Below are 131,943 nucleotides of genomic sequence, written 5' to 3' on the forward strand. Positions count from 1 at the left end.
GAGTAGAGATGCAACTGACACAAGGTTTTTCCTTCCCTTTCAGCATGGAAACTTGCACTGGATGAATGTGGCTGTTCCCTTAGTTGCCTCACACGACATTTCATTGTGCTCTTTATGCAAGGATAAAACTAACAAAAAATATGATAATGACGCTATTTTCTCAATAAAAGGCTTTCATTCAACTGATTACAAAATGGCGTCGGCAACTGTGATTGTCACATCCAATTTATTTGCGGAAACTCAATACCTGCAGCCGGACCTGATGACATTATGAGGGTGGTCCATTTAATGACTTAAATTTAGAACAACAAATGGTATGTTCTCATACCTGAAAGCTAATTTTTGTATTTATTCTGATAGGTACAAAAAGGCGCCGTGTGGTTTTAGCGTAACAGTTCAATTGTAGATTATCTACTCTGGTACGTATTATGAATCTGTGGTAGGCACATAAATATAACACACAATAGTTTTATTCTGTATTAAATATTAAAAATAATACAAAAGAACATGTACAAAATTATAACTCGAGTGTGAGAATGACTTAAAATAAAATTATTTATCATCATTATTTAAAGAAGAAGGTGATGAGGATGTTGTATTTATTTGTGTTGTTGTCGTTAAACTAGGTGTAGTTGTTGTCACAGTTGTTGTTGTTGCTGCAGTTGTAGTAGTCGCGGCGGTCGTTGTTGTAGTTGGTGCAAAAGTAGTCGGCGCAGTTGGGCTAAAGCAAGATGGGTCGAATCCTTTGCAGATGATGCAAAATATCTGTGGATATGACGAAAAGAAACCAATATGAGTTTTGTATTTAAACACCATTAAATTTTACCAATGTAAAAAAATACGTTAGCAAAAAAAAAATACTTTTTTAACATTTTATAGTGAAAGAGAAAATGAGATCTACATGTAAATTAGAGAGAAAGTTTTTCATTATAATCATCTTAAATTTATATATTTCTATTACGCATTTACAAACTTAAATTTATTTTGTGTTTTGCAATGTCTCTTAATAAGTTTTATTAATTTCTTAAAATATTTACGGGATTTATTGTTCTTGATCCGATTGCTTCAAGTATGAATAAGGATAATCCTTGATTAACATAAGAAATATATATTGGTCGAAATAGATCCTCCAGCTGAATTGAGTTCAAATATATTTTTGGTCTTAAATCGTTAATTTGAGATAAGACGGCAAATATACTAAATTATAAGGTTTATTGATAATATTCCGCTTTCTAACTCTCTCTTTAATAACTGAGGTTTGCAAAGAAAACATGGCGTAAGAGAGACGAATACATTTTTAATGGACACAATACAAAGCCATCTTGGATAAAGGTTGTAATTTGTAGAGTTAAAAAATATTTGAATCTTTTAAAGCGTTTAATAAATGTATCTGCTTCTACGGTCTTTAACGCATTTAAATTGCATGTTGTGTAATTCTCTCCAATTATCCCTTTTTTGGCGGTAAAAATTCTACCGAACTGTTTTTTCTTAAAACCTGGTACTGCGGACTAATAAATGTCGATTGAAGGTTAAGCTGTTTCATCAAAAATCAGAATGATCTAGCGATCCATGTATTTTAGCATATTAAGCTCTTTTGACTGTAATTAGTCTATCATTTCGTTAATAAAGGTGTTAAATTGGATTGGTAACAGAATGATTACCTCTACATCAAATATCTGGGATTATTACAACTTGAAAGGTAAATAGTTCCAAGAACTGGGGATTTCCACGTGGGAAATCTTAGAATATTATTTGTCTCCACATTTCTCATATATATTAACAACCAGCATTTACCCGTGCCCGCGCGAATTTAGCGTCACCTACACAAGAATACATGTTTTTCGCAAATCCACCAAGTACGTAGGTAGTAAGTAAGTACGAAAGGTACCAAAAATCTTTCTCCAGCCTCTTAATAATATATACGCGAATTCCAAAAGATTGTTTCAGTAGTTAAAGCCTGAAGAGGTAACAAACAAACAAACTTACTTTAGCGTTTATATTACTTATAATATTAGGATATGGTAAAACTAGATAGAGTCAAAACAGCAAAGTTCATATTTTGTTGCATTTCAGTTTAACAAAACAGAATGCATGTAATTTGGAAATGGGCATAAAAAATTTAAAAGTTGAAGAAATATACTTGCTCGAATTATTTTAATAAATCGCTAGCTTTCACATCTAGCTTCGCGCCCACTCTAGCGAAACAGCGGGTAAAAGCTAGTATTTTCTTATAAGTTTTAATCATTTTTATTAAATGTATCGGGTTCTAGGCTGTGATAATCCAAATTTAAGTTCTATTATTACACAATTAGGCAGGTATGTGGAAATTGTTAACTCACCTTACCAATTTTAGCATATCCAAAGTTGTTGCAGAAGCCTAAGATTCCAATTCTCGGTTCTGAAGTTAAAAAATGTTATTTTATGAAGTAAATCATCCATATATATAGGTATTTTCATATAATTTCATAAAAAAGGCCTATTTTTTATTTTCAGAAAATAAATTACATAATAAATTATCCTTCTACCCTAAGGCTTCAGGATGGGAATTCGACAACATCGAGAAAACCCTCATACATCGAGAAAAAAAAACAAAAATAATATAAATAACTAAGAATTGCCCGCGGTCTCGTCTACGTTAACTTTCTATAAATTTAATTTGTTATGTTATTCCAATGAGTTAGCTTTATTAGGTACTCTAAAGTTTCGTGAAAATCATCGTTACAAACTTTCGCATTCATAATATTAGTGGGATAGTTATAATGAACGTGTATTGACTAAAACCTAGCTTTATCGTCACTCTTATCATTTCGGCCCTTGTCAGAATGGCAACCTAATGAATTGATATTTGATGAGATAAATCAGATTGGTATTGGTAAAAAGATTTACTTATTAAAATTGAATCACGAGCTCAGAGTTTTAGAAGATGAGGAAAAGATAAATTGTCTTTCGATTTACATAATCCTTTTCTGTTTTGATTACAAAGCCAAGTTTAAGTATCGCTTTTTCTTATTTTTCAATTAACTCTTTTAGAGGAGATACCTATAATATCAGTCTTTAAATTTTTTAGTAATTATTTTGTTGAGCATAGTTTTTTAATTAAAAACCATTATTCCTTTTTTACTTAACAAGGAATTTGCGCAAATGATTTTATATATATGGTATAAAATAAAGACGATATGCGTACCAACTGCAGTCGGATCCTGGGTTCAGAATGTAGTATATGTAATGTAGTTCAATATAGATAACTGGCTATTGAAATATCTTAACGTAAAATCGAATTTTCTGAACGAACTTGTCTGCAATTTGGTAACGAGCTTCGTAAAATAACGCAAGCATACTTTCGGGATGAATATTCAGAAATCCCAATGCCAGTAAAGCCTGGAGCTAAATCTAGTTTTATAAAAATAATTGTTAACATTGCAACCTTTACAACCGTCGATAAAGCAAAAATAAACGATTGCTTAGCGGACAATATTTTTTCTAATGTGAACAATCTACCAAAATGGGGCATAAAAAAACAAACCGATCATTTTAGACATAAAAAACAAACAATTGTTTTAAATCTAAAAAACAATCGATCATTACATTTATTTTTATATTATTTTTCAGTTTTTATATACTTCTTAATTTTTTTTGATAAAGTTTGAATTATAATTAGGTATCTACATAATTGTAATTTTTGTTTTATTTAGTTTTCAGTTTATATATTTTTTGTGAACCATATATCATAAATTTAAAAAAAGAACACTTGCCTGCTCCATTTTCCAAAGTGATACATTGAGTGTATAAACACAATGTTGTGACAATAAAAAGGGCAGGAGTAAAGGACGCCATGACAGCCGGAAAGCCGTACAACGATTGAAATAATGGATTTTTGTGAACAATACAACTTACAACCATAAATCGTCAAAATATTTTTGCTCGGTGGAATAAAATGGATGTGGCTTTTGTTTTAAAAATAACAGCGTACAAAATTTTCAGTAAAGCTACATTAGGTTCGTGAAAAAAGGTTCAATATGTTTGTTGTTAACTTTGTATAGAAAATTAAGCCCCAATGGTTTTATGTAATAATTATAACTTTAAGTCCTTTAAGTCAAGTAAAGTCGTTCATCTCGCACCAAATTTCATCACTCGTTCAGATATTAAGAGATGATTGAGAGATGATGAGAGATGTTTGATGAATATAAATTGTGACTAACACTTTATCTTCATATTTTGATATGGTATGGCGGTATAATGGTATTTATAATAAATGTATAGTTTATATATAGATTTAGGTATAAGGGTATAAGTATAGATTTTGAAATTTATCAATTTTGGCATAGTTAACAAAGTTGTATAAACTTTACAGTTGGCATAAACATTGAAGACAGTAAATTTATAAGATTTAGAAAATTCTTATATAAACCAACCTAGATAGGGCAAATACTTGTAAATAGAAGAAAACAAGCTGAAATTTGCAGCATTTTTCGGTTAGTAAACTTTAATGTTTTTCCTTCTTAGTCGTTGGTCAATTAATTTTTATTTTTCTATTATTATGTTTGAGTCTGGAGAGTGTTCTAGTGGCAAAAGATATAAAAGTACTTTTCCTCGAGTGGCAAATTTGTAATGGCGTTCTGTAAAAACATTATTTTTTAATTTCTTCACTAATGAAAATGCACTTAAAATTATCCTTCATTAAAAAGTTTACAAAAGAAATTATCTTTATTGTGATCATTACTTATCAAAAAGAATGGAAGATAATTAAGTGGAAAGTCTTCTATTTTCTTATTTAGATATACGATTTATTTTTTCTTGATGCATCTTGATGCGGAAAAAATTAAACAATAATAGCTTAATGTAATCAAAGAAGATTCCTTATGCTATATATATAAAAAAACAAAAGACATTAATAGTATCCATACTTTTATTTCACTGAGTAAGTTAAAGTAATGTCTTTGCTCTCATTCCTTTAATATAGACATGCTTGTTATCTACTCGAGTGAGCTTTTACGGTTAGCTGTAAATTTGATAGCTGATACCAGCGAGCCAATATAACTTGGACTCCTTACACAAAAAAGTATTTGGGTAAAAAATAAATAGAATAAGCACAGTATTTTTTCTGACGGAGGTCTAGGTAATTTGGTGGTATTTTGTCTTCAGTTAGTGCCGATTGCACAACAGGTTGTCACGCAACGTGACCATTAAATAATTTGAATTGAAGGACGATTGAGCAAGATCAAAAAAGAATATACTAGCTTTCCCAGAGACCTTTGTGCGCGTGAAAACTTTACTGTGAAAACAGTATTAAAATTTTGTTTTATAATTGTCGTATTTTATAATTGTGTTTTATTATAGTCGAATATTAAACTTATTAACTTATACAACGCCTACATACAAAATAAAACGAGTTACGCTAAAGTTATATGTATTCAATAGCAGTAGATTGAGTAGCATAGAAAGCATACCTTTTCTTTTTCCCGAAACACCCATGGGCCTATGGGATGCCAAAAGTGATGGATAACCTTGAAATCGAATTTGACGAGTTCGTAAATAGAGTTGATTAAGGAAGGTAAAAGTACATAATACACATATATATTACGTCTTTGCCCTTACGGGGTAGGCACACGAGAGACTCGAAGGTCACGTTCAGCTGGATGGCAGCTGAACGTGGCTGGAATGGTGTTGAAATTTAGAAATAGTGACAAATTACTAGCCCACCGCTTGATGCCTGTAAGGAGAATCTTTATTGTATAAACCTTCCTGACTCTTAAACTCTTTTCTTCACTGCCAGAGTAGCATGGGTAAATATAATATAAAGCCCACTCAATCCTGAATTCTCTTAAGTAGAAGCTCGTTTCTACAATAAAAAGTTTAACTAAAAAGCATTTTACATCTATTAGTAAACACGGGTTTCGTCAATATTTAAACGGTACTTTATGTTAACTGAGAGTTAGTGATTTCGGATATTTATTTACACACGAAAAGGTCCCTTTTCGACTTAGGTACTTAGACCCTCACAATTCATGCGAAGAACTTTTTTAGAGTTGTTCAAATTTAATCTCATCGAAGGCAAGCCTTGTAAGGGTCCTTTGCCAGATGCGTAGCAAACTGGTGAAAGGTTTCTATGAAGCAAATAATTTTGTTCATACATATATACATATAATCACGTCCATAACTCTTGTGGGGTGGACAGAGCTATTATTCCCGAAACGTGAACAAAGTTATTGCGAGACCAAATTTCTCGGGCCGAGTGGATTCTAAAGGAATCCCAAGTTTATTAGCCTTTTCCTTAGTCGCCTTTTACGACGTGTATTGGAAGATATGGAGTGGTTCTATTTTTAAAGTGCGGGAAAACATTCAGCGTAAAAATTGATTTAAGAGATTTTTTAAAATTCGATGATAAGTTCAATATAAATAAATACCTATTAAATGTTAAAAATATATAAGAATGGACATAAAATGTGCTTATTCTGGAGATTCAAGTTATTTTATAAGGGAAGCTGCAAGACGCACTATCAGTTAATCTATCCGCTTTTTTCTTATCTTTAACTATTCCCAACTGCGTCCTTAAAAGTTATGCTCCAGTCCCTGATTTCTGCTTCAATAGACTGCACATAATATTAGTTTATCGCAAATCACTTGGGTATAAGTATATTTTGCACTAGATTGCTAGTTACTTTATATCAGTTTTTCTTTATCCTTTTTATAATTGAGTATCTATGTTCTTTACTCCTATGTTTTTGCAAAATTCCCAAGATATTGGTAAAGAGGTAATAAATATAACAAAGTGAAGTTTTTAGTTTAAGTGCCGTGTGTTTCCCGGTACCAATAAAAAAAAGAATCTCCCCATCTCCACTGCATCTCGTTCCCATGGATGTTGTAAAAGGCGACTTTGGGATAGGCTTATAAACTTGAGACTCTTCTTTTAGGCGATGGGCTAGTAATCTGTCACTATGTTAATCTCAATTCTGTCAATAACCCAAACAGCTGAACGTGGCCTATCAATATTTTCAGACTGTTGGCTCTGTCTACACCGCAAGGGATTAAGATGTGATAATATGTATGTATGATTTTTTAAATTAGTTATAGTATTTCTTAGAAGGCGATAATATCTAGTCAAGCAGCTTGTCATACACTGGGGTTACAGCCCTAATGAGATAATTAATCATAATTATAATATATTTCTACCTAATAACCTTAAAAACTCTGTTTATTAGTTTTAGTTTGGCTGTTAGGTCATATACAGAAAATTTTCAGATAAACGTGCCAATCCACTTCAAATTATGGTCGGGGCCTAACATTATATGAAACCGCATGCACGATCATCCGACCCAACATTTTGTACATGCCTTTGTAACGTACTACATCAAGAGATAAACCACAATGATAAATCCCAGCAAAGTATAATAGTAAACAGCTGAAAATCCTATAATCTAGCTTCAAGGGTCGAGGGCTTATCTCATTAAATCATTAATCATGAAGTAAGCAACCGAGCGTGCCTTGCCACGAGTAAGTCGAGAATTTTTAATGTATTTTCATGGAATTTTCTTCTGAAATTTGTAAGGAATCAGGTTTAAAATTTCGTCTCTCTCTCTCAATTTGGTCCTAAATCTCTTTAAATGCTTAGCCTTTCTCCTTTGCCAAATAATAAAAATAGTAATACAATATTCGGATAGGATAAAAAAACACAGACTAAATAGTTCAGTTTGTGTGTTTTTTTAATTACCTGTATTGTAATTTAGTCTGTGTGATTTCCTTTTAATAAGTACCCAATATCAACGCAACATTTACGATACAGGTAAACATAAACGTTGCTGCGTTGAAAGATAATTAAAAAGATTGATTGTTCAATATAATTAAAACGATCATTTTTGTTTTTTAATTACATAATTTTGGAGTATGAAGGAAAACCAGATCAAATAAGTAAGTAAGTTATTAAATGCTTTATTGTTCACTTAAGGAGTACATTACAAATATAAAACAGTAGTACAGTACAAAAGTGAGTTTATCCCTAAGTGAGACGTCTTCCAGTTAACCTGATTAACATAAAACTTAAAAATTTATTCAGTGCTACAATAAGGACACATTTATAAGTTTACTTGGATTAACATTGAAAGTGAAAGTTAAGATTTAGTTTGTGTTGTAATTTCATTCTTAATGGCTGTAACTGTAATCACATAAATGCTTTATGTGAATTTGGCGTGACCCGCTAATGTTCTTGGTACTAGCAAGGATCACGCTAGATTGTAAATATAATAAAAGGCAATCGTGAGTCACTAAAAGCTGATTCAGCTAAACTTGGCTGAACGAAGCAAATGCCTGCAGTTCCATGTTAGGTATTTTAAAATTGCGATGCCCAACAGGGATCATATTGTACCTTCTAATAAACAGACTGTAATTCAAATGATGTATGATATAGTAAGACTTTGAATTGATTTGAAATATACCAAGTTTAAGGTCAAGGCCAAGGTCTGGTAGCGAAAAAAAAGTGTGTGCTAGCTGCTTCTCTTCACGTGCAGATTGTAAAAACGAATCAAGGGAAAGGTTTAGAAACTTGGGAATTTTCTTTAAGGCGATATACTTTTGCCATGTAAAACCCATTAATAGAAAAAAATAAACAAGAATTTTGGTAAAGTTTGTGTTTTCAACTCTAATTTACAACAAATTCGATATTCAAAAGTGATTACCTGTAATTGGAGTTTAGGTTGCAGAAAATTAACCAAGAAGGAAGTTGCTCCCCAGAATATCTATCAAGGAAGTTTAAATTTTGCGGATGATAAGATATTTTACAGCCCCAGTTTGTAGAGAAAACTTTTTCAATTCAGTCATACTTCTAAAACAAGAATTTTTGAAGTGGGCTGAAATTATTTAATTGTCGATGTAAGTAACTGGCAAATGTTAGGTAGTATTGGTGGTACACGACAAAAAATACATACTAGGTAAAATGTGAATTATTATAATTATATAAGAATATAGTATCCACATATACATATTATTGAAATGGGTCGCAATCATATAATTCTAAAATAGTATGTGTACAATTGAAATTTTCTTGTACTATGAAGACTAATAAAATGATATATTTTTGTCTGCGCGGGTAGATCGAATTTCTTCGATATTTATTCTAGCACAAAAAAAATGAAACACTTTACCAAACCGAAATTGTAAACACAATCAGTTTAACAACCATGTCTCAACTTCGTGATAAAAAAAGTTAGTCGAGATGTCTCAAATCAAAATTACAAGGTCCGGGAGTTGTAGATATGACTCTATAACAATTGTAATTTTAACTTCAGAATTTATTACAAAAATTGGGAGCGTTGGTAACAAAGTATTCAAGAACAAGGTGGAAATTGGAAAAAAAGGAGAAATGACTGATCAATTGGTTTGCTGTAATATAAAGTTATTCATATACAAAGGGATATTCTGTTTATTTGCATTATTGAGTCATACTTATAGCTGAAACGTGGCCACTCAGTCTTTAAAGACTATTGGCTTTGTCTACCCCACAAGGGATATAGACGTGATTATATGTATATTATCTTGCGGGGTACACAGAGCCAAAAGTCAGGGCAGAGCAGGGCAGAGTCAGCAGTCTTGAAAAGACTGATACGCCAGGTTCAGCTGTTTGGCTTAATGACAGAGTTATGATGATCCTAATAGTGACAGGTTGCTAGCCCATCGCCTAAAAGAAGAAGCTGTATTTTATAAGCTTATAGATATATGTTCACGTCTATATCCCTTGCGGGGTATACAGAGCCAACAGTCTTGAAAGGACTGAATGGCCACGTTCAGCTATTTGGCTTAATGATAGAATTGAGATTCAATTAGTGACAGGTTGCTAGCCTATCGCCTAAAAAAGAATCCCAAGTTTGTAAGCCTACTTACTAAACATACGTACTTAAAAATAAGAGTTTGGCAATAGTAGGTAAATAAACCATGCATGCGTGTGCTGCAGCAATGCAAAAAAGTTGCAACTCGCAGTGATAATATTGCTTGGTACGAGTATATAGAAGTTGGTATGCAAGCAATACACAATTTATCAGTTGTGACCTTAATGAAAGCAAAAAGTGCTGGTGCGACACGATTGATTAAGCACAGTACATACTTTTTCTAAAGAAAGAGAGGAAAGTAATTGATTGACTGACTGACATCAACGCATTAAAAGTACGGACAAAATGGTTGGTGATTGTTAAGTATAAAAAAGTTTTGACATAATAATTATTGCCCCATAATAAATAGGAATTCTTGTGATTGATTAGCTCACACAGAAGTATATTATGATACCCCTGTAAAAATTTGAGAGAGAATGTTGTTGAAAAATTCCTACCTTTGTAACCGACTTCAAAAAATTAGGAAGGTTCTTAATTCGGCCGTATTTTCTAATGTATGTTACGCCATATCTCAACTCACTTAGGGTTAGTTTAATCTGTGTAATTTGCGTATGTGTACCTTTAGCTTTATGACGTAGCGAAGTTCCGGCCAACTCTAGTCATTTAGGAATGACCAAAGCACACACTCAACTATTCATTAGCGACACAGGTTTAGTGACAGATAAGCGCATTAATTTGTCCGTTATAAACAGGATACTTTTTTTAAGTGAGTGGTGAGGAAACCTATACATTTAAGCAACTGGATGTGCAAGGCTGATTAGATACGGGTTAGGTTCACCTGAGAAGGAAGCCGGAAGTTGCTTTGTATAGACACTTGACTTTTCCACTCTGTTATAGTCAAAGGTGGACCCCGGAATCCACTTTAGATGAGGAGATGAATATATTTATTGTAGTACATATGTAGCTATTCACTTCAGATTCAACCTCTATGGCCAAAAAATAGTTTACCTTAGTAAGTAGCAATTTAAATTTTGTAAGTACGTTTTCTTATAAAAGAATCTGAGGTCAGGTATCGCACCATAATCCGGTAAGATTTGACTTAGTAATTATGACACCGTTTCCTAAGTTGGCTGGCCTAAGGCTGTAACCGGTAATGACTCGATTAAAAAACAATGTGGCCAGCATTTTTGGACTCATTTTTAGAACCTACATACGAGTATATCTTCTCGTAAATGACTTCCATGGTGGAGTGGGAGTAAAGAAAAAACATACCGGGTGTCAGTTCCTTCTCTTCCCGTGCAGATTGTAAAAGTCAATAAAGGAAAAAGCTCATAAACTTGTCAAAAATTCACATCTAATATGGCGTCCCTTTTTTTTCGCTAGCGTAAAGTATAAAATTATCGGCGAAGAAATCTAAACATTTAATAGAATCGCGAACATTAAGTAGAATAAACGGGTATCTCTTGGATAGGCATGCAATATCTTCGTCTTCATCGTCACTTACCATCAGGTGAGATGGAAGACAAATTCCTAATCCAATATTGAATAAAAATAAAAAAGTGGCAAGTCTGCTTGGGTCTAGGTATGATCGAATCAATAATCTCCATAGTCATTATCTCTGTTGAATATTTTGCAGATAACATTCATTAAAGATACCTTAGTTTCTAACCTGCTACAGCTACCTTAGCCCAAAATAATGCGGGTCCAAAGTATGAAACTCTATGTGTATGTAGTAAGGTCTGTAGTTAAACCATTTCTTGCGAGTTAGGTATTATGCACCTTAACTGTCCGTCAGAAATTCCCTATTAGGTCAAGGTACGTTCGTCTAGGTTGCTTATATAAATACCTGGTACGCGTAACAAACTAGTTTGCTATTTATAATTTTCCAGTACCAAGAAATAGTTGTGATTTGAAAAGTTAAATACGGAGTGGCACAACTTTGACACGCCGCTGTTTAAACCACAGTTTAAACTAACCAAAAGTTAAATGGAAGCGCGCACAGTGACCGAGGTGCATTACTTACATTTATTATGACATATTACAATACGAAGTCAGTCTTTTTGTCATTATTTCAATCCTTCGTTTAACATTTATTTTTACAAAAAGGTAGATAAGTACAAAAAGTATATTTGAAACTAAAAAAAATCGTACATACACAAATATAGACTATATGGTGTTTGCCTGATATATTTTTTTCTGTTTTTTATATGTGGTAACACTATTAAAAGAAAATACTTATCTATCATTTGTAATGTAGGAATTCAAAAAATTTCATTATGATTTTGAATTAATTTGCTGCGCATTAAACCTAGGCATTCATAACAATTAGGCAAACATGCAATTAGAGCATTGTTGGTTGGTTGAGCGGCTATATACCAATGACTATTTTCGGTTATTTACATTAGTGTGAATACTAACCTATGCTCTTACGATGAAGGAAAATATCGTGAGGAAACCTGCACATTGAAGCAACTGGATGTGTAACCATTATCAATCTAATACGAAATAGGTACCCCTGCAAAGGTTGCAGTGTTCAGATGGGAGTCACTTCTTGTAAAAACTCTCTTCTCCAGAGTGACCTGGATGCAACCCGGACTAAAGCAAAATGAAAGAAGAAGATGATTAATAAGAAACATGCATCAATTTTATTCCTGCAAATTCCCACGGGAGCGAAGGAGGTTAAAGTACATGTAGATCTATCTAGAGATAGATTAGATAGATCTATTATGTATTATAAAATGAAAATAGACCAGTCTCCGCTATGAAAATCAGTGACAATAATAACTATAATTTACTCTATCAAATGCCAAGAGTAGTAACGTTGAGCGTTATGAGGTGCGCAAAAATATATCGTTACGATAATAATGTGGTAGTAGTTTTATACGTCAGTACTGAAGCTATTTTAAACTAGAGAATGCCCGCGGCTCCGGTTGCATGTAACGAAAAATATCGGTAAATTATTTTCTAGTGGGAGTTTTTTTAAAAATTATTAATTTGGCAACCCTAAATTGGAACCATCATGATACATGTCATTTATCTAGACCCAGCAGTTTGGATTTGCATGGATGTCAGTCAGTCAGTGTCAGCTTGAACATTAATAGAGAGGGTTAACTCATGAAACTGTTTTGTGGTACCCAGCACTTTAGAAAAATAACACTTTATCTCTTCCTAACCAAAGTTGTAAAAAAGAATGATGGAATAAAAATGATCTAGTGTAAGCTTTCGTGCTGGTCTAAAACATACATACATAAAATCACGCCTCTTTCCCGGAGGGTTAGGCAGAGACTACCTCTTTCACGATGGTCTAATTGCGAAGGAAAATCGTAGGATTCTTCGTTTAGTAAATTTTAGTAGCAACTTAAATCAGAATTTGGAATAAAATCATCTGACCTTTCACATTTTCTCAGACTTTTGGCTCTGTCTACTCCGTAAGGAACAAAAACGTGATTTATGTTTAAGTGAATCAAACTATGTTTTTAATGGGTTGAGTAAAATTAAATAATTATGAACTAACCTTTAAAAATTCGAAATAACGTATAATGGAAAGTAATTATAGAGTAAATGCTTTGTTTACGCACGCACCGTATACCTGACGTCAACCCTCTTTGAGTAAGCTGTTGTTACCTAACAGTTGTCAAGGTTTTTATATCCTTTATTTACCTTAAACAAAAATCTCAGGACGACATATATTAGTTCTACATTCATTCATGTTTTTTAATGTTGACAATGTGCATTCGTCCACGATTTAGATTTAAGAGATCTATATTTGTAAATTGGCGTCCGATGAAAATGCTGCAGTGTAGTTTGTTCCGCCGCTTCTTCTACACGTGCGCTTTAGAAACGGTAGTAGTTATAATTAGATTTAAGTTATGTGACGTCAATAAGTGATACCTTGTCTCCAATTTTGAAAATAAATTATTCTATTCTGTTTATTTATTTGCTACATACATACATACATACATATGATCACGTCTATATCCCTTGCGGGGTAGACAGAGCCAACAGTCTTGAAAAGACTGAATGGCCACGTTCAGCTATTTGGCTTAATGATAGAACCGAGATTCAAATAGTGACAGGTTGCTAGCCCATCGCCTAAAAGAGGAATCCTAAGTTTATAAGCCTATCCCTTAGTCGCCTTTTACGACATCCATGGGAAAGAGATGGAGTGGTCCTATTCTTTTTTGTAATAGTGCCGGGAACCACACGGCACATTGCTCTTCTTTGCTCTTCGAAATAATTAACAAGCGTAATGCTATATGGACTTCTCTGCCAGTCAAACCATTGGAACAAAACATGAGATGCATGTACAGTTTACAGGTGGTGCGTTAAAAATAAATAAGTTATGCAACGGCTCCTCTTCAGAGAGGTGTGAATGCAACCTGTCTGCCATTTTTTTTATATCTTTATTGTTTACTGGCCCTAACGGAAGCAAGATAAGTCTTTAATAAACTATGCAAGATCTGACTATTGCATTGACGAGTAATAGTTCCATTGCAAAAAGTATGTAGATAGGTTGCGTCACCGTCTGTAACAGTAGACGCTGGAACCCAGCTAATCAGCCATTGCTTACATTTCGCCCGTACTTACAATAGAGAGAGGTGCATTCACGCTGAAAGCCTTTCCCAGTCCGACTATACTTTTCAACTGGGATTATCTTCGAACCATGCGCATTACTCCCATTTTGGTCCCGAGAAGCAACGCACGACTCCAGTACATTTCGTAGTCTCGCCCGCGTGGCCGCCTATTGGATGCGGTATGAACGCAACTTCGAACGCAGTTTCGCCGTTCGAAATTTAAACTTGGAATGTTTCTCAGAAAGATTATCTTAATTATAAAAAATATATGTTCGTAATTTAAATATGAAATGAGCTGTCTTTAGTGTTAGTGTTGTGTAAGTTTGAAAACTTTTATCGATAGTTTATTTAACAGTAATTAAGTTAATATTAATATGTAAGGATAATTATAGCTGAAGGTGTATTTATGATTTATGATGCAGACGCGTCGGCACGGAAAATTTTAATAGCCCATCGTTGACAGCGATCAGGGTGAGTAAACTAAACGTTAGAATTATTTGACAGGTTTTCAGATAAGCATGAATGTTTATTTATGTTTTTTATTGTCTGATCTTTGGAATATGTTTACAGAAAGTAAAAATATTTTTTGCTATATTACATTTAATGTGTACAGTTTCCGGTAGTTATAACGTCGTGGAAAAGTTTATAGCTAATACGAAAAACAAATTTCATAAACGCGAAATTTTTATCATGAAAATTCTATCTGGCAAAGATATATATATTTACTGTACATATATGTTGTATGGTTTCATTTTGATACGGCGATTTTGCAACTCACTAAATTTAACACGGCGAGATTTAGCTTGACATAAAATAGTTTAAAGAAAGGTAAAACAGGTGACATATCAGGATTTCACGGCGTTCACGTCGATAATTAATTTATTGTCTTATCGATATCAACATAGTTTAAAGCGACTTTCATCGAATAAGAAAAAAAAAACTGCTGGGACTGAGAGCAATAAAAACAGAAAACCAACTCACTATTTTTATGGAATAAAGCTTTCGTCCGCAGCTCCGTTCGTGTAAAAAGTATGTCCTTTTCTGTACTCCACTTTATATGTATGAAAAATTTCATGGAGATCAGTTCTGTGGTTTTGTCATGAAAAACGGACAAACATACTTTCACATTAAAATTTACAATAGGTAAGTAGTAGTAAAGATGAACTCTTCAAACGACTCACGTCTGATATTGACATTGCATCTCCGGATTTGCAATGTCCTAAAAACCGCTAATGTATAGAATTAATTTTTTTTAGCTCTGTCTACTCAGCAAGTTCTACTAGCGCTGATGAAAGGGCAGGAAAAAGATTTCAAAGAAACGTGGGAATTGGTATAGAAATATTTTTTTGTAATTACTTGGATATTTACTAGTTTAGTATTAGTTTGATCATTAAATAATACTCGTACCTTAGTCGGACTAAAGAATAAATTGTTTCTAATTGGACTAAAAAATAAAGGTTCAAATCTCAAAAGAAAACCTCGTAATCGCTTTGATGTCTTACGTACCTTTTTTATTGGAGTGAGATCATGGCCCATAAAATATTATACTCAAATGATTTTATAGTACTGTTGTACATAAAAAAGATGTAAGATATTTATGGCCACATTGAGATATTTGGATAAATTTGATTTTAGTTTTGTCATCCTTATATTAGAGGCTTACTAAAGAGCGCCCGCGTCTCTGCGTAAAACAAAAATCTCCCGTTCTCGCGGGCATTTCCAAAACTCCCTTCTTAGCGAACAGGTCTTAGTTACAATCCACTTTCCTGCCAATTTTCGTCTTTATTAACTCAGTAGTTTAGTTAGATTTCGTGATCAATGAGTGAGTGAATGTGTGCGTATTTTGTGCAGTTGTTATATTTAGATTAACAGCGGGCATTCGAATTTTGTGAATATTGACTCTGTCCCATACCGTAAGAAAATAGACGCAATTTGCGCATAGATATATGTATAGCATAATTAATGTTTAAATATACTTACAAAAACCGGCAAACTACTACTACTACTATTGATACGAGTAAGTTCTAGCGCTGGGTATTGAACTGATGATACATACATTCATACATAATATAATTAGGCTATATCCCTTGCGGGGTAGACAGAGCCAAAAGTCTTAAGACTGATAGGTCACGTTCAGGGGTTTGGCTTAATTATAGAATTGAGATTCATATAGTGACGGGTTGCTAGCCCCTCATCGAGAAGACTCTCTCTCTCTCTCTATGCCGATATCTCTTAGTAGCCTTTTTCGATATCCATGGGATTTTTTTTGTATAGAAAAAAGAACTATTTCTGGTTAGCCAGAGATAGTAAAACGCAAATTATACGGGCCTGTTATTTTAGTGTAACAAGAGTGCCATTTATCAGTTTGTGACTGAGTATTTTTTTTTACAAAATGTTTTTGCGCACGTGTTTTTGATAAATCTGCATTTGATATCGTTAAATTGAAACATGCAAATTCATTGTCATGTTCAAATTTATACGCCAATATTTATTTTTTAATTCATAGTTGTTATTTGTATAAAGGCAGAATAATATCTAACAATTTCGTTATTTTGAAAATTAAAATAAAAATATGAAAACCATTAATGAGAGTGTTACGTTATTACATTGTTAAAAAACGGAAAAGAACCATTTTAAACTTACAAAAATTTCCAGATATTTTTTCTCATATATACTTGATTTTATACTTTTTATATATGATTATATACTTGACTTTTGATTTTGATTAGGTAAAATTTTATGGAATAAATAATAAGACCAATTAAACAAAAACCAAATCTTATAAACACGTCATCCTAAAGAAATCTTGTAAATCAAGTTACAATAATCTGAAAATTCTGGGAATTGAATTATAGAAACCATACTCATTATTATTTAGAATTCTCAATTACGATTAAATCCTTACTTTCAAACAATAAATTATAAACGAAACTCTACTACATTACATTAACGACCAAATTGCTTTACTTTACTAAAGAATAGACGTAGTTTAAGGCCCGAGGCCAAAGAACTAGATTTTCACAGTTAAAATAAAGAGTAACAGCTTAAATTTGTTAACTATTTGTTTGTCCTTAACCCTTTTTTCCAGCAGGATTTTCCCGACAAACAAATCCTGGGAGAAGCATTTACACTCCAATTTATTTTAACTACTTCAAATATTTACTTGAGGGACTCCAACCGAATAGGCAGGCCCCATGGGTTAACTCTACATTTTTATAGTTACGTACATAAAAAGTAAAAATACTTATACTAAGCCTCCGCTATCTGTCTGTCCGTCTGTCTGTCACCTCGTAAACAGTAATAGCTTGAAAACTGTTTTTTTTTTGCAACAATGGTATATATTGACCGTGTTGTAGTTCTATCGTTTTGCGCTAGATGGAATAATTAATAAAATCCAAGAAATTGCATGGCATTTAGTATTTCTTCATATTTTTAAGCAATTTTTGGTCAATTCAATAAACACTTAAAAATGTGAATATAACAAATAAATATTTATGTACCAAACGTGATGATGGTACGGAACCCTTCGTGTGCGATTCTAACTTTCAGTTGCCCGGTTTTTTTTTTATTTTTGGTTTACAGATTGTACACTCTAGATAACACAATTCTAAAGTTACAATACTGAATTACATTGTGTAAGTCTACCATGCTGATCTGGTGGCCAAAAAAAAGATATAGTGTCTACCAGATGCTTCTCTTCTAAAGAAGATTGTGAAAGTCGATCAAAGGAAAGGCTAATAAACTTGGGATTTAACAATCTGTCATTATTGAGATTCAAATAATGACAGGTTGGTAGGTATGGAAAAAGAAGTTTCGAGTTTTGTGACAATCGATTCTGTCTAAAATATAGACCGTTATAAATGTTTATATGCTTTGCTTTATTCTCTGGTGAAATATAAATAGTAATAACGTCTGATTCATAAAACGAGGAATAACATAACTCTTGAACTAACGATTAAATTCGTTATATTAGAACACATTTCAGTTTTTGACTGTAAAAAAAATTAACAACCCAATTGAAAAAGACATATTCTTCTATTTTATCTAGAAATTCACAGAATTTAAACGAAATTCGTCCATCGTTAACGACTTTGCGCGTCAAATACCCCACATCGCGCAAGCAAAGTTTGTACGGATCGAAGCGTAAATACAACCACAGATTCAATAACGTTGGAGCCAGGTTTTTCCAAGTATAACACCTAGTCTGGTGACAGGTCGCCCTTTTCAGAAAATTAAGAAGATTGTTATCACACAGTTGATAGAGAATACCTTGAAGACATAAAAAGACATCCTTAACGAAGTAAACGGAGTTCACACTCTCGAAAAGACTGTAAGGCCACGGTCATGATATATGTATGGCTTAATGATAGAATTGAGATTCATATTGCGACAGGTTGTTAGCCCATCCCAAGATGAAACCCAAGTATATAAGCCTATCCCTTAAACGACTTTTACGAGATCCATGGGAATGAGATGGAGTGGTTCTATTATTTTTTTCTATTGGTGCCGGGAATCACACGACGCGCCAGGAGGCATTCTTTCTTTAGTCCACATAAAAGAGACGGAAAATTCCTTTTATTAACAGAATACATACATATGTGTACTATAAGTGCACGTGTAATTATGAATTTCATGATTCATTCCATCAAGAGCCTAAATTAGGAACGTAGGTGGGATTACACCGGCTTTTACAACATCATACGGAACACTGAGACTCGTAAATGCATCGTAAAATTGATTTAGAGCACTAATAACCGAGGGTGTAAACATAACGTGAAGAAATCAAAGGTCTGGTACAGTAATTGTTTTAGGTATTCATTATAAAATTTCATAATAGTGGAGAATAATTTAGTGGCAGGAGATTGTTTGTTGTGCCGACAAAGTTTGTGTTTGATACTTTGTTGAGTGTTACTCGGAAACTGTCTAGGAGACTGGGGACACTTGATCCCCATTTTAGTTTATTGCTCATATCTTAGTCTATAGTAATGGCTTTCAGAAAATTTTTGGTGACTACCTAGAAAAACTATTCATCTAACTTTGTACATTATCAGATTATGGGATTAATTAATAATTAGTACTTTTTTTAAAAATTTACTACGACATTACAAAAGGATCAAGTGTCCCCTATGCTGGGAGACTTGATCCCTGTGTAGGTTAGATTTGATTATAGGGGAACAAGTGTACCTACATCATTATAAAATAATAATAATGCATTTTACAATATAAAAATTGATTATTTAATCATATAAACATAACAAAAATCAACACTTACAGTGGTTATATTATTTTAGACCTCTATGTGGTTACTTAAAGATAATTTGAGTCTAAATAATCACAATGCTTACTAAATGCGTACCTACTAAAACTTTTTGTCTAATTTTTATTATCGCAATGATTTACATCATTATAGGGATATTTAACATCTGGCTGTCGTTGTTGTTTCCTGGCGCATCTTCTAAGTGTCATCAAAGGCACATCATAAAGTTTTGCAGTTCCTTTGATAGTATTTCCTTTCAAAATCTCTTTAGCCGCTAATTCAAGTTTTGTTTTGTCTATGGTTATGGTTTCTTAGCGCCCTCTTTATACGTAATATACGTAAATATTTTTCTTCCATCTAAAACAAGTAAAAATACTGAGCTATCTATACCTAACCAAATATAGGGGACACTTGATCCCGGGGTCAACTCTCCCCGCGCTCGTAGGGATCAAGTGTACCCAGAACTGATTTTTTTCAAAAACCAAATTTTTGTTAAAGAAATAAAGCGGTAATTAGATGAAAAACCCATCAATACAAACTTCAATTAACAACTTTTCTAGTCTTTAGAATGTTGTTACTAATTTATAATTAATAATAACTATAGATAATGATTTAAATACTCACAGAAAAATATTTTCATCTGGCGAAAACAAAATGGCACCACTGCTCTGAAGTTGTCAATTGTGAACCGTCAAATTTACGTTCAGCCATAGACAATGAGTGAAAGCAACAGTATTGCCAGTCTTTAAAATAAAAATACCGTGTGCTTATCAATTTATTGACAAGGGATCAAGTCTCCCTGGGGATCAAGTATCCCCAGTCTCCCTATACAGCTAAAGATACTGTAACTCGATGTACGTACGTATGGACTAGAAAGTGTAGCACGTACAGCCGAAACTCTTGCGGTCTTATTCTCAAAGGCGACTTACTTACTTTTTTTCGTTGGTGTTAACCGAAGTGACGAAAAGAGACCTTCTAGCGACAAAGAGAAGCTGAATTTACCATGCATGTCGCGTGTGTTACACGGTATTTTAAAACGGAACCACTCCATCTCTTTTCCAAGAATATTGTAAAAGACTACCAAGATATTATCTAGTGAAAGCTTCCAAGTGCAAGATTGTAAAAATCTATTAAAGTTATGGCTAATTGTGATATATTCTTTTAAGCGATTGGCTAGCAACCTGTTTGACTACTTATTTGAATCTAAATGCCATCATTTTGGCAGCTGAACTTGGCTTTGCAGTTGCTTTGGAACTGTTGACTCTGTCTACCCTGCAAGGGATAAAATCGTGACTATATGTATGTATGTATATATCTTCAAGGTATCCTGTATCAACTGTATGATAACAGTCTTCTGAATTCTCTGTGTTCGATCAATTAAGTAGCTTTCATTTGTAAATACCATTGCCTTGTGTCATAAGAAGAAAACATTAATAACAAATGTCAGATTGTGAACAAACTACAAAACCAAATATACATATTAGGTACATTAGTCTCAATAACATACAGTCCACAACACCAACACTTTGAAAAGGGCGACCTCTTACCAAACTAATGGTTAAGTAGTGGGTATCCCGAAATTTTCAAGAGAGGAACGAGATTTATAATTATTTGAGCGAGTTGCGGTTATAACCTAGTTATATAAAGTACAATAGACGGCCTTATCTTTAACAAATAGGATTCGTAACGTAAATGTGTTTCATTATACTCCGCTGCATCAATTTTAAGGCAGGAAATTATTTTCCCTTGTTCAATGACAAACAAGACTTGTCTATTGAGAAATTTCGATTATTTCGCCGTGTTTATCTGGGGCATAAAGGGCCTTGTATACATACACAATAGGGATTTTAAGGGCGTGTTTGATCACAACAGAAAAGGTTCAAAGTTCGTACTTTGAACGGTTGTGGTGAAAAAGGTAATTATATTATAGAAACTCTTTGTATGCACTGGTCTTCAAAAGGTTTTACCACCTGGATTTCAACTGATATTTACATACATACATATAATCATATCCAAGGGAAAGAAAAGAAGTGGTCCTATTCTTAAATGCTGGGAACCACACGGCACTGCTATTCCACATACAGAAGTAAATGTAGATGGTGAATCAAATCAAGTTAGATTGCTTATTTTGCTTATTTGTCTTAATTTGCTGCACCGACAAAAACAACCAATGAATATACAATACTTCGTTTATTCTTTGTGTTACGTTACGGGACGTTGATGGCATAATGATGACTTAATCATGCCTTTTCCATTTTTACGACCAGAATATTAATAGAGTATGCAATCAAGTAGATATTAGGCGTTTGATTTTATGCATGAGGGTGTGCAGATGGATTTTAACAGGGTTATGTTTTGAATAATGTCGTGTGGTTCTCCGCACCAATAGAAAAAGAATAGAATTACTCCATGTCTTTCCCATGGATGTCGTAAAGTCGTCGTGTCGGGTGACTAAGGGATAAGCTTATGAACTTGGGATTCTTCTTTTAGGTGATGGGCTTGTAAACTGTCACTATTTGAATCTCAATTCTGCCATTAAGCCAAACAGCTGAACGTGGCCAAAACTATTGGCTCTGTCTACCTCGCATGAGATATTGTCGTGAATATATGTATGTTTTGAATTTATTAAAAACTAACGGTCCGCCACGGTTTCGAGTGTGTCTCTTTTCGGAGAAACTGACCTCGTCTGAAGTCACCTTCAAGATATGAAAAATAGTTATACCTATTTATGGACGCGGGAACGATGTATTAATTAAATAACAAACTTTATAAGGAGCTTGGTTCCTTTGCGATTCGTAAAAATAGAAGAATGTGTTCTGCCAGTATTAATATAGCGGCAGTGTTTTCTCTTACCGAGAAAATATCTTAAAAGAGAGATATACTCTTAGGATTTCTTTTTTATGCAAAAGGCTGACCACTTGTAATTAAGTTTTATCTCAATTCTCCCATTCAAATAGCCATCCTTTAATATATAACAAGGTGTTCTAGTCTTAGTGACTAGCAATGTTTTATTTTTTTGAACATTTTGTTGATATTTTATTTACTTTTTAAATTGCCTAGATGCCTTATCATGGCGGTAATAAAAACACAATTGAAAATTAAAAGTGTTTAATCTTTGAAACTGAAATGCAAAATACTTACGGAATTCATATCTTTGTCCGTACTGAAAAGAATTTCTTTCGTTGTCAAGCTCTGAAAAACGAGCGCTTTAGAGCTTTGAGTCATAAATATGTCTTGTTAGGATTAGAGATGGCATTCCAATGTGAGAAATAATATATCATAGTCTTTATTTCATAATGTTACTAAATTATTACTTTAAATGTAAATAAATTGTATAAATTATTATTACAAGTATACAATTTTTTATACATCAATAGGTGCAATTTGGAATATAGGATATTAATGAAGTTCTGGTATAAAAATAAACATATAAAGCACACATAACTAATTTTAATAATTAGTTTTAATTATAAAATCGACAAATCACATTAAAAAAAGTAGTAACTTTCCTACTTTTCTGCCAATTGCATATGATCGCTGCAATGCTATTAACTTATGGTAAAAAAATGCAGTTTGGTAAATCGCCAGGAAACCTGCACATACAGGCAAGTGAATGTGTAACCATGATCGAAATATGGGTAAGGTTCCCCTGCAAAGGCTGCAGAAGTCAGATGGGAGCTTCGTGTAAAAAACTGTTAAAAACCTGACCCACCCAATCTAGGATAATGGTAAAAAAGGCGCACCTCAATCTCCTCTCTAGAGTGGTGAGGATGTAACCGGAACTAACGCCAGGAGAAAGAAGATCAAGTTAAGTTGCATACCCCTAAAAATCCAAACCAATTTTCAAACAAAGGCACCCAAACTATTTGTTTAATTAGTTCATAAGCTCCTGGACTAAATGTATATTGTTACACAAACCACCAGATGCTCTTATATTCCTATTAAATTCGAGTTTCCTCTATTCAAAACTTTCTGTTTGTACTGTTGTTACAAAGTTTGTGCCTATCACTGTTTTGATTAGAATAATACTAGTTTAACTGCAGAAGATATATCGCAATACAAGATTTTAATGAATTTTTTTTAATAGTATTTATTTAAAACGTAGAGTTAGTGGCTCTGCCCGCGTTCTTATTACAAAAAAAATCCCTATAAATTTTGTTCGCGCGGGATTTTCGGGAAATTCTCTCTTAGTACCATATAAGGAATCTATTACATAAGTGTCAAATTTCTAGTTTTTAGACTCAGTGGTTTGGGCTGTGCGTCTGTTTGTCATTCAGTTACTCAGTAACAGAACAAGTTTTATTTATGTAGATAAACTTCAGATTTTTCTTGCGAAAACTTTTAGAAGCTGTCACCATCTGAATCTCAATTCTATTAAACTAGCCAACTGAACGTAGCCTATGTTATATATAGTTATAGGCTCTATCTACCCCGGAAGGGTTAAAGGCTTAAATCATTATGTATGTTTACAAGAAATACCTTTCATGCATGAATCCTACTACTATTATAAAGGCGAAAGTTTGTATGGATGTATGGATGTTTGTTACTCTTTCACGCAAAAACTACTGAACCGATTACCATGAAATTTGGTATGTAGGTAGCTGAAGACCCAGAATAACACATAGGCTACTTTTTATCCCAGAGTTCCCGCGGGATTGATAGGGTTTCCATGCGGACGAAGTCGCGGGCGGCCTCTAGTATAATAATAAAAAAGAAGAAAATCCTCTTAAACTCAGTAAAGTTTTACATAAACAAGTCTTTTGGTAAAAAATTACACAGTCTTAACAGTGTACGGCTAATAAAATTTTAACTTCCATGCTGTTTTGGTAGCAAAAAAAACCAGTTAGTATATGTCAGCTGCTTCTCTTCCCGCGTTTATTGTAAAAGTCAATCAAAGAAAATCTTTTTAACTAGAGGTTCCCTTTTAGGCGATGGGCTAGCGACCTGTCACTATCTGAATAAGTATTTTCCGTGACGGATGAAGACGTGATTTGTATGCGTGTATGAATATCTTGCACACGAACTCGTAACTGCAGGTAATGTTATCAAATTTCATGGCATGCGGTGCCATTTTCATTTTAACTCCCCAACTTTTCCCATATGCCTTTAAAACTTTGAACTTATCCTGTTCTTAAGTACCTTCCTTATCTTTATATGTTTACTAGAGGCCGCCCGCGACTTCGTCCGCGTGGAATTAATCCCGCGGGAACTCCGGGATAAAAAGTAGTATGTTATTCTGGGTCTTCAGCTACCTACATACCAAATTTCATCGTAATCGGTTCAGTAGTTTTTGCGTGAAAGAGTAACAAACATCCATACTGACATCCTGACATACTCACAAACTTCCGCATTTATAATATTAGTAGGATACTCCCATACATACAATCACGTCTTTATCCTTTCAGGGGTATACAGAGCTAAGAGTCTCGCAAAAACTGAAAGGCTACGTTCAGCTGTATAGCTTAATAATATACGTAAACGTATAAGTAATCGTTTTTTTTTATTTCAGAAAATGGGAACCTCACTCCAAAAGGTGACTCCCAGAAGAGAAATACATATCACGTCTTTTCTCTTGCTTGGTAGACAGCGTCAACAGACTCAAAAATACTGAAAGGCCAGGTTCAGCCAAATAAAAAAACTTCATACCAAAAGTATATAAAAAAAAAACAGATTTTATGAAACCAATACACGCGTTATATTGGCTGCTGATATTTTTTGGCAAGCAATTAACGTGGTAATGGGAAAATGAACCGCATTAAGCCAAACCAGCGCGTTCATGTACGTATCAATAAATTACGCACCCAGCCGACATCTTGAGGCAATTTTATGCTGAAATGTTATAACTGAAATTTATGTTGTAATTTGTACTGCATACATATGTATACCTATATAAAATACAAGACTTTAACTCGGGGTTTCGCTCACGTAAACTTCTAAAAAGTAATATAGCGAATGTTGAATTAAAAGCACGACAGTCTTTTTTCGTGCAAAAAAAAAAAAACAAAATATGAAAAACGGTTCAGAAATCTGTGAGTTAAAATTGAAATTGATCAATAATTAAGTACAGTTAATGACATAGAAACATGATTCCCTTTTCATTTAAACCAAAAAAAGAGCGGTCGAGTTTCTCTGCTGTTGGCTGTACAGAAGTGTACCGAGAAACATAACCTCCAGTTTAATAAAATTAAATTGAAGTACTTAGAAGTTTTAAAAAAAATTAACAAATATATTTGGACAGTGTTTTTATAAAACAACTCTTAGGTCATATTACCTTTAATTTGTGCCCAAATCCTGGTTTATGCGATTTTATGAAATCAATGTAACAGCGAACAATTGTAGGCTTGAGGTTTTTATAAGCAGCTTCTTGCTACTTGAGATAAAACCAGAGGGCAGTCAACTTTCTCTGTCATTAAATAACATACATAATTCTCTGAAAACGAAACGCTCCGCTAACGACGCCAACCTAAAGAATACTCTCAGATAATGATGATAATTCCAATGGTTATTCTTTTCCTCATACATATAGATAGGTAACTGATTTATAAATGGAATGGGTAATACGTCAAACAGTGAAACATAAATAAATAGACGTGTAGCCCAATTACCGTGGTTATTTTTAGACCGGGAGATATATATGAAAGGTGAGAGAATATATTCGTAAATCTCTGGCTGTTGCGGTTTGATTTTAGTAGGTTTGTATTCCACGGGGAAAGATTTTTTGTTTGGCTATTCCTAATTTTTTTTGGGGTCAATTTTTTGGGGTCAATTTGATCCGAGAATGGTTTGAATGTTTTGCAAAGACCGGTGGGCGAACGGTTAAGTTACCCGAATAAAAAAGCGCGCACAGGGTCAAATTATACAATTGCTATGTACCAATGACTCTTCTCCGAGTTAAGTATGTCTATACTAACTGACTGACTGAGTTATGTGTTACTGTGTATGTTATTACTTCGATCGCTAAACGATTGCATTTGCTATACATCCTGAGAAAAACTGTGTAATTCAGGCAACCGGATGTGTAACCACGTAATCCATTCACTTCCGTCCCTGTGAAGGAGGACGCTACCGGAACTAATGCCAGGAAGATGACGATGATTTTGCGGTTGAATGACCTGAAACTGAATCATTGTTACAATACCTATATAGAATTAAAAAATTATATTTTCCTACTGATACAGGTGTATGTCACTTCATAGAAGGTCACAAACACTGGGTTATATTTTACCACGTTATCAATGAATTAAAAATATTAATATTTTTTACTGGGTGCGTTTGACCTCAATCTGCCAATATAAAGTCTAAGGTGGTGCACGCAAGCTTACATATTGCCTTCACATTTCCTTGAAAATTACCAAATTTTATATTATTGTATTTTTATTTTATTTTCTTATCGTTAAGCTAGACGAGGTAGTGCAGAAGTCAGCGGTTCCCTAATCCTGTGTTTTTCACGAGTAATCAATCCTTCCAAAGATGATTGATACATTATTATATTAAAGACCGTTATCACTTTATCTCCTTGCATTTAGTTTTAAGATTGATTAGCGTTTGATGAAATAGGAAATTGAGATAAATAATTTACTTTAACTTCTTAATTAATATTTGTTAACATACATACATACATACGATCACGTCTTTATCCCTTACGGGGTAGACAGAGCCAAAAGTCTTGAAAAGACTGATAGGCCACGTTCAGCTGTTTGGCTTAATGATAGAATTGAGATTCAAATAGTGACGGGTTGCTAGCCCATCGCCTAAAAGAAGAATCCCAAGTTTATAAGCCTATCTCTTAGTCGCCTTTTACGACATCCATGGGAACGGAATGGAGTGGTCCTATACTTTTTTTATTGGTGCCGGAAACCACACGGCACCATATTTGTTAAAGTTTCTTAATTCAGACTATTTCTCTAAATAAGACATAATTTACACATTATAACTAACAAGCGAACTTAAAACAATTAGTGAACTAAAGTGCCATGTGGTTACCAGTACTTTAGAATAGAACTAAGATACAATAACCAACATACCATTACCATTACTTTCTATTCCAACAACCTTATGAATATTAAGATATATTATCTTTTCATCTATAGAACGCTTTTAAGATAACTTTTTTTTTGCATCTAAATAATACCAGAATACAATTTGTTTTTAGAAAAATCAAGACGGTAAAATTGTTTGTTGTTTTAATAAGATGGAAAATAATGTATTCTATGTTCGAAAAAGTAACGGAAGTCCAAAAGAATACTTACTCTTGACAAGATAACACGTCAATAGGCGTATTGAATGAATACAAATGTCTAGAGTAGACAAGGCTGCCCGAAATAACTTTGGAGATCTTGTTATAAATGTGATAAAATTATTTATCTTACTTCATATATTTCTATTAATAACTTTCAGGAATTATTATAAACTTGTCTTAGACTTCTATAATTTTTTTTTCAAAGTATGTATAGTGATATATAAATAAAAATTGTTATTCATCAACGAAATATTTTAGAAATATTAATTCAACAATTTTTGTTCGTCTTTTGTCTTTTTTTTATTACTGACTAATGTAATTCACTCATTTTCAATTTAATGCTTACTAGATAATATACTTGCTTAATGAACAGATGTTCATAATACTTAAGCAAGTATATTATCTTCATCGAATTCCACTCATTGCTATGTAAAAAAAAAATATAAAACCAATGTCAGCTCCATGCCAGTCGTTCAGCGAGCGTGTTCGTGTTTTTATTGGCACTCGTCGATTTCAGATCTAAAAGCAAAAGACGCAATGTGCTTGTAGAAATTCCAGCAATGACGTAAACAAGAGGGAACCAATAAGGGGAAGGCAATTTTCTGAGGATTTAATCGAGGACAGATTTGCCAGATCATATCGGAAAAGGATAGGACTCGGTATAAATAGGTTCAGATCCGTTATAAATCCTTCTTGTAATTCTACTTAGATTTGTTATACAACTTACATTATGAGGATTTGTAAATAGAGTGCCAGTAAAATTGAACGTATTTAACTTGTGCCGTGTGGTTCCCGGCACCAATATAAAAAAAGAATAGGACCACTCCGTGACGTTCCTATGGAAGTCGATAAAGGCGACTAAGGGAATGGCTACTAAACTTGGGCTTCTTCTTGTAGGCGACGGGCTAGCAACTTGTCACTATTTGAATCTCAATTCCATCAGTAAGCCATACGGCTGATCAAAGCTTTTAGTCTTTTCCAGACTGTTGGCTGTATTTAGACGTAATTATATATATGTATGTATAAACTCCCATTTAGTCTTTAAAGAGATAAAGTAACTGCCTGCTAATCGAATACATTTCTGAGCCAGCAGACAGGAAAATGAAAATACCTCCATTAGCACAGTATCGGCTGGAAGCGGCACAAAAGCTATTAGTTCTCAATAAGCCGAGCGAACTCTAAGTTGCAAGATTGAATGAAACCCCTAAAGGGCTTTAAATTTTTATATTAAATTGCCAGTGACCTACCGGACTTCACGGCCGAGCTATTTTAAATGATTTTAGAAAATGTGTCGTGTGGTTCCCGACAATAATAGTAAAAAGAATAGGATCGCTCCCACTCTTTTTAATGGATGTCGTAAAATACAACTAAGGGATAGGCTATTTGAAGGCGATAGTCTAGCAACCTGTCACTATTTGAATCTCAATTTCATTTTTAAAGCATACAGCTAAACGTGGCCTTTAACTCTTTTCAAGACTGTAGGCTCTGTCTACTCCGCAAGGGATATGGGATAAGGGCCATGTCATCAGGCAGATTATTACTATGACATTTCTCCAATGGAGAGCCTATTGGAGATATGTCATAGTAATTTCTGGCAATGCTTTTGGGAAAAGAAAAAATGAAAATTTAGTTAACTTGGGCGGAAATGTGATCAAAACTATTCAAAAGGAAAATTGTAAAAAAAATCGTTCACTACCTAATTTTCGGGTAATTTTAATTGCATATTTCGCTACTCTTCAGGAAATTAGGTATCACGTAACGACTACATGACCCAAAATAATTTTAAAGATAGTGACTTTCTCAATGATCTTAAATAAACTCGCTGCTAAGAATTTTAGATCTACCCCCTCTCCTCCTGTAGATTACTATACTTACCTATTAGCATATAAATTATACGTATGTTCACAGGGTGTTTGACATTACCAAAGTGACACCTATCATCTACCCACGCCTTCACTAAACATCAATGTTTCTACGAATTCTATTAAAATTGACGGGTGAAGATGGATGGAATACATAATGATTGCTTTAAATTAAACTGTTTCTGCCTGAATAAAGTACTGTGATTGATCTAAAAAGTTTGTGTGTCTTGTTGGTAGATATGATTGAATTTGTTTATTTTCAATGCAATGTATCAATTAATGACGTCAAACGTTGCAAAAAGTTGATACCGCTAACGACGGAACAAGCGACATTGTGGCGTGTTATACCTATATATACATATACATCACGCGTCTTTTACGAAGGGGTGGACAAGAACTAAATCTTTTCGCTTGCTACGATACCTTAATACTTCTTTTGCTTCATTCACATTGACCATTGATTCATGCAAGCTCGCCAGGCGGTAAAAATAAAAAAGATATTTGATTCTATGACAAGATTCCCGAAATAACCGAATTTCATTCCGAAATTGTAAACTATACTTAGTCAAATAAACATAAGGACTACTTTTAATGTCGTGTGGTCCCCGGCACTTTAGAATAGGACCACTTCATCATTTCGCCAGGGATGTTTTATAAGGCAACCAAAAAATAGGCTAGCAATCAGTCATTATATTTGAATATCAATTCCATCATTTTTGCCATACAGCTGAACGTGTCATTCAGTCTTTTCAAGACAGTTGGCTCTGTCTACCTTACAAGGAATATAGATGTGATAATATGTATGTACATACATTAAAACCATAATAATAATGTCTGTTCAGAGATTATAATTAAGGAATACTTGATTAATCATCGTTCTCGCATTTGCCTGTCCCTAGGGAGTGCTTGAGTTTCGTTTATGATTACGGATTATTTCATGATCTAAATGGGGATAAGCAAATCCCATGGGACCTTCCGGAGGAACTCCACCTTGTAATATTACATTGTTATCCCCTACAAGTTAGACAGAGCCAATAGCCTGGCAAAAAAGTCACGCTTAGCTAGACAGCTTAATAAAGGAATTTAGATTCACAGATAGTGACATGTTGCTAGCCCATCAGAAGAAGAATCTTCTGTGTAGAGGAGATGGGGGTGTGCCTGTGAATAAAATTCTGAAGTGGGTAAGTTTTACACGCAATTGTTCAAGTCTTCTGCAACCATGAAGAGTAACCTAACCCATTCATACACACACATCTAGTTACCTGAATGTGCAGGTTCCCTTGCAATGTTTTCGCTAACCCTATGAGCATCCTTATCAATCAATTTACGTAATTGAGTTCAAACTCTTTGGTAGAGGTAGAATTAGAACTCATGAAAACGTATTTTTAATTCAGACATTTGAACCGATCAACACTTTACATATACATACATTACATCTTTATCCTTTACGGTGTAGACAAATCTGAAAATAAGAACCTCACAGACTATCGCTGTAATTCCCAGACGGAGATAGATGAATGACCCTTTAATGACTTAATGCTGTTTGGCATTCTCTACCAGTCAACCAGCTGACAAACAGAAAAACTTTAAGTCGGTGGTGCGACAAAGTGCACATGCATACTGCAAAATATTAACATTACAAAAAAATCATAAGATACATAAAATACATTATACATACATATATAAAATATCAAATTAGGATGACCCATTATTGATCTGCCCAAGTACGTAGATCTCTTCAAGCAAGCTCGTTGGTTTTAAGGTACATTATTACAGCCAGTATAATTGCAATATTCCGGGAACCTCATCAATACTTGGCCGGGACCTTCAGCTGTCGATGCAAGAATTTATGCATTGCACGCTATAAATCCACTGCAGTAACTGTCTGTAGTTCGGCCATCCATCTCCAACGATCCCTTTCAAGTCTCTCGTTGCAACTGCACAAGTTAATATATTGCTTGCATCTCGAGATTAAATAAACATGTTCTGCATTGAAACATTCAATGGGTATTTAGTTTTTAGCACTGGTTTTAGTAATAAGTTATTCTGAAGTTTGTTTCATACATACATAGGTACATATGGTCACGTCTATATCCCTTGCGGGGTAGACAGAGCCAATAGTCTTGAAAAGACTGAATGGCGTTCAGCTATTTGGCTTAATGATAGAATTGAGATTCAAATAGTGACAGGTTGCTAGGCCATCGCCTAAAAAAGAATCCCAAGTTGTAAGCTTATCCCTTAGTCGCCTTTTACGACATCCATGGGAAAGAGATGTAGTGGTTCATTATTTTTTCATTAGTGCCGAGAACCACACGGCTACACGGCAAGTTTGTTTCAAGACGAAGAAGATACTCGTATCACTTCTTTATCTCTTAAGGGGTAGACAGAGCTAATCCTTTCGAAAATACTCGAGGGCCATGTTCAGCTGGATTGCTCTATGATATGGATATTTTGATTTTAAAAATATATAATTATTAAGTTGTTTTGAAACTATTTGAGCACAGTGATGCAACATATGCACTGAACTGTGCAACTTCAAAGGTGCTTAAAAAGAATACAATATCAAAGCAACGAACTGTGTTTTTGGTACGTTTGTTAGAAAACATGCATTTTTGTCACAGTTCAATTTGAAATTGTGATCAAAACTGCCAAAGTTAGCTTTTGGCAGTGAAAAATATTGTCAGGAATTCCAATTTCTAGAAACATTAGCTTTTACCGGCAGTGTGTTCCGCGAGAATTTAACGCCATCTACAAAAGATTTGAGCTTAATGAAAAGTATCCTTTATCCTTCTCTCTTCTTAAGTTTGAGTATATGAAGTCATATAAGTATATATCCCGTATATATACTTACATGACGTCATATACTAAAACTCAATGTTTTACAAATAACTTTAAACTTTTGGAATCCCGTCCCGTTTAGCCTTTTTCTTTATTGTAGAAAATGCTGCAGTGCAGTTTGTTACCGCTTCTTCTACACTGACTCTTTGGAAGCGGCGGTAGACTTACTTTTAAGTAATTTAATTCGATGTCCTAACATCTGCCTTTTTCTATGTATTACATTAAAACCGAATTATCTAAGACATAACCACATAAAACATAATTTCTAAATCTCTTTTTGGCGATGATTTTGACAAATACACTTGCTTAGAAACCCTTATTAATAAAAAAAAGGGTTCAACCAACAACTAAACTAAACATCAACCAACAAACCTAAGCACTCGAAACCTAAATAATTACATAGTACATAATATATACATTTACAAAGGATTTTCAAATTTCCCAAAGGATCCAGCCTCTGAACTAGAGAGTATAATATACTCAGACAATTGAATAACAATTTAAGTGCCTTACTTAATGCTATTTTAGTGTAATAGTATTCCGAGTCTTCCCACAGGAGCTCTGGCGGCCACAGCGCACTTACCACCGATTTATTGCATAAGGCGGGTGCAAATTATATGCGACCGTAAGGCGTTTTAACTAAATTCTGATAGCACTTATATGCCGTCGAGTAAGCAAGCAAAAAATATCGGTTCTCGTCTTAATGACAGCAGAGTGAATTTTTGGGACGATGATGAACCTATTATATTATCTACTTAAATAAAAATTCAATAGAATTTGGATGAAAAAAGAAATTCACACAAATTAATATTGGGAGATTATGATAAGATCATAGAAAGAGGCGGTATTACGTAGAAAATTATATTTTCTGAATATAAATTTTTTCCGGAAGTTTTATATAAAGATGAAGATGATAAAAATACATATAACAAGTCAAGATTGTTATTTTTTTTGTGTGTCTGCACAGAAATCTAAATACAGTGTCTATGGTGTCTTCCACTACGCAAGTTACTAAATAGTGTATTCCAAACCAAAACTTTATAATCTCAATAAACACACACGTTTCGCTTTAGCTCACATCCTTACCTATATTATTAAATGTTAACATTCAATTTATATGTCACGCGGTCGTATGTAATTTGCAAGCGCCAACCGAGATAAATCTTGGTGGAATCTACATTGCATTCGACGCCCACATCCAGAGATTCTTCAAATTGCAGTATTTTCGATGATTTTCAATTTGCTAGGCGTTTGTTGCGGATTTAGACTGATGTTTTTCGCGTTTATATACATATGGTCACGTCTTTATCCGTTACGGAGTGGACTGAGCCAAAAGTCTTTAAAAGACTAAAAGGAAAGGAAAAAGAAAAATTCAAAGTTTATAAGTCTTGATTTATTTTAGAAACTGCACGAGAAGGGAGGCAGTTGGATATGTTTTATCTTTGCTACCAGACCAGCATGAAGTCTTTAATAAACTTTAAGTCCAAACAGTCAAGTAATTATAAATAGCATCAACGTTCTTGAACTTTAATGTATTCAGCCTCTACCTGAAAATGTCAAGATGTAGTAAAAATAAAAAATATTACAGAAAAGCCTTATACAAATAAATTTAAAAAATCTAGCAATTAATACCTATTAGGTTAGAATTGGCTGTTAGGTTGCATCGGATTTATGAATAAAATATGCATATAACGTATTGAAAGTAAACCAGGCATAATAGCCAATGTGTTACGTAAAAAAATGTCATACACCCAACTGCTCCAATATTCATATCTCTTCTTATGGGTCTACTGGAAGAGATTTCTATTGAAATAAGTAGCAACTTGTACTTCAATATTTGTGTTAAATGCTTCTGTATGTACTTTTCTGTACATAAATAAATAGACGATTCGAAATATATATATATATATTATTACCACACAAAATAAACCAAATCCCCACGAATGATTATACATTGATATACATAATGTATTTCTTTCTGTAAAATTTATATTTTACACTTAGTTAGTTAAGTTATAGTTCTAGGTACTAATAATAACTTTTACATAACAGTAATACTATGTTGGTGTATATGTTACCGACCAAATCAAATTTCAGGATTAACTTATGTTGCTTAGGCCAATTGATTTGTTCCTATATGCGATAGGATAAAACGGTTTATAAACCTAGGTTAAACTACTTTATCCTGATAGATATTCTCCTAAAAAGGCCGTACTTTTTTATCCTGAGAGTGTGAATTTCTAAAGAAGCTTTCTGAATTTCTAGCCTAAAAATAATAAAACTCAGGCTCTGTCTACCCCGCAAGTGATCTAGACGTGATTATATGAATGAACGAACGGACGGTAACAAATACGTTATTCCATACACTTTCTATATTTAGAGTTAAGTAATCTGTACGGGTTCTAGCAAACTTCATTTGTTTTCGGAGAAAATAAGGAAACTTTAGATTGGTTGTCGATGTACCTACATGTATGCTTTGTTTATATATACATCGAAAGTTCCTTACAATGTTATATTGTTGACAACTTTAAGTAAGGGTCTTTAGTAAAGAACAAAGGATTTTAGTTAATTCAACCGTTAACATAAGTATAGAATGAAAGGCCGCTGGCTATTAGAAAACTTAATCGATAATGTCATGTCCCAAACACAGAGCAAAGGAGAAGCCGTACTTATATACATACGTACACATCCCCTCAACAGTCACGTTTATTCCCCTTGCGGGGTAGACAGAGCAAACAGACTTTTGTGTTGCTACACGGTACCAATAAAAAAAATAAGAGTACCATTCCATCACTTTCCCGTGGATGTCGTAAAAGGCGACTAAGTCTCCCTTAGGCTTATAAACTTGGGATTCTTCTTTTAGGCAATGGGCTGGCAACCTGTCACTATTTGAATCTCAATTCTATCATTAAGCCAAACAGCTGAGTAGTTCGCAAGACCAAAGTTGGCGCTGTCTGTCTACTAATGCACCACTTCTGATATTGTGGTTCTTTTTGCTTTCATTAATAACTATTTAAAAAGGACTGTTAAGATTTATGTGCCATAGCATCTTGGTAAGTATTTGCTTCAAATGCTTTATTTATTCTAAAACATATCTCAATTAACATAAAAAGTGCGACTGCAAGTTTATTTGTTTGTTTGTTACCTATTAACTTTCTCCAAATATCACTTGTATATAAATGAGAGTCTGGAGCAGGACGTAGAGTACCTTTCATCCCGGTAAATACTAAAGTTCCCCTTTTTTCTTTTGTAGGCGGCGCTAAATTCCTCACTTTTTGTAGGTGGCGCTAAATTCCTCACTTTTTGTAGGTGGCGCTAATTTCGTCGTATTTTGATAGATGGTTTCCGCGATTCACGCGGACAAAGTGGGTAGCAAGTAACAATATATATACGTAACTTTCTAATGTAACAATATTAATGTATGACGAATTTCTTAAATTAAACGTTACTGCGTGGTTTAATGCGATTAAAAGTCTCATCGCATTGTCGCTAATGAACGCGATTCTACAAATTTTGAAACACGTGTGACACCGCATACAGCTGCCTCACTTCCCCCTTCTCATCTTTGTGTACTTACATTTCAAGGAATATGTTAAGCTATTTGACATATATGGCGTGAAACGATTATATAAGTTAAGATTTATAAAGGTTAAATGCCTTACACGGTTGTACTCGTGAAGTTTAGTCTTTAGTTACAATACAAATTAGTGAAAATTCTGCAATCAATTAACCCCCATATATATATTTACCTACACAATAAAAATGGTTACTAGTTATGGGTTAAAAATATTTCAAGATAATGGAGTCCATCTTGAAAATTAATAAATGCATATCGAGTGATTGAATTAGGCGATCTATCAGTTATAATTTTGTTGATGAATACAGAAGAAGTAAAATTTTATTTCTGTAAACGTGTCAACGTGCCAATAGTCAGCGGATTTTATTCCATAAGGTTTTGAGTTTGAGTGGAAAGAAGAATCGAAGCTTTTCCCTCGATAGTCTTTTACTAGATGTAAAAGAAGCAACTGGCCAGCACTATGTTTTATTAGTATGAGTAAGTAATGTAGAAAATTATTTCAAAATTGGAAATGATGTCAAATATCATACTGAATCCTTAGTAATTACGAGTAAGTGAAAGAAAAATAATTTAGTTATAAGTAGGTTATATTTCATCAAACACATTTATTTTCACCTATCATAGATTTAGCCAATGATCTAGATGGAATATTTTCCGCGTGAATATCACTAATATGTTATTATATTTCAAAGGAAAAAAATCGTACCTTGAGAGATTTGCCAAAAGAAAACATCAAATTAATTCCGTCTACAAACACTTTCTACTCAGAATAATTTACGTCATTCCTCGACATTTGTTTGAGCACCAAATACTAAGATTACAGAATTGCAACTCTGTTCTAAATCTTCTGAACATCTGATTTGTACTGAGTTCAAAAACGGAGGCCTCTGATAGATAATCTGAGGTATTTTTGTTTCGCGATAATTCAACCAAATTTAAAGCTCATTTCGGCTGCATGTTTTTTAAAGTTTGTTTCACCATAACTAGAAGTAATATTTTAACTTATTTTGATGATTCAATTTTCTTTGATAGCATATTTATGTTCATCAAGGTAAGATGATGAAACTTTGAAAAAAAAAAAAACAAACAGTTCAGTTTTCTGATATAACGGCACTATCAAAGTCTTACTGCAAAATTGCACTTATTTGCTATTACAACTTACTTAAAATCCCTTGATTCAATGAAGTAAATTGTAATAGCAATCGCTAAATTGTACAAATTTTGGTTTAAGTATTAAAAAAAATATATATTTAAATAAAAACTTTAAAACAGAATTCGTTTGCACAACTCGAAGTCATGTGATATATTATTATATCAGTTTTTAAAACAATTTATAATGATAAATTGTTTGAGAAACAATTTATGAATTGTCTTAAAAACTGAAAATTATTTGTTTTATTTTAATAGTAAGGAAAAATTGTGCGTAAGTTTGACTCACACTTGTGGTCTTAAATATTTATCCTACATTTATCCTATAGTTACTCCAACTTCATGGCAGCGGTGTTTCCTGTATCACATCTGTTAAAATAAGCCTCAAAAATGTGTACCCTGAGGTTCATGTCTTGTCAAAGATTGCCTTATTTGCCTTAATTCCAATCTTCATTTGAAGCAAGCGGCACAAAAACAGTACCTACTTATTAAAAAGCCCTTTGTACCAAAAACATTTCATTCGTATTTATGCTGTTTATTTATCGCTTAAATCCTAAACATTTTCAGGAAACACCGATATATTTTTTGGTATAAAAACAAAAACAAGTTAATGTGTGAATATGTGCTTCAGAATTTCAACAAACATTATTCATTATCTTACCTGGAAGGGTAGGTAGAGACCATTTTGCAACTTGAATCTTAGAAGTGTACTCTTACTTACACACTCGTGGCTTCGCTTGCGTAAACCAAAAATAGAAACCGATAATTTACTTCTCGTGGAATAACAGAAATTCTGGAAAATCCTCTTTAGCCATTATCACTACAAATGCTTTTGGCATATTTTATTGGTGATTCGTAGTTTAGTTAGTTCAAATTTTACATATACTTTTACATACATACCATGTTTAAATCTCTTACTGGGAAGTCAGAGCCAAGAGTCTCGAAAATACTGAAAAGCAACGCTCAGCTGCACGGCCTAATGATGGAACTGAGTTTTTAATCTTATCAGGTTGCTATTCCATCGCCTTCAAGTTCACAGTGACAAAATTTTTGAAGTATTCACAGAGACTTGACAATTGAATTTAAAAATAGGTAGATTACTTTTATATCTTTTTGAAAAGATAGAAACAAGTCGTGTAATGCTCAAAGAAATTACTGCATTTGTCCTCTAAATTGGGATGTAAAGAGAAATAAAGTGGCTCATCTTTTACCGCCATAAAGTCCGTAAAATGTCACTAAATTTGCGCACTAATAACGTGGATACGTCACGTCTGAGACGTACGATTTAGAGAAGGTGGGTTAATTTTAACCGAATATAAAAAGTATTTGAAAGGATGACTTTGTAACTTCGAGGGATTTTTTTTAATAATAAACATTTACGTCAAAGAAAATAAAAAATAACTATAAATTTAATACAATGTTAATGAACATGTATTTTATCAAATTAATTTATAATTTTGTTGTTTGGTTAGTAATCTGTCCTTGTGGTTTTCAATTCCATTTGGCAGATTCCATGTTATTATGTTTTATAAAAGAGCTAACTTAAATCAAAGTTGTAGGTTTTTCAGTTTTAATGAAAATTATTTGACTGGTTTAGACTGGTGGCAGCCAGAACAAAAATAGAAATAACTTATTTAAATTTATTTATTACGATTATGTTTGGTTAGCTAAGACAACACATTTTTATTACATTACCTATTTATAAAATTAATAACAAGGACATTAGTAGTTTATAAATACCAAAACAAATCTTTGTTATACAAAATGATGACGACGCCTACTAAAGCAAGCATACAAAAGAAAATCCATGTGAATTTAATTATAAAGAATTTGAATAAAAATGAAGTAACTTTCTGTTTGTCTGTCATCTGTTATTAGTTCATGCTTCTACTAACAGGTGTGCGCTGGACCTTATATTTTGCAACCAATTACCATGACATTGATTAAAAGTTCTAAAAGGGATCAAATATGACAGGTGTCAACTTTGGGCATTAGGAGGTAGGGTTTCACATCTAGTTTGTGTTGGTGTAAGTAATCTTATAATTAATTTAAACAAAGGCCAATTTAACCAGAAATGTGTACTTAAGATTTTGTAATGAAGCCATTTATATCTTCTTGGAACAGTAAGAATCTTAATAAAGGCTACTTGACAAATATATTTTTTTTACTTTTAAATAACTTAGTAGATGGTAATATGGTTTTACGCAAGTATCGCTTCCGTTGAAATTTCCATTTGTAAAAAGGAGATTGAGTTTTTCTTCAGATTTTGTCTGTCAGGATGCCAAGTATCATCCGAATCGGTTGGTTTTCGAATTTCAGTTTTACTGGGGTTAGGGGCTAGGGGTTACTGAAAATTATTTTCACTTATATTTTTTCTCTCTACAATATAAGTATGGAATTATAAATAAAATAAGAAAGAATATCCACATACTTTACACACACAGACTTTAAGTTATCCATCATTCAGTCAATCGTTTATGACCATCCCTTATAAATTCAAGTTTGCATTGATATAGCAAGGCTCAACCTCTCTTTGGTCAGTTATAAATGACAAATAATTCGTATCTTGGTCGTGTAAGATTATATGCTTTGGCATTGTTACTACATCATAGAACTCTTCAACTACAGGTCTTGAAATTGGAACTTCGTCGTATTCTTCATCCGTTTCTAAAAGTCCAGAGACAGATGCATGTTTTTCTTTTTCTGTGAATGAATTCTTTATATTTGATTCTTCATTTTGTACAGTTTTCAAATATTCGATATTTTTGAAAGCTATAGTATTACACATGCTTTTATCAAGTGGTCTCGCAGTAGGAAATTGATCTTTTTCTTCATCAACTTTTAATAACTGACGTGCAGATGAAGATTTAACTATTTCGGATACTGGTATCTTAAAACTTGGTCGTTCAAGTGTTGTAATTTTGTAATCCTGTATAGTACTGTTCATTTGATGTGTCTTACTTAATTCATTTTCACATATTTTATGTATTTCGTCTCGCTGTATGATAGCTTGTCGTGATTTAAGTAAATGTGATTTTAGTTCGTGAACATAATTTGCTCCATTAATTGGATTATGTTGTATAGTATTTTCCGATTCATCTACAATGAGAAATGTTTCAGTTTCCTTTGTTTTCTTTTTCAATGTATCAAAATTAATTTCAAACGGCATGTTTGCTTCATTAGAAACTTGTGGAGAATAATCTTTTCTTGTTGTTTGTTCAGTCGTCAAAACTGCAGTTTCTTCTAACATCACTTTGTAGTTTTGCGTTCTTATTTTGTACAGTAAAACAGCTATTATAAGGGAAAGTATAATGACCGTGCTTCCTAATACACATATTGCGATGGTTTCTGTAATGACAATAAAAACTAGGTATAAAAACTAGATAAATATAGGAATGAAATAAACCTATATTATTAAACATATACATTTCTTCTCAAAATTCAAGAGACACACACACACTAACAAAAAATGTATGAAAAAACGTACTTCCCAATTCGACACCACTGTTGCAATAACACATTTTGATGATACGCGTTATTCCCTCGACTACTCTTTAATAAAAGACCATTATGAGGATAAAGCAAATATTTCCTTTGTATTGTTTTTCCTTATAGATATTATTACAAATTACGCACATAATAAACCATTAGATAATAATGACATGATATTTAAATCGCATCAACATACATATATAAAGTCACGCCTTTATTCCGGAAGGGTAGGTAGAGTCTTATCTTTCCACTTATCACCATATTGTGACGGTTTAAGCTTTTTTTCCAATTATTCATAACTACCTTTTGCCCAATTTTTAAAACTATAGTAGTAGTAATAATTTATGGAATAAAAGGCAGAGGAAGACTTAGAATAAACTATTTTGATTAAATAAAGTAAAAAAGTAATCGTTACAACATATTAATAAATAAAAAATGACATGAATGTTAACGCTTAAATTTAAGATAAAGAAGCAGCTTTTGTCCACGGCTTTGCCGTAAATCCTACGGAAACAGTGCTTTTCCCTAAGATAAAAGTAAGGATGTAGGTATGTGTGGTATCCCTAGATAAGATCCCTAGATGATATAAACTAATTATACTTTAATATTAACGTTTAATTATCTAATTTACATTTTGACATTCATTGCATTTTCTTTTCTTTCTATATTTTCCTTTTTTCAAACAAAGTTAATGGGTTTACAGAACTAAAGACTGAAAATACTTTCAAAAGATACCCCAGACAAGAAATATAATTAGTAAAAATACGACTAATACAAGCATGTACAATTTTATCATTTATAAAACCCAACACATTTTCAGCAAACAAATGAATGACGTATTCAGACTAAATGCGCTCTATATTCGCAGCAATGCTTTTATTTCAAACCTTTTGTGAGTGTTGAAAGTTGACAGCAACACTTCCAAGCTGCATTCTCTAACGTAAATAACATTGGGAGAATGTTTCAATTTGAATATTTTTCTTCGTAGGGTAGACAACACTACCGGCTTTTCCTTTATTGTTCAAACTTTTTATTACGCATGTGCCGATAGACAGTCCGCCAGGGAGATTTATTGGAGGCTTAACAAAGTTGAGTGAGACTTTTCTCCGTTTGATACTACGAGAAAAATCTTTCATACATACATACCTACATAAAATCACGCCTTTTTCTCGGAGGGGTAGGCAGAGGGGTAGTAGAGAGTACTCTTTCCGCTTGCCACAATCTCTGCACACTTCCTTCGCTTCATCCACATTCATAACTCTCTTCATGCAAGCTCGGTGGTTTCGGCTACTCTTGACCTGACCCTTTAACAAAAAAAAATCTTCTGCCTCAAAAAGCAACAGTTTAATATTTTGAGATAATAATGTAGTTCATTTTAGTCTGGTAGCGAATAAAATGCACAGTGTGTGCTAACTGCTTTTCTTTCCGTAAAAATTCTAGTAAAAAATGGGAAAGGTTTGCTGCACTTGGGGTACTCCTTTTGGGCAATGCCTTTCTGAATCTCAATTCTGAGTTGCAAAAGATGTAAACTTATAAAGCTTTGTCTGCCGTAAGGAATCAAGAAGGGATAGTATGTGGTTGTTATTGAAGTAAATAATTTATAAATTTGTATTTTGTCTAACCCTATTATGATTGAAGCAAACAATTTTGAAACCGAATGCAGTTAGTTGAAATGCAAGCTGATGTGTTGCTTCATAAAATTAGTTATTCTCATAGAAATTCAATCCCTGGTTATTCCCAATGTACATATAATCTGGTTGGGAATTTCTGTTGATGAAAAAATTAAAAGTGATTTTTGAAGTCATTGAGTAATTTGACTCACTTGGTCCACCGTTTAGAAATATGCTTTGAATAAAGAAATATGCGAATTAAGTAATTTCTATAATTTACTTTAATTTTATTATCTATCTTTGCTTAGTTAGTTTCGTTTTGTTTAACCATATAGTTTCTATGCCGGAACTATTTTTACATTAGGATTTCACCTGAAATCTGCAAAATTAAATTGATTGTCATTCAAAATCAAGCTATTACCATTTGATATTAATCGCTTACTACGTTTTCTTACAGTTTAATCGATAATTTCCAGAGTGTTTCTAGATCCATCAACTTTAAGCTTTTTAAGGACGTTGTAAGTCCTTCAAATTATTAAGGCTTATTTATATTCATTGAACCGATGTAATTCATGGAAATTCTTTATTTGAGAAATTCATCCCAAAATTTCAAAGGGACCGGTCGGAGTCCGAGGCATTCTGGGACGGAATTCCAAACGACTGAAGAATGTTTGTGCTATTTTAATTCATCAATTACAAAAGGATATGTCACTGTGAAGGGTTAAATTAAAGATGTTTAAAAATTATTCAAGTTTTTTCATCAATTTGATAGTTTACCACATTTATGTAATGCGTTGCCATACTTTATAAATATACTTTACCATACTATATAGGTACTTTACAAATGTTTTCCCAGAATTACTTTTATACGGTAACATCAAATTCGATAAATATATAATCCACGAAGTACAGACGCAATAATATCAAATGACACGGACCAGGAGTTACATATCGCGATAATAGTTGTTACTCATACATTACTTAAATTACGACGATTTTTGAGAGTTGATAAGTTTACATACAGTTTTAACATGTGGTAATGCCAGAGTGTTTAAGTAGAAACAGATCCATTTCGAATTTTTAACTTTACTCTCCTTTGTTTGCCATAAAATATTGTTTTCCGATTTTGGGTCGTTAGGGACAAACGTAGCGTCACTGACGCGTGCGCCGCGCATACTTAATATAATAGCCGTGGAGATCGACCTATTTTTTTGCACTCTGAGTGAACACGTACCTATATCACTAACTTTAATCAGTAGTAAGTAATCCAGTAAGTAAAATCAAAGTATGTATATAAAGCTATACCAATGCATTGGGCTAGCCTTTAATGATAGTGTAAGAAAGATAAATAAATGAATACAATCAATTTTAAAGGCATGTCTGCAAATACTTAAGATGTCCCATATTGTAACGCTTAGAGGTTTAAGTTTGATTGCAGAAGGTGTACACTGCGGTATGACCACAGAACCTTTTGGTTATATGAGCCGAACCATGCGCTATTCTTGCGTTTGCTCTTAAACAGCGCACCCTTTCTTAACTCCTCCAAAATCTCTTTTGTGTCTCTTTAGTTCTGTATTTTACGGAGGCCGTCGATACACATTACGCCTCACGTAGCTATGCCAATGAGGTCCACAGTCGAGCTCTTCGCAGCTCTGAGAATCTTCGCTTAGCGACATCAGAATACTCCACAATTTTTACTCACATTAGTTTAGAGTAGTACAATCTGTGCGCCTATGAAACTCCCTGCCAAACTCTATACATCGTGCCCCGACCTTGGCCAGCTTTGATTCCTAAATTTATTCACACTACCTATGTACTTATCACTGTTATTCCTGCCTCTATTCCTTTTTGTTCTACTTTTAATTTCATCTTTATAATAAGTGTATAAAGTGTATGTTTAACTTGTCTCTGTACACACATTTTCACTTTATTGTTTTTATATATATGTAAGTTTATTTCAAGAATTATATCTATGTACGTCGAACAGACGATAGTAGGTAGGTAGGCTATTTCTCTAAATATTCTCTTGTAACTCCGCAACTAATTCTCACTCACGAAATTTTCTTGTGGTTGCCTGGAAGAGATTGCAAAATGTGATAAGGCCGCCTTCTGTAAATTACCTTAATATTAGCTTAGGACAAATTTATTGTTATAATTTCATATGCAATAAAGGGTGTTCTATCTATCTACGCCATCACCGAATAGAATACCAAACCCAACTATGACATTATAAATGCGAATTTACGCGTTATCCACTGAAGAATTCTTTTTGAAATTGCATATATACAATGAAGAGTCTAGAGAAGCATATAGGGAATTTCTCATGCTGGTAAAATCTATAGCTTCCGTGGGATTGGCAAAAAACCTGTATTTTTTTGTAGGTAGTAAATTCGCGCAGGCGAAGCTAAACATAAGGATGGATCGATAAAATTTTATCAGATTCGCGTTACTGAGCATTGCAACAGTCAGTTTCCTCTGTTATTGACAGCTTTACTCAGCTGGAAATGATGGCTGCTTTAATTCTATTCTGCGTTGAGTACATCTGCGTCTGACAGTCACGCTGCTCATTTTATTGCGAATAACTGACAGGAAAATAAGATTTATTTGACAGGTAATGCGGAAAATGCGAGTGATCGCAGACGAAATGGTCTCGGTATTATTTGCAACGAGCGAGCACTAGACATAAAATGGTTCGTCCAGTTCAATTCGAGTTTGGACGTTATTTGTCAATATTAAACGAAGTTTACACAGACACACACACTGGTCATGTACAAAATCCTAATTAATTATTTTTTTTCTATAACTGACTTTTGCAATCTGTGCGGGAAGAAAAATATCTGACACACATACACAGATTTTCATCGCTACCAGACCAGCACGAAAGTTTGCATTTGATAAATCTACTATTCCCTTAGTCGTCTTTATGATATGTACACGGGAATGAAAAAAAGTAATTTAACGTACTTAGCTTTGCATATCTTATACTTCAGTGAGTTTCCGACCTTTTTCAACCAGATCATTGTCGTTTTATCCAAATAAATCACCAGACATCCGTCAGGCTCATAGTAAGTGGAAATCCATAGTTTATTCTCGAGAAATAAGGGTATGATCAATGTGCGATTTAGACAAATGCCTTGCGAGTGACCTATTGCTTTGAACTTAGTAAGCGAAGCTAGTGGAGTCTCTAGTATTTTTGGGTTTGGTTCCAACTGCACCCATGTATTATTGAAACTTTCCATTCATCCTTATTACTAAAGCCTTAAATTCGAAAGTAAGTTTGTTTATTTCCATGTAATAAGTACATACATACATACATATGGTCACGTCTATATCCCTTGCGGGGTAGATAGAGCCAACAGTCTTGAAAAGACTGAATGGCCACTTCAGCTATTTGACTTAATGATAGAATTGAGATTCAAATAGTGAGAGGTTGCTAGCCCATCGCCTAAAAAAGAATCCCAAGTTTGTTAGCCTATCCCTTAGTCGCCTTTTACGACATCCATGAGAAAGAGATGAAATAAGTACTTATTTATAAGTATTAAGAGAAATACATTACTTTTCACGCGGGCAGAACTCCGGGCCAATGCTAGTTCACATATGGATATGACATAATTCACAACATGTGGCTTATGATCATGGTAATCGAAAGTGTATCAATTTTTTGCGCAATCTGTAATGACCTTAGCCGTGGTTACATTATATTTGGTGTTTGGGAAAATTATCATAATACAGGGTGTATCCAGTAACCGTCGTTATCGACAAATTGTCCGTGTGGAAATAGCATTCATTGTTTGTTTTACATCATTCGCGGGCAGACCAATGTAGGTATGTATTTATATATATTTGATTACTCTTAGGGGCAAAGAAAAGGGAAGTCGAGAAAAGTATTTTCTTTGTAGGCGTTGTGTTTTGTTTTTTTTACCATCTGTGCGAACCCAGTTTGTGCTCAGTAAGAGGTCTCAGAGCTCTTGTGGAATTTTAGTTTATTTAGGGGCAAATAATACTAGAGTTAGTTAACTAAAGAGGTTTCTTAACAATGTTGCCATTTGTGACATTTTTGTGAGCCGTGTGGTTCCCGGCGTCAATACAGAAAAGAATAAAACCACTCCATCTCTTTCCCATGAATGTCGTAAAAGGCGAGTAAGGGATAGGCTTACAAACTCGGAATTCTCTTTTAGGCGATGGGCTAGCAACCTGTCTCTATTTGAATGTCAATTCTATCACTAAGCCAAATAGCTGAACGTGGCCTATTTGTCTTTTCAAGACTGTTGGCTCTGTCTACCCCACAAGGAATATAGTCGTGACCGATGTATGTATGTATTTACGTATGTATGTGACATTTTTGTGAAACCACCGCAAAATATTTTATTTAATTCCTGATTTTGTCTACTCCACGCAACATTCTCTCTCTTCTTTTCTCTTTTGAATTTTCCTCGCAATAACTTATTTCTGAATCTTGTCATGAAAGATGAGTTTTCCATATACTTCAATAAGGCGTGATGAGGATGTTTCGGTTATAAATTAGTGCACATTTCCTATATGCGTACTTATATGAAAAAAACTGAAATGTTTTCCAACCTTTTTTTCCCAATTATTAGTTATAATAAACGGTTCCCTTTCTGTGTTCTTTCGCCTCTATCTTTGATTAGTAGTTACAATAATACTACTTAAATATTAACTGAGCCAAAATACCAAATATGCTTACAATTAGGCTCAAATTCAGAACAGCTCAGGAGACCTAATTCTACAGTATGTCTAAAGCCACCGGTAAATTCCCTGTCGTTTTAATAAGCAATTAAGGTGACAACTGACGAGTAGAACCCTGATAATCGGATGTCAGTAGGATAAACGTCTATGAATTCCAGTATTATAGCACGATTTAATTTGGGTTAGGTTCCCATTCCAAGGTTGTGGGGCTCAAAAACTAGTCGCTGCTTTAAAAATCTGACTTGCTCAGTCCAGTATCATGGTTATAACGCACACACTTGGCTTCTCTTCTGAGAGGTGAGGATGTTACCGTGATTAACAGAATATTGATTAAAAGCACGGGATTAAGTGTCGATAAGCTAGCAACCTGTCATTATTTCTCTGGATCTGGATCTATGAAGCGATCCATAATACAGGTCTTTTCAGTTATTTATCGTATCACTACAATAAAATGTTAACTACGCTAACTATATTGAATCCTTGAGATTTTTATTATTCATAGATACATTTTCCAAATGCCATCACAAAAATGTTTATATTGTTTTAACTTAAGTCATCATTATGATGAGATACATCACCATTTTAGCCATAGGACATGCACTGCTGAACAAAGGCCTCCCCAATGACTAATGACAATGACAGATTATATAATGCCAACCTGAACATTTTCCATAAATTCTCTACTACTTAATACAGATGAACCCGCGCGACAAAATAAGTCGTACCGACATAACAGAATGATGTTTACCGATCTTGCTTATAATTTTGCTAATTTGACAGCTCTTGTCTTAAAATTTCAAGTAATTTTCCTCTAAAAACCATTTATACACAGATTTACGTCAGCTTTGCTTCTATCAAAGAAGTCTCCAGGCTATTTATTTCAGTCGTTTATTTATAAGAGGCTTTTGAAACCCTTTGTATTGTTTAAGTGAGGCTGAAATGATTGGTTGAGTCTGTGGCCGGAATCTGTTTTGGATCTGGAGAATCATTAGTTATTTTGTACTTAAACTAATTAGCGTAATTATTTGACCTTTCAAATAAGATACAATTTTATTCTTCTTTTAAGTCTTTATAATCTTTACAGAGTGGTCCTGGTCTTACCAAGCACGAATAGTGATTAGGTAAGTTTGGTAATAAGGCGTCATTCTCATCGCAAGCCTTTTGGATGCACTCACGATCGAGTTAAGTTGTTCCGCCTAAATTTTGTCTGTTTCGCCTCATCGGTGATCTATCACATTCTGGTACTTCTGAGTTTTCTCTGCACTGCTTCTGATGGTCCATGGCGTCATTGTTGCACCGTGTCATGCAGATACTCCCTGTCTTCAGTAGTTATATATATATTACAGTTCAACTTAATAATAACCTAATAAATTTGAGATTTTTCATTTAGGTGATGGGCTGACAACCTGTCACTATTTCTCAATTCCATCTTTAAGCCATACAGCTTAATATAGCCTTTCAGTCTTTATGATACTGTTGGCTTTGCTTTCTCCGTAATGGATAAAGATGTGATTATGTATGTATGTTCAACATACGGCTGTTTGTCCCGGTTGCATCCTCTATAGGAAGAAACTCCAGTTTCACCATGAGAGAGTCAGAAGCAATCCCTGTTTGACTTCGGTGACCCTGAGCTAACCCAGGCTAAACACAATTGTAACACGAGGCTAAAATGCAAATTACCAGTCATCTTACAAAATCCACGGGAAATATATAAATTGGTTTAATTTTAAAGTAAAATTTGATATTGCAAAAAACAAAACAGAATGGAGTAGATTGAAGGAGGTTCACACTAAACTGGTCAACATGATGGTATTTATGCTAAATTACATCCTAGAACTTCATAGTACATTCTCATACCAATGTATCACGCACAAACTAAGCAACTTTCCGTTGTACGTCATAAAAATAAAACATGCATACAAATAGCTTCACCCTGGCACAGTACTCATAACCGCAGTTCACACGCGCCGTCCGTAAAGCTTTGCAATTAAAATATAATTGCTGGCATTTTCGCGGCTTGAAACGGTAAAGGTCCCACCGACCTGTTCAGCTCAATTACCACGCCTATCATATAACAACGATCTGTTTATCTTTAAATATAAAATTGTAGCGTATAATTATTTTGTAAATTGAAACTGTTGTTAAACTGACCAAGTGCGAGTGAGACTCGCGCACGAAGAATTCCGTACTATACATATTCGTGTTACAATATGTATGTATATATATATATGCCTTGCAAGGTAGATAGAGCCAACAGTTTCGCAAAAGACTGATAGGCCACGATCAGCTGTTTGACTTAATGATAGAATTTAGATTCAAATCGTAACAGCTTGCTAGCCCATCGCCTAAAAGAAGAATCTCAAGTTTTTAAGCCTATCCTTTAGTCGCCTTTTACGGCATCCATGGGATAGAGATGGAGTGGTCCTATTTTTTTTTCTATCGGTGCTGAGAACCACACGGCACTATTTCAATAGATGCTTGGTTTATTGCTAATATTATCGCTTAAATAAATTAAATACTTATTTTTAACTTTTAGATACCTACGGAACCCTAATAAAAATCACAGGACAGTATAAAAAAATTATGAAAAAAATAATGAAATAAAAAGAATTCGATTAAGTAACATTAGCCAAATCACAATTTTTTTTAAGAATAGTTTGAAAATGTCTTTCTTGTTCAAGCATCACACAAACACTAGAGGTTCAATAAAAACTAACCAACTTTTGCGGTCTGATACACGATACTGTACTTACCGCAAATAATAAGTTTGTCATACATAACGTTGCCCTCATTGGAGTTTAAAGTCACGCTGTAAATATAGGGCCTAAGCGTTAAATACTAAAATAACATAAACAAAATGGGAGCGAGGCTGCGGCTTAAATATATTACTTTAAATATTTCTTGTTCTCTTTACATTTAAACTGATTAATTTAATTCTTAGTGCTTTAGCCAAATGAGTTAATATTTTCGAACTTTCTAGCGTAGGTACTATGAAACCCAACTAAGATTAATTTTGAGGTTGAAGTTTTTACAAAGATTTCTAGATTAAAAAAGTCAATTTATTCATTGCTTTTCTCTGAGTCTCAAGGTGCCAAGTTCGATGCCTGATCAGGTTAAGATGGAAAATTATCTTTTCATATAAAGTTTATAATGCCTTTCTCAGAAGGGTAGGTAGGAATATTTATTTTTCCATTGACCAGCATCCCTGCATACTTAATATGTTCCACACTCAGTGTGCGTTCTATATCAATATTATCCATATAAGCTGTTCCATATAAGCTGTTCCATATAGGTGTTCTAGATTTTGTTACAGAATTATAGTATCGTTGTACCAGGATCTAATAACAAAAGTTTTGAACGTATCTCGGGGCTAGCTGAACCTAATTTGTCTGTGTGTATAGTGTCCCTGCAGTGCTGTATTTATTTAGATTTCCGTGACGAATATGAAAGCAGTTTTACAATATTTTAAGTTTAACAATCAGTATCAGGATATTTAATAGGTAGGTAGTATAGTTATGCGTTTTTCTACTTTCATTTGTATTAATAAATGTAAAATAAACTCAAAAGTACATAATAAACTCAAAAGTACATACATATAGTCACGTATATATTCCTTGGGGAATAAACAGAGCCAACGGTCTCACAAAGACTAAATGAAAGGCCACGTTCATCTGTAAAGGATAATAATGGAATTTAGATTTAAAAGAGACAGGTTGCTAGATCATCGCCTAAAAGTGGTATCCCAAGTTTAATAGCCTATCTCTCACTCTTCTTTTACGACATCCATGGGAAACCAAGCACTCAATAAAAAACACGGCATTAAAAAAAAAAACTGATCGAATTTTTATTAAATTAGACACAGATACCAAGAAGAAACATATGTAGAATGATTTTATTCCTGAAAAAGTCTAGTAAGTAATTAATACAAATAATAAATAATCCGTCTAACGGTTTTGAATAAACATATATGTATATTAACTACGAGTAACTCAGTAATCACGGAATAACTATTCAATTCACATCCTTACACAACCGCTACTGTAATCAGTCGTCAAATTCTAGCTCTAACCAATACAAGTTACAATCTACAAGTCGAGCTGTGGCCGAATGGTTTCATAGTATTGCTGCCCGCAATATTGAACTGCAAAAAAGCAATTTGTGCACACGAGAAATGACACGGCTTCTGTTGCAATTCTGAATTTGCATACGGATTTTCGATCTCGTTCATGTCTTTATATTTCATTTCTATATATACGTTTGATTCGGGACGCTGTTGGATCGTCATGTCTAATGATACAAACATACATATGTATGTAGTCACGTCTTTATTCCTTGCCGGTGTAGCTAGGTTAGTTCAGATTGATGATCTAAGTATATAATAATATATTAATTTTGTGCAATGATATTTAGGTAACCAATCAATTTGCAATTAACTTTACACGCAGCTATGAATTTAGTCAATTTTTTTTTCTTGAAAGATACTACCCTAGATGTTAAATGTTGCCAGGTGATAGAAACGTCAAAATTATTATAATTTCTCATTCGAATTGTTTACATCAATACATATAATAAAATAGTAAAAACGATTTGTCTGTACATTGAATATATTTAAAAGAAAGATTTATAACGATGAATACATAGTAAACTAGCCTGAATTTGAAAAAAGTCTGTTTGTATGTTTGTTTGTACACGCTAATCTCCGGAACTACTGAACAGATTTGATTGAAACTTTTTTTTGTTGTATAGTTCTTATACCTGGCCAACTTAAAGGGTAATAATTTATTTTGGAATCTGGAACAGCTGATTTGGAACTTTATATAAGATTTCTTTATATTTTGGTATTATATAAGATAATAATATCATAATAATACTATACTGATAATAAAACTACACATTTAAAATACCAGAACTACAAAGTAAAAAAAAAAATATTTATATTTGAACCTCTTGGTAAGGTTCCCAAAACGCAGGCAGCATTTTTTGATGTCTATTCGTGGTTAAAGGATAAGAAAATAAGGTGACAATAGTGACGTCGGGTGGCAGTGACCTTTTGATGACCTTAACAAACACTTTGAAATTATATGTAAATGCGATCCGCTGGTAAATCCCAGTGTTCCTACAATGTAAATAAATTTGCCTCCTCTAAATTCGAGTCTTACCCAAAAGAAAATTATTTATAGTCCTGAACACCTCTCCAGGGTCGAATCCATGATAATAGCTAGAACCTATTTTTTATAATAGACTTGCTGTGCCCGCGACCTCGTCCGCGTGGAATAGTTATTTTGGCCATCATTGAAGTCCTCAAGGATGAATAAATTTCCCCGTTTTTTTTTACGGCTATAGCCTAAAACCTTCCTCGATAAATGGTCTATTCAACACAAAAAGAATTTTTCAATTCGAACCATTAGTTCCTGAGATTACCGCGTTCAAACAAACAAACTCTTCAGCTTTGTAATATTAGTATAGATTTGAGTGCGCTTAAATCAATCTGCCTGGTGCTAAGCAAGATAAGGCCTAAGGTGGTGCAAGCAAGCTCAAACACTGCCTATTAATTTTAGAAATAAATTTTAACTTCTTGAACAAGATTACATAATTTGAACTTTACATCATTTTTATTTGAACCGTTACTCCTTTCGTCTAGGTAATCACACAATACGTCTTATGAAATATCGTTCAGCCATGAACGCAATTATTCAGTTCATTACTCCACCGAACATGTCAGACGCAGAGCAAATTGTTCTATTATGAACGACACTAAAATCCATCACGTGTAGGGCGTGACGTCAAGTCATACTTCACATAATTAACAAGGGACTTTAATTAATTTATCGAATACAAACTATTTGAAATAATATAAAAACAAATTGGAATTATCCAGATTTTTATGGTGACGAACACAGGATGAGCGCAATGTTACCATCAATTTATTATTTATTTTTCCAAGATCAAGGGGTTGCCTGGAAGAGATTGCATTTGCTTATAAAGCCGCCTTTTGTACTGGTTGTACTCTTCTTATTTCTGTTTTATTTTCGTTTTGTTGCAATAAAGTATTTTTACCTACTTTATTATTTTACTTACATATCTCATTTATCGTCATTGTCTTAATTTCTATCTTTATACAAATACACATTAATAACGGGTCTCTTAACTATTCCCGACAGAAATACTTTCAGCTGGATGGTTGAGATTTTAGATAGTGCGAGGCTGTCCTCTCATTTAATATAAGATTCCCAAATATAATAGCCTTTTCCTTCACTGACTTTTGCAATTAACGCATAAGAAGAAACGGGCACACACTTTATGTATAGGTAAGTATTGTGTTTAATCTTGCGCGATTTAGAATTTTAGCTATTGTGGTATAGAGAAGTAATGTCAATTCTTATAGTAAAGTCTATATCCCTTGCAAGGTAGACAAAGCCAACAGTATCAAAAATAAGTATCTAAATGGCCACGTTCAGCTGGAAGGCTTCATAATAGAATTGAGATTCAAATAGTGACAGGTCGCTAGCTCATCGCCTACAAGAGGAATCCCAAGTTTATAAGCCTATCTCTTAGTTGATTTTTACGACATCCATGAAGATACGGGGAGGTTCTATTCTAAAGTGCTGGAAACCACAAGGCATTTATATAATTTGATTTATTTTGTTCCAGATCACAGCCATGACAGTCAACGTTTCGGCTCTAGAGGAGAATTCCACTGACAGTGAATATACTCCATACGAAGACCGCTTGGAGACTTACCTGGTGCCAGTCCTGTTTGCCATCATCTTCATAGTGGGTGTGCTAGGAAACGGTACCTTAGTCATCGTGTACGTGAGACACAGGGGAATGAGAAATGCTCCTAACACGTAAGTAATTATGGCTTTTTCAGTTTTACTTGGGAGGTGTCTGTGGGTCGGTCATAATAAGTGAGTAATTATGTCAGGTAATAACACGAAATCAGTAACGTGTTTCGTTTTAAATCCTCCTAAAGCCCAACCTTTAATAAATCTTTATTGAACTACAGTTTAAATGTCGCGTGGGTTTAAATGGATGTCGTAAAAGGCCACTAAGGCATAGGCTTACAAACTTGGGATTCTTTTTTAAGCGATGGTCTAGCAACCTGTAACTATTTGAATCTCAATTCTATCATTAAGCCAAATAGCTGAACGTGGCCATTTGGTCTTTTCAAGAATGTTGGCTCTGTCTTCCCCGCAAGGGATATAGACTTGACCATATGTATGTATGTAGGTATCATTAAAACCTTTTAGGGTAACCGCTCACAGGCGTCTACTATAATGATAACATGTAATTCCATATAATAAACTACAAAACGTGGCCTTTCAGTCTTTTGAAGACTGTTGGCTCTGTCTACCACGCAAGGGATATAGACGTGACCATATGTATGTATGTGTGTAAATGCAGATTGATGCTCTTATGGCGAGGCAAAGCGTATTATCGAAACCTGCACGTTCAGGTAACTGGTCGTGTAAACATCTTCCAATATGAGTTACGTTTCCCTGACCTTTTTGTAGAAGTGAGGCGGGAGACGTTTCACGTAAGAATCTGACTCACACAAATCAGGATCCAGCCCCCGTATCGTGGCACGCAGAACGTTGTTTTCATCGCGTCAAAACTATCGCTGTCCTCTTTCACGTCGTAATAAAAAGTGGAACATATAGTTTTTCGCGCGATAAAAACGGCATCGCGCTGGCCATACTACGGAGCAGTTACAGATGTAAACAGTTATGACTAACTTCATAACATCCTCGTTTAAAGATATTAAAATCACACCTTTTTTTCGGATGGGTACGTAAAGACTACATCGTCTTCTTCTTCTTCGTCGTAACCTTTTCCCACTTTCTACGTGGGGTCGGCACAGTATGTTAGTTTTTTCCAATTACTTCTGTCAATTGCCATCTCACTGGTTACTCCCTTTCTCTTCGTAAATTTTATTGAATTTTATAGACTACATCGTCTTGATGGACCTTATTTAATAAACCTTTCCTAGAATGATTTCTTGTCTACACCTTGGGTTGCGGAGTCTTAAAATGTTGAACTTGAGGACTTCGTTTTTAAAATTAATTATATAATAGGATTTAAAATTAAACCAAGTATCTAACACAATAACTCATTGAATATTCTCGTACCTACACCACTTCGTTCCACCGTTCGTTCGTTATTACGTATCATGTTTATCAAATGGGTTATTTATTGAATTTGCATATTAAAGGTAAGGGTGACTGACATGTGCCAATATATTTTAGTGGTAAACGAATTATGCTGAAATTTTACATACATTAAGTAATATAGCAACAGAAATTACCTATTTACTATTCAGAGTTCTGTGCTAGAAACAATATGGTGAACTATCGCTAAGAAGTGGTTTTTTACATATTCCTGGACAGAAACTAATATTTCTTCTGGTTAAGAAAAAGATGACTGACATTAATTTAATCAACCGCCCGGCCATTTTTGCAAAAGAATTTTATTTATTTACTAGACGCCGCCCGCGACTTCGCCCGCATGGAAACCCTATCAATTCCGCGGGAACTCCGGGATAAAAAGAAGCCTATATGTTATTCTGGATCTTTACTTACGTACCAAATTTCATCGTAATTGGTTCAATAGTTTTGCATGAAAGGGTAACAAACATCTATACTGACATCCTGACATACCCACAAACTTTCGCATTTATAATATTAGTAGGATTTATACTTTATCATACAAAACAGGATACAATCTATATGGCATTATCTAACAGTCTATCATTGAGTTAAGAAGAAAACGTTTGTATTAATGTATATACATACATATAATCACGTCTATCCCTTGCGGGAATAGACAGAGCCAACATCGTCTTGAAAAAAGCGAAAGGCCACGTTTAGCTGTATTAATGTACAGTCGAAACTAAATGATCCTTCAGAGTAATCGATAACGAAATAAAATAATAAAAATAGCTTTGATTACGCCAAAACAATCACATTTTTATACCTTAAATTTAACATTTAATGTTGTGAAGATCTGGTGCCAATATTAGGTGACATTGACATCTGTCAGGTAGATCGCCGGTTGCTATGAAAGGTAAGGTAATTAGAATACACCGCGCCTAAATTATTTTTTACTTGCAGGTACATCTTCTCACTGGCATTGGCAGATCTTCTTGTCATCCTGATCTGTGTACCATTTGTATCCATAATCTACACCCTGGAATCCTGGCCCTGGGGGGAGCTCATCTGCAGGATATCAGAAGCCGCCAAAGACGTCAGCATCGGGGTATCAGTGTTCACTTTGACAGCTCTATCAGCTGAAAGATACTGCGCCATCGTGAATCCTTTTAGGAAATTGCAGGTTGGTATTTTGGAGACTTATATGCATTTATACATCCTTCTTTCTTCTAGCTTAGTTCCGGTTGCATCCTCACCTCTCTGGAGAGAAGACCGGGGTATGCCTTTGACCATGGATCCTGGATTGGGTGAGGCAGGTTTATACACAAAGCGACTCCCATCAGACTTCCGAAACCTTTGCACGTAAATGTAATCCTTATTGGATCATGGTTATACATCTAGTTGCCTGATGGTGCAGGTTTCCTCTCGATGTTTTCTCATTGGTACATTGTCGTCGGTCGGTGACTTTCTGCGCATCACGCATTTTAACCAATTTATAACATAACAATAACATAGAAATCGTTTTATTATTAGCTTATTGTTCCAAATTATATCAAATCAAAAAGAATAAAGATTTTTTTTTTGTTACGAATGAATTTTAGAACCAAGTGTGAAATACCAAGCCAGTGGAGTTACATAAACATCCGAAGTAGCAAAGATCCGGGCTAATATCTACTTATTTTTATCGACATTGTGGGAATTTTAAATAAAATGTACATTTGACCGCGGTTATTTCTACAAAACGTAATCAAATCATATTTATAACATAATGGTATTGAAGTAAGGCATTTTAAAGAATAATTCATTTGAATAAGTCACGGATTAAGTGCTTAAAGCAGTTATCTGAATTTAGTTCTCTCTAGGAATTATTAACTTCTATACTAAGCTTTGTCATTGAAAAGATAAAGTTCATACAGCCAGTTCAAATACATCTGTGTTTAAATTCTTACTTGGAAATAATAATGTCTTAATTTTTTTTGTGCACATGCGTCTTTACTATTGTGTCTATAACAAGCACTATAACAACCACTTATTAAAATAAAAGGTTTGCGTATTTTCGTAAACTCAGCACTTTTTATAACTTGTGCTTAAACAATAAAGTAAAAGTTCAACTTGAACATGCAAAATTTAAAAATACTGGCAGCTGAAAATATTGGCAGCAAACACGAAGAAAGTTTAAAAACTTTAAATAGTTTATCCGTAATAAATTTACTAGTGAAAATTCGCTGTTTTAAGGGTAATCGCTTGCTCGAAAACCGAGGCAGTGTGCCAAAAAGCTTAACTAAGTATAAGTTTACTCATAGATATTAAGCATAGTATAATATGAGAAAAACATCTTCTACGTACTTATTTTTTATAGGTATTAAAATCAAAAAACCTGCACATTCACATATCCTCCACCTATTTTATATTAAATCGAAATATAAACATGATTTAATGTAGGTAAATATTCTTTTAGTTAACTTTTACGAAATCCCCATAGGAAACGTATGAAATGGGATGAAATTAAAGTGCCGGTAACCACACGTTACTATGTGTATCACGTATTAATTGTAAAAAAAAAACAATTCGTCGCCTTCTAATTTATTTTTGACGACGGTGAGATCCTCTAATTATAACAAAAAGGCAACATCAAAAAGAATTTAATTGAACCTTTGTACTTTTTCGAGGATTTTAATTACAGTAGCGTCATTTTGAGTCATTAGTAATTCGAGCTGGCGTGTTACAAACTTTTTGATAAAAATTACTCAATAAAAGGAAGGATATACCGTAATAAAGTCATCATTTAGGGAAAAGATTGGCCTACTTTTGGCCGAGTAAGGAACTGGAAGGTTGTGATTTGTTCAGTAATCGTGTTTTGATATTTTGATATATATTTCATTCGACTGTGGCATTCCTTTTCCGACATTATATGGAGCCTTCAGCATATTTCGAATTTATAATCACAAAATTTTGGCCTATATTTTTACCAAGAAAACTTCATAATCTAACACTGTATGCATAAAGGTACATTGCATCTTGATGCCTTATGGGGGTGTCCCCCCTGTGTGTTAACTGTCTTGAACTCCATTATCACGTGCAGCTGATCCAAAAAATTTCTGTTCTTATTATATAATTGACATAATAAACTATTTTATTATGTGAGATACAACAAATAACAAAAAGATTCATTCTAACAAGCTAAAACAAACCTTATTACACGGAATTAACAATGATTTATCGTTTCAGCTCCGCAAACTGCCGCTCGTATGCGCCACGTTCATATGGGGCGCGGCTCTTATCTTCGCCACGCCGGCGGCTGTCTTCTCCAACACAGCCACGGCTCAGCTACAGGACAACATCACTATTGTTTACTGCACACCGTACCCGCCCGGCTGGGAGAATTATCCTAAGTATGATTTTTATAATTTTTAAGAAGGAATGACGAACAAGAAGTATAGGAGAGAGAAACTTAACTTATTAATAAATTCCTTTGAAACTCTTTGGCTATACTGAACGTATGACAGACAACATGCAGTCGCAACAACCTTAGCGGAAGAAGCTAAAATTTGCTAAGTTTGTTCCTTGGGAACCAAAGAGAGGATATTGTCAAAATGTCACATTCTGGGAGAATAAAGAAAACTTCAAATCAATCTAAGATCAATTATATAATGTAAAGTTTTTTTTTTAAATTTAACACACTAAACTTGCTTTGATAATGTTTCCTTTTACTCATCAATCAACGTATATGACACTCTTTCGTTACATTGAGTGACCGATAGAAAAACAACATAAAACTGAAACAACTGGGCAAAGCTGAACTTTGACAAATATTTTTTTGGGAAATAATAGGCTATAATGCACTGACAGATGATTTGTGTAAAATTTCTACTCTTATTTGACGTAGGCGGAAACGCGAGTATAATATAGTATTAAAATACAGTTAAGGTTTTCGTGACTAAACAATGTATGTAATTGAAAATAAAAAACTTAACTGAAAATAAATGTACCTACAACTCTATCAACCACAAAGATGCCTAAATAGAAAGTTGTTCTATATTTAAAAAAAAGAAAAACTTAATTAAAAAGCACTGATTAGTTTCTCCACTAATGCCGAGGCAAAAAGCGCAATTTCAGGGAATTTCCGACAGTGACCAGGTTGAATGAAGCGCCTGATGGAACTAGCGGGGTAATCATACGCAGCTGCGATTATTGGCTTAATGATGGTAGGCGCCAATTACGAGAGTTCCGATTTCAACCTAGATTGCTAGAATTTCAATGAAATTCTCCTTTGTAAATATGTAGTAGGTACTTTTTCTTAAAAATATTACTTTTCAAATGCTAATTGTAACAGATTATTCAAGACTATATATTGATATCTTTACATGGGAATTATACCTATAGATTTTTTGTAGTATTTCGGAATTCCTGAAATGCTGCGCTTATTGATTGATTTATTGTGTCTAAAAGCATCATTCATATAACGGAACCAACGGCTTGTTTGAGTGACCAATCTAACTCGATCTCGACTTTCAAAATTGGAAGGGAAACTTTATTACTTAAAATTTGTTATTTTATTGAAGATTCACATTGACAATAAAAACCCTGATTTTAGCACAGTTCGGCAGAAGAAAACTTATTGTCTCCACAATTATCCGCCATTTGCCCTCCTTCACTGCGATATAATTGCTGGCTTATAGGACTTTGTGCTACATAAAATTTATGTTATAACTTTTCCCTTCACAGTTTTAAGTCAGGCTTTTCTGCATCGTTTTTAAGCTACAAGTAAATATAAAATCTGCACCTTTGTTTTTCTGGATTTATAAGGAAAATATGAAAAAAGAGCAAAGGTAGACTTGTTTCGAAGCAAAGAACCTAAGTAAATGTATATATAGAATAGTATAAATAAAGTCATTATTTTTAATAGTTCCCCACGAACTAAATTTTCAAATACCTAGTTTTGTTTCATCAGCAGCTAAATCAGAGACTATAAAAGAATAAAAATTTCAACATTTAAGGAGTAATTCTCGAGATTTGGTAACGAGATATTTTATAGAAAAACTCGTGCATTTTTATTTATTTTAAACCGAAATAAGTAGCTAAAAATAAATTTCAACTTTAAAATTCCCTCTTCTTCTCGATAATATTGCTTGGAAGCTAATGCAGTGCGCGCAAGTCTCTCGAGACGCGTTTCAATCAAAGAGCAGAAGTAAAACATCCAGAAATAGTTTTCAATTCAAAGATGTCTTCCTATTTAAACAAGGGTTTGAAAATAAGTAATTAAAACTCATACGCGAGTGTGTTCATGAGATGAAAAATTTATTCTTGGGAAAAATCTTTTGAATGAAACAAGATGGAGCCACATTTATTTACAAAAAAAGCACAGATTCGAAACCTTACATGGCCGAGGTGGGAACTGTAATGGCTTAATGATGGAGTTGAGATTTACATAGATTTAGTTTCAGTTTTTTCAATGACTATTTTCGAAGTAACGTACATTAGTTTCAGTACTAACCGATGCTCTTACGATGAGGGAAAACTTTGTGAGAAAACCTGCACATTCATGCAACTGGATTTGTTACCATGATCGATCCAATACGTGTAAGGTTCCCACCTGCAATGGTCGCGGAGGTTTCGTGTAAAAACCTGACTCACCCAATCCAGAAAGTCTTTTCGAGACGGTCGGTTCTTTTATTCCGTATAGGATAAAGACTTGATAATGTACGTTTATAATATTTTTTTTAAATACATACATACTATAAATTATAGATGTTTGTATTTTAAAAAAACTGTTTTGTGGTAATCGAGTCCTATTATAAAAAAAATAAATTTTTTTTTCAAACACCCGTTTTGAAAAATTTTATTCGTCGTTAGTTATTGGGTTTACTTAATCTGCGTTTGAAAATTAATTGTTTTCATTTGTTTCAGGTGGATGGCCCTAGCAAAAGCTATTATATACTACGGTTTGCCGCTTCTAGTAATCGCATCGTTCTATACCCTGATGGCTCAGCGGTTATTGGCTAGCACCAAAGAGATGCCCGGTGCTTTCCATGGGGGTCAGGGCGAGGCGCAGGCCAAAGCCAGAAAATCTGTGGCCTGTATGGTACTTATATTTGTTATTGGTAAGTAATCCATTAGAAGTTGATCAAATCTTTTAAATAATATCCACAACGGATTAATATTAACACAATATAACATACTCAGTACTTAATACACCTTATTATAAAACTTGTTGTAAATTCTTTTAATCAGTTTTACTCTTGGAAATACTATCAAATAAGAGGAACAAATTATGCGATTTGCTTGAGTAAATCTCAAAATTAACATTGTACTCGTAATTAAGACGTGAAAGCGCTTCAAAGTTCCAGCGAATCACTAAACTGTTTATAGCTCAAGTTATTAACTGCTTTCAGTTAAAATAAGCATTTATTATTAGTTTGTTGTTGTCGAGTAGATCTTTTTTAATCTTCGCGAGATATAGAGGTTTTACTTAGAAGATTCAAAACTTCACAAATTTAATAATCCCGAGTTTGAAAGAAAAGTTTGTACAACTTTTGCTTTTCGGTAACTTTGTGACGTGTTTTATAAATAAATAAATAAGGTACCTCATTCAAAATTCAAAATTACTTTATGCGGGTCTTTTGAATAAGTTTAAGCTTCAATGTTTGAGGTGCACGGCCAAAAAGCGTAATGCACATGGAAAATCTTACAGCGGTCATATTGACAATTACAATTATCTTTGTAGATAACTTACATAATGTTTATTTGCCAAATAATGGTCTTACTATAAGAAACACATCCTGAGGATATTGATCAGGTAGATGTGTAACCTTGATCCAATATGGTCGAAAGGGAGTTGCATCATCTAAATGCCTGACTAACCCGGATACCACTCCAGGATTTTGGAAAAGTAAGACGGCGACTAACTTTTTTTATTTGGGTTAACTGATTACAATTTTGAAAAATTGTCTATCACTCACTACAAAAAAGAAGCAGTTTACTAACTATAGTACTATTTTCAGTGTTTTTCATTTGCTTCTTGCCGTACCACGTTTTTGAAATGTGGTACCATCTGTCACCCACTGCTCAAACTGACTACAACGACTGGACACATGCTTTGAGAATCATCGGTTTCTGCCTCAGGTAATCTTATTGTAATTATACTTACTACAGTTGAATATGCTGACTGCTGACAGCAATGTACTCTTGTTTATTTCCCGTGCCTGTGGGATTGTTCCTAGCAAGATTTATATGGATTCAGTGTAAAAACCTTTACAATTATAAGGTAATTTTCCAATAAAATTTACCATTTTGAAAAAAATTGCAAGCCACCATTTTATGACATATGTATAACTTCTTAAGTAATTTTTTTTAACCAAAATGATGGGTAATTTTGAGAAAAGGTTTGAATCTGCAAATATATCTAAGCGTAGGTGTACCATTTTTTTATAAACCGTAAAAACGTGTCAAACCGATTAAGTAAAATTTATCCTATTGACAACAACAATTGCTTCTATAACGAAACTATAACTATGCCTTTGTATGTTGCAATGCACACTAAGTTCTATAGAATTGGAAATTTCGAAATACCAAGAGGTTTAGAATTTTGAATATGTAATCTTCTATTAATTCTATCAACAGATCGGCAATTGAGAGTTGGATGGCTTTAAACAATATGTCAGACAGACTTGAAATCAAGTGGATACGAAATACTAGACCGGTCAATAGGACAATAGAGAGACAATAGGGAGCTCCGTCAAAAGAGGAGTCTTGACAATGGAAATTCCATTAGTGATATCCCTATCAATGTGACTTATAATTTACTAGCTTATGCCACCTGCGGCCACAAAAAATATATGATTTTTCCATTATACTACACCGTTTTATTTCACCTAAGACTCAGATGTATAGGTATTCAAGTTTGTAGAAAATCTTCGTTACCTATCAAAACATTCCACAGAATTCGGCAAAATCTCATCCCTCTTATTACAACAATGGAAAGTTAAATACCCATAATAATGAATGACTTTCTATCACACGATTTTTCAAATATTGGAAATTCGAACAAACGGGTCGGAATTTTTGGACGGTTCATTTATTTTCTGGTATTGTGAAAAATTATTTTCAAAAGGAAATGTGTTTTTGGAAAAGTTAAATGAGAGGCAAAAAGCTTAAAGAAATATCTTTGATTGATTTTACCTTAAATAACATATATGAATAAATCCTATTATTAGCCTAGTTTTAAATATAAAAGTTTGTAAGGATTTGTGGGTGTTTAGTATTATTTCACGCAAAAGCTTTGCGTCAGACATGGAAATAATATAGATTTAAGGCAGCTGATATAGCGGGCGACACCTAGTGAATTTAAATATTTAGCATTTATTTCAATTTACCTACTATACAGAAAACTATATACTTCAAAGTGACAAAGACTTACTTTTCAATATGTGATTAGCAGTAGAAAAAAATGTATTTAGGTAGTAAGGAATAACACAACCATACTGCATGCAAAGAGAATGAGTACGAGAATGCAGCGGTAATAGAAGAAGGTAATTTCAGAAGAGATATAAGATAGATTTGTGTAAAGTGAAGTCCGAGAGAAAATGAGTTAGATGATGATCATGAAGATAATTTTTATGGGTTATGTTCCTTATATATACTGCAGCTCCTCCCTCAAACTAAAATTTCCGTTGGCTAAAACAGTAGCTCATATCATTGTCCAAGGCGTTTACTAAACATTCAAACGTGTAATCACGACTATATGTCATGCGGGAAAGACAGAGTCAACAGTTTTGAAAGACTGATAGGCCACGTTCAGCCTCTAGCCCATAGCACCAAGTTACTATAAATGTATGTTGGTTGGTGCGATGTTATTGTGAATTAAAGAGGTAACAAGTAAATTTACTTTCTTATTTAAAATATTAGTTGGGACGGGATTGGGTTATTTATTTTATTTACTAATTTATGTACACAGAAAACATTGAGACTGATAAACACAAAAAACAAAATTACAAAGGTTCTGCTTATTTCAAAAGAAATCATTTCCAGCAGACCCGAGTTTGGAGACTTGTTTATTTGTTTATTGTATAATATTTCTTTTTATTCAAATGTAAACCAAATCTTACAGTTGACGGCAAAGAAATCTGACCCCATGATAGATTGCTTGTATCAAGCTCGCACGGCACCCAGTCGAGTTGTGTATCTGGTGGAATACTCGTATGTTAATAATGATAATTCTTTCTTGCCAGCAAAGATATAAACAAATGCTAACCGTGAGTGGACAGAGGAGGCACTTGTAGGCGGTAGTGGCTTTGCTGTAATTATTTCAGCTGCCAATTCTAAATCCTAGTCATAGTCTAACTCTAGTCTCTAAAACTTAGTGCCATTTCGGACTTATTTTCCAAGAAAATTTTTAATCACTAGAAACATATTTCAAGCAGACACTTCTATCAGAAAATAATTAGTTTGTAAAGTTTTAAGTTTATTGACTGTCTGTTGAGCAAAATACTTAAAGCTCCTCAGGTAGTAACTTTTAACGACTTTCCATAAGTAAATTTTCTCCGCTCTCATTTTTCCGAATCGCTTATACATACATAGTTTTTTTCTTTCACAAATAAGTAACAACTACTTATAAAAGTTTTTTTTTGTATTGATATGACAGCAATTTAATGATTCAATATGTGAATGTATTAAAGGTACATTATCCTATTTATTCTGAGGAATTTATTTTGGAAGCAAAATTACAAGACAATTTATTTTATTTAAAATTGGTCTATCAACCCCGCATGGGATAAAAATGTAATTATGTGTATGTATGTTATTTAGATCTGATATTTAGAAATATTTCATTCTTAGATTACCAGCAATTTAAGTAGCATTTAGGTGAATTTACAAATAATTGACTGAATGATTATTCTAAATACACAGCCAAAACCAGCTAGGTCAAGGAGTTTGTAAACTAATCACAAGAGGTGCAATAAGGGATGTTTTCTAAAACTCCCGCTGGAAGCGATATTAACGGCAGTTTTTGGTTTACGCGGATGAAAATACCCTTACGATTTCACTATCACAATTCAATAAAAATCAACTAAACAGCGTAATAAACATTGCTGACTTTATCACTCTCATGAATCATGAACTCCATTATGCTCTTACTCCAACAGTTTCCTAAATTCCTGCGTGAATCCTGTCGCCCTATACTGCGTCAGTGGGGTCTTCCGCCAGCACTTCAACAGGTACCTGTGCTGCAGACGAGGCACCCTCCATCCCACGTGCAGCTCTCGACTGTCCAGGACTGCCATCTGTGAGACTTCCTTCAGGAGCACTCATAGACACCGTTGCAACAGGTGATATACTTTTTATAAAGCTTTGTTCTCGATTGTTGACAAGCCATATGCTTTTTTCTTTCCTCTCTTTGTTCTTGTTCACCTTCGTAAAAAGCCCAATAAGTTTATTATTGGCTAAATTATTTTCCTCTTTCGGTATTTGTTTTATCGCCTTAGATAAATCTTAAGCCAAAGGTATTTCTGTTATTCTTCTACCAGTAGGTTGTTCTATTTTAATCTTTACAACGTTTATGTTACCTTAAAAGACCATATAATTCAATTATTTTTTGTCAAGCTTATTATCCATATTTTGGTAAAGTTCATGAATAAAACAATTACGTATTATGTGCGACGAACATAAGTGGGTATGTTTATAATATTTGACAGGCATAATGAATACGTTCCAGTTAATGTTATTCGCAATTGGTCAAATTTAACGTTTTTCTAGTTTGTCTGTTGTTATTACTTATTTATTTATTTTATTCGTTTCGGAATTTACTCATAGTTAATTGTATATAACTAAGTTTATCAAACAGAACATAATCATAACTTCACTTGCACCATTGCACCATAAATTTATTCCTTTATCAGCCAAGATACCTACAATGATAGTTCCCTCGTTCACAGGAACCCTACAGAAAGCGTAGTGATATCCAACTACGACTACGGAAGTACTAAGAAGAAGAGCAACCTTATCAACAGGAATAGTGTAGATGGAGTCACTATCATGACAATTAGGGACACTAACGATTTTCTCAACGACGTAGACGAGAAATGTATCAATAGATAGACATATGGGATTTGGAACGAGAAAAGACAATCCAATTTTTGCAATTGGAAGCTTTAATTGTTTTTCATTTATAATTGGATTAATTTGTGTAAACTTGATTGATGTTTAAATTTACAGACCGAATGTATGGAGGATATGTATAGCTTCGAAATGTTCTTAAGAAATTAGCGTTAGTTCTTTAATATCATTATAATCTACCGCCAATCAAAGCAAATTAAAATCATTTGGTTAAGCGTGTTGATGACATCTGATTGCTGAATTTATGTGAACAGAATATAAAAAATACCACTGAGCATCAATACACTGCGTATTGGCGCATGGCTATGTATGTAGGTATCTGTACAAAATTAAAAAAATAAATAAAGTCATATAAGTATTCCTAAATTATGATTGAATCGAAACACAGTTTTCTAACTTAAATGAAAGTCTTAATAAAAGCAACCGCTCTTCCACTTTGAGCCACCAGTAATATTCTGGATTTTAAGAAATGATTTTTAAATAATTTGAATTTTACAATGTAATTAGTATGTATCTATATTTTTTTATGCTAATAACACAAATAGCTCGACCAATATAAAAAAATATTTATTTATTTCTGATAACAATTTAAAGATTAAACGAAAAATATGACGGATTTTAATAACTTTAGTTCTAGTATCACGTAGTAAGTAAAAATTAAATTATAAGTTAGTTCATTTCCTCAACGATTGGAACAAAGTGGAATAATCCACTTTACTTTGAGTGAAGTTGAGAACTTGTACTTTATAATTCAAGTTATTCGGTGCAGTTTGCGCCTTCAATCTAAGTTTTATTACAGGGATCTCAGTAGAAATCTGAATGTATTTATTTTCATATTTAAGTCTAAGTGTAAATATAGGTTTGTCTTAATAAATTTATGTAAGGGTTATCCATATTATGGGCAAATAATAATATGGTTTTAAATGCACTTATTCGCGTTTGGCTGTTTTGGTCTAGTAGGTAATTCTTACCTACGCTCTACTGGCAACACCGAACTGGAGGAGAAGAGTAGGCTGGTTTTTACCGTTATTTGGGAAATAATTTGTCATATTTCCCTTCTCTCTCTATCTATTTCTTCTTTGATATTTTTATAGAGATACATATGTCGAACTTCGTAGATTGCTCCCTAAACCTGCAAAGCGACGACTATTTATAAACTTTTCTGTATGTAACACCAGTGCGAGTGTCTGTTCTATACCAGACCATTATTAATCTGTGGTGATTTTTAAAGGAAGAACTTGTTAAATTCAAACTCGATTACTGCCTATGACAGGGTTTGTTTAAACTACCACCAGATGGCGGGCGAGACGAACGGCGTTAGCGTGCCGTTTGAAGCATGAAATTGTCTTTCTTATCGAATAATCTAGAATTCACCCGGCAATATTTCATCGAAAATGGGATGTACTATATGTAGGATAGGATACTATGTATTTGAGCGTACTAATTCAATTATAGAATTATTTTTTAAGTTTTCTTTTAACGTTTGATAATTTAGTAAAATGGATCAAAATATAAAAATCTTCATCTTGTTGTTAATTATTGTTTTAAAATAAAAAAAAAAAACGTTATTTGCCTATAATTTGAGTTAATCGATACTGTGCGTAACGTAATATCAGTAAATTTAAGAATGAAAATAAATTTGTATAACTTCATGTTAGCCCCGAGGGTAATTGTAAATACTTACGAATTATAGATAAATCCTGTCGATTTATTACCTGAGACCAACCAAAGATTTATTAAATTTATAGAAGTAGTTACTCATGTAAACATTTTACGTCTAAATGGGGCACATATTTGTTAAAAATCACAAAGTATATACAGTAAACCAAGTAGTAAACCAAGGATGTAAACGATGTTTTTTCAGTCATTATGTCCCAAAGATTTATATCAGGCCTCATCGATGCCCAGGCCTATAAATTTGTCATCTGTTTATAAGTATTTGTTAATTATATGTATGTATAAATTTTACATACTTAATGTTGGTGCAGTATGAAAAATGTCACAAAATTCTGTTTATCCTGAAAATTCTCATATTAAATAGTTGTCAGCTAAAGTTGGTTTTATTTCTATACCATTTCTTATTAAGCTATGAAGCTGAATATAGTCTTCGATTACTAGGTATGTATACCCCGTAAAGAGTTAAATGTCATGCCTCTGCGGCCTCTAGCCCGGCAGCCCTATATAAGTGCGCGCGGGCGCCCCGGGCTTTCGCCTTTGGACTACTACAGCGCTCTCCAAGTTAATTATGTAGCTCACTATCCTCTGGCGGCTACTTGCTGGACCTTGTGTCTATAGCTAAGCCCACACCCTCTTTAATATTATACAACTAGTCCTAATAATGTTTGTGGTTATTCTATGGATCTTTAAATTATCTCACATCTCCCTTGCGACGTTTTTTCTTAACGTCACCCTTTGGAAATTTTAAAAGAAAGTTGTAATTTTATGTTAGGAAAAAGTAGGTCATCTTCTTAAACCCTTCTCAGGTAGTTTTGGAAGTAAAATATGGCTCTGCACCTGCCAGATACGGTAAAAATAAGAACTTGTAACAAGGTAACGTCAAAATTATTCAAATTGGTATAATACCCACAAGAAATACGATGTTCTTGCCGTGACATTTTATTAGTACCATAAATATTCTGCATGATGGCTGCAGAGTTTATTGAAGAACAGAAAATATCTGGAAATACGTCTATCTTGAGAACTTTAGGAATACAAATGTAAAGCACAGTGTCTCTCAAAGATTTCGAGGCAGAAATATATATTTTTCAGGCAGTGAATTGTTACGTGTCGTGACGAAGTTCGCACAAAATGTGTAAATAATTTTACTAGCCAGGTCAGGTCAGTAAGCAGATTTCTAGTCAAGGTCCATTATTAACTTACCGTATTAGTACCTAGTGAAGAAAAATAGTACCTAATACTCCGAAAATCACAGGTAAAGCCATAAATAAGTATTTGGGATTTTTCGTTTAAGCGATGGGCTATTAACCCATCAAGTGACTCTGAATATCATTTACATCACTCAGCCAGCTTAACGTAAACTAAGTTTTGTGACTAATATCTCTGTCTACCCCATAAAAAATAAAGAAGTGAATGTGTCACAAATATCAGATAGCTGACACCCAAGTTATTTGACTTTTCCATACGTGTATCATCTGGTACTCCTAGATCCGGATTCGACTGTGACCTTTCGTCGGTTAAGAAAAAATTGAAAATTCTAAACCTATTTGGATAGCCCGTGTAAATAGGGCCTATCCTGCGGGGAGCGTAACCGAAAAGAAAAGTATGAGAAAAAGGAAATGGAAAAATATGATATTATTCAAGGCTAGACGACCGTATAACTAGGCAGTTTAAAAGGTACTCACCAACATCCACCGTGCAGGAGAAATCCTCGCAGTGAGGCTGACCAGGGCTCTGGGAGGCTTCTAAGTTCTGCCGGCCGGCTATTGTAAAGTCCTTGAATAATACTGATTACACCAAATGTCTGTATGTTCACTTCACAAATCGAAGTAGTAAAATGACTAACGACTAAATAAAACTCATAAATTAACAGTTCCAGTCGAAGATCAATTAAAAGAACGGAGAAGAGAAAAATTCGGAAGATTCCGACATTAGAGATTTTGACATAATGTTTTTAAAAAGAAAAACAAAAACAGCACACTATCGCTCATGTGGCCAGTCAGTCGCTAACCAAAGAGGCCTTCCGCATTAGGTTTTAGAAGGAGGTACCTCGCCACTACCTAGATGGTGCTAGCCTTGAATGAAGAACCTAAAGATATGGGTAAATAGAAATAATAATGAAAAGAAGGGACATATCGGTCCAACCACTATTTGATTAGACAAAAGGGGTTATTTTCCACAAATTGCTTTCCTGCAAATGCATAACATGAAAATGTATACGACTTCTGTTCGTGCTTACATTTATTAGTACGCGACCTTGAAATTTCAGTCTACCTATTCAAATTCTCTGCAAAGTTAAAATCCAAGTGACATATGGTAAGCAAATCGATCCCCACTAAAGTATTGACGTACGCACACATTGAGGAAAACGGGCTTAGAAAAAGAGTAATAAAGCGAATGCATTGACAAGTTATGCGGCGTCGACGTGATGCCACTATCAATTGGAAAACGATCCATCTTCTGAATTTCATAAAACTCTCAGCCAATGCATGGACCTGTAATAAAATGTTAATTCGGTTTTGTTTAAGCGCAGATGGCGAGCGGTGGAATAATTTGTTTCCTCAAAATTAATTGTTTATTTTTAGGTAAATAAACTGGGATAGCCTTTTTTTATTAAAAATAAACTCCGCGCATTTATTAATTTTGTCACATCCAAACTACTCTAACTTATTTGAAGAATTTTATCTCTCATGAGGAAGATTCTTTTGATTCGGAAGTACAAGAATAAGTTACCTAGCATAGGAATAAATACTCAGTTTTGGTAGGGATTATTTCAATCGTCAAAATACTAATATTTTAACAGTACAATATTGGGTCGCCTATTCAGTTATTTAATCCTTATCTCTTAGGACCACATTGAACTGATTTATTATTCAGTTCTAATTAGAAATCAGATTCTATCAATTTACAGGTAAATTTGAGATTCAAAGTACCAAAGATAGCGAGGTATGAACATTAAAATTTATGAAAATCCTTCCGATCGTGACCCTTAACTGGAGCAAATTACATCGGACAACCGCAAGGATTAAAATCATTTATTATCGCATTTACTGAAACGTTGTACTTTTATAATTAATTTCAAACTCACTGAACACATTTTATAATTAATCTCATTCTTGGAAAATGTCAGTTACAGAATGTATGGCTTTGTTCCGGTCAAAATTATTGTCGTTGATAGAATTGCCGTTAGAATTGGTATGTTATGATTTAATAAAAGACATATTTTCTCAAGTTAAAAACGAGATTAAGTATTTACAAACAAACGAACAAAAATGATGACTGAGGACTTTTTGTAGTTCTCTTCTATTAGTCGTTATATATAAAGCAGCAAAATGTTATCGTAATTCAATAGAATTTGACAAAGATGTACAAGACACTTACAGGTATCTAATTTTACCATATCGTTATTTTAGTAAAATTTACGAGTACTCACATGGTGACATCTGCCAAATGGAATAATAAATTCAAAATTTTGATAAAATAATTTTTATGTTTCCCAATTTAGCTGAAATCCTCACTTATTCTTCAGTTTAACTGTAATATATTTTGGGTGATTCGGTAATTATCCAGTGATTTACCTGGATCGGCCTGACTCACGAATCTCAAGTGGGCTTACTCGGAATAAGATCTGAATAGCAGACACTCGGTAAGTGAGCATTAAGCACTAATTGTATAACTTTCAGAGTCTATTTCAGACATTCAATTAAGTTAGTAATCGTATTTTGAACCCATTCTTCTTCCTTCTGGGTTAGACATCTTCACCATTCTGGACAGCAGCCATGGTGCGCCTTTGACCATGGATTCTGAATTGGGTGAATCCATACAAATATTTCAAAGAGTGAAAGTTTGTAATTATGATTGTTTGTTTGTTATTGCTAAGTATCATTGGAAATTCTGAACCGATCAGGAAAATTCATTCATTAATTTATTAATATAATCACGTTTATATCGCTTGCGGAGTAGACATAGCCAGCAGACTTAAAAGACTGATACCTTCCTAGGCCAACTTCAGCTAGGCTAAATGATAGAAATGAGATTCAAATAGTGGCAGGTTGCTAGCCCATCGCTTTAAGAAGAATCCCAAGTTTATAAGCCTATGCCTTAGTCGCCTTTTACGACATCCATGGAAAAGAGATTTAGTGATCCTATTATTTTTTATATATTTCCTCACGGTACGGATTTTTATTTAATTAAGTTTAGTTTAAGACATACGTATGAAATCATCATAAAATGTATCTCTAACGATGATTCCAATTAACTCCAGATTTTTTAGAGAACGGTCTTTTTCTCAGGTCAAAAGTACCCGAAACCGCCGAGCTTGCATGAAGAGAGTTATGAACGTGGATGAAGCGAAGGAAGTATGCAGAGATCGTGGCAAGTGGAAAGAGGTAGTTTCTGCCTACCCCTTCGGGAAAGAGGCGTGATGTTATGTGTGTATGTACATATTTTTCTTCGTTCAAATATGTAACCTTAGCGAACGGCACTAGGTGTGGGCAATATCACCACATCTCCGGAAATTGCGCGTGCGCGGTCAATGCATTCCTGACCACAATGCCACGAGCCTCTTGTGTATCTAGTTTTCATTTATATCTCAAGAAAGGGTTTAGTTTTAAGATAATTATTTTTATTTTATAGCTTTACGTTTGCATTACATAAATTCATACATTAGCTACCTATAGTATTCATCTTTTGATTTGTATTTCTGTTTGTAACGAATAAACTCAAAAACTACTGCACTGATTTTCATAACATATCGCTCAGAAACAGACAACATTCCACCTTCAGGAGGAAAATGGAATACTGTATTCGGAAATTCTCACGGGAGTGAATTTCAATTGTAGAAAAGTGGTTCTCGGAAGAGAAAAAGAGGTGGAACCATTGGTTTTATTTAAGAGGACTCCTTATTTCATCATTTTGTACTCGTATATTATGTTTATGGAAGAAGATTTCAAACAAGCTGCGTCAAATTTTTCTCTCTTGATGAAGCAACAATTTGTCATATATGTTCCTTAGGAAATACGTATATGTTACGTAAAAAGTACATTCCAAAGATACCACATTAAGATATGTTGTGTGCATTGGACATAGAAATGAGTATAACAGCAATGAAAAGCCAGCATCATACAACTAACATTGAAAGGTTTATCTGTTCTCTAAGGGTACATTATGCAAATATCGGTTAGCCTTTTGTGGGGTTGTCAAGAAGTTTTCCTGAGAAGGGGTGACGTAAACACACCGAGACGTTATGAAGACACTATTTACTAGTGACATTTATTGTAACCATCACCTACATAGACAAAATCACGTCTTACGGGGTAGACAGAGCCAACAAACTCGAAGACTGGGAGGCCGAGTTATAAAGATTCAAATATTGAGGTTGCTAGCCTATCGCCAAAAAGTATTCAAAGTTTATTAATTTTAAATTATTGTTAAAAGTAAATACTTAGCTTATGCCCGTGGCTCCGCTCCGATAAGAATTTCCAGAAAAAAAGTTACTGTATCTGTGCCAAATATCATGAAAATAGATCCAGTAGTTTATGAGCTTATTCGTTAACAAATCCTTCCTCTTATTATTATTACAGTACGGATAAGGGACATTGAATCCTCTAAGGCTTTTGACCGGCTTCGCATGAGATTATGGAAATTATACAAATGAGTGAGTGAAGTGAATGAGGCGAATGTTCATGCTGTAAGACGCTAAGCTTATAAACTTAACCAAATTATTATCAGACTGCAAGGAAGGGTTATGTTTTTGCACATATCTCGTATTATAATAAAAATTCTATTTATAAGTAATACAGGTATTAAACGCGCACGCAACGTACCTTTATTTTATCGCGGACGTTGCAAATAATGATATAATGATCAGTGGTCATCGAGCGACTAAAAGCTGATTGTAACATGATTCGAAACATCAGAGATAAAATAAAGGTAAGTACTTTACGTGCGCGTTTATTATAAATAGTATAATGCAACGCCAAAGTTGAAAATCTGTTATGTAAAATTAGTTACAAGGTTCTTTTTAAATTTGAAAGTCCAAAGGACTTCTAAATAACAAATAACACAGATTGAGCTAGCCCCGAAGTAAAATTAAGACTTATGTATATCATAACATAAAATCACACTTTTTCCCCGGAGAGGTCTGCATCTCTGCATACTTCCTTCGTTCCTTCCTTTTCATGCAAGCTCGGTGGTTTCGGGTACTCTTGACCTGACTCATTGCCAGGACGTCCTTAATTTGATCAAGATACGTTTAATAAACATCCAAGTCAAGAAGAAGAACCTCGTTCCCGCAAAATCAACTATCCGAATCCGTTTAGCTATCCAGATCCGGATTTCATATCAGTGACAACCCTAGTGTGCATGACGTCAGGGACCTATTTACTTAGGATCGCTTCATCGTCGGGAGACAACAGTCGATGTCCCTAGGGATATTGGATTCTGTACCTCAATACAACTTAAAACTTATACAATAAAGCAAGATCTATTGATTTGACGTGATATTAATATGCATATTAGTCACTTTAGTTACATACAAAAGTTTTCCTCGTCATTTTACATATCTAGTCAACAAAGAATTACATAAGGTTTTCTTATCGAATAGCCAGTTATGGTGAAAGGTAAAAAAAAGAACTACATATTTGAATTTAAATCTATAAGAACATTTTTTTTGCGAAGGTTAATTACTTGTAATGGCCATGTTATTTCGGGAAAATAAAACAGCAAAAACAAATCTACCCCCGTATACAAAATAGGGTTTTTCAAAGTACGTATCAGAAATAGTGGGATTTATCGTCGGGGCTTCTTATCTTCATTATCTATGCCGAAGTCATGATAAGACACGCCTTCAAACGTCACTCACAAACTTTGAGTCCTAACTTACCCACTTGACGTCACATACTATGATGACGCATAGGTCATTGCAAGCAAATATACAAACAACCGCCATTAGAAAACCTGTTTCATTATGATATTATCATATTGAGTAAGGTCTTGTATGACTGGTCGGTTTTATCAGTTGCGAGTCGAGAAGAGTTGCGAGTAATCCCTTGTAACGAATCAATGGGTTTTTACGCAGACTTGATTATAATTAGAGGTAACTGATCAATTATTATTGAGTAAACTTTGACTTTTGGACTTCAGATTGTGTTTTGCTTTTATAGGGTTTAAGAGTAGTAAGAAAGGTTGGTTTTTATCTGAAGTTTCTTGTATTTTACACTATTTAGAGAGCTTTACAATGGAATACTTATGCGTTAGTTAAACAATACAGTAGGCCGTCGCCTATTTCATTACTAAGTATTATTATTTGCTCATTCAGCTTTCTAATGATGTTTAAGAGTTACAACAGCCTTCTGGGCACGTAATAAACTATTTAAATGGACTACACAATTTTTAAATTACAAAGATTTCGTTTTTCTCTTTCTTTTTCCTGATTAAATTTTCAACTATATTTACTATAATTACATTTCAAGAAAAATCCAAATTTAAGATTAGTGAAATAATTTACCCTATTATTTCAATTTTTTTATAAAGTAAGAAATAACGGAGACAATAATACATTAAAAAAAATACAAACAGACAAAGCAGTCCCGTAGACACTTATAGTTAAATGTCCCGTTCTACGTACTGTTAGCTCTACGTACGCCGTACCATCGAGCGGTTATTATTTATAGATGAGCCGTCTCGAACGAACCGCAGTCAAAGAATGTCCGCAGTCGAGAAGTGCAGTCTACAGAACAAACATAGGAGCCTTATCAACTGACTAACTAAAGGTATTTATTATTATTTGTACCTATTTAAAATTAGTTGGCGATTGGCTTCAATTGCATTGTTAATAATAATATTTTAACAATTGAATTATAAAATCTTACTTATCATTTGAGCGTACATTGAACAAATAAACAATGAATTGATGACAATGAAAAATTAAAATAGAATGGAAATAAATAATGTAAATACTAATATAAATAATTTTACATTTCCTTACATTTACTTGATATTTATGAAACTAAAATAAAAAACAACAAACAATGCAACATGCAGCCTTCTGGGCACGTTGCACGTTACAAACTATTTAAATGGACTACACAATTTATAAATTATAAAGTTTTCTTTTTTCCTTTTTTATTAAACCTAATTAATAATTTTTAACTGTATTTATACATATATATGTATATATATACTCGTCGTATTTACAGAGCATATAAAATAATAGTTAAACACTTTCCACTTTTACTGCGGTTTTAGAAGTTCTTAATATTTTTATTAACTTTTTGTCCAATTCTTTAATTTAAAAGTTTTTAATAACATGGCATGACCGATGAAGTTGCTTCAACCAAAACTAATTTCGTTGCCACACAGAGGAAAACATGAAACTTCTACTCCAACACGAAAGTGTGTTTTTTATTATCTCAGATTTTCTTAGAAATTTACTTAACAGAAACAGTTTTGTCATTCAAACAATACGTAATTTGAGTAATTATAGCGTTTAAACTTCACTTTGTATTGTTTCAGTTACAATGGCCGTGTACAAAATCGTCGTGGTCGTCTTAGTAATAGCCACTTTAGCCATAGCTCAGAGGCCTTTCTACGCTGGAACCGGCGCCATCGGATATCCACAACTTGATAATGATGCATTCCAAATATCAAACCGTTTCGGCGAGGACGAGCCCGTCCCTATTCAAGTCAAAAACGACAAGAAGTTTGTAAGCAACGTGGAGAAACTTCCTATTGACAACAGACCTTTTTGGTACATTAACTGGCAGCAGTATGACGCCTTCAGGAAACAGCCCCAAACGTGGCCGCAAAGACCAAATAATTTTATCGATAAATAAAAAATAAATATCACGGCTACAGCATGAAGCGTTCGAAATTTAAAATTTATGTTTTGCCGCGTCAAAGCAAGGAAATGTTTACATACGTTGTGTGATTTTAAATTAAACGCAATGTTTTGATCCGAATTAAGAACCAAGACTGGTTTTAAAAACAAAACATCAAATTTAAAAAGCAAAAAATAGCATAGGAAGCAGAGAAACGAGAAACAGTTTAAAAATGATGCAATATTAAAGCCTGTTCTGCGTACATTTACCTTAAGTGACAACTAGATATTTTTTCTTTTATTTGAAACCAGTTTGCAAATATAAAATAATCCAGTTCCTTTTATCAGTGTGCCATTAAAAAGTGTAGGTGTTTATTTTACGTACTTATTTGTTTCATTATAAAGGTTAAGTTGTATAATATATAATAAAGTTAATGATCTTTAATATGTTTATCATTTTGGGTCACTTACTTGAACTTTCTCGAGATACTGAATAATTTTACAAAGCTATGCATAATTGAATGTATATTCACAATAATTATAAAGTAAGAAGATTTGTTTTTTTGTAACGAATAAACCAAAAGCTACTGAACCAATTTTGATGAAGTTTGGTAGAAAGAAGAATAAACCTAAGTAGGCATACTGAAGCACGGAAAATGTGGACAGAGAAATTTGAGAAAGCGGGCCCCGGGTCCATATCCCCACGTAAGTATGGTTTTATGGTAGCTGATTTGAAAAACTTTAACTAATCATAAACAGATTAACAGATTTTTTTCTATATAAAAGGAGTTTCGCCTAGAGATGGTAAAGTCCCACAGACGTAACGTTAACCTACGTTACCTTAATGATAATGTTAAGTAATTGTTTAGTAACCAGCCGTTTAAAGACTGTTGGCTCTGTCTAACCCGCAAAGGATATAGACGTGATAAAATGTATGTATGTAAAGTTATAAAAGAACATAAAGCCAGAAGGCTTTACCATGACTACTCAGAAAGTAGTTTAATGTATTCAGGGTGTCAAGAATATATGGTAATTTCACCTTAACACCTGAAGTGAGGATATTCTTAGCATAATTTTACTGAACTAGCCTTCGTCCCGGGATTTACCTCTCGTGAGAATTTGCCACTACCGTAACTCAACATGCGTAGATAAACATTTCATTGGTGTTTCAAGATGAAAGCGACCTTTTTTGATCATACTAGATGTTGCAGGTATATTTTATTTAGATGTATTTATTATTTTGTGTGGTTCCCGTTACCAATAGAAAAAATTATAGGAACACTCTGGCTCTAAAAAGCAACTAAGGGATAAACTCTTAATTTGCGACTCTTTTTTTTATGCGATGGGCTAGCAACCTGTTACTATTTTGAATCGCAATTCTATTATGTATCCAAACAAACAGCTAAACGATGAACGATCTATCAGCCTTTTCAAGACAGACCCTGCAAGGGATATACACGTGATTATATGTATGTATTTATTTAAACATACAGATAGTTGACTTTGTAACCCGTTACATAAATCTTGAGCTTACTTTGAGGCTAGATCAATTCATAATCACTTCCCGTATAAATTTATTTTTTATTGCAGGTTGATTCTAATACTCGTACAATGCAGTCGATATGGTTTGAATTATATGATGTCTGTATCCAAATATACAATGATCTTTTCTTCTCTCTTTATACATGATCATCAATTAAAATTTACCTACCAATTTAAAGATAAAAAAATAAAACATGTGTCATCATAAAAATAATTTACTAATTAAGCAATATCAGCAAAACCTCTAGGTTTGAGCGGCCACGTTTGTTTCTTCATGTTCGCGTACCGAGACCAATTCACAAGCCATGCTGGTCCAGAATGTATTGGTACTTTGTTCAAATTCTCTATAAATTCCCTATCTTCATATTTAACAAGACGGACTATTGTTTTATTTACGTCATTGGTTGTTTCTGGTGCAGTAGCATTGTTTTCACCAAGCCTGTTGCTTATATCTTCTGTGGGTTCGTCTGGGTATCCTATTGAATGGGAACCAGCGTAAAATGATCTTTGAGCTTGTACAAGAGCAATAAAAAGCAGTGCTGTTGTGATTTGTAATGATGACATTGTATCTGGAACATATTGAATTTTTTTTATACACTTATGAAAGAATGAACATTTTGAAGGCAAGCAGATTGCTGTTTGTTTTCTTAGAATTTCACAATTATGATTTTTTCAGATTGAACTTTTTCCAATACGAAGACAAATAAAAAGTAGAAACATAATACTTTCTGTAGGATTAAAAGGATTCTAATAAAAGTAACATATATGTGGAGTTCACATACAAGTACCACAGAGATTACTACGCGTCGCGACGCCGCGCTCTGTGCTGCGTGCCCCCCACCACCGCGCGAGTTACACTGTGACGCGTATTAGGTGTGAAATTAATTAATATTGTATAAATTCATGTAAATTTTGTAAAATAAATCATTCTCATTACACATCTTTCTACTGGTATTTCATTTTGAGTAGTCCAAGCTCACAACAATTGGTGACCCCGATTCAAAAAAAAAGAAAAATATTCAAGAAAATGGAAAGAAAGGAAGAATATACTGACGCGTCCGCCTCTCCGGAAGCAGTTGCAAGGGAAGTCTCCACCATTTCTCTTCAGTCAAGAATACCATCATTTTGGCGAGCACAACCGAAACTGTGGTTTGCACAATTTGAGGCCGTGGTATCATCATACAAGACCAGTGAAGATCAGAAATATAATCTCGTTATCGCCGTATTAGAAAGAACAGACATCGAGCAAGTGAGCGATATCATCTGCAATCCCCCATCTGCTGGAAAATATCAGGCTCTGAAGAAGAGATTGTTGTCGGTGTACGAGGAATCAGAGTCCAAACAATTTCAAAAGCTGTTAGGAGGATTAGAACTGGGAGAACAGAAGCCTTCACAACTTCTTCGTGTTATGCGAGATTTATCCGGAACAAAAGTCGCTGATGATGCCCTGAAAGTTCTGTGGATGGGACATTTACCGTCACAAGTACGAGCCGTGCTGTCTGTCAGCACAGAATCCTCGCTCGACACCATGGCCACGATGGCAGACAAAATGATGGAGCACACAGAACAAACCGTAGCAGAAATTCGACAGGATGCAACCCCTGGAAGCAGCAGCGGAGCACAAAACAATTTGCAATTTCAAGTATTAAGCAAACAAATAGAAAAGCTTACACTCGAGATTGCCGCTCTCAAGGAAGATCGATCCAGATTTCGTGGTCGTCAGCCCTTTAGAAACCCCCGTCGAAACAAATCGTCAACAAGATCGAAGTCGAGAAATGGAAGAAAACCAGGTGACCCAGAATGGGAGTGCTCCTACCACTATCGTTTCGGTGATAGGGCCAGAAAATGCCAGTCACCCTGCGCTCGACGACGGTCGGAAAACTAGAAGCAACATCGACGGTGGCGGGCGTTGGTGTTATTAAAGGGAGTAACCGCCTCTGCATCAGGGAGCTGAACACAAAGGAGCGTTTTCTCGTTGACACCGGCGCAGACATATCTGTATTAGCAGCAAGAAACAGAAAACAAACTCCGAGCAACACCTACAAACTGTACGCAGCGAACAATACGCCGATACGAACCTACGGAGAGAAAACTATAGATCTCAACATAGGACTTCGTCGCACATACAGATGGACTTTCATCGTTGCCGACGTACAGACATCTATACTGGGGGCAGATTTTTTACGAAATCACAAGTTACTCGTCGATCTACATCAAAAGAAACTCATAGACAGCGTCACCGATTTGAAGATAGAAGTCATAGAAACAACAAGTGATCAGCCGTCAGTATACATCATAGACAAAAATCACATATATCAAGATATCTTAAAAAAATATCCCGATGTACTACGCCCGATGTCATTGAGAGAACCAACAAAACATAGCGTTACACATCACATCGAAACCACCGGCCCCCCACTCTTCGCCCGGCCTCGACCCCTACCACCCGACAAGTACAAAGCAGCCAAGATGGAGTTCGAGAAAATGATGGAGATGGGTATTTGCCAACCGTCCAAAAGTCCATGGGCAAGTCCATTGCACGTCGTCACTAAGAAAAATGGCTCACTTCGTGTTTGTGGAGACTACAGAAGACTTAACGCCGTGACTGTACCCGACCGTTATCCCATACCAAGAATTCAAGACTTCACATACAGATTGCACAATAAGAAAATATTTACGAAATTGGACTTGAAAATGGCATACTATTGGATCCCAATCAAAGATGAAGATAAAGCAAAGACAGCCATAATTACACCGTTTGGACTCTTCGAATTTAATTGCATGACGTTTGGTCTACGAAACTCAAGCCAAACATTCCAAAGATTCATGCACGAGGTACTGCGAGGCTTGGATGACATCGTATATTCATTCATCGACGATTTATTAATATTTTCAAATACTCCGGATGACCACAAAAAGCACATAGAACAAGTCCTGGAACGCCTAAGTAAATATGGAGTATCGTTAAATATCGAGAAATGTGAATTCGGAAGAAACAAAATTGAATTCCTCGGTTATCAAGTCTCAGTGGAGGGGATAACACCGACCGATGAACGCACGCGCGCCATCTCTAACTATCCGAAGCCAAACACTGTGCAAGATCTCAGAAGATTTCTCGGCATGGTCAACTTCTATCGTGACTGCCTACCTCATCAAGCTGAACATCAATATGAACTGAACAAGTACTTGCATAACGCCAAGAAAAACGATAAGACGCCGATAATATGGACAATTGAAGCAGAAACAGCTTTCGATACATGCCGACAAAGCATTCTCGAAGCCACCACATTATCGCATCCAATGCCCGCTGCACCGTTATCATTGATGACCGACGCATCTGACTGCAGTTTGGGCGCAGTGCTACAACAGAAAGAAAAAGATGCATGGAAACCACTCGCATTTTTCTCAAAGGCTATGAGCGAAACGCAACGGCGATACAGCGTGTACGATCGCGAATTACTAGCTATGTACACCGCTGTCAAACACCTACGTCGACTTATAGAGGGGAGTGAAATAACTATTTACACCGATCACAAGCCGCTAGTAAACGCCTTAACAAGACCGCCGAGCAGCAGTGACACACCGAGAAGAGAAAGACAACTCCATTATATTAGCCAGTTTTGTACAAAAATCAAATTCATACATGGAGAGAGAAACCAAGCTGCAGATGCCATGTCACGTATAGAAGAAATAGAATTGCTCACATGGATAGATTACGAAAAATTATCACAAGAACAGAGAAAAGATGTCACCCTGCAAGATTTGAGAAAACATCCAAAGTTAACCTTTGCCGACAAAATTTTTGCAGGCGTCACTCAACCTATCACATGCGAAACATCGACGGGAAAAAATCGACTTTATCTACCGAAAGCTTTTCGTTACGCTGCTTTCAAAGCGCAACACGAATTAAGCCATCCAGGAATACGCACATCGAGAAGAATAATGACTTCAAAATATTTTTGGCCGTCGATAAACAAGGACGTCGGAACATGGGCCAAATCCTGCATTGGGTGTCAGCGTGCGAAAATTCATAGACACGTAGTCAGTCCCTTGGGCGAGTTTTCACCGGCAAGAAGATTTGAACATATACATACAGACATCGTTGGACCTCTGCCGATCTCGCAAGGTTACCGCTATCTCGTGACGATAATCGATCGCAATACAAACTGGATGGAAGCTATACCGGTCAAAGAGATCACCGCCAATATTGTTGCTCAAGCTGTCTACGAAGGATGGATATCGAGATTTGGATGTCCCATAAGAATCACCACGGACCAAGGCCGACAGTTCGAGTCATCTTTATTCAATGCACTAATGAAGAAATGTGGTATAAGGCGCATAAGAACTACAGCTTATCATCCTCAAGCTAATGGAAAAGTGGAAAGATTCCATCGCACATTGAAGGCGGCATTGATGGCCAGAGACGCAATTTCAAAGTGGAAAGAAGATTTACCCACAGTTTTGCTTGGCTTACGCACTGCACTTCGTGATGACAACACTAGTCCTGCACTGATGACTTATGGTTCTACGCTACGAGTCCCGTTCGATTTCTTTGTACCTACGAAGTCAAAGAATGAAGACGCCGAATTCATCCGTCAGTTTACAGAGACAATGTCAACATTCACACCTGTACAGAGAAAAATCGCATCGAGCAAGAATCTCTTTGTATATAAGGAATTGTCAAATTGCAGTCATGTATTCGTTCGCAATGACACCGTAAGAAGCCCGTTAACAGCGCCATATGACGGCCCATACAAAGTGATTGAGCGACACAGCAAACATTTTAAGATTGAATTGCCTCTACGAGCATCCAACATATCCATAGATCGACTCAAACCGGCGCACATAATCAATCTAGACGACAACATAGCAGCGAACGCGCAACAGAGCCATCCCCACTCTTCGGAACCCGCACCCGCGGCAAACACAGGTCCGCGCGCGCCGTCGGTTCACACACCGAGTGCGCCAAAACCACGCATTGTCATGAACAAGCCAAGAACACAGGAGACATTAACTAATTCGAAGACATCAAGATATGGAAGAAAAATCAAACCTAGTGTACGCTTCGCTTGAAGGGGGATAATGTGGAGTTCACATACAAGTACCACAGAGATTACTACGCGTCGCGACGCCGCGCTCTGTGCTGCGTGCCCCCCACCACCGCGCGAGTTACACTGTGACGCGTATTAGGTGTGAAATTAATTAATATTGTATAAATTCATGTAAATTTTGTAAAATAAATCATTCTCATTACACATCTTTCTACTGGTATTTCATTTTGAGTAGTCCAAGACCACAACATATATTTTATCGTTGATAAAAAGATAAGAGAGAGAGTTTTGATAAGTTTTTAGAAAATAAACTTACCTAATTTTTAGAAAAGCCTTGATGTCAGAATTATGCACTCTCACTTAATCCAAGTATGATAAAATTAACTCACTAGATACACAATATTAAATTTTACGTGCAGGTTTAAAAAAATATAAATTGTGATTGATGAGCTACAATCTATCAGAACAACACTCTTAAGACTTTTATAAAGTCTATAAAATTCGTTCGACTCTACTGTATCTACTTCAATTTCAAACTAAATTGTATTAATGGTCAATTAAAACTGAATGATAACTTTGAAAACTTCATCTTTAAATATAACCTAATGTCGTATTTTTAAAGTCATAACAATTATGTGTTTTCCAATTTTATTATGACCAATTACAATTAATTTAAATGGTTTTACCTTTTCTTTTTTAATCATTAGTTAATTGCTTTTTACATTATAGTTACTTTCGACCAAGTTTAAGTGTTTTAATTTATACAAAAACGAAATTAGATTCAACGTTATTGTGCTTAGAAAGACTTGCGTCTCAGCATCGCTCGCGTAAACAAAAAGTGCGTGTTAAACGAAAATTCCACCATTTTTCCTGTTTTCGCGCGAATTTAAAAATAAATAGCCTATATTTATACTCGGTTAAAATTGTATTTATACAAAATTCATCTAAATTAGTACACCGGTTAGCCTTAAAAGCGTAACAGACAGACAGACACAAACAAGAACATTTTTTCCTTATAGTGATGCAATTTGGAGTCATAAAAATGTATCACTTCGCTTACCGTAAAATAATTAGCAAATGGTGTCACTCGACAATAAATCTACGGCACGTCTCAACTTTCCTCTCTAGATGGTAAGTACGTAAAAACGTAAAATCCATTAAGATCTCCCGGTTTCAAATCAGGTTAAGAGCATATCTTTAGGTGCTCATTTGCATGACACCTGCATCAGGGGAGTGAGCTAGGGTATTAAAATGATGACTTTTTAGGCGATTTGCTAAGCACATTGGATTTTTACTCTATTGTCAGTTGTATACTGGGAGCAGTTAATTTTTTAATTTTGAATTTTTGGTTTTACGTGTGGGGCAGTACATCCAGAAGAACCAGTACATTCAGGGTACCTGGATGAGTAACCATAATCCAATATGAATTAGGCACATCCCGTGCTCCTCTCTTGTTAGCTGAGGATGCAACCAGGACTACCACGGTCCACAGTCTCCACAGATAGTCTATACGACTATCGACAGGGGGATGATAATAGTTATAGGTCATACATACATACATACATATAATCACGTCTATATCCCTTGCGGGGTAGACAGAGCCAACAGTCCTGAGCGGACTGATAGGCCACGTTCAGCTATTTGGCTTTAAGATAGAATTGAGATTCGAATAGTGACAAGTTGCTAGCCTATCGCCTAAAAAAAGAATCTCAAGTTTGTAAGCCTATCCCTTAGTCGCCTTTTACGACATCCATGGGAAAGAGATGGAGTGGTCCTATTCTTTTTTGTATTGGTGCCGGGAACCACACGGCACGTTATAGGTCATAGTATGGTTTTTATAAAAACATCCAGTTATCATAATATTTTCGAAGGTAAATTTTGGTAAAACAAAAGAAAGCGCAAAAAAAGGAAAAAAAAAAAAACTACACTCTAATGCTTTCACAAGGAGGCGAAGTTTTTATTAATAGAAACTTTGTAATATGTAGTGAGAACTCTCCATATTTAATTCAATCTAGTCTTGTAGCTTTTTAGTGTTTCAAGTTTTTTAAAGTAAATCAACACAAGAGGCTTTTAGAAGTAATTAAATAATCTCAGTGTAAGTTGATTTTATTATATCCTTGTTAATAAAATATTTACCATTCATACATACCTAGTCTACGTCTTCATCACTTGCGGAGTAGACAGAGCCAACAGTCTTGATAAGACTGAAACACTGTATGGCTTAATGGAACTTAGATTCAAATAATGACGGAGATTTTCCTTTGTCACTTATAACTAGTTTCTTTTTTTGTAGGTATTCTTTTCTATCTTAAAAAATAAACACTGAATTATCCTCGCATTATTATATTAGTATTCATAGAACGTTTTTGATTTACCTGTCAGGGTTTATCACATTTTGTTATTGTCCTTAATATATTGAAATGTTGGGATTCCCGCTCACTGCTCCGATGAGTCACAGAATAAGTATTTTATGAGGTTAGCTTTAAACTCATGTAACAGATTTCTAGTTGATTATACGGGTAATTAGCGTCCATTATCTCATCTGTGACATTTCTTCACAGAGCAATGAGATATCACCGGGTCAGTCTTATTTTAAGTTAAAAGCTTGTAATAACCTTGCGATGGTATTTTTTTATTAGAGATCTCTTAAGGTGAGGGAAAATACAGTGATCAACCTGCACATTCATACAACTGAATGTGTAACCATGATCGATCCAATACTGGTTAGGTTCCCCTGCAAAGTTCGTGGAGGGCAGGCGGAAGTCGCTTCGTGTTAAAACCTGACTCACCTAATCCAGGATCATGACTGATAAGGCGCACCCTGGGCTCCTCTCCAAAAATACAATGGAGGATGTAACCGGGTCCAAAGCCAGGAGGAAGGAATAATTTATTTGACGTCAACCAATGTTGTGAAACCAAAAGATATGACAATTGTTAAGTGATATGAAGTGTCCCATAGTAATGAATAAAAATTTTCGAATTTTGTTGGATCTAGTAACCTGTCATAAACTCAAACAAATTTGTAGATGACGCTAAATTTGCGCGGGGAAGCTGCGGGCAAAATCTAGTTTTTTTTCTAAAGTGTCAATTATGTGTAACTATGCATAAAGTAATCACTTTTTTCTAAGAACGAAATGTATGTTAATCCATTCCATAAAAGCAATATTTAATTTATTCATTATGTAAACCAGATTAATTAAATCGGTTCAATAAAGTCTCAGTAATGGGTACAGCAATCAATTACGGTTTATTTTTAGAGTTGGGAAAACCCAGGACTGTCATTGGACGTCGATAAATAAAAGTAATTAATGTTATCAAGAAAAAAAAAAACTGATTTAGAAAATGCTGCAGTGAGAATTGTTGTACAAAGCGGACGATTTCAGAAATTATTCGCTTTAACCATTTAAAAAAGTCATAAAAAGCGTTTAAGGGAAAGGGTAATAAACTTAGGACTCTTCTTGAAGGCGATAGCCCCGTCTAGCCCTGTCACTATTTGAATCACAATTCCGTCGGTCTTTTAAAGACTGTAGGCTCTGTCTACTCCGCAATGGATACAGACGTCCGCAAGGGTGATTATATGTAACTACTTATATAAGTAGATAATGAAGTGTTAATTCTCCTAGTTACCTTTTGCGACATCAATATGGTAAAAATATGACCTGGCCTTTTTTAAAGTGCTGGAAACTGTTCTATTTAATTTTATTATTATAATACTTGAAAGTGAACTTATTTTGTCATCAGTCTATCAATATTGGAGTGACTGACTGACAGACAACATACATCCCAATAGTTTCGGGTGTCATGTCTGGATAGTGTAGGTGAGCACAAAGATAGGATTTCCCAAAATTCCCGCGGGAAAGGATGATTACGATTTACGCAGGCGGAGCCGCGGGCGCTCTCTAATTAATAATAAAATCCCTACTGCATTAAAGAACTCCTCCTTTACATAGTCGGTTACGAAAACAGTAAAAGCGGACACAGATAACACTAGCAAATAACAATTAGAAACTTTCTAAAACCCCAGATATCGAAGGATATTCCGAACAACTAGTTTGGAGCAGTTCTCTGGACCCCACCTCAAAAATTCATGTCATTTGTCCCCAAGGGTACCTACCCGCTGGCCATAGTAACAAGTTGACTGCCGACCTTGGTAACCTAACTTGAATTAATATAGACAGACTGAACTATATGGTACTTACATTTCTGTGTCCCCAACAGGAATTTAATATAACTAAACCAGCTAAAAACTTTGATTTCTTCTTTTAGGCTATAAGCTAGCAACGTGTTTATTTTAATCTCAATTCCATCATTAAGTCGTACTGTGAACGTGGCTTTTCAGTCTTTTGGGCTGTTGGCTGTCTACCCCGTAAGATATAAAGTCGTGATATACATATAGTATGTATGTAAACTGGTTTTTGGCCGAAGAACTTACTCGGGTATAAAGTATATTAGCACAAGTCTAACTTTAAGCCGTATGAGCATAAATTATAGATACCTAGTTTGGTATGCAAGAACAATAAATTTGAACGTATGTTTTGTTAGATATTGAAAAGAACATTACAGTATATTACAATCTTACCAGATTTTTAAGCTACAGGTGTAATAGATTACGTTTTCCAAATTAATGAATTAATAACACGCTTTTATATACTTTACTTTTATATAAGTTCTTAATTCTTTCCAAGCCGTGGTGAAGAACCCGTCCAAAGAACAACGAACGATTATCCAAAATGACATTACAAGCCCGATAAGTAAATGAAATTACGCTTCTTCAGCGAGATGTTTTAAGAAATAAAAAAGTTTCCAAGTGTTAACCCGCGTAATTGAGGTTGTTTCATCCGAGTTGGAGACATAAAAGGAATACTAATAATCCTCTTTTGCTGTTGCAAGTCGTAAAAGAAGGCGTTGCAAGAGACAGATAACGACCTAAGTTGGGAAAGTGAATTACACAAAAAAGTTGTTTCGGAGTCATTACTTAGATACAATAATAAGATTATTATACTACAACTAAATGTACTCACTCGTATATAACACACTGAGTGAATGACATATCAACGCATAGCCTTAACCGTTTGGTTCCAGAAATTTAAAATTTGGTATGTTGGTTCGTTTAATGGTCTAACCTAGGGTGAGGGAGAAGATTTTTCAAAATGCCCGCGGGAAGGAAAAATAACGAGATTCACACATAGGGTGGGCGTACATTAGTAGTCAACTTTCTCCTTCTTAAATTTAAGAGCAAACGTCCTCCAAAAATAGAAGAATGAAAAATTAATGAAAAGAGAGGAAGAAGATCAAGATTAAAATATTTTAATCAAATAACGGAAAAAGTAAACGCATAACATACCAATAAATAACAAAATTAAAATAGAAAAGAATATAAACCTTAGCTAACCTAAATAATGGATAGAATTGATATTCAGACGTAGTGACAAGTGACTGCTATCGCAATAACCTAATTGACCATAACAATCTGGAAATGCTGGAGAGGAAGGGTAGCCGACACATCAAATTTTTGCTCAATATATTTGGTTCAATATTAAAAGATATACATAAAATAAGGCAATAATTGCAACATTGTCGATATAACTCGATGTAGCTTGTCGAGTGAATTCACTAATGTACGTGCTTCAAAGTTACTAAGTCATTGTTATTGCTCGTGCCCTGAATTTATTGTCAGGCGCTGAAATAAAAGTGCAATAAGCTGAAGCTTTGCGTCTTGAATTTCTCTCGCGTATAGCTTTTTCCCGCAGCCTCCCCCCAGCCGACGCGAATTTAGCGCCACCTACAAAAAAATTACAGGTTTTTTGCAAACTCCAAGAGAACTATAGTTTTTTCCCTGCGAAGCTTACGGAGATCATACGTAGAAGTAGAAGGGACACACAAACTGACGAGATAAGTATGATAGATCTTACAAGATTGAACCATCCAATTTAGAAGCCCATGACTGAGTATGTAATCAGGAATGCTCTGTCAATAGGGTTCCAACTGGGTAGATGAGAAATCCGGAAGTGCCAATCCTATTCTTTTTTTCTAGGGATTCTTTGACGAATGACCCTTTTTGTTACGACGCCTTTGTCCCGCCTGTTTCGGCAGTAATTACTTTGATACACTGAAAACAAGTTGTATTATCGGATGGCAAGAGCCAATGAAGGAGTCCAGTAAATTTTACCCCCTTTCGGGAGCCGGAAGATTTGAATCTTGTCCGCTGTTCCGGGTGAAACCCTATCTCTGAAAATTACAATGAAAATCACTATAATAATTGCATTGTTATTTCATATACACATAATATAACCAACATTTTATTCATGTGGAGAGGATGAATGAAAACAACTACTAAGCAGATATACAAGGAGAGTGTGCAGGGAAAGGTCGGAGTGGGAAGAGCTAGACGAACGTATCTTGATCAAATTAAGGACGTCCTGGTAAAGGGTCAGGTCAAAAGTACCCGAAACTGCCGAGCTTGCATGAAGAGAGTTATGAATGTGGATGAAGCAAAGGAAGTATGCAGAGATCGTGGCAAGTGGAAAGAGGTAGTCTCTGCCTACTCCTCCGGGAAAGAGGCGTGATTTTATGTATGTATGTATAATAACACCTATATCCCTCGCAGGATGGGCAGAGCCAACCTTGTTAAGACTGAAAGGCCACGTTCAGCTTAATGATGTAGGTAATTGAGATTCAAATAGTGACAGGTTGATAGCCCATCGCCTAAAAGAAGAATCTCAAAATTTATGAGCCTTTCTTTCAGTAGCCTTTAACGACACCCGAATTTTTATTTAGAACACGAATTCGACCAGGAAAGATATGGAGTGGTCCTATTCTGAGGTGCCCGGAACATGAGGTGCCCGCCATCTTGGAATAGGATCACATTGTGTTTTTTGTTATCATAATTGTATTGAAATTCCTTATATTTTACGAACGAAATGCAAAGCGTTCTATATCAAATTAACCAAGCCCTTACTACTACAGTTCCTACAAGCAGGGTAATCAAACTTTGACGTCGAGACAAGACATGCATGCTAAGCGAATGAGAGGTTGTGATAAATTAGTTACAGATATTGACCGATTTCTGGTCCATTCAACATTTTCTCGATTTATTATAAAACAAAGTCGATATCTACTTTGAGTTGAAGATGTGTAAGTGGTGATTAAAAAAATTATAAATAATATTTTTATAACAATAAACATTTTTTCATTAATTAACTTAAATCTAAAACGAATGCTCCTCCATGTTTTCATGAATAAGTACCTTGAAAAAAAAACTAAAAGTAAAAAATTTGTTACTCGTTGTAAGTAAAAGCATTTTGGCAGAAAATGAGTAAATAAAATTAGAAGAATCTTAAATATTTCAATACAGCACTGATTACTAAGGTTGCTTGATCTAACTAAATGCAGTTGCCAACATAATATTTGCTATCAAGAAAAAATAAGAGAGAAATTTAAATTGAGTTCTGTCAAAAATTTTACCAAGTTAAAAAAATATGTATAAAAATTTCCCTTACCTTGTAAGCTTGAATAGACAAAATCACAAAACATTTGCATTTTCATTATAACCACATCTGTAAATAGAGAATTTCATGCAAACACCTGTTATCTTATTTCACTGAAAGGAAAAATAAATACAATCTATAGAAATATAGGGAAAGATACTGACAATTGTATGAATATTGTATGAGATTAGCTCCAGGTGACAACGTACTCTTATTTGTATTCTCTTTGGTGAACGGATCCATAAGTCAATGTGAAATTCTGACTTCGAAATATCGATACGATAGTCACGATCCGAGTATCGATAAATAATCTGAGAATTAACGGTATTCAAAATTCGTAAATGAAAAAATCATGAAAATTGGTTTAGTATTACTTTAACCTTAATCCAAAATTGTGGTTTTCAGTTAAGTAGAATAGAACCGCTTTATTTCTTTCTGTAGTAAAAATAGAAGGGTACTAAAAAAACGCAATTATTTCTAGTGAATTTTAAATAAGGCAGGTTAGGTGGCAACGCAGTCAGCTAGCTGTAATAGTTGCTCGAAACTACGAATACGAAGTTTGTACATATTTACATACCTATAGTCACGCTTACTACCTTGCGGGGTAGACAGGGCCAACAGTCTTGAAAAGACTGAAGGGGCACCTAAAAAAGAACAACGAAAAAAATGTAAAATAAGTATGTCGACGTACAACATCGATGTATTCAAACCGAATCAAGACATCACTATTTGGATATTTGCAAAGTTCCGAAATAGGCAAAGGTCGTGTGTATTGTTTGTTGAATAGCTTCCATAAAGGAGCCTTTACAGTGCAGAAGTATTAACTTTAACATCCCTTTCAGATCATCCCGCAAGTATATAATAAGAAAGTTTTTAATTACCCAGTTAGACTATATTATATAGTGTCAGCTTGTTTTGTCTACGTTTATTGTTTGTTTTTTTTGTTTGTAAATACTTTATTGTGCATAACAAATTTTTTGAAGTACAAAGAAAATAATGCACAACAGCGACTCCATGTTTATTTTTATTAACCTTACACATAAAAAAAATAACAGTAAAACATGTAGTAATTGAAATATATGCATGATTTTTCAAGAGAAATCCTTGTGACAGCTATTTTTTTTTGTGAAAAGTACTTAATGTATTGTTTTCGTTGGTTTACATCAACTCTCTTTCATTCTTCATTCTTTCTCATCAACTCAAAAACATTTCCTCATACTTAATGAGGGATACATAAGAATTCCTGGACTTCAGGAAACATCCACTTTGGAGTACCATCCTAATTGATTTTAAATAACCCCCGTTAGATTCAGCCGGGGCAGAATTCCTTTCATCCCCTTCAAGAGGGTAAGCAATCAATGTCCATAAAATTTGTAATATTTCTGTATTCGCTAGGTTAGGATTTTTTCAATCGATACTTGTAGTATGATGGAATATTTACATAACATTTTGTTTAGTTATTGCTTTTTTATATATTAAATACATATAATCACGTTTATATCCCTTGCGAGGTAGACGGAGCCTTGTAATGACTGATAGGCCGCGTTCTGCTGTTATTACAATTATTTTTTTTAATTGGTTTTCAATTTTTCTCTTTCCTCTTTCTCTCTCTTGTGTATATTATATTTTTTTATTGTTTTTTTTTTATTTTAACCGATTATACGTATCGTTGTCTAAAACTTTCCAGGTAGGAAAGGCACTTTCAAAAGAGCGATAAAATATATCCATTAAAGATATTTAAGTAAAACTATAAAGAAGGTATTAAAGATGAGTTCTAATGGATCTAAGAAATAGATTGTTATAACAATAACACGAAAAACTTTACCATCCATACTTAACATCGACATGCATAGATTTTATCAAATGTATTCAAAATTATGTATTTATTTCCAGAGTTTTTAAGATAAATATGATAACAGGCGGCTTGCCGCAGTGTATATATTTTTTGGGTACTATATTACTGTGATACCTTCTCGTGAAATGTCTTGAAAACCCCTATAATAAGTTGTACAAAGAGGTCAAATAAACTTTACCATGTAATTAAAAATTACCTTATTATACCTTATTATTACTTAGCATATCAGTGTTTACTATTAATCATATGGCTCTTTTATGCCTCTGCAATTACTTTCCACCTAGATTCTGCCTGTGGTTCTTTTAATAAGACAGTGTAAGCCCTAAAATATCGCCTCTGTGCTAGACTGACCAGTTAAAATGCCTGATTAATGCCCTAGTCTATGAAAATGTCCGCCAAGCATTACAAGCTGTACGAGATAAGTTATGAGAAATAGTGATGCGCGCCTCCAAACTGAGTGCCTAACTATGACTGCCCTGTGAATAGGTACAAAGAAAATGAAACCCTTTTATCAATCAGGCAACTAGAAATTTCCATTTTGCACTGTTACATATAAAAAATCTCTTATTTCATAAAATATTTAGAATGTGCACAGAATTTTATAAAATCGAGAATCTAAGCGCCTGGAAAAATCTAATGATGCCCGAATGTTGCGAAATAAACATTCTTCAGAGCTTGTATCGGTGTTAATAGCTTTTAAAATAGTCTATGATCTTTTAAAATTATCTGAATGAATTCCTAACATATTTTTCATACTTTTTACAAGACTTGTTAGAAAATTAAACAAGTGTTTAAAAACTCATTGGATTATTTTTAAAAGTTTGATTAATGGATTATTGTTAACAACAACTCAACAAAAAAAAACCTACTTATTAAGTATACAGTGTTCCCGAAATTGGAAAATTTTACTTCGAATTTGTGAAAGAGCAGCCGGTTTGAATGTCGGTTCTATACGACTACTATCATCAATTCTATGGTTTTCTGCCTGACGTAATATCTCAGTTAATTCTTCAATTTTTATCCTCGTTGCAAGATAACACAAACTCTGTAACACGGTCTTGTAAATTACTTTCTATGGTTAAATCCGTGTAGTATTGAAGTGAACATTTTGATTGGATTTGCACGTCAACCGTTTTATGAAGATGTATTTTTGTTTTACATTATTCACGGTATTATTTCATGGTAAGTTACGTATTGATTTAACACAAAACTTGCATGTTTCCATTTACACTCCTTCTATATGTAGAGTTAACCTTTAATAATCCTGTCTATATGACCGAACAATGTAAGCATTCTGGTGAAATGAAGTGTAGGTATATGACTGCTTTTAAATGATAGAAATTATTATCCATACAAATTGCATTGATAAGACTTAGATCATAATATACCTACGCGAAGGAAGTCTTTTGCTTGTTATGAAAGTGGTATCTAAACATTTACCGTAATTAGAAGGATACCTTAAAATGATAGGCCTGCATCAAAAGAGATACATATGAATGTGGATTAAGCGAAAGAAGTATGCAAAGATAGTGGCAAGTGGAAAGCTGTACCTATGTAGCCTTTGCCTGCCCGTTTGGGAAAGAGATGATATTTTATTTTATTTTATTTTATTTTATTTTATTTTATTTTATTTTATTTTATTTTATTTTATTTTATTTTATTTTATTTTATTTTATTTTATTTTATTTTATTTTATTTTATTTTATTTTATTTTATTTTATTTTATTTTATTTTATTTTATTTTATTTTATTTTATTTTATTTTATTTTATTTTATTTTATTTTATTTTATTTTATTTTATTTTATTTTATTTTATTTTATTTTATTTTATTTTATTTTATTTTATTTTATTTTATTTTATTTTATTTTATTTTATTTTATTTTATTTTATTTTATTTTATTTTATTTTATTTTATTTTATTTTATTTTATTTTATTTTATTTTATTTTATTTTATTTTATTTTATTTTATTTTATTTTATTTTATTTTATTTTATTTTATTTTATTTTATTTTATTTTATTTTATTTTATTTTATTTTATTTTATTTTATTTTATTTTATTTTATTTTATTTTATTTTATTTTATTTTATTTTATTTTATTTATATATTTTAAAACTTTTCCAGAGCTAATTATTACTCAAAGTAAACTAATCTGATCAAATTTAATTTGATAAGTACCACAAATTTTTGGATCAAATTAGTGATTTGATAATTTTGATTCTAAATTAGACTTTTTATTTTCAGTTGCACAATCATATAAAGAGAGTTGTAATGCAAAATGTGCAATAACAGCAAATGACGAGACGCGCTGCGGTTTCGAAGCGAAACTCAAAAAATACATAGTGTTCCCGAGCCAATGCGCACTTGTCGCTTACGCTGATTGTTATAACGCAGGTATGTTTTTATGACTAGACTTTATTCAAAATTCAAAAAATTAAAAATTTTTATTCATTATTATAGGATACTTCATATCGCTTAATAATTGTCAAAACGTATGGTTTAACAACATTGGTTTACGTCAAATAAATTACTTAAAACTAAGTTTGCTGCTGTTTCCAAGGCGCCAGTGCAGAAGAAGCGGTAACAAACTGCACTGCAGCATTTTCTTCATTTTATTCCTGTGTCTGCTATGTGTTATTATAGCCGTGTGGTTCCCGGCACCATAAAATAAAGAATAGGACCACTCCATTTCTTTCCCATGCATGTCGTAAAACGCGACTAAGAGATTGGTTTACAAACTTGGGATTCTTCTTTTAGGCGACGGGCTAGCAACCTGTCACTATCGAATCTCAATTCTATCTTAGAGCCAAATAGCTGAGCGTTGCCTGTCAGTCTTTTGAATACTGTTGGCTCTGTCTACCTCGCAAGGGATATAAATGTGATTAAATGTATGTATATGTACTTTATTCCTATTATCCTGCGTAGACAGAGCCTGAAGTGAAAAGATCGGGTATTGACAAGTTGCTAGCTCATTACTAACAAATTCATTCGTTCATTGTATCAAAGAGAGTCAGAGTTAATTATTTCCTGCTCCACATCTGCCGGCTTTCCAAAATGGAACAAAACCAATGTCAACTTTTACGGTATCGTAAAACAGAAATCAACGTTTCCAACGATACTCCTGATATCCCTGTAAAAGCCTTCTGATGTCCTCAGTGACTACATTATTCTGTTAGATCATACTCGCAAAAAGAAATATGACGTAGGTATAAAAATATTCTAATTCTAGTTTTTGCCCGCGGCTCCGCCCGCGTATATTTGTATTTTGCGTCGCATACTTTTCCTTAGCATACGTTCAATTCCAGCTTTTGGAGTTAATTGGTTATATAAAACCAATTTATTTGCCTATATCTGTTCTGTAACTCACACAGTTAGGTTTTTTTACTGCATTTAACAGTTGTTTAGTTCAGAAAAAGAATTCGCTCTTTTGTAGAAACTTATAGAGGTGCCAATAAGTACGGTGAGCTCGGAAGATAGCTATGCCACCTCACCTTAAGTGGTCTACGGCAGGTGGCCCAGGTATCTCCCGAGCCGCGTGTACCACTTGTACACAAAAATGTTATTACGGAATCTTTTTATCAAACCTTGAATCTAAATTTTTCATAGGCTTAGCAATGGTCTATTTTACTTGCATTAAAAAGTGATCCTAATTAACCTATGAAATCAGACAAATTTATTAAAACGTTGCGGCTTTCAAGTAAAATAACCCCTTTATCAAAAAATATGACATTTCAGAGCATGAAAGACCCCTCGAGACAGGTCTTCCATGCTCAGTGGTTGACATCATGAATAAATATGTGTCAAAATATGTAAGCCGTGTCTGAAATATGTAAAACAGGCTGCTATACGTCTGGTAAATAATCGCTGAAGCGTATTCTAAGGGTAAGGGCGACGATGCGAGTGACATGAGACGCTACATAGGGGAATTTTCTAAGAAACTGATCATACTTCTTACTAGATCACGTGAGAAGTGATATAGTTGAAACTAAACTATCCCATTTACCAACCATCTTATAAAGACAGTGAATGTGTACCTATATTTCTGTCCACTTTATGTATTTATTAATAACCAGTCTTCTGAAAATTTCGCACTCAAACTGTATTAATTAGAAGAACTATTAGCTTTTATATAGGGTTCCTTGAAAAAAGTTTAAATTCTTGAGTTGATTTACGCATGTATAACCGCGGCAAAGCGGATTATAATTACGTCTGTATCACTTGCGAGGTAGACAGAGCCAAGGCGCGAGACGGAAAGGCCACGTTTAGCTGTATGGTATTTAAGTACACAGATGACATAGAACTACGCCTCTTACCAGGAGGTGTAGTCAGACACTAGATCTTTCATCATTCTTTCATGCAAGCAAGCTCGCTGCATATAAAAGGCATTTAGACATTACATTGCACATATTATACATAACAATAATACATTTCCTTGACATTACTTTATTTCTTGTTAGATAATGCAATTAGCATTAAGTCCGCCTGTTGTATCAACATTGTTCGTACAATAAAGTTTTAAGTTTTAATTTAGTGTACCGTGTGGTTCCCGGCATCAATTTGAAAAAAGAATAGGATCACCCCATCTCTTTCCCATAGGTGTCGTAAAAGGCGACTAAGGGATAGGGATTAAAAGCTTGGGATTCTTCTTTTAGGCGATGGGCCGGTAACCTGTCACTATTTAAATCTCATTCTACCAATGAGCCAAACTGCTGAATGTGGCCTATCAGTCTTTTCAAGACTGTTGGTTCTGTCTACCACACAAGGGATTCAGACGTGATTATATGTATGTATGTACAAAGTTTTAAAATAAATAAATATAATTCTTAGTAAGTTATTTTTTCCAGAACTGATCGAAACTGATCTCGAATTCTGCCTGAAGGATACTATAAAGGCCAGTCGGCGGATGTACGGCGAATCCTGTCCAATGTTCTGCCCTAACCACTGGCGTCCCGTATGCGGTGCTTCTAAAATAAGGGACTATAAATACAGGACCTTTAACAATGCCTGTTATCTTGACATGCTTAATTGCAGGTCTGAGGAAGAATTGAACGGTGCGTAATACTCAAAGAGTTCGTCGAAGTCCTTGTATAAATTAGTAAGCAATAAGACAATATGGGGAAAAGTTAAGATAAAATGTCGTCATAGTACCTACATAACATAGCATATATACTTACCTTTTTAGGTGTAAGAGGTTTCATGATCGGTTTAGTCTTTCCGAACATGAGCCCTTATAAAGAAACAAACAAAGTTGCAAACTTAATTTCTTACAATATAATTAGTCATGACAAAATACGAGTATGTATGAGTAAAGTAATATGACATTTTGTGGCTGCAGCCATCTTGTATATATATATACCCATCAAAAATCGCTAAGATTACAGCCAGTTCCAGTTCCATTTGAGAGCTACAATGCCACAGACAGATACATCAAGCTTATAACACCGAAATCGTAACCCGACTGCTTTCTCGTCGGGGGTTAAACAATGACCTTGCAAATAATTATAATAAGTTGCCTTAAAATTTTACCTTTAAATTTAGACTTCTCCAACTCACACTCAACTTGTTTCAGGCTATGTGGAAGTCCCTCTAGAATTTTGTCCAAGGCATTCTATGAAGAATATGTTCAAAGAACAAATTGTTGTCACCAATCTACATGACTATCGCAATTATAATCTTAGAAAATAATTTAGAAAGTAACCAAAGATGTTGATTTTAGTACAAGATTAACAATTAAATTACCTACATATGTATGACAAAAAAATATATTAATGGTTTCATTGCAATTTATCTTTTCCCGAGTTCTGAGGTATGTTTAAATAATCTGATTTTCTAAAGCAGAGTGATAATTTTTTAAAAACATAATGCACGAATAGAGAATTAAAATAACCCACTTTGCTCCCCCATCGCATCGCCTATATTAAGAACCCCAAGTTAATAAATCTTTGCCTTGATGGACTTAGAAAATCTGTATGATTTTTTTTTCTTCGCCACCAGACCTCCATGGAAGCTATTCGAATTAATATATTTAAAACGTGTTAAAATGGCGCTTTTACATCACATTAGAAGGCTTCAAGATTAAAATAATTAATCAGCAATTCCCTTTGATAGAAGAAACATTGAAACAGAAAATCCTTTAGACACGTTGTAACTCTCATAAAACCAGTATAAAACAACCATTACTTTTCATTTATACTGAAAGCACGCAACAAACCTTTCCTAATGAAATTGTAAATCACTTTGTTGTAACTAATCCGTAGAAATGTATCCATACTTCGATATAAACGAATCATCATCTTCATTCGCCTGGCTATATTTAGTCCCAGTTCCATCCTCCAAACAAAAGAATGGGACCACTATATCTCTTTCCTATGGATGTCGTAAGAAGCGACAAAGGAAGTGACTAATAAACTTGGGTTTCTTCTTCATTTAGTGCCAGTAACCTGTCGCTATTTGAAAATCAGTATTTTCAAGACCGTCGGCTCTGTTTACCCCGCAAGGAATGTAGAGGTGATTATAAGTATGGGAAATTCCTTGCCTTGGGATATTCAAGAAAAAAAGTAGCCTAATGTATATTCCAAAGGCATATTCTATTTACATGTGTGCCAAATTTCGTGAAAATAACTCCAGTAAGTTTTGAGTTTTTTCGTTACAAACCTACAAATCTATTCTCTTTATTATTAGTGTGTGTGTGTGATTTCTTACCATGCGATAAAAGGGACCTTTTACAAATCCACAAAGAAAGAAGGAAATCCCTTTGGGTGGAAAAGCCTATAATACATCGTTTGCGTCAGAGCATCTTCCGGAAATTAAATATTTTGGCAATACGAGTAGCTCCGACGAGTATGGTTCTCAGATACAAACCGTCTTGCAAAAATGCACAGACATTAAGACACAACATTTGTAGAGAACATTTGAAGTGCAGTGACAAGGTATAGAGAATCATAGATGCACATCTAAATACCTACCTTAGAATGGATATCTTCCCTCACTGTAAAAGTTTCGGTTTAAAATCAAACAAGGAAAGAAGATGTAATTAATATCTCTCTCTCTCTCTCTCTTCGCTTTCTATATGGTTCCGATGGAAGTCAGGTTTATACAAAAGTAACCCTGTCTTTCCCTGAATAACGAGACCACCATATTAAGCTTTATTGCGAATACTTAAGGCTCATCCGAAATGATGCCGGTGGCCGCGATGGCACCTTGACATTTTGAACCTTATTGCCAGTACGCACGGTTCATTTTCGGCAAATACTTTGCAGGTAGACCTCGCTCCGTAGGGCTTGAGTGGTCCAGATCAGATCATGGTTACACATTCAGTAGCCTGAATTTATATGGTTACCTCACAACGTGTTTTCGCCTTAACAACATCATCGGTTTGTGTAAACATAGAAATAATTCATTGGTGGCTCTCGATACAGTACTGGGGTTGAAACATCGTACAAGTAATTTTGGTTGCAGTATAACGGCTTTCTGAATATTAAAATGATTTTGTTTTTAGAAACGTGAAATTTAATATTGACTAAATACCAATTACTCTATTGATACGAGTAGTAGTCATAATCAAATTTCATTTGGAATTGGACCATGTCCAAATCAATATCCTTTGTTTACGAAAACAAACGTTAAGTACATGAATGTATTCATAGATTCTTGTAAGTTTATGAGAAGTAGGTAATTTTTATTTTCTGTTTTTATATATAAAGTTGATTCCGTATATTGTCTTTGATATAACTGTTTGGAAAAATGTACAGACGTACATATAATCACGTCTTTATCCCTTCCGGGGTAGTCTAGACAAAGCCAACTCTCTTGAGAGGTGTTGTTCAGCTGTTTGGCTTATTGACGGAATTGAGATTCAAGTAGTGACACATTGCTAGCCTGTTGCTATTCAATAACGAAAATCGCATCAAAATCAAATCTGTAATTTAAAATGTAGGACCAAACCCAAAACATAAGGCCAGGTTTTCATTAAATGGATTCGACCACCCAATGAAAACCCAGTCAAAATCTTAACATTGTTTTTTGAGAAAAGACCCTGACATACAGAAGGGTTTAATTCAATACCTCCCTTTTTAAAATAACTGTAGAAAGTATCTCTATTTGTCACACGAATCAATCGAAAGCAATATATAGAAATGAGATCTGTTGGTATCATAGCTAGTGAAAATTCAGAGTGTGTTTTTCCCCAGGGTGAACAGGCATGATATCTTATACCTGTACCCAATATACCTTGAGGAAAGTAAGAATGACACTTGCACTGGGGAAATGTTTCAAAGGTATCAAATATATTGAATACATTATTTACATAACACGTCTTTCTATCAAATTTGAAATTTACATTAGTTTGAATTTTACGAAGTTATGTACATTAGTTTGAATATTAATTGATGCTCTTACGCTTCAGGGAACTGGATGTGTAACCATGATCAATCCAATACAGGCTAGGTTCTCATGCAAAGGTTGCGTAGGTCAGATGGGAGTCGCTCCGTGTAAAAATTTGACTCACCCAATCTAGGATCCATGGTCAAAGGCATACCCCCAGGTTCCTCTCCAGAGTGGTGAGGATGCAACTGGGACTAAAGCCAGGAGGAAGAAGAAGTATTTCTATCAAACTGTAGTACGTATGCTGTGCAAATATTGTACTTAAAGTCGCATGTTAGGGTACATTTTTGTACAGCGTATTTTTGTAATTTCCAAAAGGTACAATCTGAGTACATACACAATACTCAAAGCTACGTTTATCTGATAAGGAGACCACTTAATTGTTTAACTTATGTGGCTACTGGTACTGGTCTCTAAGACGTTCCTACCACGCTGGCGAGTAGCCTCTCTCTTAATTAAATAAGTGAAATTAGTGCAATGCCCTTATTAAGAAATTTTTAAATAGGGCTATCCCAAAAATCCCTACATTTACGAAAACACACACTGCGTGTTTGTTAATCTGTGGGTAAGCATATCTTTCGAAAATAGGTAACAATATATCTACTTTAATGAAAAGTAAACTTAGGACACTTTGGAAATATGGATTTAATATAAACAAATCCCAAATAAAATTACGTGACCGATTATTCGCAAAATTTGATAGAGAGTAACTTTGCCAGGATTATCCTACCGACTTAAATACATATGTCTCATCTTGTTCACCATCACGTCAGATGCATAAATTTTTTCAGTAAAAGAAAAACTATTTTTATTGCCTCACGGCGAACGAAGTAGCGGGCTACACCTAGTACGTTATGTTTTCTTACTAATTATAATTTTGAATGAAGGGTCGGGTCCACCATTCATCTTTCGCTTCCTCACAACACGTGCTCATCTGTTTGTTTGTTACATCGAAAGCCGAAACCCCTGTTTTCGTTATAATTACTTATCGGAAATTTGAAATGTTCCTTTTGAATACGTTGTAAATGAGATGCCGGGGGCTGAATAGAAACAAAATAATTCATTCGGAATGAGGACTTCACCTAAATCGTGAATTGCATTTAGATTTTGTACGCGAATGTAGATAGGTACTTACATATCTTGTTTATTTTCGCTTTTCCTCAAACATGGTTAAATATATTCCTGGGACGAATCCGTTTGTTTACTGGTTATTTTAATTTAACCCATTGATTAAAAAAGGTGTATTGATTTTTACTTGTTTTGCTGAATTGAGAACTCTCTCTCGTCTCTGCGTGTTTCCGGTTACACCCTCCACAGAAGTGTTTCGGGCCTGGGGCGCGTCTATTTTGTTTGAATTAAGAACCTTTTTATTTAAACAATAATATTGGCCACTAAACACCCGCAAAAGATAAAAGTCAATGCCAAGACGCTGATCCGGTAGGATTTCTATAAATCCAGCTTTATCTGATATTTCTGAACAGAATTCCAACTTCCGAAGTACCAAAGTGGGTTTGAGTTTTCATAAGTCTGGACTTTTGTCTTTATAAGAACAACTATTCTGTGGCTCCGATTCACTCAGTAGAGCGCTAAAGTATAATAATATATCCATCCATACTTCCATCTAACAGGATAAAGATTTCTATTTGTTTGTTACGAATAGGCCCACTTCATCCTTTTCCCGTCCATTTCGTCGTAAAAGACGACTAAGCGATAGGCTTATAAACTTGGAATTTTTATTATAGGCGATGGGCCTGTAACCTGTCACTATTTGAATAATGAAGAGAAAGATTGTTTTTGAAATTATTCGTTACAATTCATTCATATAATCACGTCTATATTCCTTGCGGGGCAGACAGAGCCGGCAGTCTTGAAAGACCGATAGGCCACTGTTAGACTTAATGATAGAATTGAGCTTCAAATTCGTCTAAAAGAAGAATCCTAAGTTTATAAGCCTATTCTTTAGTCGCCTTTTTGTCATCCATGGAAAAGAGATGGAGTGATTCTATTATTTCGTATATTGGTGCAGGGAACCACACGGCACCGTTTTTTTATAGCCAGTTAAAAATAAAACCAAATATACTTTCACATTCATAAATTTATAGATGGAATATATTTTAAGGTAGAAGATTATTAATATTAATGGAAAAAATAAGACTGGGAAAACCCTACTATACCTACGTCCAAGATTCCAAAATCGTAAACATGAATCACAGGCAACTTGGTTTACCGACGTCATAATCATTGTTTCTCTTTTCTTCACATTGATAATGCATATCGTTGTCTCTTTTTGATTTATTTACGAGCAGTCTTTTGTTTATAATAAATAAGTAAATGCAACGGTGATATTTCCTTAGTTGACTAAAGACTGGCATACAATAAGGACGGACTATGTGATAAAAAATATATATTTAAGGTTGTTAGTGTGTCGATTCTGTTAATTAGTTTGATAATTAAGTTAATTGTGATTTTAGAAAAAGGTGGGTAATTACTTAATTACATATTAATTGTGTGGTGAAAGCGAATATTCTTAAGTTTAAAAAAATATTTGATAGCTCCCTTTAAATATCCTTGTAAATTCGAAAAAAGTGAAATGGGACGTCTGAATTCGTCTTTTTATGGATGTTGTAAAAGACGATTGAAGGAAAAATATTTAAATCGTGTTTGTTAGTTGTAGTGGTTAAAATGAAAATATTTGTTAAAGTATTAATGGACTTGCGTGCTTTCTAACTGACAGATTAGGAACATATGATGAGATAAATACCTAATCGTGAGGAAACCTACACATGCAGGAAACTGGATCAGGATCAGAGCTAGTCTCAATATATAAAGCGGTTAAAAGCTGGGACTAGCTGTTAACCGCTTTATATATGTGGACTTATTAGGACTTATTGGGATTAATATTATAAAAGCAAACGTGAAAGTAAGTTTGTTTGTTACCTCTTCACGCATTATCTAAACCAATGTTCTTGAAACTTCGCGAATATACAATTCGAAGTCTGGAGAAGGACTGATGGTACCTTTCATCCTGGTAAAACTATTAGTATTAAATTCTCGTAGAAATTTGGAAAACACCTGTATTCTTTTGTATGTAGCGCTAAACTCGCACGGACGAAACTCTGTGTAAAAGCTATAAGTATACTTACTATATATTTCAAATTTATATCTGTATTTAAATTTAGTCTGATCTTTGACGAAATTTCAAAGTAATTTCTTACAGAGTTAAAGGCGTAAAAATATTTTTTATTTTATTTTCGTTTTGTAAACAAAACATTTAATATTGTTTGTCCGCCATACTTGCATATCGGTACCGTCTATCAGTAATATGAGGTCGCTTGTAATCTTTATATCCGAGTAGCATTGACCTCTACGATGTACTTACATATAATCGTATATATTTTTATGATTTGCACGTGTCAACGGCAATGACATATCGCGTCTTGAGGGGTAGACAGAGGTAATAGTCACAAGCCTCGAGAGGACGTTTTGCTGGATAAAAGAAAAAATTTAAAAAAAAATTGATTCCCAACGGATTTCGAATCCTCTATTTATATTTCCTACAGTTTTGTGAAAACCATCATACATATTTCAGAATCCCGTTTGTGTTGTACGTTATCTGTCAGTCAACAAGTACTTATGTCAGAAACGACAATTTTTTTTTGTGCCAAATTTTTATTGTTTGAAAATCCATACGGGTAATTAATTCCCTTTAAACTTTACTAGAACATAGGATTTCAATTTTATCAATAAGACTTTATAAGTAATACAATAAATAAAAAATTAAAAAATAGGAAGTCATGTCAGAAAAATAAAAACAAAAAGTACGCAGAAAACAGTGCAAGTGAATAAATATTGATTGTCTCTGCCACCTATTCTAGCAAAGAGGCATGAACATAGATATGGTAAGTTCAATAACTAATACAAGTATGATCGTACCTTTTTCAGATATCAACATGAGTGCGACTCTGATTGTCCTGTCCACACTGGTATTAGGCTGCCTAGCTCAGAGGTCCCCCTACGCTGGAAAAAATCCTATAGGATACCCGCAATTGGACCCGACCACTACAACCACTTCTGCTGATGGATTGGGTAACAGGTAATATCACTATCCTAAACATAGTATTCGAAATTATGTAAGGCTAAAGAAGTGGCATCTACTGGTTAATGTGTTACCATTGTCGTTATGTGTCTCATTTTTCCACTTTCTCTTACTCTGCAATTTACCCTAGATAGAGACAAAGAGTTATGAGAAACGCCTTGTCAACGTTCGTAAATAAATGGCAGGGTGGTCTAGTCACGAATCTTGATAAGGCATATATCTTATCCTTTCTCTTTTTCGGTCTCGGTAGTTATTTTGAATAACGGAAAGAGAGAGACGTTAAGACTTATCCGTTTTCAACGATCGTATAAGGGCTAGAACGTTTTCATCTTGCATGCAATACGGATATATTTTCAAGTACAATATGGAATTTCTATAGTCTTGTATTATTCCGATTTCTTTAAACCTACGTCATAACTTTAATAGCTATACCTAACGGTCTAGTTGTGACACCGGTTTTACGATCTAGTTTGAAGGAGTTTAGGTCGGTAGCAGTAGATGTAATATTGAATTGAAATTGATGCATCTTGTTTGAGATGAGACGTAATCTATTTTCTATCAAGTTCTAACAATAAAAGTGTAATTCCAACAGTTAAAAGTTTTATTAAAACAGGGATGGACGTCTATAACGTAAAGTCTACGTAAGCGCACTTTAAAAATATTAGATTTTTTATTATGTAGAACCAATGCGGAAGAGGCACTATGATACGTGAAAAAATGTATTTCTCCTTTTTCCATTCTACAGAAAACCAAATGACTTAATGATAAATTATCTCAAAATTACAGCTGCACAAAACAAAACTGTATGAAAACTAAACAACGATAATAACAAACCAATTATAAACACAAAATAATAAAATTTACTTTAATTTAAAACAGGAATAACCCCAAAACAGTTTTGCGGTATATTGTTTAAGTTCATAATGAATATAGTGTAATAATAAAAAAAAAAATGAAAATTCATATTCATTTATTAAAAGGTGAATTTATAATAATGTGTTTACATTCCAGATTTGGCGAAGATGACGTCACAACCACCACAGAAAGACTGCCAATAGAAGCCAACGGTGACAGAGCACTATACAACAGGTTGAAGAAGCTACCACTGGACAAGCAACCGTTCTGGTTGATCAACTGGTTAGCACTGGAAGAACTGAGGAAGAACCCCCAGACTTATCAGCATAAACCAAACACCTTTATCGATGTTATCCCGAGGGAGAATAGGAATTTGAATAGGCAATGAAGAGTTTCCATCCGATGTATTGTAATTAAAAAATATAAAGTAAACATAGACAGGAATAGTCTGTGGAGGTACAAAACCTGATCAGGAAAATTTATACCAAATTGGAAATAGGTAGTTAACTAATTTGCATTAACATACAAAGACTACTAAACGTAATACGACTTTAACAGATTAATTTTATTTCTATAATTGAGACGTTTTGGAATACTATACTAATAAAATTATATTTTTTCGAAATAAATATCTTACGCTTTTACAGTAATATGCCTAGCATTATCACTTTATAATGGATTTCAAGACGTAAAACATTTTTATAACATTAAAAAAAAATTATCAGTAGGTACTTAAATGGAAATAAGTCTGAAATTTTTACATAATAAAAAAAATAACCGATGTTCATGTTCAAATTGGCACAACTTTACTTTAGCGAAATTCAGTAGTTTTGCCTGAGAGTTATTTTGCACCTCAAGTTATCCTTTAACTTTAAACTCATCTACTTTCTCAAAAAACGTCGATCATCTTTTAATATATTTCGTTATTTTTTATAGTAGGCCAAGATGTTACTGTAATAAATACCAATAAAGCTGATCTTACTGCGAGCTAACATTTTTTATTTCCTTTGCCCGCCATTTTATTTTATGGTACAGTTGCCATTAACCGTTCTTTCACATCAATTTGATGAAATTGAGTGTAACTCATAGACATTTAAAAGTTTTACGATTCAGTTCAATTTATGAATTACTTTCCAAATTTTTCTTTGGCCATGTGTATCGGGCAATATAAAAAGCAAATATGTAAGGTGAGTGTGTATGGCAACCGTGAGATGGGAATGCCTAGACAACGTAATTTGATCAAATCGGGAACGTCCTGGCAAAAAGTCAGGCCAGTAATACCCGAAACCGACAAACTTCCACGAAGAGACTCATGAATGTGAGAGACACCGGGAGAGCGGCGGAGGCAGTGCGCGGTCTTAAATAAATGGAGATAAGATAATAAATTATTTATTTTGTTTTTATCATCTCTCATTATCATCAGCTTTTAATCATATCATCATCAATTACAGAATAATAGACAAAATAGATCTGAAAATAGTAGGCATCGGAAACTTATTATTCGACGTAAACAGGAATAAAACTAAGTTTAACGCGGGCGGACCAATTAGAACCAATTCCAATGTAAAAGCTAAATAGCGATATTCTTTTTCCCCTACAAGAATAAAGATAAAAAGCTATGTATATATTATTATGTTAAATTAGTCGAACAATTTCTATCTTTATATCTACAAATATATGTATGTCCAAGTCCATTTGTTAAGCTATTTAAGAGATTATGGCGAGTTGAAGCCGACTAGTCTGTAAAGTTACACTACTAGTAAAATATAACGTACAATTATAAATACTTACATATTTTTAGAACCACGAGTCAGAAGACTGTAAAGCAAATTATTTCGATATTTTTCTTAGACTACATTTGATCAAAATGTAACACAATAAAATTTTTGAAGAATCCAAATTGAATTGACATAGGATCTATTCTTGACGCGAAGTAAGGGGCAGATTTAAAAAGAATTTATTATTTCCATAACATGCCTTTCAAACTAAAAATGTAAACCTAGAATTATATATAGTGGCCATACTTGAACTTTGAAAGCGTAACAACTCATTTTATGCGCAGTCATGCAATAAAACATACATCATTCAGTCTGTCACGACAATCTGTCGTATTCGTATTGAATCTCACCCGTCCGTCAATCAAAACGTTTATCATTGCATCTGGATGTTCCTTTTGATTGATTGATTTATTCAAAGCTTTTTATAAATTTAAACGCAGATTGATAACAATTTTCTTTGGTTGGTTTTCTTTAAAAATCAATAAATTTCATCGTGATCCTGGCGTAAGAACTGATTAAATTCTCACCTCTCTTGAAAGGAGTCGAACGGTTATGGCAGTTCGTGTGGTTTCGGCAGTTTAGAATAGGACCACTGGCTTTCTTTCCCATAGATTTTGTAAACGGCGATAAAGTCAATTTCTTCGCGATTGATGTTGTTGTGTGATTGGATGTTGTGGCGTGTGGCGTAGAGTTGTCGCCACAAGTTATTCAGTAATTTGTATAGTCCTACTACTATTATAAAGGCGAAAGTTTGTATGGATGTTTGTTACTCTTTCACGCAAAAACTACTGAACCGATTACCAAAAAATGGTATGTAGGTAGCTGAAGACCCAGAATAACACATAGGCTACTTTTTATCCCAGAGTTCCCGCGGGATTGATAGGGTTTCCATGCGGACGAAGTCGCGGGCGGCCTCTAGTAGTTTATAAAATTCTACTTGTATACCAAATATAATTTAAGTCCGTTCAGTAGATTTTGCGTAAAAGAGTAACAAATAAGTATGCGTCCACAAATTCTTGTAAACTTACGCATTGATAATAGACGTGATTATTTGTATATTTGTATGTATAAAACATTTCAACGGCAGTTAATATTACTTTACACTTTGTTGTGATACTTATAAATAAACACCATCATATCATTTAAGTACCAATTCTCCTTTATATCAAAATATGATTTGATACAACCCTTTAATTAAGCTTGTGTAATTAATCAATTAATTGTAAGACGCGGTATGTTCGACATTAATTACCGTAGCGAAAACTAATACGTATTGAGGTAAAGCCACGTAGTTGATTATCTTGTGTAAATTCAATGTAACTAGTTACTAGTAACAATTAAGTAAGATTATTTATATAACTTAATTGTAATATAGAGCTAAAAATCTTTAGATTCGTGTCAAGTACATATTTTCATCAACAATTCGTTGTTTGTTAAAACTAATGAAGAAGAATGTTATTATTAATATTTATAAGTTAAATAAAAATTTTACATATAAAAATTTACTTTCGTACTTGCTTTCTAAAGCAACAAACTTAAATTTACATTCACGATGTCGCGGACACCTAGTGCTTATAAAAAAAGGTAGCGAAATTTATTTTCCTTATTTTGCATGGTCTAATTAATCTTTCAATATACATATACTCAAACATTTGACGAGAATCTGCAAATTTTGTGAATAAACATCGCAAAAATATGACTTGCTTCATAAATGTACATTAAAGCAAGAAAATGTTATCGCACAAACAAATCATATATTTTATCCGAGAAAAAGTTTGAGTTTAGAGGTAAATAAAATGGTTTAAACTTTATTGTACAAAATTTAATTCGAAATAGGCGGATTTAATTCTTTCAGCATAATCTAACAGAGAACGATTAATTAGATATTCTATCTAAGTAGGTAACATATAACTTTAGGAATTGATACATACATACATACATACATAAAATCACGCCTCTTTCCCGGAGGGGTAGGCAGAGACTACCTCTTTCCACTTGCCACGATCTCTGCATACTTCTTTCGCTTCGTCCACATTCATAACTCTCTTCATACAAGCTCGGCGGTTTCGGGTACTTTTGACCTGACCCTTTACCAGGACGTCCTTAATTTGATCAAGATACGTTCGTCTAGGTCTTCCCACTCCGACCTTTCCCTCCACACTCTCCTTGTATATCTGCTTAGTCAACCTGCTTTCATTCATCCTCTCCACATGACCGAACCATCTTAACATACCCTTTTCTATTCCTGTAACTACATCTTCTTTCACATCACAACATTCCCTTATCACGCTGTTCCTTATCCTGTCACTCAATTTCACACCCATCATACTCCTTAACGCTCTCATTTCCACTGCATTTATTCTGCTTTCATGCTTCTTTTGCCATACCCAACTTTCACTCCCATACATTAATGTCGGGACCAACACGCCCCTGTGCACAGCCAGTCGAGCCTTTTTGGATAGTTTCTGACTGCTCATAAAGGCATGCAAAGCTCCATTCACCATGTTCCCCGCGTTCACTCTCCTTTCAATATCACTATCATACTTGCCATCTTAGGAATTGATTTTCGTTATAAGTATTATACAACGAGATAAACAAATAAACCAGTATGTAATGTATACAAGATTTATCCAGGATCAATCATAAAATCAATATTTTTAATTAAAATCTTACAAAATCACATAGCATTTTATATTGTATTGTCATTGAATACGCTAGGTCTCTGCGGATAGCTTCTCGGATTATTTCGAAACTTTCTATATTCATTCTCATTTATGTACCAAAAAGGTTGTTGGTCTAAAGGCATATTATCAAGTCTTTGAGCATAGGTCACATCTCCTTTTAATTGTGGTGCGACAAACGATTCCGCCTGTCTATATCTTCTGATGACCTGCGGGTAGCCGATTGGTCGGGTTCCAGCGTAGAAAGGCCTCTGAGAAAAGCATGGCGCTATAGCTAGTAGTAGTAGTAATATTGTTGTCGGTGTCATATTTCGTCTGAAAAAAAAAACAATAAAATAAAGATTTACATCGAAACTGATGCACTAATATCTATAGACATATTTTGTAGTAAAACTGTAACAGATAGGTATATCTAGAGGACCCGGAACTTTAGAATAGGACCACTACATCTGTTTCGACTAAGGCGACTAAGGGAAAGGCTTATAAACTTAGGATTCTTCTTTTAGGCAGTGAGCTAGCAACAAGCCACTATTTGAATCTCTATTCCATAATTAAGCCATACAACTAAACTTAGCCTTTTTGTTTTTGGAGAATCTGCCACGTAAGAGATAAGACGTGATTTTATGTATGTATGGTACCTCGTTTTGCACGTTGGAGTAAAATATCTACAGTTAAAACACTGATCTCCGTGTCTCAGTTTGAGGTTTTCAAAACCGCATGCGTCCTTTAAGCATCTTTTTAACACAATTAAAACAATTGCAAAAAGGTATGAAAAGAATTTGTATTTTCTTCTTTTTTCTCTGCTTACTTATTTCTTACTCACTATATCCAACTTTTTTGGAAACTCGTCACATTATATTACAACTTCTTTCAACGCGCAAATGAATGCAGTCGAAAACGTCTTCCTCACGACAACATATAATTATTAACTACGTCTTTATCCCTTACTGGTAGACAAAATCAATATTCAATATTTAGAAGTCTTAAAGACCACTTTAAACAACAGTACAGATAAAGTAAACTAAATTTTCCAAAAAAATCTTACCTCTATATGAAAAGTTTAGACACAAAGTAGGTACAAGTGCGCACTCGAATATCTGAATTCACAATGGCGTTACTACAAAATGTTTTATTATTTATATAACAGATTTAACTTAGCGCCCTCACGATTGCGCCTGCTCATCGGTTTATCGTGTGACACAGAGCTAACAAGTTGCAGAGATCCGTATTTATTTTATTCATTACGATTATGGTGTGGGCCCGACTTCCCCGTTTTTACTTACTTTCCGTTTCTAGGTTTGTTTTAGGTTAATATTTCGGTTTATTTTAAGTGATGACTACTCACTGAAATTTTATTTATAAACGCGTCTATGTACATCTCACCAGAGGAGGCAGACACTGAATCTTTCCACTTCCACAATTTTTGAATTCTTCTTTTACTACGTACACATTCTAAATCATTTCATAATCTTGACTTCGGCATTTGACAGGGATTTATTATGAACTACACTACACATCATAAGAAAAAAAATTAATCTACAACCTCAAAGCTTATATCTAAACTAAAAAAAAAATATTGGCTAAGTTCCTTATTCCATGGATCTTCACACTATGTTTTCCAAAAATTCATTTTGCATTTTTCATAAGCATTTAAATTAATTAAATTTAAGTTACATCATAAGAAAAACTAGCTATTACCCGAGACTTTTTCCGCCCTTAATCTGTTTAAATATTCGCTTATTATAGAATTCCAATGCTTGAGCTATTGCAGTTTCATGAAAATACATTCTGCAGTTCATTTTCATGAGTAACACACACACACACATCGAAACATCTTTTCTAACTTCCGCATTTATTATATTATAAGGACTGTTCAATTAACATTTTAAATTCAATACCATTCTACTAGACTATCAGATCTATATCACCCTCACGAATTGCACTTTAGATTGGATGAGCTTGCACGCACATCTACCGCAGCAGCATTAATATTCAGACAATGCCCTGACTCATACAGGATATCCTTTGTTAAGCCTTACATCGGCTTTACGAGGAAATCACCGTAAAAGGATATATTTTCGGAAGTTTTGTTAGTACATTTAGTCAGTGGTTCGAAAAGGAAGTGTAAGGGCCACTTACGTCACGATTTACCCAAACAGTCATGGTGTTACGGTTACATTTTTAGGATTTCAGTGATTTTTGAACCTCAATTGAGATGCAAAAGTTTTAAAAAATAAGATTTATTTTTTACTTATAAACATATTATCACTTATTTATCCCTTACGGGGTAGACAGAGCCAACAGACTCACAACTTAAAGGCCACGTTCAGCTGTATGGCTAATAGATGGAAATGAGATTCAAATAGTGACAGGTTACTAGCCCATCGCCCAAAAGAAAAATCCCAAGTTTATAAACCTATACCTTAGTCGCCTTTGACGACATCCATGTCCTATTCTTTTTTTTATTGGTGCCGGGACCCATACTGCACTGCTGGGAATCACACGGCACACAGTTTCAATACAAAGCGTAAACGCTGTATTTATCTATAATACCTCTATTTGTTTCAACGGCATTATAAAGCTATTATATTGGGAGAAGTTGCTTACTCGGGATTAATGCCAATTGCGCGTTAATCCTACTTCCTTCAGAATTCATATTTTATTAAGAAGAGATGCTAAGTTGAGTCATAAAATATTCTGTTTGGGACAGCATAATTAATAAACTACATTGCAATACTTAAAGTTACTTTTTCATTCATAAAATTTGAAGTCACCTTCCTAACAAAGTCTCGTGAATGGCCATAGGATGTGACAAACACTTATACATGCCTATTTAATTTCTGTAAATGGGGTATTATTTTCAATTGTTAACCATTTTATATCAAGGTTCTGCTAAATTTTCAAAGTTAAAATGCTCAATTCAAACTCCGTCTTTCTTTTCATTATTCTACAAAATAAAATATAGGTATATTCCCAAAAGGACATTTACAAAACATTTTCTTGAAGCAACAACATTATTATTAAAGTTACATTATAGATTCCAAAGCTAAGAGGAAAAGTAGAAGAGTCAATTTTACGGAAGGCTGCTTTTTTCAAACTTTGTACCTTATTAAATTCACGTATTTAATTCACAGAAATTTCTACTAAAAATAAATAGTTTTTAAATAACTGTTTTATATTCCCACATACAAGCTGTGAGATGATAAATTTATTAAAAAAAATATTACAAAAACATACCCAACTCATGAAGTAGTAGGGAATCGTGCCATCCGAAGTCTAAAAAATTCCTTTTCATATACATTTTCTATGGAATGACACTGAAGTTACATCGCCGGGCCGGATTTTAGGAACTAAAAAAATGGTCGCAATAGTCAGACAAACAGAAAAAAATATATCAAATCGAAAAAGATAAAAAACTCTTTATGTTACGGAACCCTGAAAAAATAACAAATTATGCAAATGTCATATCCACCCAGTTAAGTACGGTTAACTTGAAAAAACATGATATTTGTAGGTTACTAGAAAAACATTGAGTTGTGTACGTTAGCGGCCCTCGAAAACTTTTTGTAAGTACTCGTATGTTTTTTTTCTCTTATTAAACTTGCCTAATGAGATTAAAAGTCGTTTGGATTACATGCCAACAAGGTATCTTATATAATATTTGTATTATTCCAATTTCGTTGTAATTTTTTTTTATTGTAAAGACGTCGGCAGAGAAACTTGACTATGGATTTGGTTTGCATGTTTTTTCCGACTATACAACAGGTTATCCCATCGTTCTGAAATTTAGAGGTTAGAAAAAAAATATATAAGATGTATTTATTCTTACTATAAACTATATAATAACTCATGTTACCTTGAAAAATAGCTGACAAAATTTTTAAGTCAGTAGGCTTGAGAATGTTTTTTTTTATTTTACATAAACTATGTAAGTTAAACAAAAAAAATCTTTATTAGAATTTAATAATTTTTATATTTAAAAACATAGTGTATCGAAATAAATAATATTCTTTCATGTTTGCGCTTTACGATTAGAGGAAAATAATTTTTCACACCTATTTTTTATTTCCCATAATAACTCCATCAGATTATCTTCACTAGATGGGCACGCCACAAGGGCGGTCGGAGCATCGATTTCCGAAATGAGAAATCGATTGCTTGACTTGCTCCTAATTGTATCGATGCTTGGGAATTCAACTCGATATTCGCTTGAGGACCAACAAGCGTGAAATGTCGAAGGGCGGCGATCAAAACTACTTGAACATACCAGCTTTTTATGTTTATAAGTATGCTTCCGTTATTTACGTCACTATTAAAGGTATTATCTGTTTGCAAAAATTTTGGCAAAGTCTGCCTAAACCGTTTTACCTGTGCGTCGATCAAAATACCATACCTATTTTCCTTCTATTGTTCTCTTCTGTATAAGACATTATATTCAAGTCCTCGTTTTGCTATCTGTTGTTTACGCTATTGAATAATTATCATGTGTCAGCTATATTGAAGGAAAGCTCGTTACCTGTCCCCTTAGTGTTAACAGGAAAACCTAACCCAAAATGAATTAGGGTTATATATTGAGTACCTAGTTGCATAGTCCTTACAATCTTTTCTTCATCGTTCACCGTTTAAACTTATATTATCCCCGTCCTAACCTTTATTATAAAGATAGTCATCACTATATGAAAAAATATATATATAAGTAAGCAAGCATTTTCTACTCGCTTCCTTTGGTGAGAAAATAATGAAGGAAAAAGGCGGTTGGTTATCCTGAATTGGTCTTTACTAGCGCTTCCACGCACAAAAACCTTTTTAAGCTCCGACGTTAAGGAATGCTTAGTCAATTTTTGGTCTTATCGTGAACAGGAATTTATTACAGCCTTATACATATATGTATATTTGCCAGTGTAATGTATAAAAAGGTGGATAATTTAGTACTAGCTTCGTTATTATTCGCTTGTGTCAAATTCCAAACATATCACTCATATAACAATCCCGAAGCAATATTCTATCCGGCATCCCTAATTAGTACTCCTGAATATGTGTATGCAATATGTCAAGTACTTACATGATAGTATAAAAAGTTAATTTACGAGTTCGTTACTTTTAATTTTTATTAACTAGTTGTTTACATTTTCATGTAACTTTTCAAATTCATGAGACTGTTATATTTTATATGGGTTTATAGATTTTTATTCACATAAAGAATTATACATTTCACTTAACATTAGCTAACAAAAATATAGGTTGCAAATTTCATAAACTCCAACGCGTACGCGGTATATACCTTATACACAATGTGCATTCGAAACTCATACGATTTAATGATTTTATTAATTAAAGTTTAATTATTATTAAATTTTTTGCACACAATAGTTGAAAAGAACATTCAAAGTCTATAACATGTAAGGTGCCTGTATGTCTGTCTTCCACCTTTCACAAACTCGTGTCAGCGGCAATGTGAGTGAAATTATGCGAGAACATTATGCAGCGTCGTATTTAGGCAAATGATGGAGGGCATTCTTCAATAGTGATGATGTTTTTTTCTAATTTTTTTATCAATTTTTGGTTTTATTATCTGATAAGATGTAAATGATGCCTGTGCCTACCTCTCATCGAAAGAGGAGTGATAACGTTATATTTATATGTTAAATGTCTTACTTCTATAGCTAAATACGAGTATCACCATTATCACTTATGGATCAACACCTTGTGAACTGATCAATAAATCAAAGAGGCTAATCAAAAAGGCTTGTGACTGTGTTCAATGAAATCTATTTCGATTGTAAATTCTTGTAAAAATGTTCACCAGAATTTCCAATATAAATGCAGTTGCTTAACATAAAATTCAAAAAGAACTTGTTTATAAAATCCACGGTTCTTTTTTGCATAAAGCCGTCACCCTCTACATTATCGGGCTGCAAAAGGAGCGTAGCTGGGAACTCTCAAATTGTTTTCGCTTAGAGAATTATTAGAATTTTCCGCTTAATCAGAACTCTTTACACTTTGATCTTTATTACTTTTAATTGAATCTGATGGTTATTAACGGGGACTACTTTAAATGTAATTTAAATATGGGAGAACAAATATTATGACACGGTACTGGATTAGATTAAAATAAATTTAAGATCTTTGATTTTTTTTTTTTGCGGTGCAATAAAATTTGTTTTGCCGTATCTTCCACTAGTTTTTTAGACACGTTGTTATCTTTTACGAGGTACACACAAAGCCAATTATTTTGAAAAGACTGAATCACGTACAACTTAATGATAGAATTTTGAGATTACAATAATTTATCGTCATTTATTTTAAAGCATCGCAGAAATACTTATGCCAAATACAGAACCAAATTTTTTGTCACGGGGTTTAAAATCAAAAAGGTTTCCATCTACAGTGAACAACTCTAACAATAAAATATATGTATGTATCACAGACAAAACAACACGAGTAGGTACATTTCTTATACAATTCTCTAGTTGGCAATCAATCACTCTCTTGCTCACCTCAATAAACAACAACTTGTATTTATTGTAGGGGATGTTACTTCAGTAAATCTAACGTTAGTAATCGTAAAGTAATATCTCCTTTTATACTAGCTGCTGCGCGGGGTTTCGCTTTTATGGGGAAATAGTCTATGTCGCTTGAAAGTTTTGTCTGTCTTCTTGTGAAATAAAATCAGAACGGTCCGGTAGTTTTGAGTTTATTTGTTTCAAATAAAAATAAAATACACTTGTTTTTCTCATTATAGGCATTTTTAGTAGTACTATTAGTAGTAGTATTTTTAGTTTTTTTTAGTAGTAGGCATTTTTAGTAATAAAAAAATATTTTTTGTTTCGTTCCCTTCTATTGAATGTGAAATTCTCTTCATATAAGAATTCAGAGATTGAGTCAAGACAATATGACTCAATTTTTTAAGTTCTTTAAAAATCTTGTTCTAAAATAATATAATGTGTATAAAATTAGTTCGCCCCGAATTCCAACGGGCCTTATCTTAACCGTGTGAGTAATTACTATTGATTTTGACTGTACTAAATTACTCAGGGCATTGTATAATTTGAAAGATTGAAGCATAATCTGTATTGGCAAGTTCATACATTTGGCTGATTTTCAATAGACAAAACCTATAGTAGAGATTCCGATGGGATGGACGTGTAACTGACCCTTAAATATTAATGATTTTAGGGACAATTCACACAGAGAGCGACGCAAAACGAACATAACTATTCTAAATGTAAAATGGTGTCTGAAGAAACTAGTGGAAGTGCAACTTAAAGCAGTTGAGTCGAGTTTTCAATTTAAAATATAGTAACCTAACTACTTACCATATAATCGTATCAATTATTACCTATGATAGTTACAAAAATGCTTATGATTAATTAAATTTAATATATTTTTTTTGTGTGTTTTGTAGCTGTAAATTTTATATATGTATATTTTCTAAAGATTTACAGTAAAGTTACAAGAAAGAATAGATTATAGAAAAAAAGGCAAATTACAAGTCTGCACTATAGATAGAAATCCAAGCCGCCAACGAGGCATTGCAAATAATATTATATTTCAACTTAAATATGATTGGGACTTGTTACAATTGTTTTAAGATTGCTTCTTGAAGTTTTATTGTCTTTCTTTATACTTTTACTTTTTAATAACAGTATGACACTATGTACAGAATAGAATAGAATAGAAATGATTTTGTTTTTTATTTTACAATGGGGCCTGGTCGAGTTAAGTTAGTTATTTTATTTTGTATTATTATCTTAAGATATCTATGTGTGAATTGACCTTTATAAATAGATTCCAACCTGATTAATAAAACTTTATCACACGCAACCGCTATTCGAATCTACCAAAGCTTCTAATTGCAAAATATTGTAAGCATCGTTAAGCCGCCCAGTGACCCGTCTTGTCCCGAATTCTCCTCATCCTACCTTTCTATGTATATATCTCTTGATTGCAGTCAGTACAAAAGGGATTTTATCTTGCATAATACCGTATACTGGTTGTATAGAAAAATGAAATGGTTTTTTGCTGAATGACATCTCGTTTGGTATAATTGAGACCAAGCTCGTCTTGGATCGAGATTTCAAAGAACAGCCAGAATTTGGGGTTAACAGAAATACATGTTTTCAATAAATGTATTATTACTGTTTTTTTCTTTTCATGAATTGATAAAATTTCTGAAACGAAAGAACTTCTTTGGTTTTGGTTTGTAAAATTGGTTCTGGAAAAAAACGTCGTATTTATTAAGTCCATTAATTGTTTGCGAAAATAGAAAATAGTATTCACTCGTCTTAAAAAAAAATATAATTTCTTATAGGTACTTTCTGTGCATTAAAGCAATATTTTTATAAACTACAATAACTCCTTCCTATTATTCTATTTTCCTTATTAGATTAACGTGAGAAGATTGCTTTAGCAATAAGTCTTCTTACCGTTTTTCTTATTTCTTTTTACCTTGCTTTATTTTTATTACAATTCTTAATGTAATTAAGCGTATTATATCTATATCTAGATAATCTAAAAAAACTAAAAGATCTAATTCACGAACTATAATGATTAATCTATATGTCAATAAATAAGTAATTCGCCCACGTTAAAAAATAACAATCCTACTAATAATTAATAATTATATATAATTTCGAAATATTGTAAGGATGTGTCACGTCTTGTCTTTGTCTTTCAGGCAAAATCCAATGAAAGGTTTTTGATGAAATTTGGTACATGGGTTGAATATAACCTGAACTTAATTTCAATATTATATTACTTATTATGTTCATAAGTGTAATTATATTTAAATACGTAAGTATGCCTAAATAGTATAACATAATAAAAGTGACAATGGCGGCCTTTTTGGCGCTGTGGTAGTGTTACTACCTCTGAACCACAAGTCCCGTGTTCGATCCCTGGTCACGATGAAAAACAACATCATTCTGTTTTGCTTGGGTATTCGATCTTTATCTAATAAGTATTTTTTTTGTATATAAAAATATAGTATCGTCGAATTGCCATTTCATAACACTAGCATATAAAAATTGGTTGATGCGGGGTAGTTCACGGCACCAATAGAAAAAATTTTAGGATCACTCTATCTCTTTTCCATGGTTGTCGTAAAGAGGCGACAAAGGGATAGGCGATGGGCTCTTTTAGGCGATTGGCTAACAGCCTGTTCAAATTTCATTTTCCCAATTCTATCATTAAGCAAACAGATGAACGTGTTCTTTTCGAGACTGTTGGCTCTGTCTACCTCACAAGTTATAAAGACGTTATTATTATGTATGTATTAAAAAAAATTACATTTATTTTTATTTCTATCTTTCAAAGCAGATTTAATAAGACCAAAAAACAAGCTCGCTTTATGCAGACTACAAACGATTTACGAAACAAACCACTGGCAGTTAGCGCACAAAAAGTTATTTCGAAACTACTCGTATGTAGTGAAATGTCAAATGGTCCGCATTATTTTAGACCCTTATACCCGACCAAAAAGATACTTAGTGTCCCGCATTATGGATGTCATTCATCACAACATAATGACAAATGGTGCACATTACTTGATATCAGGGCCCGTTATAAGCCTTCGTTTTGCGTGGATCTTGCCTCTTACTACGAGTGTTATGCCTACATTGTAATATCGAACCTCTTTATCGGCGGGGTAGGCAGTTCCTACATCTTTCCTTTTGCAATGCCCTTCGTTTCGCGTCAAATTATTCTCTTACTAGGAGTACCTACCAATGTTAACGTAGGTACATATCACACCTCTTTCTCTGAAGGGAAGAAAGTGACCAAATCTTTATTTTTGCCATGATAGGTACTATAAGAAGTCTTCTTAGATAAACTCCTACAATATGCGCAAGAAGAAAAGCGGTTTTCTTCACTACCAGTTCCGCATAGAAGCTTAATAAATAAATAAATAAATATATACGGGACAAATTACACTAATTGAGTTAGCCTCGAAGTAAGTTCGAGACTTGTGTTACGAGATACTAACCCAACGATACTATATTTTATAATAAATACTTAGGTATATAGATAAACATCCAAGACCCAGGCCAATCAGAAAAAGTTCTTTTCTCATCATGCCCTGGCCGGGATTCGAACCCGGGACCTCCGGTGTCACAGACAAGCGCACTACCGCTGCGCCACAGAGGCCGTCAAAGCTTGAACTATATTATTGTGCTTATGTATTTTTATTATTTTACATTATAATATATTGTGCCTAGTGACTTTTGCGACATCTACACGATATCTACTTCTACCAAAATGTGGTCAATGAAGCAAATCCATCCTGGGAACCATCCCAGGTCATCCCTGGTCAGGATCACCAGATCAAGAGCTGGAAAGAGGAATACTGCCAGACCCACTGGTCTGACGAAAAAAAAAAACCATGCCGAGCTGGGTCAGAAAAATTTTTGATTGAGCTAAATGGAAAGTTATTGGAGATGAAGAACAAAAAAATCACCTCTCATTCCCGGAGTGGTAAGCAAAGACTTGCCACGATTCCTGCATACTTCTTTTATTTGATCCACATTCATAAGTGACATAATATACATACAAGCTCTGACCTTTCATCAGGACGTTGTTATTATTAAGGTACGTTCGTCTAGGGTCTCCCGCTCCGGATATCTGATTGTTCTATTTACCAAAATTCGGTTTGCCCGTAACGTAATGGCTTCAGTACATCGTGAGTGTTCAAAGTTACCCACCTTTTTTGGTTAACTTGTAAAGGCAAAACAAACACCGAACTTGGATACCGTCAGTCAAAGTAAAACTTTTCGATGACGGAGCTTCAGAAACCATGTTAAGACTTCACCGAAGTTTCGAGTAACAAGTTTTGGAGGTTTTTCTTTTTACAATCTTAATCTTTGATGTAAGTAAGTACATTCCCAAAGATATAGATCACTTGACTTGCCCGATACAGACTTGCCTTGTGGAGAAGTCATACATATGTATATCAAACCTATATTTGTTATATGGTCCCTAATCTTTGTTTATGCTGAAACGTCATAATTTGTATATATGGCTATGGCATAATATGTTTTTAATATTTAATTTATTTTCTATAAAGGAGGAGTAACGATATATAGTTGACGTCTGAGGCATCTCACCGAAAAAATTTAATAAGCAATTTTCAGAGGCCATCAAAGTTATTTATAAAGCCACCAATTAAAAACTAATTAATAAAGCCGTAACAAAATTAATTTTGGCAAATAATTTATTTACTATAAGATTTTATGTTTTAAAGGCGATCGCCATTAAAACATTAAGGAGAACCAAGTAAGTAGTTGGGTTTGTTTCCACGTTCTAACATACATATGGACACTTCCTGGGAGGACTTTACACGAAATTTGTTTTAGTTCATCCACATAACACACTGTGAATATTTCCATGCTGTGTCGTGTGGTTCCCGGCACCAATACAAAAAAAGAATAGGACCACTCCATCTCTTTCCCATGGATGTTGTAAAGGCGACTAAGGGATAGGCTTATAAAATTGCGATCCTTTTTTTTAAGCGGTGGGCTAGCGACCTGTCACTATTCGAATCTCAATTCTATTTTAAATCCAAATAGCTGAACGTGGCCTATCAGTCCGCTCAAGACTGTTGGCACTGTCTACCCCGCAAGGGATATAGACGTGATTATATGTATGTATGTATGTATATAATATTTCCATCGTCGGTTAAGGGTAGTCTTGACCTGAACATTCATTAGCACATCCTCATTTCTATTCTGATATCCATTTCATTACAATTATCAAAGGGAGGGAGATTTATCTATCTATCATACATAATAATCACATCTATTTCCCTTACGGGGTAGACAGAGTCAATAGTCTCGAAAAGACTGACCGGCCACGTTCAGATGCTTAGCTCAATGATCGAATTAAGATTCGCTTAAAAGAAGAATCCCAAGTTTATAAGCTTATCCCTTAGTCGCCTCTCAAGACATACGAAAGAAATTGAGTGGTCCTACTTTTATCTATTAGTACCGGGAACCACATGGCGAATGAGGCGGAAGTAACGTCGTATTTTATTTCTTTTGAACAAAATTATAATCAGAATAAAACTCGAGACTTCACGTAAAAAGTTACCTAGACTTTTGCAAATAAACTTGAATTATTCTGTCTCTTCTGATTTTCTATTGCTTCCAAACGCCTAAGGAGTGGAGAAAAACAATAAATGTCACCATTTGAAAAGATTTACATTGTAATGGTGAATGTAATCGTCTGTACCTACAATGCCTAAAAGTCTAGACATGTTAACAAATAGACTTCTTTTTTTTAAATTTTGCTACTCAATGGTAGCATAAAATATAACATTTATTATTTTAAGTTAAAGAAGAACTCATGACATACATTCATATAATCACGTCTATATCCCTTGCGGGGTTGACAGTTACTTTACAGGTGGTTCCCGGTACTCGATCTCTTTTCCATGGATGTCGTAAAAGGCGACTAAGGGATGGGCTTATAAACTTGGGATTTTTCATTTAGGCGACAGGCTAGCAACCTGTCACTATTTGAATCTCAATTCTATCATAAAACCAAACAGCTGAACGTGGCCTATCAGTCTTTTTAAGTCTGTTGGCTCTGTCTACCCCGCAAGGGATATAGACGTGATTACATGTATGTATGTAAACCTTTTATATACTCACTACTAAATAAATATTTGCATTATTTAAGGACTATTCTTCTTTACAATATTCTCTATTCATGCTCTTTGAAAATCTTGCAATAATATTATATTTCATAGCATCCAATTTAAAAGCCAGATACAAACTTGCCCTAAGATAAGTCCCAAATGGTCTTTTCATTCGATCCTTCTTTCATTTACTGAGCATTATAGATCACTATTTTTCAAATTCAAATTTTTTATTCTTTACTATAGGATAAACTTCATATCGCTTAATAATTGTCAAAATGTATGGTTTAACAACATTGGTTGACGTCAAATAAATTACTTAAAACTAAGTTTACTGCCGCTTCCAATGCGTTTATTTTAAACGTTTTTTAAATCCCCTGCATATGAGAAAAGAAATGAGAGACGTTTCGTGCACATTACTTATCCACTCCAAAGTCATGATAAAAAGTGAACCCCTGAAAGAAAATAACGCAATTCAAATTAACACGAGAATAAGGGCTACAGGGATAGGAGACATACCTACTTTCGTGTAAAGAACGTCAAACATTGAGATTAAAGTTTTTATTCACACATACAAAAATTATCATAAAAAGTGAGTTAATTATTCACTTATTTGATGCTGATTTTTCATGAAATACATTAATTTTCTTCGTGACCCCAAATCACACGTCAAAAGAGGAGCATACCTTCATAAACGACCATTATTGCTATACGGATAACTGTAGGATAACAGATTAGGTTAAATTGAAAATAATGTTCCAGCAATGAAAACTGGTTCTAAAGGGAACCGTATAACCTTTACTTTTATTACAAGACACGTTTCGGCTATCTTATTGTGTTTGAAAGAGAAGCTTAGCTTTTATTAGATTAAAGTTAGCTTATATTTTTTATGAATAGTGAGCGGTAATTTGGTATCCAGGATATTATGTTATTACGTGGGCATCGTTTTGACAAGATTTTGCAATAGCCAGTGAGAAAAAAGGCCCGGGTAAATCCGTATGTATATAATTCAATTTGGATTCCTCTTTTAGGCTTGCTAACCTGGCACTATTTGAATCTCAATTCTATCATGAAGCCATAAAGCTGATCGTGGCCGTTTAGTCTTTTCGATACTGTTGGATCTGTTTACTCTGCAAGGGATATAGTCATAATGGATAAAAACGTATGTATATTATGTATGTAAACTCTACTGTTTTGCAGGGAAACCTAACCAGAGTAGGAGAAAGAAGAAAGATAAGAGTATGTTATATCAACGTCCCTGAACAGACTCTCAGAGGGCTTCGACAGAATATTCACAATACCTTTTAAAGAAGCGAGATGCCTCACTAACAGGCTTCCGCTCTTCATAATTCAGCCCATTTTCTCCATTATACCACCTTTTCACAGTACCTCCAAGAAAGCTATTAAAGCTAATTTTATGAAACGAATGAAACCGACATTGTGAGAAATTACATTACTTATCAGGATCTTAATGACTTTGAGATATTTATAGATTGTAAATAAGGTTCTATCTATTTGAAGGAAGATTTTAAATTACATTTTATTTTTATCTTCTCAGCCTCTGTGGCGCAGCGGTAGTACCTACGCTTGTCTGTGACACCGGAGGTCCCGGGGCCGAATCCCGGCCAGGGCATGATGAGGAACGAACTATCTCAGATTGGCCTGAGTCTTGGATGTTATTCTATTTAAGTATTTATTATAAAATATTGTATCGTTGAGTTATTATCTCGTAACACAAGTTTCGAACTTACTTCGAGGCTAGCTCAATCTGTGTAATTTGTCCCGTATAAATTTATTTTACTATTGATATTTATTTATCTTCATAAATTGTTGGCTAACTATTATTTTTATTTAAAAATCTCGTGTTTTCATTTAACTATTTATTTTAGGTACGGCACCATAAAGATGAGCATACCTACTTTATATCGATGGTGTTTTGTACACCATAGGTATAAAGTATGCTCATCTTTACAAAAAAATAAGTACTAAAAATTTTCCAACAGAATGCAAGATTTGTAACAATATTGCTACACTTCAGGAAACTTTCACATGATACGAGCTGTTTAAAAATGTATTATTTAATTTACGCACTGGCCGCTAACAAAAAAGTAATCATTTTAAGAGACGAAAAAGTACAATCGTCAATTGTTATTTTTTCATAATGGATTAGAATTACTTACGTTATTTTTATGTTTTAAGTTTTATTTATATTTACCAACACATTGTTATTTTATTTTATCATGGCATATTCTCGCTGTACACGAGCAGTTGTTGAAGTTTCAAGTTAAAGCGATGATAATAATTATATCATCGCTTTAAAGGCGAAGTTCTGTAACTTTGCACTTTATGTCGGGTTCGTTAGAAATCAAAATATAAAGGTACGATTATTTTTATTGCATTAATTTTTATTTACGGCCGCCTTCAATAAATTATTATTTATTTTTATAGTTATATGTTTTTTGGCCTAATCACCCATAGGTTTTGATTTATTTGAACCGGTGTTATACTCTTTGCTGTATATAATACACACTTCATCTATTAGGTACGCTAGACTGGCTCATATAGTAGAAGGTTCTTTGTAGGGGCTGGGTTACCCATACGCCTACAAAGAATCCTAAATTAAACAAGCCTTTCCCTTGAGTAAAGAGAAGTAGAAAGCACAAACTCTATTTAATTCTTTGCTAACAGACTAGTCGAATTTGCCAATGCCCTTTGTGCCTTTACGACATCCAGGAGAAAGAAACATGTGGTTCTTTTGTAAAATACTGGAAACAATACGACGTCACACGGCTCTTTCTATGGTTTTAAAAATAAATATGAAAATAAACTATCTTAAGCTCATGTCCTACTACCAACTAAAGTTTTGCCATTTCAGTTGCAAAGTTCCTATTAAACTTAGCTAACCATATAATACGCAAAGGTATTAGTTACCAGCTCGCTAGTCCGGGATCCAACAGTATTACATGATTTGTTCTTACCCCAAATAGAAATTTAAGATTTGAAGTATGATATTAGCCGTCAAGTTATATTTTACGAAAATTATCAGCAGTTCCATACGTTAATGATAAATTAACGTAATGATGAAATAACTTTTGGTGAAAAAAATAATGAGTTTCATACAAAATGAACATTAGTTTACAAAGAGCCCTTAAGTTAACTCGCGAGAAAGAATTGCTTATAGACAGATGTCAGCTTAGGTAATTTAAATGAATTTATAATGTATAAAACAAGTAATTTCAATTACATTTTAATTATGATTATGTTTTCCTCGTAAAGAATATTTATGTGATAAACAAGTCTTTAAGCCGTAAACAGAACTATAAATTATAAAATTCAAAGCCGACGTTAAGTTTTAGCTATAAAGCTGAACGAGTGAGGGAAGCAAGTAAAGTCTACGAATGAACTTGGGCCGACAATATATTTTTGTATGTGTGTATGTATGTTGGTAACGCGAAAATAATTTTGATGAAATTAAAAATGCATATATGATCTGTCAATTAAATGTTTAATTATGTTCATAGCGTATCAAAATCGGTTAGGTAGTTTTTAAGATACCTTTTTACAATTTTGTAAAAATTTTAAGTGTTTTATTATTCAATTATGAATTCAGCTAAGTATATTTCTTTTTTACCTTTAACGAAAGATTGGTTAAATAACACAATTGCTCTTCGTTACGGCTCAGCCGATTGTTACGAGTAAAACCTTTGCCAAATTGCAGAGCACGCGCCAATAAAAACCCAGTGCAAATGCCCGCCCTGTTATTTTCTTAATTTTATACTCAACTGAGTCAAACTTTTGTGTTCCATATATGAGTTTTTCAATCGTGTGCAAAAAATCTATGCATGTCACAAATTGCGCAAAAAAAAATTTAAAATATATTACAGAGTTGAGAGAATTTAAGGTGTGATCTTTGACTAAACGAAACATTCAGTTCCAAGATCAACAAACTTAATTGATAGAGAAGCAAATGATTCAGGAGCAGTAATTTAATGGATTAATGATATAAACCCTCCGCTTGTAGTATTGGTAATTAAACTCGGTGTGTGTAATGTCAATAGTATGAACGTATCTACCTTCGATTTTTTTTTTATTAACGAATTTCAGACTGCAAAAGAGTTAGATGGACACTATGGACAGCGTAAAGGAAGGTATGTGTAGAGCAAGAGTGACTTGCCATCTCCCTAGATGGCAAGTGACAAAACCAGTTGGAAAAACTAACATACTGTGCCGACCCCAAGTAAAGGTAACAAAAAGAAAGAAAAAGATGCAAATAATATCTGACTTATTCTAATAATTATAAACCTTAGTTTATTTAATTCAAATAATTTTCTTTTTATGATTTGTTTTAATCCCGGCTGCATTTTACCTACTTGCGGCTAGATCTCTTTCTTATGGATTTAAGCAGACTACTGAACGTAGCAAAATAACAAATAATTTAACACCCTGCAAACAATCACGTTTATTTTGATCTAAGAAAATCAGAAATACATTATAGAGTGAGATACTAAGCTAGGTAACAGACTACTCAAAGGATCCTAAGATTCCTAACCTAAACCTGTTCTTACTCAGGGGATGCTGAATTCTTAATTTAATGTCCAAAGCGTCGAGACGAAAATACAAGTGTTTGTATTTGAGACTAGCTTTATTGACTCAGTGTATCTATTTGAAATCTGTGCGCTAGTTATTTCAACCATACGACCACCTATCTATCTTCTAAATTGCATATAGATGGTGTTATACTAAAAGAGCGTTGGTGGTTTAAACGTTAAGGTAAGGCCCGGTCAAAATGCGTCATGCGCAAAATGGCACAGGTTCGAATCCCACCTCGGCCATATACCAATGACTATATTCGAAGTTTTGGACATTAGTTGAAAAACTAGCCTATGCTCTTACGGAAAACATCGCGAGGAAACCAGCACATTCAGGCAACTGGATATGCAACCATGATCCAATACGTTAGGTTCCCCTGCAAAGGCTGCGGTGGTCAAACGGAAGTCGCTTCGTGTAAAAACCTGACTCACCCAATCCAGGATCCATGGTCAAATGCAGACACCGAGCTCCTACCCAGAGTGGTGAGGATGCAACCGGGCCTAAACCCAGGAGAAATGAAGCTGTCGTGCTAAATGGGCCAATAGATGGAGCACTAACACATATGCGAGAGAATTACCGCCATTATTAATTCTGCGATTCTAGGATTAACGGCCATGTTGCGTGTTACACACCAATCCATTTATAGCCGCCATTTATCTAGCTTTTTAATTGTTTTAGTACTAAACGTGATTACAGCTTAATTTGTTAAAAAAATAAATAAATTAGTATATTGGTTGCCAGTTACATTCATATTCTAATGAAATTATTTTAATACAGAACAAAACGTGATATGTATCTAGTGTTTTCGGTGTTTAACATATTTGATTTCTCATTTATCCCAACTAATATTACAAATGCTAAAGTAAGGTTTTGTGTTTGTTGTCTTTTCATGCGTTTTTAATTAAACCAATCTTCTTGAAATGTTGCGTACCTTTATATAATTAAGAGTTTGGAGAAGAACATAGGATACTTTTATCCCGGTAAAAACTACAGTTTTATTACTTACTATACTTATAGGTAACTATAGTTCCTGTGGAATTTGCAAAAAAGGCTGTATTCTTTTGTAGAAGGCGCTAAATTTGCGCGGTTGAAGATGTGAATTTAAGCATCATTTACGCACGCGCATAGTCCTTTAGGGAAAATTCTCCGTTTTGAAAAGGTTATTTGTTTGTAACCTTTTTACTGCAACATCTTAATCAAAAAATATGTTCAATAAAATGAGATTTAAATAGTGGCAGGTTGTTAGCCAAGCACTTAACAGAAGATTGTCAAGATGCCTTGCTTAATTGACTTTAAACATTTGCACGAATAGAAAAGTCATTAAATTAATTACGAAGTAACAAAACATTGTAAAAAACTTACCCAAAGGTAGGTTTTGTCTAGTTGAAACTTTGTAACAATCAAAGATAACTGACAAATATTCCAGGAAAAAGCAAAACAACCAAAATTGAGTAAAACAACTTAACTAAGTTTGACTTCTCATTAAAGACTGTCTTTCTCTCGCAACAATTAATTTAATCTTTTGAAGTTATAAACAAAGTCCTGAGGGTTAAAGTATTTGAAGTTTATTGCGGGTTTTAGTTAATTTGTTCAACAACTCTAAGTAGTAAACAATCTTTATAAAGAAAACTGAGACTGAATAGACGCAAGTTAGTTAGGTTTTTCTAAAAATAGATAAAGGTATTGGTATTTATATACCCCGCAAGTGATAAAGACGTGAATATGTATGTATGTAGATATACCTACGCATAAAGATGGTTTTGGATATGTTTTAGATGAAGAAATACCACTTCTATGGGTTTATTTTATTCCGAATTCTATGTTACAAACTGATCAGATTAACGAGACTCGAGTAACAATCAACTTATCAATTCTCTAATTCCCGGCGGATATTAAAAAATAATGGAGTTTTCCAACTCGAGTCTCCCCGGCTTATATCACTCGTGATATTATTAATTTACGAATTTGCAATGAAACAGCGTTCGAAGGATCGGAAGATGTGGTTATGGTATTAATAGTGTATGATAAGAAATTGATGATTTCTGATTCAAACATTGTAAGTGTTAAACTATGACCAATAAACAATATGGAACAAAATTATCGAATTTAAAACAATGCAAATATACCTACCTATTTTTATATTTTATTTATTCATATCAATTAATTATTCGATAGAATTATATTGGTAATCACCACCACCATTCACCATAGCGTTTATTCTGCGTTATTTAATACATACATACATAATTAACATCTTTATCCCTTACGGGGTAGACAGAGCCGTCAGTAGCCACGTTCAGCTAGCTGATTTACAACTGCCGCGCAAAAAACTGTGTTAGTTGCATGACGATGATACACCATTCCTATGGTTTCGAGGGATTGCTATAGTTTCTTACTTTTCCGTTTCTATGGTAGCATCAAAACTTTAAGATTTATAAAAGTAAACCATAAATCTATTACATTCCAAAAAAGGATGGTATTACGTAAACATACATACATACATAAAATCACGCCTCTTTCCCGGAGGGGTAGGCAGAGACTACCTCTTTCCACTTGCCACGATCTCTGCATACTTCTTTCGCTTCGTCCACATTCATAACTCTCTTCATACAAGCTCGGCGGTTTCGGGTACTTTTGACCTGACCCTTTACCAGGACGTCCTTAATTTGATCAAGATACGTTCGTCTAGGTCTTCCCACTCCGACCTTTCCCTCCACACTCTCCTTGTATATCTGCTTAGTCAACCTGCTTTCATTCATCCTCTCCACATGACCGAACCATCTTAACATACCCTTTTCTATTCCTGTAACTACATCTTCTTTCACATCACAACATTCCCTTATCACGCTGTTCCTTATCCTGTCACTCAATTTCACACCCATCATACTCCTTAACGCTCTCATTTCCACTGCATTTATTCTGCTTTCATGCTTCTTTTGCCATACCCAACTTTCACTCCCATACATTAATGTCGGGACCAACACGCCCCTGTGCACAGCCAGTCGAGCCTTTTTGGATAGTTTCTGACTGCTCATAAAGGCATGCAAAGCTCCATTCACCATGTTCCCCGCGTTCACTCTCCTTTCAATATCACTATCATACTTGCCATCTGATGTAAACTTTGATCCTAGATATACAAACTCTTTCACTTGCTCCACTTTTTCTCCTCCAATCAAAATATTACATGCTGTCATTTCTTTCTCCATTTCAAAAACCAGTGTTTTAGTTTTACTTACGTTCACTTTCATTCCTTTCTCTTTTAAAGCTTCATGCATACAGTTTACCATCTCCTGTAACTCCTCCGCTGATGACGCCAGTATAACCTGATCGTCGGCATAGAGCAGACATTTGACGAGTAACTCATTCATCCTTAATCCACTTTTAGACTCTTTCAAATCTGTCAAACAGCTATCCATAAATAGGTTGAACAGCCACGGTGACGCAACACATCCTTGCCTAACGCCTTTCTCAATCTTAAACCACTCAGTGTGCGCTCCGTTTATCCTGACACAAGCACTCGAATCCTCATATAAGGATTTCAGTGCTCGTATTAAGAGACTGCTCACCCCATGCATAGAAAGTGCTGACCACAATTCATTCCTCTCAACTCTGTCATAGGCCTTTTCCAGATCTACGAATGTGCAATAGACTTTTTGACTCTTGGCCAAAAACTTTTCGGCTATGCACCGCAAGGAAAAGACCTGATCAGTACATCCCATTCCCTTTCGAAATCCCGCTTGAGCATCCCATATTTTGTCATCAGTTTCATTCCTGACTCTATTAATCAATACCTTAGCATACAATTTGCCGACGACGCTAAGCAGGCTTATACCACGATAATTTTTGCAGTCCAGCTGTGACCCTTTTCCTTTGTAAAGTGGCACGATAACAGCCTTACACCAATCTTTTGGTACTCGGCCGCTTCTCCAACACAAATTGAAAAGGCAGTACAACTGACTAGCTACTACGCCTTTTCCTGCTTTAAGCATCTCGACCGACACTCTATCACACCCAGCAGCCTTTCCCGCTTTCATACTCTTAAGTGCTTCCACAATTTCGAACATTTCAATTTCGCCTTCCATCTCATTCTCTTTTTCTTCGCTATAGCAGAAATCTTTCT

The 131,943-nt window shown here is 34.1% G+C and overlaps 5 protein-coding genes and 1 long non-coding RNA gene across 6 annotated transcripts; 4 read left to right on the forward strand and 2 right to left on the reverse strand.

Annotated features, from left to right (window-relative positions):
* Positions 1-14,551: 14,551 nt before the first annotated feature.
* LOC106143359 (neuropeptide CCHamide-2 receptor) lies at positions 14,552-67,873 on the forward strand. The gene is made up of 8 exons (XM_060948911.1): positions 14,552-14,860; positions 53,772-53,968; positions 56,231-56,450; positions 58,496-58,659; positions 61,175-61,368; positions 62,269-62,389; positions 65,410-65,592; positions 66,199-67,873. The coding sequence occupies exons 2-8, from the start codon at positions 53,781-53,783 to the stop codon at positions 66,359-66,361; spliced, it is 1,233 nt and encodes a 410-aa protein (XP_060804894.1). The 5' UTR covers positions 14,552-14,860; positions 53,772-53,780; the 3' UTR covers positions 66,362-67,873.
* LOC106143360 (uncharacterized) lies at positions 39,740-40,858 on the reverse strand. The gene is made up of 2 exons (XM_013345418.2): positions 40,799-40,858; positions 39,740-40,659 (listed from the first exon to the last, which is right to left on the reverse strand). The coding sequence occupies exons 1-2, from the start codon at positions 40,830-40,832 to the stop codon at positions 39,800-39,802; spliced, it is 894 nt and encodes a 297-aa protein (XP_013200872.2). The 5' UTR covers positions 40,833-40,858; the 3' UTR covers positions 39,740-39,799.
* A 7,839-nt stretch (positions 67,874-75,712) lies between the features above and the next one.
* Positions 75,713-77,319, forward strand: LOC132902717 (uncharacterized). Its single transcript, XM_060948870.1, has 2 exons — positions 75,713-75,828; positions 76,571-77,319. Exon 2 carries the CDS (start codon positions 76,576-76,578, stop codon positions 76,888-76,890), a length of 315 nt encoding a protein of 104 aa, XP_060804853.1. The 5' UTR covers positions 75,713-75,828; positions 76,571-76,575; the 3' UTR covers positions 76,891-77,319.
* A 9,371-nt stretch (positions 77,320-86,690) lies between these two features.
* LOC132902743 (U-Kazal-Dg21.2-like) lies at positions 86,691-98,495 on the forward strand. The gene is made up of 5 exons (XM_060948971.1): positions 86,691-86,694; positions 87,492-87,617; positions 95,055-95,204; positions 97,655-97,861; positions 98,380-98,495. The coding sequence occupies exons 1-5, from the start codon at positions 86,691-86,693 to the stop codon at positions 98,493-98,495; spliced, it is 603 nt and encodes a 200-aa protein (XP_060804954.1).
* A 5,062-nt stretch (positions 98,496-103,557) lies between these two features.
* On the forward strand, positions 103,558-107,130 carry LOC106143374 (uncharacterized). The gene is made up of 3 exons (XM_013345436.2): positions 103,558-103,669; positions 105,135-105,285; positions 106,300-107,130. The coding sequence occupies exons 2-3, from the start codon at positions 105,143-105,145 to the stop codon at positions 106,529-106,531; spliced, it is 375 nt and encodes a 124-aa protein (XP_013200890.2). The 5' UTR covers positions 103,558-103,669; positions 105,135-105,142; the 3' UTR covers positions 106,532-107,130.
* A 3,400-nt stretch (positions 107,131-110,530) lies between these two features.
* Positions 110,531-111,777, reverse strand: LOC132902722 (uncharacterized). The gene is made up of 2 exons (XR_009657222.1): positions 111,648-111,777; positions 110,531-110,917 (listed from the first exon to the last, which is right to left on the reverse strand). It is a non-coding gene; the product is annotated as an uncharacterized LOC132902722 (long non-coding RNA).
* Between the last annotated feature and the right edge of the window lie 20,166 nt (positions 111,778-131,943).

Source organism: Amyelois transitella, chromosome 17 (genome assembly GCF_032362555.1).
Source record: "Amyelois transitella isolate CPQ chromosome 17, ilAmyTran1.1, whole genome shotgun sequence".
Lineage (NCBI taxonomy): Eukaryota > Metazoa > Arthropoda > Insecta > Lepidoptera > Pyralidae > Amyelois > Amyelois transitella.

Coding starts and splice junctions, on each gene's coding strand:
- LOC132902717 (XM_060948870.1), top strand. CDS start 76,576: ATGGCCGTGTACAAAATCGTCGTGGTCGTCTTAGTAATAGCCACTTTA.
- LOC106143359 (XM_060948911.1), top strand. CDS start 53,781: ATGACAGTCAACGTTTCGGCTCTAGAGGAGAATTCCACTGACAGTGAA. Junction 53,969..56,230: donor ATGAGAAATGCTCCTAACAC/GTAAGTAATTAT, acceptor TTTTACTTGCAG/GTACATCTTCTCACTGGCAT. Junction 65,593..66,198: donor CATAGACACCGTTGCAACAG/GTGATATACTTT, acceptor CCTCGTTCACAG/GAACCCTACAGAAAGCGTAG.
- LOC106143360 (XM_013345418.2), bottom strand. CDS start 40,832: ATGTGTTATTGCAACAGTGGTGTCGAATTGGGAA. Junction 40,660..40,798: donor CAGTGGTGTCGAATTGGGAA/GTACGTTTTTTC, acceptor TTGTCATTACAG/AAACCATCGCAATATGTGTA.
- LOC132902743 (XM_060948971.1), top strand. Junction 87,618..95,054: donor CAAGTTGACTGCCGACCTTG/GTAACCTAACTT, acceptor TTTTATTTTCAG/TTGCACAATCATATAAAGAG. Junction 97,862..98,379: donor GTCTGAGGAAGAATTGAACG/GTGCGTAATACT, acceptor AACTTGTTTCAG/GCTATGTGGAAGTCCCTCTA.
- LOC106143374 (XM_013345436.2), top strand. CDS start 105,143: ATGAGTGCGACTCTGATTGTCCTGTCCACACTGGTATTAGGCTGCCTA. Junction 105,286..106,299: donor GCTGATGGATTGGGTAACAG/GTAATATCACTA, acceptor TTTACATTCCAG/ATTTGGCGAAGATGACGTCA.